General features: G+C 42.9%; 5 protein-coding genes and 1 long non-coding RNA gene across 10 annotated transcripts; all 6 read left to right on the top strand.

Moving 5' to 3' along the window:
* Positions 1–30,090: 30,090 nt before the first annotated feature.
* Positions 30,091–34,997, top strand: LOC136690732 (cell adhesion molecule 3-like). The gene is made up of 6 exons (XM_066662691.1): positions 30,091–30,176; positions 31,104–31,427; positions 32,225–32,530; positions 33,813–33,917; positions 34,438–34,482; positions 34,567–34,997. Exons 2-6 carry the CDS (start codon positions 31,115–31,117, stop codon positions 34,590–34,592), a joined length of 795 nt encoding a protein of 264 aa, XP_066518788.1. The 5' UTR covers positions 30,091–30,176; positions 31,104–31,114; the 3' UTR covers positions 34,593–34,997.
* Positions 34,872–47,154, top strand: LOC136691533 (CD276 antigen homolog). Its single transcript, XM_066664091.1, has 8 exons — positions 34,872–34,899; positions 36,280–36,333; positions 39,512–39,538; positions 40,724–41,038; positions 41,801–42,106; positions 43,396–43,503; positions 46,637–46,696; positions 47,126–47,154. Exons 1-8 carry the CDS (start codon positions 34,872–34,874, stop codon positions 47,152–47,154), a joined length of 927 nt encoding a protein of 308 aa, XP_066520188.1.
* Positions 47,155–52,608: 5,454 nt separating this feature from the next.
* LOC136691186 (CD276 antigen homolog) lies at positions 52,609–61,603 on the top strand. Its single transcript, XM_066663574.1, has 7 exons — positions 52,609–52,626; positions 53,971–54,034; positions 54,406–54,732; positions 55,528–55,833; positions 58,791–58,883; positions 59,468–59,519; positions 59,629–61,603. The coding sequence occupies exons 2-7, from the start codon at positions 53,974–53,976 to the stop codon at positions 59,669–59,671; spliced, it is 882 nt and encodes a 293-aa protein (XP_066519671.1). The 5' UTR covers positions 52,609–52,626; positions 53,971–53,973; the 3' UTR covers positions 59,672–61,603.
* A 4,407-nt stretch (positions 61,604–66,010) lies between these two features.
* Positions 66,011–85,566, top strand: LOC136691185 (CD276 antigen homolog). Of its 4 annotated transcripts, XR_010801852.1 has the most exons (8): positions 66,011–66,295; positions 71,842–71,900; positions 72,271–72,594; positions 74,048–74,353; positions 74,864–74,968; positions 75,328–75,378; positions 75,518–75,612; positions 81,044–81,107. XR_010801852.1 is itself a non-coding variant. In XM_066663571.1 (7 exons), exons 1-7 carry the CDS (start codon positions 66,243–66,245, stop codon positions 84,734–84,736), a joined length of 927 nt encoding a protein of 308 aa, XP_066519668.1. In that variant the 5' UTR covers positions 66,011–66,242; the 3' UTR covers positions 84,737–85,566. The 4 variants fall into 4 exon arrangements, 3 of the variants coding, with proteins under 3 accessions (XP_066519668.1, XP_066519669.1, XP_066519670.1); XM_066663571.1 differs by lacking the exons at positions 72,271–72,594; positions 74,048–74,353; positions 74,864–74,968; ... (1 more) ...; positions 75,518–75,612; positions 81,044–81,107 and adding exons at positions 81,467–81,793; positions 83,242–83,547; positions 84,084–84,191; positions 84,551–84,601; positions 84,714–85,566; XM_066663572.1 differs by lacking the exon at positions 81,044–81,107 and having other exon boundaries at positions 75,518–77,135.
* Positions 85,567–105,151: 19,585 nt separating this feature from the next.
* Positions 105,152–115,604, top strand: LOC136691188 (uncharacterized). Of its 2 annotated transcripts, XR_010801854.1 has the most exons (5): positions 105,152–105,559; positions 109,502–109,603; positions 112,069–112,135; positions 114,911–114,993; positions 115,082–115,604. It is a non-coding gene; the product is annotated as an uncharacterized lncRNA (long non-coding RNA). The 2 variants fall into 2 exon arrangements; XR_010801853.1 differs by having other exon boundaries at positions 114,911–115,604.
* Positions 115,605–118,945: 3,341 nt separating this feature from the next.
* On the top strand, positions 118,946–125,917 carry LOC136691184 (uncharacterized). Its single transcript, XM_066663570.1, has 7 exons — positions 118,946–119,138; positions 121,152–121,210; positions 121,567–121,890; positions 122,688–122,993; positions 123,467–123,577; positions 123,937–123,987; positions 124,137–125,917. The coding sequence occupies exons 1-7, from the start codon at positions 119,086–119,088 to the stop codon at positions 124,157–124,159; spliced, it is 927 nt and encodes a 308-aa protein (XP_066519667.1). The 5' UTR covers positions 118,946–119,085; the 3' UTR covers positions 124,160–125,917.
* Positions 125,918–144,179: the final 18,262 nt, after the last annotated feature.

The raw sequence follows: 144,179 nt of genomic DNA, 5'->3' as shown, positions 1-144,179 counted from the left end.
GTGAGTGTGTGTTGTGCTGGTGTAGAGTGGATCAGACACATCAGTGTTGTCTGAGCTTTTAAAACCTATGCACACTCACTGTCCACTCTATTAGACACTCCTAACTCGTTAGTCCACCATGTAGATGTAAAGTCAAAGACAGTAGCTGATCTGGTGCTGCAGAGTTTGTATAGGTTTTCCTCTAGTCCATCAGTGGACACAGGATGCAGCACACAGGACACTGTTGGCTGGATATTTTTGGTTGATGGACTATTCTGAGTACAGCAGTGATCCTGAGGGCTTTAAAAATTCAGCAGCTGTGTCTGATCCACTCTACACCAGCACAACATACACTAACACACCACCACGTTAGTGTCACTGCAGCGCTGAGAATGATCCACCACCACATCACACCTGCTCTGTGGGGGTTCTGACCAATGAAAAACAGGGTGAAATCAGGATAAGAAAGTATGCAGAGAAACAGATGACTGCAGTCTAAATGTAGAACCACAGAGTGTTCTGGTGTTTTCAGTGGAGCTGATAAACTGGATGATGAGTATAGACACAAGGTAGGTTTTCCTAATTCAGTGTATAAATTGTTAACTACCTTAGTGTTTTAAACTGTAAGCTCTAAACTCTAACAGTATTTTAATTGAAATGAGGTTTTGTCAGCATACTGTAAAGTTCATACCTGTGTACAAACTTGCACATATTGCCTAAATAGGCACAGTGTAGTGTATGTTGTATATACACCGTGATATATATATAAATATATATATTATATATATTTATATATTGTGTTTGTAGCGTTGACCTTATTCAAACTCTTATGATTTCTGATATTTGACTAATGATAATAATTAAAATTTGATAATTGGCTTAAGTAATTAAAACGTTACTAATTAGTTTGAGAATGAATAATGGCCAAGCTAAGTGAGTTCTTCAGGATCTTCAGACTTTTAATGAACAGACTCCACACACTGTGATTTCAAATAATGGAAATATTTATTAAAAAGAAAAAGAATATTTACTTAACATAGCATAATCTTAAAACCTCACAGCATCGACGCAGGTGAAGCCGATTCGAATTGGAAGATAAGCTAGGCGATATGGCTTGTGACTAATGTGTTGCTAACTGAGATTTAATTAACGTATAAATTTATCAAGAGACTTAATTCAATTTTCAGCTCTGGAAGTGCGTAGGTTTAGCTTACTTTTTCGTCGATTCTCAACTACTCGTCGGGTACAGAGGCTCTTTGAGGTCCTGGAAGTGATGGCGTCCCGCTCAGTTCCCGCAGTTCTTCGTGGAAGTTTCAGGCTGGGTCAGCGTGGAGTCCGTTCCTCCGCTGGTCGAGTCGCCTCGGGCGTACTCAGAGCGTGGTGACGCAGAAGACAGGATTCCCTCTGGCTCAATGTCCTGAGTATGTGGACGTAGGGACGAAAGCTTTGCTGGTTCCTGCAGATCCGATTCAATAGGCTTATACTTATTCTACGACTTTCTTCTATCTCGGCGGTGTTTCTTACTCTGGCCACGAATAAGTTCATCTGCTTTGATCAGTCGTGAGATTAAACTTAAATTGGGCGATAAACATAAACACAATAAAAAGAAAAGAAGGTATTCAAGTCACTCGACGTTACTGGTAAATTTTCTTTCACACTCTAGCTGGCGCAAGACGTCTCTTGGGAAGCTGAGTGAGGTCCTTTTAAAGTCTTTGTTTGTCGGCGTAAAGAAGAGAAAAACGTCTCGCTTGGAGAGGTTGAAAATTAGAGAGAGAGCGTAAGAGGGAGCGCGTAAGAGCGCGTGAAGCAGAGAAGAGAAACAGAGAGAGTGCAAGGCGGAAGTCGAGAAGGTATCAGAGAGAGCGAAAATGAGTCGGCACCCTCTTTTCAAAGGTAGCGCAGTCACGCCCTATTGGGAGGTGTCCTTCCTTTGATTGGATCCTGGGTCTGAGGCTCACGTGACTTGCTTCACATTTCAGAAAGAGAAAGGAGGAGAGAGATACACGTATACACAAGATTGAATATCATAGAAATTACTTATACATACTTGTGGTATAGCATAATATGTGTCCTAGATTATCAATATCAAACATCTATGTATAATTTTATTTTGGGTACGTCATGATCACATACCACTACAATATTACGTTAGAAGATATTAATTCGTATTCTTAGTTAGAGACAGAAAATTTCTTTCATGTTTGAAAACAGTAATACACATCACTTCATTGGTTGGTAGACGTTCATCTGAAGACACAAAGAGTGACATTCATACATATTGCGTACACATATTTATTAGAATTTGATTATTTCCATTATGTATCCAGGTGACCTCAGGCGAGACGTGATTTCGCCAATGTCCACTTGGGGTCGCTGTTGGTCCATGCTGTCCGTCCTTTGCGGATGAGTTTCCAGGGGTTCAGTGTAAGGTCAATTCTGGGGCCGTCTGTTTAGTAGGCCGGAGATAACGTTCCGTCGTTTAGGCGCCACGGCCATAAAGAGTCCTTTTAACTCTGGTTTTCACCACTTTGTTTGTTCTTCTTTTGGTCTATCAGCATCATAAAATGGGTTTGTTATCTTTCCATTTCTGAAGACGACAGAGGGGGGTCACTGGAAAGTGTCCTGCTCAGTCTTTGATGTGAGTTTGTGTGTGTGTGTGTGTGGGAAACATGGTCTGTGCGCACACACGCAATACTGTGAAATGTGGGGTTTTGTCACAAACATAATCCTTATTAGAGTAGACAGTTTTTCATTTCTCTATTTGATCCATACTCCACTACATTCCCCCCTTTTTTAAGTTTTGTGGTCCGGCAGGGAGCATGGAGCTGAAAAGAACTTTTGCTGTGGAGGAAGGTGAGATCAGCAAGCATATCCAAACACATTTCCAGAACTGATGTCTTCCTATCAGTGTATGGGTGCATATGGAGTGTTGATGTTTGCATGCTGAAGGGATTCTAATTATTTAGGGGTAGGTCTTGTTCAAACGCAACCTCGAGAGCTGGTTCTTCGACATGGCCTTCGGCTTCATATCTAAAACTTGGGGGTTCACCTCTCTGGGCTCTCTTATGTCTAACGAATTTGATCATTTTATTAGACCAAGTTTCTAACCTGCTCTGGAGGGCTCGAGTGCGATTGAAATAGAACCAAGCTATACCAAAGGTCAAAAGATATCCTAATCCTACCAGGGTAACTAGTAAGGTGTCCGGAGTGGACCATGCATAGGTGACAGGCTGAACTGGCCATAGGGGTTGAGACGACAGCTCTCTAAGAGTGTTATCTATGGGGGTTAGATCAATGACTTGGGTTCCCTCATATTCTAGGCGAGTTAGTGTTTTAGTATGTAGCTCGATGGTGTGTTTGGAGAAGAACTCTGAGATTTCTACATCGCTCTCATATTGGTCAGTGTTTAGGTGATACAGGGCCAGGTCTCCTACATGTAGGATTGCGTTTACGGGGACGTCTACCCAGAAAGTTTGGCTAGGAAGGAATACCCTTTCTGAGGTGTCATGTTGATCATAGGTTAGTAGGGCCTCTCTAAAGGGGGTGTTAACCAACCAACGGTTTCCAACAATCTCAGCTTGAGTACTAGTTACCAAACATCGGGGTGTGACAACTACCGGACATTGAGTATTACTCATCATAGGCTTAAGGCTACAGATCCCATTTGCGCTGTCACGAATAAAAGGTTTGCTAGGGCATAAGTAGTGGATGTCTTTAGTGAGTGTGCACATAAGCAAATTGGGTACCAGATATAGATCAGGGTTATCGTCTTGGTATGCTACAAGAGATGTTGTCTTTACACAAACATAGGCAGAATCTTGCCAGAAGCCAACGTTGACAACATCTTTCAAACGGTAGATGTTTTCAGGCGCCATTATGGGAAGGTTAATGATGAATGCTAATTCTCGGTCTTGAGGATTAACATAAATTGGGATGGCGCTACCTAAGGTATAGGCTAGGTGGGCCTAGAGATCAGTAACTACTTCTCGAGTTGCTGTAGACAAAATCTCCTGTACTAAGGATAGAGGCACCAGGTAGGGAGGAATTCTCCCCATGGCTAGGCTATCCACAGAGGAGCTGATTTCTTGTAGCATATCAGACAATAGCATATTCACAAGCTGGATGTGGGCAAAGTCAAGTTGCACTACTGAAAGCAAAGAGTTAACCGTCTGGAGCGTTTTGTTCAAAGCGACACTGTGAGTATTGAGCACTACGACAGTGCCACGTAGGGTTTGCCCAATTGTTTGCAGGTGTTGCTGCTGTTTGTCTAATTGGGTTTTAATGTTTGGAATTTCAGCTTGCAATTCTTCTACTTGACGTTTAACAGTGGCTACATTGACGGCGTTGACGGCGGACGTTCCGAGACTCAGTAGTGATCCCACAGTTGCAGCTGCCATTAATAATCCGCCTATGAAGCATTTAGGTCGTTTGTTAAAACCATTTAGTTCTGATTGCGTCACGGTAAACTTTTGTACCTGGCGGAGCATATGAGTTACGTCAGCTTCAGCATGGTTGATAGCTTCCTCTGTCCATCTAACTCCATTCCGGCCAGTCTGCAAAGTGGTTATCGGTAGGTTTTTGCTACACGCTTCGGTGGGATTCAACCGTACGAATACTCTCTGGGTATGGAGGCGGCTATTAGTGATTAGCAGTCCCGGCTGGTCTCTCAGTATTATTCCTTTGTTAGGACCCGGTTCAATCACTTCAGGGAGCACGGCGGTTCCTAGGGAGCCGACGATCAGGAGAATGAGCAGCGGGGCCATCCTACCAGGAGAGATGCTCATGGTTAGTGTTTAGGGTATTTACGGCGAGTCGTTTTAGACAAGTTATAAAATTTTTCACTATACCCCACTTTTGATAAAAATTTTCTAGGGTAAACACTCTACAATAATTGACAATGAGGGACTAGGGTCTTGCACCCTGAGTGTCCTCAGTCTGGTTAGAAGCTTGTTGCCTGCTAAAGAGTGAGAAGAAAAGGGGGAAAAGGGGTAGAAGAACTAAGGTGTGAGTAGAAGGTTGTAGTTGTTTGTTAACCAACACCCTTCCTGCCTTTGGTTCTGTTGTTTATGACCTAACACAAGCGTTAGTATCCCCTACAAGTCCCATGGGGGTTGCGTGTGGTCTGATTTGGTTGCGGTGGACCTACTTGAGTTCAGTACTGCCCCGGGCTTTGTTTATCTTGATCCTGTAAACAACGGTGGACAGTTTGTCTGTGATCTTATAGGGACCGGACCATTGGGGTAGGAATTTGCGGGCCAGATTCCCCCCTGTTTTTCGCGACCTTCCAACAGGTTGAACAAAGATGTAGTACCATACCTTGTCTCCTACTTGAAGTTCGTCGTGGGAGGCCTTGTGATCATAGTACGCTTTGCGACCTTCTGCACCTTTTTTCAGTTTCTGCTGGGCAAAGGTGAAAGTGGCTTGGAGGTGTTTCTGCAGATCCTCCATATACTGATGAGTGGTGTAGGCTACTGCTATGCTAGCTTCACCTGGCTGATATAACAGATGTAGAGGCAGAGTCATCTGTCTCCCTGTCATCAACTCAAAGGGTGAGACCCCGACCGCATCGTGTGGGGTCGCCCGTATGGCCATCAGTACAAGGGGTAGCTTGACATCCCAGTCTCGTTGGTTTGCTGCTACGTACTTTTTCAGTATGCTAACAACAGTTTGGTTGGCTCGCTCTACCTGACCTGAGCTTTGAGGATGGTAGCTAATGTGAAGGCTGGCTTTTACTCCTAAGAGTTGCCAGAGCTGCTGCATGACCTCAGCTGTGAAATGTGTCCCTCTGTCAGAGTCGACACGGCTGGGTAGGCCAAACCGTGAGAAGACATGGTTCATCAGTAAGTATGCAGTGGTTAGCGCTGTGTCATTCGGTGCGGGGAGGCATTCTACCCATTTAGTGAATGCACACGTGACTGTGAGGAAGTACTTGTTACCTCTTACTGTTCGAGTGAGTGGTCCAACCCAGTCTATCTGGAGGTTTGACCAAGGGAAGGATAGCCCTTTCTTTTGCAAGGGGGCTCTATGAAGAGGATTTGAGGGTTGAAATTGGCAACATACCAGACAGCCTTTAATGTAGTCAGCCACATCTTTTACCATGTGGGGCCAATATGCCACCTGCCGGAGCACATGGTGTGTTGCTTTGACCCCTTTGTGTCCCGCAGATGGGGAGTCATGGGCGTGCATCAGCATCACCCCCCTGTGGCACTGAGGAACCACGAACGTAGGTGAAGTGTGTGAGTCAGTGGCATGAACAAGCAAGCCTTTGACGACTTGGAGGGACGCTCTGGCGCCGTATAGGTCTTTAAGGCCTGGTATGGTGTCAAGATCTTGGGCTGAGATGGGACATGTAGATGGGTCAGAGACATGGCTACGCATTTTAGAAATAGATGGGTCTCGAGCTTGGAGAGTAACTAAGTCAGCGTCCGAAAAAGCAGGGTTAATAGAGACAATGGTAGTTTTAGCATTGTCAGGCGATGCCTTTGTTACAGTTCGAAACCGTGTAATGGCTAGGACTTCGATGTCGGGCGGGTTTGAATAAAGGGAGGGATCGAATGTCCACGATGTGCCTTCGCGGGCCCCTTGTTTGGCTAAGCTATCTGCTTGGTCATTGAATTCTTTGTCATCTCCCGGGATTCGGGAGTGACCTTTCACTTTCTTCCAGTAGATCTGCGGGTCATGTGTGTCTACCAAGTGTTCACATGCCGCGAAAAGCTCTTTGTGTTTGACTGGCTCTTTGTTTGACGTGGTGTAGTTGTTGGTTTTCCACAGTTTCAGGTGGCATGTGAAGCTTAGGTGCGCGTAGTTGGAGTCTGTGCAGATCACCAACGTTTTTACGTTTTTCTGGACCGCAGACTGAATTGTGATGAGAATTCCTGCTATTTCAGCATATTGGGAGGACTGAGCACCCAATTCGAAACTTAGGGGTTCGTGAGGCCACCCGTTTATTCCGATAATACCCACCCCTGCCATCAGGGTGTGTTCTCGGCGGAACGAACAACCATCTACATACAGCAGTGACAAGGTCTTTGCATGTGTTAGGATCGAAATAGTGGTGGTTAGCCACGGTAGGTAAGAGGGTTTCTGGAGCTTGTGGCACTTGGAAAGAAATGTCTCCTTCACATCGCCTGCAGGAAGCAAGGCCTGTGCCTAGGGGGCTCTTGTAGGTTTGTGCGTAACGTACCTCCAAATCAAAGCTTTGGAGAGCCAATAGCCAGGAGGCTACTCGAGCGTTAGTTACTACACCCTCTCGAATTCGTTGGCTGTTCAGGAAAGTGACTGGCTGATGATGAGTTTCAACAATCACCTTCTGACCACCTTAGTAGTTGGAGAAATGTTTGACTGCCCACACTGTTGCTAGTAGTGCTTTTTCGCAGTTACTGTATTTGTTTTCAGCAGCCAACATAGTTTTACTAGCGTAGGCTATGACACGTTTGTCTCTGTCATGTAATTGATACAGACCGGAGCTGAGACAGTGGTCCGAGAACCCTACTTCTAGGTAGAATTCTTTGCTACTGTCAGGGTAGGCAAGGCATGGGGCCGTGCACAGTTTCGATTTTAGTGCTTGCATGGCTTGTTCCTGGGCTTTGCCCCAGGTGAATGGAGTATCCTTTTTTAGTAGGTCGTAAAGTGGACGAGCTAGGTCCGCATAGTTTTCTATGAGTAGTTGCATACTCCTAAGAAACTGCGGAGTTCCTTAAGATTGGTGGGTGCTGCGAGGTTTGTTACTCCTTGCACTCGACTCACTTGTGGTTCAACACCATCAGTGCTTACGAGCAGACCGACGTAATTCACCTTGGTTCTGCACCACTGACATTTGGAGAGTGATATTTTCGCACCTGCTGTTGTGAGCTGGTCAAGAACATGATCAATCTCGTCAATATGTGCCTGTAGGGAGTGGTTACGCATGAGTATGTCGTCCACATATATGAGGGTGCCTCGCTCGCGGGCATCAGGGCATGCTTTGTTCAAGAAAATGTTGAACTCCGCTGGCGAGTTGGCATATCCAAAGGGGCACCGAGTGAATGTGTACTGTCAGTTTGCAAAGGTGAAAGCTAGCTTGTGTTGGTCTTCTGCTTGCACCGGGATGGTCCAGAAGCCAGAGGCTACATCGATGGTGGAAAAGTATTTAGCGTTTTGGACCGAGGGGAGTTCTTGCTCCAATTGTGTCATCAGCCACTGAGATAAGGGAACCTGTTGATTTAGTTTCCGATAGTCGATGGTCAGGCGCCATTTACCATTGGGTTTTATGACGGGCCATAATGGTGCCGAGTACGTGCTGTTGCAGGGTCGAATTATGCCCTTTTCCAGCAAGTCATCAATGATTTCTTGTACCGGTTCATAGAATGCCAACGGAATTTTGTATTGGCGGACAAATGTGGGTGGTGCTCCTGGACGAGTGGGAATGCGCACTGAATGAATGTCAGTGAGACCACAGTCCGTTGAATCTTTGGCAAAAGATTTTTGATATTTAAGAAGCACTTCACAGAGTTTCTCACGTTCTTCTTTGCTTTGGAGGGCATCAGCCTCCTTTAGAACTTGTTCGACTTGGATACGGAATTCGGAGTCTGATAGTTCTTTTGAATTGCGTGAATTTGAAGTGTCTTCTCCCGCTTCGGGAAGAACAGATGGTTCCCAGGAGGATTCCGGGGATGAATCTAAAGAAAGAACCATGACCGTCATTTGATCATCGTCAGCAAGATCTATTCTGCAAATGGCGTCTTTGCCCATGTCCAGAGCTGAGAAGAGAGCAACAGCTTGTGTCGGATGAGTATAGAACACCTTTGATTCTGGATGATCAAGAAGCAGAGATTCCGGCATTGGTCCTATAATCAGGATTCGTAACTCGAAGTCATGGAATTTCGTACTGACCAACCAACCCAAAGGAGATGAATGAGGAATTGTCAAGGGTTGAGTGGTTTCGTTTCGTACGAACAGATAGGTGGATCTTGCTTGAGTTTCCACCAAAGGTGTGGCTTCGAGGGTGAGGCCTAGTTCAAAGAACTGAGGTGACGGTTGGAAAAGTGCATGCACGTGGCTTAAGTGTTGGCCAGGTCGCATGACCAAGCGGATGGGTACATTTGCGGTGTTCGCAGGTACCACAATAGTTTTTATAGAGTTTGTGTGTGTGTGTGTGTGTGGGAAACACGGTCTGTGCGCACACACGCAATCCTGTGGAATGTGGGGTTTTGTCACAAACACAATCCTTATTAGAGTAGAGAGATTTTCATTTCTCTATTCGATCCATACTCCACTACAACAGTATGGATAGGTCAATTGTCATAGGTTTTGTTATAAAAACTACAACAAACTGTGTACCAATCACATAATAATGGTATAGGAATTACATGCATTACATTAAAATAAAAATCTTACTTCAGATGTTCTCTCCACCCAGGAATCCGGGACAACAGCCACACTTCACTCTTGTACATATTCAAGAACTGAATACATACTGTTAACATATAAAACAACATATATAAGTTTGTTATCTGATATTCTATTACAGTCATCAACTTCACCTTGAATCCAGTTTCTGGTCCTGAATTTTAAATAATTATTTATGTTTTGTGCTGCCTACCAGTGTTTAGTCATTTTAGAATTCAGGAGCAGTAAACTGATTCAGGATTTGGAGTCGAAGACCTGTGCTGTATTATTTAATGATGCTGAATGACAAGCAAATGTAAATATGAGGTACCTGACTTTTTTCTTGGCCACGAAATTTCACAATTCCATTTTACAATTATTCAATTCATTATTTATTCCTTGTTTGTTAATTTACACATATACATAGTTCTTGTTATTGCTGGGACTGCAGTTCATTCATTCACTCCTTATGAAGAAGTGTAAGGTACAAAATGTGATTTCCTCTGTGAATTTTGATTGCCCTTTTCATGATTTTATTTTTTGGCACCATCCTTATGGTCATGTCTCCACTGTGAAGTGTATATGCTCCAATGAATGTTGAATCACATGGCTCCACAAACATTGGCATTGGTTGGCTATAAATGCAGCACAAATATCCATTCTTAGTGTCATCAAAAATTTCACAACACCTCTTTTTTGGTTTCAATGCCATTCCTGTCTCACTCTCCCAAATTGTTTTTGCAATCTGCACTAGTGGGTTTTTAAGGGATCTAACCATTTTCTTCAGTGTCTGCATGTAGTTCTCAAAAGGAAATCCACAACAGTTATCCACAGAATCATGAATGATTGCATCAGATGCTATATGTAGCAAAGAATGCACATTGTATATTAAAAACTGAGATCCATATATGTCCCTGCCTTCAGCTACAAAGTACTCCAAAAGACTTTGTGCATACATCCCATAGTGTTTCACGTGGTCAGGACATGTGCAATGCACAGTGCAACACTGAAACAAAGAAAATGCTCAGAAAGGTCTTGTCTAAGTACACCAGGCAAAACGATTTTACCTGTATATAGCATAAACTGTCTAAGTTCAATTGCCTTCCATCTGTCTAGGTGTTTCACACTCCTGAGCCTTCGGGCAAAACATTTGGGAATGTTTTTCTGGAGATCTATGAGCCTAGTACTAACAATTTCAACCTGTCCTGCAGACATCATTGTCTCCCTGCTTCGTCCTCTTTCTCCTCTTGTGAGTAGTTGTGAGTTTTCATGACACCAAGACAAGTCTGGTGCATATAATCAATTGGAAAAGCTTTTACCATGTCAATTAGTAGTTCACAAAATGGTGTACCACCATGATGGTGTTCAGCTTGGCTCTGTGTAGGGAAAGTCCTATCTGTTCTGAGAAATAAGTGATCTATTTGTTGGTATGTCACAGTATTCTGCCAGGCACCTGTCTGGTGACATCTATCACACCCATAGTAAGCAGAGTATTGCTTGGTGTTTTTAACCATTGCACGTGCAGGTGCATCACAGACAACACATTTTATTTTGATTTTGATATTCTTTCCTCCTATCCTCCTGGTCAAAACCATTTTGTAGTACATCTTATGCTATTTCGTCCTGTGAATAGTGTTCCATTAGTCTTCACAGATGGTGTCTTAATTGAAAATGTACATACTGCATTCCAGATTTAATTCTTGTTTCTACAGCCATCTTCAGAAGTGTGCAGGTGGTTAAAGGTACTGTTAAACCAACAGAGCTAAGGATTTTCAAAAGATCATCAACAGCCCTATGTGAAACACATTTACCCAGCATGCAAGCTGTTTCTGTATATCTTGTTTCAGCTCGTCTTTCCTCAGACTTGACTGAGAGGGAGTTGTACATTATATGTACAAGTGTTACATGCAACACTGCAGCCAATCTCAACAGTGGCCTCTTCGCTGTTTGCCTCAAATAAGGAGTAATTGCAGTCAGTCTCATTGTCTTCCTGGCTGTATTCCTCAGACAAGTAAGGACTGCAAATTGTCCCTACAATAGGCTCCTGACTGCTTGCCTCAGAGATGAGAGAAGAAATTTTGATCACATTTTTTTCTGTTTTGTTATCTGAGACCCCTAATCCTCCAAGAAATCTCCTGGCTGATCTCCATCTTTTGAGGTAGTCTTTCCTGCTCCATCCTCTTTTAACCATCCTTAAATATTAAGAGGTCAATTTAAAGTCGGAAACTCATCAACTCTTATCACAAATCCATTATTATATTGCTGTAAAATAAAAGTGTTGGAGTGACTGGGTCATTAAATAATTTAAAGTATAATTTATGTCGTAGAATAGCAGTTTGTGAATTGATTATTAAGTGATGTTACCTTAAAAGACTGTTTGAACGACGTGATAGTGGGTGCCAGACAGATGGGACATAACATTTTCAAAGATTTGTGGCCATTTAATATTGTACTGTAATATAGTACTGGGAATACATCATAGAAGGCATTACCACCCACAGTTTATAGCACAGTGTCCACCCACAAGAAGACCCACCAGAGTGCCTCTGTTCAAACCATGAAACCAAACACCACATTACATGGGCTCAGAATGTTGCTAAAAGGACCCTAGAAGACTGGCAACATGTGGCTTGGTCCAATGAATCAGTTGTTTTGGGCTGATTGTACAGTGTGTATGTGACCCAGACCCCATGAAGACATGGACTGGTTGACCTTCTGCTCCCATATCCTGCTGAAGCTAAAGAACATTGCACTGACCTGTGGAACATGCATGGGGGGGCTTCCTGCATTGACAGGATCGCTGGTCTTGGTAAAGTCTTCGATTATGTATTCCTTGCACATGTTATACTGTAGATAGAGGAATGTTAAATGCCCACTCAACTTTGGAAGTGGAACATGCCATTGGTCTGACACATGCTCTCTTGCCTTTTCCAAACTCTGATAATATATGTCGCCTTGACATTAGCATGCTGGCCAGTGTTCAACCTCACTCACAGGATAACACCTCACGACGTATACAGGTACGGGCATTCCCAAGTCATCCTCTGAGGTAACACTTGATAATCAATTTACATAACGCTACTCCATGACATTTGGCATGTCACTGTACATTAATAACTATCGCATTGTGAAAATAAATATTACAAACTATTCATTTACAGTATTTTTACATATTTTATGACATATTTTAAGAATTCTTTGAACAATAAATTGATAAATAAATATACATTGACTAATGCATTAATTATTATGTTAAGTTATAAATTATAAAATATATTAATTTCTCGGTGTAACACAGCTTTCTTAGTAATTTAAAAATCATCTACAGTTCATCATTCTGGACAATTCATTTTTGTTTAGAGCATCCTTGATAGTGTCCTAATTACCCGAGACCTGTAAATTTGCACATTATTAGTATTTAAGTGTAGAATAGAAACGTTTTAAACAGTTTAACTAAAGTAAATGGGTTTTACATTATTGAGAATATTGATTAAAAACTTTTTTATTATTATTCTAAACTTCTGAATGGTAGGTTAGACCTATACGCAATTATTAATTACGAGATGATAAATCTATTTCAACATATGGACGACAGGAAAACGGAAAAAAGAAATGCACACATTAAGTCCAGCTACTTCATAGTATCCACATAACACAACAGCAGTGAAATTGCCTACAATTTATTGTTTAGGCAGTAAAAAGGTAGACATACCAAGACATTTATGTGAAATGCGTCTGACTGAACTTACAGTGAGATGCGTTAGCATTTGCCAATTAACCCATTCATGGCACTCGCAGTCACTCAAACTCTCTTTTGTTCAGAGACACACACCTCTATCAACATTTCCCTCAGTTGTAGCTATACACTACGATGGCAAAAAGACAAAAGTATTTCCTCTATTGTAGTCATAGGAGTTTTAGAATCAGAAGAGTCGACTCCCAACACCCTTTTGCCACACTAATACTCGTTTAAAACGTCAAAATAACTTCAGGACCAACGAAAAAGGCAGGCGAGTATTGGAAGAGGAGTGGGACTCGAATGCTCTTTAAAATTACGGAGTTATACGTTCTGTTCAGAAACATTAGCTAACTAGCTAACATCAGTTGTACAAATAATGCTGATAAACTAAGCAAGAATACTGAGATATCTACCCAGGATTGTCTGTAAATGGGGACTATGGTAGTAGGTATACAGTATACAACATATACATTCGAAAATGTACTAAAAATATATATTTTATAGTCAGAATTTATAAATCACTCATCTGAAATCCTGTGAGACTTCAACGCAGCAACTGATCTTCGCCAACTGACAAAAAATTGAATTTCTCTCGTGCCCTCTAGGAGCAGTTGCAGAAAGGTGGACACAAGGTTGCAGTGGGACCAGTAGAAGTGGAAGTTGTGTGTTTGCTGGGTCAATGCGCGTGAAGACCTGAAAGTTGTCCCTTCATTTTAAATGAAAAGTAACTGCATTTAAGCGGTTTATATATTGGTCATTTCTAATATATAGTCCATACAATGTACCATACAACAGATATCAGTTCAGTGTTGGCCACACTATGTACCTATGAAATATGAAGTGATTTTCTCAAACGGTGGCTGGCTGAACCGCAGTGAATATTTTGCTTCGCAATTATTCATCTGAATATAACTGCTCTTGAATAGAATTGGTGAATTTTCAAGAACACGTTTTCACTGTTATTATTCAAGGTTAAAATCCAAAATCCATCTTAATAAGTTAGTTAAGTGGTGACCAATCGATAACGTCAGTGGACGTCCAAAACGCGTTTTAAACAAGTAATTTATTTCGGGACCAATTAATAACGTCAATGGACGTCCAAAATACGTCTAATAGTCGTCTTTTCAATGTCTGTGTTTGGACGTCTTTTCAACTTTCATTTTCAACCTTAAGAGAACGTTGATTAGACGGCAGTCATTACGTTATTTCAACGTTGAATCAACGGCTAATTGTTTACTGGGACAATACTTTTTTAAATTAGTTCATTCCAATACATTTGTGGATTTTAGTTTTACGTGTCTGTCGTTGTTCAAACGCAGTTACAATGTCCATTACATTTGTGAGAATTGTTTTACAAACTCAAAATCTTTTTGACCCTATTTCGACTCCATACTTCCACACCGTGGAAAAACTACACGTTTAGCTTCCTTCCGCGGATATTATCTCTTTATTTTCAAAGTGTCTCAGAAATCTGAAAGACTCACTAAAGACACAATATAACAGACTATTGATGTCCTGAAGATGAAGATATTTCACTGTGGAGATGTTGTGTAATGGCCCCGTGAACAGAGCGTGTGATTTGACAGAATATGGAAATGAACTGTGGGGATACAATCTGTGAACATTAGGACACCCCATGAACGCCTTTGTCTTTTTGAACACATTTAAACATATGGACATTTGACTTTCATTTGAACAGCACTGAGAGACTGAGCTTATAGAAATAAAACTGAGGAAATTACTTATAAACATTTTGAAACAATTTGAAAATAAAGAGATAATGCCCAATGAATTTAGCCAAATGCACACTTTCCCCACACATTCTATCAGGTCGAGTGTAACTGTAAACGACGGTTAAATAACATTAAGGAGTGCAAAGGTCATTAATGCAGATGATGTGCTGCTCTGTTGTGATCTTTACTCTGGGTTGTGTTCACCTCGAACGCTTGAAACTGAATAAAAGCTGGGAAACTTCTGCTGTGAATCTCTGTAAAAAATAATGAGTAAAAGTAACAGGACTAACGTGAATAAACAATCAGTGAAGATAACTGCTGACTGTTTTCTGAATAAAACCCTGTTGTTGTGTGTGTGATTCTCTCAGGACATGACTGTGAAGATTGTCCTGATCCTCCTCCTGTTCTCTGTTTCTCTGGGACATGCTCAGAGTGAGTTTCTCTGATTCTGTGACATCATCACAGTGGTTCAGTCTGGACACAGTCCAATGATGTCATTAATGTGAAATCATCATAAATGTAGAGAGTCATTTGTCTAAAGTGATATTTATTGTGAGATCATTGTGAGGGAAGGATAAGATTATTTTTCTGTTCTTCTCGACACACACACACACACTCACACACGCACACACACACACACACACACTCACATACACACGCACGAACGCACACGCACGCACACACACACACATGCACACATATATATATATATATATATATATATATATATATATAAAAACAAATAAACAAACTAGAGAGAGAGAGAAATGACTGGACATTCCCAGAAATCAATGTCAGTAAGTGGCCGGTTTTACACCAGAACATTTGTCACAAACAGGTTATAGATAACAGTTTTCTATCATTTTTACAGGGTATCTATACATGGAGTGTCAGTCTGCTGTTGGAGTCGTCGGAGAGAACATAAAGATCCCCTGCTCTTTCAGGATTACAGATGGATATGAGGATGTTATCATCTATGAAGCGATGATTAAAAAGAAAGGACAGAAAGATCCAGTCTCTTATATCAATTATAATAACAATGAAGTTAAAGGAGATCCTCAAGTTAAACTTCCTTCTAGAACTGATCCGTCTCTGTTCTTCACCAACATCACCGTCTCTGATGAGGGAGAGTATCAATACAGGCTCCTGACCAACCATGGTGTGATAAAGGACGGAAGATTCAGTCTGAGAGTCACAGGTGAGTGCTGCCCTTCTTCAGTGAAAGCCCTTGTTAATGAAGCTCTGTGGGGCTGGGGCTGAAGAGCAGGGCTCTGTAAGAAATCATTTCTTAATCAGTGACACCATCTTAAATCTAAATGTGTCCTGAACTGAGGGGCGTTAATCAGGAGTGTGTTCCTCTCTTCACTGCAGTAACACTCCCTGCTCTAATGGGAGGACTTTACTCTAGGTGTTAGAACATAGCTGTGAGGATCTGATGGAGTTCAGCCTCATCATCATCATCAGTGAGGGTCAGGGGCTGGTGTTGGGGATTAGTTGTGGATCACAGAATCCAGGATCTAGATGATGATTTTAGAGCATTTCTAATCATTTGGATCATAACTGTAAGACTGTGGTCTGACTCCAGCCTCTTGGAGCAGAGCAGGAGATGATTTGTAGCGACTGGAGGGTTTGTGTTGCTCTTCGTGGGGTGTTAAGTCCCCAGTGTCCTCTGTTCCTCCTCCGATATTCAGTTATAGTCTGTTTATATTTCACTCAGCAGAGGAGGCCTCGTGTGTCTCTGAGCAAATGCAGATTTCAGCTCATTACCATTTGTTATTATTATATTATTATTTTTTATAAATAGTGGAGCTCACAGTAGATCATTCACACTGTTTTATCTGAAGGAGCCAGTTTATGCTTCATAGGGTGGGTCTCCCACATGGGGTTAAAATAGGTTTATTACAAAAGCTCTAAGACCTCCAGGTCACTAGGTGTCAGTATCACTGCTGTTCCTTTAAGATTGTGTGTGTTGTCTCTGTTTTCAGCGAAGTACAACCCACCAGTTATTAATTCAGTTCCTGAAGAGATTAAAGTCAGAGACAGAGCTGAACTGTACTGCAGCGCTAGCGGTGGATATCCAGCAGGGGGCATTCACTGGTTCGACAGCACTGGAGCCAACTGGACAGAGAGAGCCACACTGGAGATAACGAAGAGAGACGACAGACTGCTGACAATGTCCAGTAAACTGCCCCTTAATGTCACTGACCTGAGTCTGGAGTCCTTCAGGTGTGTCATTCTCAACGGCAGCTTCAGTGAAGTAGGAGAGACCAGCTTCAGACAGCGGAGGATCGGTAACTACTTCATTATTTACATTCACATTAACACCCATTTTGGGGCGGGTTGGTATTTGGACATAAAAGTATTTTGACAGGACTAAAATCTCTGAGGTACTCTGGGGATTATTTATTTTTCAGGTGATAGATCTCCCTTTTCCAATCTTACACTGGTGCTGGTTGGAGTTGGAGTTTCTCTGGTCTTAATCCTCCTGCTAGTGGTGATCATCTATCTGTATTTCAGAAACACAAAGAGTGAGTAACAGCAGCTCTCACTAACACGAGGTCTCTAGGACCATGGGGACGGCTTGAATAAGGAATGTCACGGGGGACGTGAAGAGTGGATATACGGGAGGCGGACACACTCGCTACAACACAGAGTTTAATATAGAGATAACAACAAAACGAACTTCACGAGAAACATGAAATAACATGAAAACATAGGAAATAGCAGGAGACAACACTAGAGGACTGGGGCAGGAAACAGGCAAGAGAGACGGGTAAGAGCGAGGACGAAACCACAACACAAACACAAGAAACGACAAAACATGAACAGCGCAAAACTACAAATGACAAACAACAACGACAACGAAAACAAAAACAAAATGACCGATACCAGGAAGTGAGGGAAGAGGGCTTAAATAACAGCACAAACTAGACACACCTGACACGGATAACGAGGAAAAAGAAGGCGGGACAAAGGCGGAGAATGAACATAAACAAAACCATGTGCGGAGATAGGAAAACAAACAAGAAAGTGCCAGGATGTGACAGACGCGCCCCCCCAAGACGCGCAACTCCCGGAGCGCGAAAAACTAGATTCTCCAGGAGCTGGCGCAGGAGGGGCCAGAAGAAACAAAAACAGGAAACCAAAAGATTCAAGACAAGATAGGAAATGGAACAGGTGACACGGGACTAGACTTAAATGGATACTGGACAGAACTGGAAAGAAGAGACGGGGAACGAGAGAAGACAGAGTGCTGCAACTTAGACTGGAAATTGAACGGGGACTGAGACAGAACAGGAGCAGAGATAGGAGACTGGACTTGGGACAAAACGGGAGCAGAAACAGGGTACTGAAACATAGACTGGACAGGGGTTCTAACTGGTGACTGGACATGAGACCGGACAGGACTAACAGGGGACTGGACTATTCTGGAAATAGAGGGACAGACACTGGACTGGAACATAGGCTGGACTTGAGGCAAGGGAACTGAGACAGGACTAGGCAGGGGAACAGGGACCATAACCTTAACAGGGACTGACACGAGTACAGTGACAGGGACTGGAAGTGAAAGAAAAGCAGACACAGGTACAGGGACAAGGACAGAGACAGGAACCAAGACAGGGACAGACATGGGAATTAATACAACTGGTGGGTGCCCAGGACTGGCCAATGTCCGTGGAAATGTCTGAGGGGCCAGCCTGGGCACAGTTCTGGGGATCGGCCCCGAAGTTCTTGGGGCTGTCCTATGGGTACAACCGGGAGCGGCCGTAGCCACAGTCTCGGGGGTAGAAACGGCCGTAGCCACAGTCTCAGGAGTAGAAACGGCCGTAGCCAAAGTCACAGGAGTAGGAGTGGCTGAGGGAGCCGCACGTCCACGGAGACAGGGGAACCTGCGGCGACGTCCACGGAGACAGGGGAACCTGCGGCGACGTCCACGGAGACAGGGGAAACTGCGACGACGTCCACGGAGGCAGGCGGAACTGCGACGACGTCCACGGAGGCAGGCGGAACTGCGACGACGTCCACGGAGGCAGGCGGAACTGCGACGACGTCCACGGAGGCAGGCGGAACTGCGACGACGTCCACGGAGGCAGACGGAACTGCGACGACGTCCACGGAGGCAGACGGAACTGCGACGACGTCCACGGAGGCAGATGGATGTGCGACTACGTTCACGGAGGCAGAGGAATCTGCGACGTCGTCCACTGAGGCAGAAGAGGCGGGCGTCGCTCTTACGAAGACAGGAGAGGCGGACGCCGCCTTCAAGGAGAGCTCCAGGCGTGCCATGAGGCCTGTAAGCTTCTCCTGGAGGTCAGGAGTGAGCGCAGAGCGGTGCTTAGGAACTGGGGGCCTAGCGACGACGTCCATGGAAACAGAAGAAACTGCGACGTCGTCCATGGAGACAGGCGCGGCCGGAGGCGCCGCGCTGAGGAAGACAGGCGCGGCCCTGGGCACCGCGCTCAGGGAGACAGGCGCAGCCGTAGGCACCGCGCTCAGGGAGACAGGCGCGGCCGGAGGTGCCGCGGGCACGAAGAGAGGTGCGGCCGGAGGTGCCGCGGGCACGAAGAGAGGCGCGGCCGGAGGTGCCGCTCTTACGGGAACAGGAGTTGAAACGTCCAGCGAGGCAGGTGCTCGTGCTGCTCGCCGAGCACGAGTTGAGGATTTATCGGGTTTAGGGGGTCTGATGGGCGCACTCTTGAGGCATTCCCCCAGAGGTGCGCCCCTGTTAGCCTCACCTCCGTTGTCCTGAGGTAGAAGGCTAACAGCCCCTACCCATAACCCCCCCCCAAGAATTTCCCCGGACCTGAGGGGATAATCCTCCAGCGAGGGGGAGACTCCAGCCCGCTTTCTCCTCCGACTCCGTTGATTCCCGCTGGAGAAATCCCTTGATTCACGAATCGAGTCCTCTGTTCGGGGGAAAGGAACCGCACCGGGAATGTTCTGGAACCGTTGACTCCATTCAGAGGCTGCTCTTAAAGCCTCCTCTACGGGATCTCTGGGGCCTGTGAGAAACCGGCGAGTCCGGCGAATCACACATCTCCTAAACGGGTAGTCCGTGCTAGCTGTGTCCTTATTTTGATCGGTCATTCTGTCACGGGGGACGTGAAGAGTGGATATACGGGAGGCGGACACACTCGCTACAACACAGAGTTTAATATAGAGATAACAACAAAACGAACTTCACGAGAAACACGAAATAACATGACTTATAAACATAGGAAATAGCAGGAGACAACACTAGAGGACTGGGGCAGGAAACAGGCAAGAGAGACGGGTAAGAGCGAGGACGAAACCACAACACAAGAAACGACAAAACATGAACAGCGCAAAACTACAAATGACAAACAACAACGACAACGAAAACAAAAACAAAATGACCGATACCAGGAAGTGAGGGAAGAGGGCTTAAATAACAGCACAAACTAGACACACCTGACACGGATAACGAGGAAAAAGAAGGCGGGACAAAGGCGGAGAATGAACATAAACAAAACCATGTGCGGAGATAGGAAAACAAACAAGAAAGTGCCAGGATGTGACAAGGAACTTGTTTACAGTAAATTTATCAAAGGTTTTGGCAGATAGTGAGAAAAGTATTAAACAGATTCACATCGTGAGAAAACAGTAAATAAACTGTAAATAATCAGGACTGAGACGACAGATTAGATTCATTAAGGAACTTAACAAATGTAAATACCTGATTAAACTCTTAATATAACGAGCTGATTATTTAATATATTTTAATGTCATTTAATGTCCATTTTGTGAATGTGTTTCTCTGACAGAAGTCCGGAGAGTTTCTTCTATGGAAAGACCGAGTAAGTTTATTGTTTAACTGCTGTTTTCTGGAACTGTGGAGTGGGGGCTCGGGGTCTTTTCTCAATCTGACGTTTTAATTTCTTCTTTGTGTTCATTAACATCTTCATATAAACATTAACCCTCTCATCACTGAGCCGCTGTGACTCTCCCCAGAGCAGAACTCGAGGGGGGAAAATAATAAAGATGTGTCACAGGATTCACAGCACTTTCTCCATCCTTTTTATAACTAATTTTCTGATGAGTTATACACTCTGTCCACTCTCTGTCCACTCTCCTCTGGATCTCACGGCTTTGTAGCTGGAGCTGACAGTGGATCTATTTTAAAAACTCTATTAAATGTATTATACAGTCCTTTATTTTCATTAGAAATTACTGATAGGTTCAAGTTAATAATTTTCCTGAGACTTTTGGAAGACATTTGAGATGAGGTTTACTTTTATGAGGAATGTAGAAAATCAGTGGAAACCTAAGAAGAAAAAAAACACAAAGGCGGGACCTGTAACAACCGCGCAAGAGCTGCTGTCTATCTATCTATCTATCTATCTATCTATCTGTCCCCCCAACATTCAACTTTGAAAGGAAGGAACACACTCAGTTACTCACACACTCACTCTGTCACACACACTCACTCTGTCACTCACCCAGTCACTCACACACACTCACTGGAGCTGTTAGATGTCACAGTGGAAAATCTGTTTTGACTGAAGTTAAAGGAAAGTGTTGTGTAGCGACTGCAGAGCACTGTGTGATTATTTACCTGTCACGCCCTCGTCATGTCTGTTTTGTCCGGCCATGTGCTTAGAGCGAGCACATGTATATGTTTGTTGTTGTTTCTTGTCTCCGCCTTTATTCCGCCTCCTTGTTCGTCACCCTCGTTATCTGTTTCAGGTGTGTCTCGTCTGTTCGTGTATTTAAGTCCCCTTCCCTCACTTCCTGTTTTTCGAACATTTCACCTTTGTTTTGTCATGTTCCCAGTCAGGTCCTGTCGTTGTGTGTCATTCTCGTTCTCATTAGATTCCAGTTCCCTGTCTCGTTGTTTTGCTTACTGTGTCTAGGTTTATCTCTGTCTGTCTAGCTCCCTCTGTTTATATTTAGTTCGTATCTGTCTCTTTAGTCTAGGTTTCCGTTTGATTATCTCTGTCCAAGTCTGTCTGTCTTTGTTTAGTTAACTTCAGTTTAATAAAGTATTCCGTGTTTTAGCGAGTGCGTCCGCTCCGTCAGTCCGCACCCCTCGTGCCTGACAGAATGTTCGACCAATATATGGATGCAGCTAGCACAGACTATTCGTTTGCGAGGTGTGCTGTTCGCCGGACTCCATTCCGCTCAGGCCCCAAAGATCCTGTGGAGGAGGTTTTAAGAGCAGCCTCGGAGTGGAGTCGCCGGCTCCAGCTCCTGCCTGGCACTGTTCTGAATCCCATACCGGAGGAGTCGACTCGTGAATTGAGTAATTGCGCCAGCGGGAGTCGAAAGAGTCAGCGAAAGAAACGTGCTGGAGGCACCCCCTCGATGGTGGATTACCCCCTCAGGTCCGGGGAAATTTTTGGGGGGGGGGTTAAGGGTAGGGGCTGTTAGCCTCCAACCTCAGGACAACGGAGGGATCTGATGGGTGTGCCCGTCAAACCCCCTAAACCATCTACAGCTTCAGCACGTGCCCGGCGAGCGGCACGGCCCCCTGTCTCGGTGGACATCGTCGCAGGGCCCCCTGTCTCGGTGGACGTCGTCGCAGGGCCCCCTGTCTCGGTGGACGTCGTCGCAGGGCCCCCTGTCTCGGTGGACGTCGTGGCAGGGCCCCCTGTCTCGGTGGACGTCGTGGCAGGGCCCCCTGTCTCGGTGGACGTCGTGGCAGGGCCCCCTGTCTCGGTGGACGTCGTGGCAGGGCCCCCTGTCTCGGTGGACGTCGTGGCAGGGCCCCCTGTCTCGGTGGACGTCGTGGCAGGGCCCCCTGTCTCGGTGGACGTCGTGGCAGGGCCCCCTGTCTCGGTGGACGTCGTGGCAGGGCCCCCTGTCTCGGTGGACGTCGTGGCAGGGCCCCCTGTCTCGGTGGGCGTCGTGGCAGGGCCCCCTGTCTCGGTGGGCGTCGTGGCAGGGCCCCCTGTCTCGGTGGGCGTCGTGGCAGGGCCCCCTGTCTCGGTGGGCGTCGTCGCAGGGCCCCCTGTCTCGGTGGGCGTCGTCGCAGGGCCCCCTGTCTCGGTGGGCGTCGTCGCAGGGCCCCCTGTCTCGGTGGACGTCGTCGCAGGGCCCCCTGTCTCGGTGGACGTCGTGGCAGGGCCCCCTGTCTCGGTGGACGTCGTGGCAGGGCCCCCTGTCTCGGTGGACGTCGTGGCAGGGCCCCCTGTCTCGGTGGACGTCGTGGCAGGGCCCCCTGTCTCGGTGGGCGTCGTGGCAGGGCCCCCTGTCTCGGTGGGCGTCGTGGCAGGGCCCCCTGTCTCGGTGGGCGTCGTGGCAGGGCCCCCTGTCTCGGTGGGCGTCGTCGCAGGGCCCCCTGTCTCGGTGGGCGTCGTCGCAGGGCCCCCTGTCTCGGTGGGCGTCGTCGCAGGGCCCCCTGTCTCGGTGGACGTCGTCGCAGGGCCCCCTGTCTCGGTGGACCTCGTCGCAGGGCCCCCTGTCTCGGTGGACCTCGTCGCAGGGCCCCGTCTCGGTGGACGTCGTCGCAGGGCCCCCTGTCTCGGTGGACGTCGTCGCAGGGCCCCCTGTCTCGGTGGACGTCGTCGCAGGGCCCCCTGTCTCGGTGGACGTCGTCGCAGGGCCCCCTGTCTCGGTGGACGTCGTCGCAGGGCCCCCTGTCTCGGTGGACGTCGTCGCAGGGCCCCCTGTCTCGGTGGACGTCGTCGCAGGGCCCCCTGTCTCGGTGGACGTCGTCGCAGGGCCCCCTGTCTCGGTGGACGTCGTCGCAGGGCCCCCTGTCTCGGTGGACGTCGTCGCAGGGCCCCCTGTCTCGGTGGACGTCGTCGCAGGGCCCCCTGTCTCGGTGGACGTCGTCGCAGGGCCCCCTGTCTCGGTGGACGTCGTCGCAGGGCCCCCTGTCTCGGTGGACGTCGTCGCAGGGCCCCCTGTCTCGGTGGACGTCGTCGCAGGGCCCCCTGTCTCGGTGGACGTCGTCGCAGGGCCCCCTGTCCCCGTGAGCGCGGCTCCCTCAGCCGCTCCTGTCCCCGTGAGCGCGGCTCCCACAGCCGCTCCTGTCCCCGTGAGCGCGGCTCCCACAGCCGCTCCTGTCCCCGTGAGCGCGGCTCCTTCAGCCGCTCCTGTCCCCGTGAGCGCGGCTCCCTCAGCCGCTCCTGTCCTAGTGACTATGGCTTCGGCCATTTCGGCACCCGTGACTGTGGCCCCGGCCGCTCCTGGTCGTGTCCGTGGGACGGCCCCGAAGTCCCCAGAACTGTGCCCAGGCTGGTTCCTCAGACTTTCCCACAGACATTTGCCAGTCCTGGGCACCCCCCAGTTATTTTGGTTCCCTTGTCTGTCCCTGTCCTGGTCCCGGTGTCTGTCCCTGTCCTGGTCCCTGTCTCTGTCCTCGTCCCAGTACCTATGTCTGCCTTTGTCTCTGTCCCTGTCACTGTGTCTGTTCCCGTCAATGTTCTGGTCCCTGTTTCCCTGCCAAGTCCTGTCCAGTCCCCTGTTAGTCCTGTCCAGGCCCCATTTCAACCCTCTGTCCTGTCTCATGTTCAGTCCCCTGTTAGTCATGTCCAGTCCCCGTATCCGTCCAGTGTTCAGTCACCTGTCTTGTCTCCATTCCAGTCCCCTGTCCTGTCACCTGCCCATGTCCAGTCTTCTGTCTGTCCAGCGTTCAGTCACCTGTCTTGTCTCCAGTCCAGTCCCGTCACCCAGTCCTGTCACCTGTCCTGCCTCATGTCCAGCACCCTGTCCAGTCACGTGTGTCTGCTCCTGCCTTGTCTCCTGTCTTCTCACGATTCCCGTCTCCTTTTTCTAGTCCTGTCCAGTGTACGTTTAAGTCGAATCTCTTGTCCCCATCTCCTGTGTCTGTTCCCGTCCTGTCCTGAGTCCTGTCTCCCACGGTTCCTTGTCTTGTCTTAGTCTGTCTTGTTTTCCGTGCCCTCTCCTGTGCCAGCTCCTGGGGGGGTTTAGGTGTACGTGCCCCGGGAGTTGCTCGTTCAGGGGGGGGGGGGCATCTGTCACGCCCTCGTCATGTCTGTTTTGTCCGGCCATGTGCTTAGAGCGAGCACATGTATATGTTTGTTGTTGTTTCTTGTCTCCGCCTTTATTCCGCCTCCTTGTTCGTCACCCTCGTTATCTGTTTCAGGTGTGTCTCGTCTGTTCGTGTATTTAAGTCCCCTTCCCTCACTTCCTGTTTTTCAAACATTTCACCTTTGTTTGTCATGTTCCCAGTCAGGTCCTGTCGTTGTGTGTCGTTCTCATTAGATTCCAGTTCCCTGTCTCGTTGTTTTGCTTACTGTGTCTAGGTTTATCTCTGTCTGTCTAGTTCCCTCTGTTTATATTTAGTTCGTATCTGTCTCTTTAGTCTAGGTTTCCGTTTGATTCTCTCTGTCCAAGTCTGTCTGTCTTTGTTTAGTTAACTTCAGTTTAATAAAGTATTCTGTGTTTTAGCGAGTGCGTCCGCTCCGTCAGTCCGCACCCCTCGAGCCTGACATTACCGTTTTTGTTTCTTTGTGCTTTCAGTGAATTTTGCTGGGAATGGGATCGACATTTACACTGGTGTGAAAGAAGGTAATATTTTTTAATTAATGTCTGAGTGAGTGTTCTTGCTGTCCTGGTCTAACTGGAATTGATCTGCAGAGGTTCAGTTTTACACGCCTGGACACACTGTGTTTCTGTCGTGTGACAGACTTTCTTTATCTGAAGCTCATTTCTGTTTGAAGTGAATAAAGATTGATTTTAGCAGAAATATATCACACACAGCTGGGTTTTATAGACTACCTTTGGCATGAATTCAGTTAAAATTATCATTTTTACAAACCCCATTTCAAAAAAAGTTGGGAAGCTCTGCAACATATATATTTTAACTATTTAACAGAAAATCGCCAAGACGTTAAATGTTTGTTGATAAATATTTGCTCATTTTTAATTTGATGCCAGCAACAGGTTCCAGAAAAGCAGTGACATAGTGGTGTTTCCCGCTCCTCTTTAACAGCACTCTGTGAGCGTTTGGGAACTGAGGAGACCAGTTGCTGTCGTTCTGAAAGTGAACTGTTTTCTGATTGTTGCTTGGTACAGGATTTCAGCTGCTCCACGGCTTGGGCTCCATTACAGTGTTTTTGTTTCATAAAGTCCCAGTTGTTTCCAGTTGGGGACAGGTCTGGACAAGTTTAGCTCCCGGACTCTTTTACTGTGGAGCCGTGCTGTTGTAATCCACACAGAATGTGGACTAGCCCTGTCTCACTGAAATAAACAAGGCCTTCCCTGAAAAAGACGTTGTCTGGACGGCAGCGTGTCGCTCCAAACCCTCTATATATCCTTCAGTATTAACGGTGCCTTCACAGATGTGACAGTCCCCCTCACCCTCTGCACTAACTAATGTTAATTCTCCAGTAAATTTAAATTAACTTCAACACTGAAAGTAAAAAGAAAGTCATGGCAGATATTAAAAAGATCAACAAAATTAATAATTCTTTTGAAAATAGTTTCCAGCAGTTGGATGGGAATCAATTCTCAAATGACATAACAGTAACAAAGATGATGTGCTCTACTCCTGTTTAGAAATGCAGATGACAGTCTCAGCTGAAAATGGGACACCATTGAGATGATGTACACCCAGGCCACGACGCTTCCATTCTTCTGTTGGTGGAACGGATGTGGATCATGTCACAACAAGAACTGTTCCCTGTGACACAGCAGAGACTCAGTGGTTCTTCACAAAGCAATCAGGAACTCTGTCCTCAGACTTAAAATCCATTCCTGCTCCTCATCATTATATAGTCATTATTTAAACAAATAAATCTTTAAAATGTTATTGTTCACAAATTATAATGAATATGCCACCAATGGTGTGGCAGTCACACAGTTCCAGGGTCCGGGAAGTTGTGGGTTTCCTCCGGGTGACTGTCTGTGAGGAGTGTGGTGTGTTCTCTCTGTGTCTGCGTGGGTTTCCTCCGGGTGACTGTCTGTGAGGAGTGTGGTGTGTTCTCTCTGTGTCTGCGTGGGTTTCCTCCGGGTGACTGTCTGTGAGGAGTGTGGTGTGTTCTCCCTGTGTCTGCGTGGGTTTCCTCCGGGTGACTGTCTGTGAGGAGTGTGGTGTGTTCTCTCTGTGTCTGTGTGGGTTTCCTCCGGGTGACTGTCTGTGAGGAGTGTGGTGTGTTCTCTCTGTGTCTGTGTGGGTTTCCTCCGGGTGCTCCGGTTTCCTCCCACAGTCCAAAAACACACGTTGGTAGGTGGACTGGAGACTCAACAGTGTCCGTAGGTGTGAGTGAATGTGTGAGTGTTTGTCGCCCTGTGAAGCCCTGAACTGGATGAGGGCGAACAATGAATGAGTGAATGCCAACAATTAAAAAAAAAAAAAAAAAAAAACACTAAACCAACTCATATTCAATCAAACAAAATCCTGGGAAAACATTTACTAAAACTACATTAAAGTAGGTCTTAGTGGAAATTAAAGCTATTACTCCCTCAGTGGAGTTTGACAATGATGAAAAACATAAAACACACTCATTCTGTTTAATGAAATTCATACGACCGCTTTTTATTATGAAAGTGGAGATAAACATTGTGTTAAAATGACATTTCCATAAGATCAGAGAGCTATGTGTGTGCCCTGATATTTCTATCATGAGAACACAAGATATAAACATTATGAACTGCTGTAAATGTGCTTTAATTTTTACAGTATTTTTTTTTATAAAATAATCATTTTGTTATTATAACAACTTGTTTGAGATATGAGTATGTTACAATATTTTGAGAAAAGGGAGTGTCCTGTTTATTTTTGTTGTTACTGGGTGATGTTTCCATTGGCTGCGCTGTTGAACTGGGTGACATTTGAAGCGTCTGTTGGTGGCAGAAAAACAGCCAATCAGAGACCTTTACTAAGACAAAATACACAGGTAACAACATAAATGTAGTCATTCAGCGTCCTGGAAGCTGACGCCTCTGGGGGTCTTCATCTGTCGCCCCAAGCAGAGTCAGTCAATGGTGGAGTAAGTGGAGGCCTGGTATCAGAGCACATTAGAGCTGCAGTTTATGATCTGAAGTTGTATATAATCTTTTGTGTAAATGTGAACACACTGAATACACATCTGAATGTGTGAATTGTAAAAAATGTATGTTCTCAGAAATACAACTTTGTAATAAAGATTTGAAGCTGTAGAAATATTTTGTGAACGTGTGAAATGATTTTGCGCGCCCAGATATAACTAGCACATGTGTAAAATGCTTTTGTCGCTGTAGAATTTCTGTGGATGAGTGAATTAATGTTTTTCAGTAATATTTTCATCAGTGAGGTTTCATGTGTCTGAGATACGAACACACACTTTATACATTTGTGTGATATCTGAGTGGACACCTCCACACTGAGACCCTCAACATCCACCATCCTCCCACAGGATCCCTCAACACTCCCCACACGGCTGTTAATCCCTCCACACTGTGCTTTACCCTGGACCCCCAGAACCCCCTCAGACTGGGAGCTCACCTACACTCTCAGATTAAAGATACAGTGCTGGTACATTACAGTCACTAAAGCTACAGACAGTGTAGTGTATCTTTAAAGGTACAGAGGTGGTGTTAAAGTCCAGTTGTGTTCCCTAAAGGTTCATTACATTCTCTTCTCCAGAAGGAGAGGGGGATCTCTGTAATCTTTCATTATACAACTGTGGAGAATAAAATAACACAATAAAAGTCCTGGAGATGAAACGGGGCGAATGACATCGACACATCTTTAACATCCACAGTTAATACAGAGTAAGGCCCAGTTCTGTTCCTGATTAAAGGTACTGTATATGATCCACAGAGGGTACCACCACAGTGACAGTGGTTCTGAGAGTGCACCCATCCTGCTGCATCACAGCGACCCTCAGACTGCTCTGTTCCTTACGTCATGTGGAGGAGTCTGAAATGAGAAGAACAGGTGCAGTTATTATTTCTGCTGTGTCTGGAAACAAAGGAAATGGTACAATGTACAGATGTGTCTCTAGGAACAAGGGGTACTTTGAATAACGGTGGGTTTGGAGACGATGTGATGCGGCTGTTAGCATTAGTTCTAATCTGTTTCAGTCCTCTGGCTTCTCCTTGGGCCTAAGTATTTTCCCTTGGATCAGTTTTCCAGGCTGACAACACTGCCATAACACTACCTTTAACACCCAATCATCTGAAAATATCCACCCCCCAGCCCCCTTAGGCCCTAAGATAATGATCTATATTTAAACTAAAGCCTCTCAGTGAGTGTGGGGCTGGTGTAAAGTTATAATCACAGTAAACACAGACTAATAATAATATAAAACACATCAGAAATATAAGATAATGTTTCTCTATAAAGCAGTGGGTGAGAGTGAGTTTGAAGAACAGTGTTTTGTTCAGATTCTCCTTGATTTACATGAATTTGTTAAATCCACAGCACATTATTTAAAATCATTATTGATTCACCACTAAAACTAGGCACTGGATGATCACCTCAAATAATACACACTCCACGAGGACAGAGTTAAACACAGTCACACACAGAGGATCACACTGGAGGAATGTGACTGGATTTATTCTAACGTTGGGGGGTTATTTGTTGTTTGTTTTTGTTTTTTAGCAAATAAACACTGCTCAGATGTATAGCTTTTTAAATCTGATCATCTCTGGAGCCTAAACCTTTTGCACAAATATACATCATTAATTTTACTTTTATTTGACTGAAGTAAACCATTTTTATTAAATCAAGTAGAAATGACATTACTGTAATTACAATCTGTGAATATATTTGAAAAACTTTATTTAAAATAATAAACTGCCCTAATTTATCCAGCATCTTCACTGAAATATAGATCTGACACTGAATTAATTTCCTTTTTTATTGAAGGGGGGGGGGGGTTAAAGGTCATGGTTTAAACAGAATAATCAGCAGCTGTAATAAACACACTTTGCAGGTGTTCCAGGTGTTTAAAAGTGTAAAGGTCAGACAGGAAAAGCGAACTCGTCTTTATGTGAAGGTTTATGTTTAAATTTACACACTTCTGAAGATAAAGCTCCTGTCGCTGAGAGATACAGACATTAAGAGCTGCACATGCGCATTCCGAATCGGAAACAACGTCTGGTTTCACTCCCAGCACTTCACCTTTGGTTTTCCGTTTTTACAGTATATTGGTTTATAATATTTTTACAATTTTTTAAATGTCTTTCCCTTGTGTTGATCTCAGTTATTATTACAGCACACTACAGTAATAACTCTTCACTTCCCGAACTCACGCTTCCCGCTTCTGTTCAGTAGGTGGCGGTACTGCACCTTAAATTCACCTGTGGACACCCTGACCATTTCCTCATCGTCTTCATCATTTCCGCGTTTTCATTGCAGGGTCGCGGTGCGAAAAAAGTGTTTGCCAACTAAAGGTTAACAGGGGATTTGTGTCCTTTTTAACGACGCTTTGGACACTGTAAGTTACCTCGATGTTTCCATTTATTGCTTTAGGGAAAACTTGCATCGCAACGGCACCGAAAAAGTTGCTAAAATAGTTAGATAGCAGCCATGCTAATGGGAGTTTGGTAAATTTGGTTTATATTCGCAATTTCCGTTTTTCTCTTAAATAACTCTCAAATGGTGCCTGCTTTTGGGGTAATACTTATCGCTAAAAACTGTTTTTTATCCAAGGCAAGTTAAAATTTGTCTTGGAAAGTGCGAATATAAAACTAACTTTACCAAACTGAAAAGGACCCAGTAGCGGTAATAACGTGCCAAGGCATCGGCATCTTACGTTCGGATGACGCTGACATATATCGTGATATTAGAATGGGAAAAGCTTGTAGTTCAGTTGTTCATAAACACAGTGATAGTGGACTGTGTACGAATATGGGGTGCTTTGTTTGTAGCATGTTAGCTAGCGATAGCTAGCTAGCTACTTGTTTGGCCCGTTTACATGCTAGTAACATACGTGTGCTAGTTATAGCCTAAAAATCCATGTGCTAGCTAAACCTAGACTACTGGCAGATGTTCAACAATGAAGTGGAGTATATGCCAATGTAAAAACGGTTGTCAATATGTTCAGCATATGCCACTGTCACCTGAACGTAAGATACCGATGCCTTTTCATGTTATTACTGCCTCTAACCTCTCATCAGTGAGAGAATTGTAAGATTATTTTTCTGTTCTCGACAAGTTCCACTGTTTGGAAGTTTATTTGGAAGAAAGCCAGTGGAATTAGGAACTGTGTCTAAAGATATAATCACTCCTGATTTTATCTTATTATAATATTCTTTATTATTATATATATATAAGAGAAATAAATGTGAGTAAGTGGCCGGATTTACACCAGAACATTTGTCACAAACAGGTTATAGATAACAGTTTTCTATCATTTACACAGGGATTGTGGACATGGAGTGTCAGTCTGCTGTTGGAGTCGTCGGAGAGAACACAAAGATCCCGTGTACTTTCAGGGTTACAACTGGAGATAAGCACAATACTATCTATGAAGTGATGATTAAAAAGAAAGGACAGAAATATCCAGTCTTTTATATCAATTATACTGACAAGATAGTTCAAGGAGATCCTCGAGTTAAACTTCCTTCTAGAACTGATCCGTTTCTGCTCTTCACCAACACCACCGTCTCTGATGAGGGAGAGTATGAATACAAGATCATGACCAACCGTGGTGTGATAAAGGGTGGATTCAGTCTCAGTGTCACAGGTGAGTGCTGCCCTTCTTCAGTGAAAGCCCTTGTTAATGAAGCTCTGTGGGGCTGGGGCTGAAGAGCAGGGCTCTGTAAGAAATCATTTCTTAATCAGTGACACCATCTTAAATCTAAATGTGTCCTGAACTGAGGGGCGTTAATCAGGAGTGTGTTCCTCTCTTCACTGCAGTAACACTCCCTGCTCTAATGGGAGGACTTCACTCTAGGTGTTAGAACATAGCTGTGAGGATCTGATGGAGTTCAGCCTCATCATCATCAGTGAGGGTCAGGGGCTGGTGTTGGGGATTAGTTCTGAAACACAGTGTGGATCACACATTAGTCCCTGGTCTCCTGTGTTTACAGAAGGGGCGCTAGCTACAACCAGCCGCCCGTTAAACCCACACCTGCAGATGATTAGTGTGTATCAGTGTGAACACCGTAACCACATTCACTTAACCCCTTCACGTCTGTACATCACCTGCTCCCTTCTTTAAACTGACGCTGAGGAAAACCGAGGGGTACAGGAAGATATTTTAAATGCAGTGGACAGAGGAGACTTTTTCGTTTATCAAACGTGAGACATGAGCTCTACACTTTTGGAGGAGAACTCTATAAATTCTGCTCCATCAGCTCAGTGCACTCACTGTTATTGTTATAATTCTATAAAGTGCAGCTCATGGGAGAATTCAAACTGCTCTGTCGTCCCTGAAGGAGCCAAAAGGGGTCATGTTTAAAATCTCTGACACCTCCAGGCCACTAGGTGTCAGTATCACCACTGTTCATTTAACATTGTGTGTGTTGTCTCTGTTTTCAGCGAAGTACGACCCACCAGTCATTAATTCAGTTCCTGAAGAGATTAAAGACAGAGACGGAGCTGAACTGTACTGCAGCACTAGCGGTGGATATCCAGCAGGGGGCATTCACTGGTTCAACAGCACTGGAGCCAACTGGACAGAGAGAGCCACACTGAAGATAACGGAGAGAGACGACAGACTGCTGACAATGTCCAGTAAACTGCCCCTTACTGTCACTGACCTGAGACCAAGGTCCTTCAGGTGTGTCGTTCTCAACAGCAGCTTCAGTGAAGTAGGAGAGACCAGCTCCACGCTGCAGAGGATCGGTAACTGCTTCATTATTTACATTAACACCTTCTCCACACCAGCGCACATTAGTGAGGTCCACATGGAGGTGAACAGGGTCCAGCTGGGTCCAGGAGGGGCATGGGGCTCTGGGGGGGGGGTCTGTGAGTGGGACCCAGGTGGGATGCTCAGTCATAAATAAATACACACACTGACAGGCCAAAGGTCATGGGAGAGCAGAGTGTAAATTCATTATGAAATGAATCATAAACGACTTAAATAAGAATAAAATCGCGTTACATTGACGTCTGTATAAAACAATGAAGGTATTTTCCTTGTCCTGTAAAGTTACTGTATTTGAGACATGTTCACATCTCTAAATATTTATTGGAGCCCACACTGCTGTGTTCTCCAGGGAACTGCAGGGTGTGTATCTATTCTCCAGACAGGAATCCTCCACTACACTACAGTCTGAGAGGAGTTCTCCAAACAGTAGAGTGGGCTTAGATCACTGAGGAGGTGCTGATGTGTTTGTAACAGTGTGTTGCTGGGTGCTTTACAGATGTCTTGGTCAGAAGGGTTCTGTAAAAGAGGTTTTAAATCTGTGAGTCCTGTTTCCTGATCACAGGAACGCTGATAAATAAAATAGTGCAGAGTGTAAGGCCCTGAGATCTAGAAAGAATGAGTAAAATCACAGGTGTAATCTACACCACGGACATCATCTTACTGAGCTCTGTACGTCTAGTTACTGTGAGTCTTTTATAGTGTTTTAGATTTTATTACAATCTCCTTTTACAAAAACGTTGGAACGTTGCAAAATGTACGTGTTGCTGGCTTCAAATTTAAATATTTTTTAAAAACTGTAAACTTTGGCAGTTTCCAAATTTAATACATTGCCTTTGTTCAGTTTTCAGTTAAATGTAGGGTTTACATTATTTGCAAATCATTTAGTTTCTTTTCACATTCTCCACGGTGTCTCAGTGTTTTCTGTGTTTGTAGATGTTTCTCATCAGGAAACTGCTGTTAGAATATTATACACTTATTCAATATGTTTTTGCTTTTTTATTGTTTTAAAAATACAATAATTCAGTAAAAATGTCTTATTTCATTGTCACATAATAAACACTGGTTTATAGGATGAGATTAATAACAGGGCTTATTCCTATGGTACAGTCAGTGTATTTGGATGGGAATAAAATCACTGAGGTACTCTAGGGATATTTACATTAACCCACCTCCTCCTGTAAAATGAATACTGTCAGGGCTCTCTGCCCTAAAGGAGACATTTGATCAAATCCCATGATTGTTTTTATGATTTTTCAGGTGGTCCACATTCCTCTCCACTCCCTGCGCTGGCTGTAGGTGGAGTTCTAGTTCCAGTCTTAATCCTGATACTGATCATCATCTGGTTCTGCAGACGCAGAAAGAGTGAGTATCAGCAGCTCTCAGGAACACCAGTGCTCTAGGACCATGAGGACGCCTACTGTCAGAACTGACCCCTACACTGGGAAACACGGGCTGTTCCTCAGTGTGTTCCTGAGGGTTCTCATGTTCTGTGTGAGACGCAGAGTGAGAAACATGAGAAATATACACACATATATTTAAACACAAATATATAAAAATGATGGGTTCTACAAGGGTTCTTTGTTAAAGAAAATGGTTCTATAAACAACAGAGGAACCATTTTTGGTGTCGTATAGAACCCATCTTCTAAAGGTTCTCTATAGGACCATCTACAGCACATTCTCCATCAATCTGAAGAACCCCTTCACAATGCAGGGAACCCTTTAATCATGCAAAATGTTCTTAAAATGTTCAGGGTTCTATATAGAACCATTATCTTTACTAAAGCTGCTTCTAGATTTTAAACTACAGCAGATTTATTTTAGAGTGATTTTATTTCGACTGAAATCCCCCTGACCCTGAGCTCTGTGTCCTTTTTCTCCAGGGTCTCCTTTTGAACCTGATGCTGAAGGAGGTGCTGATGGAACAGGTTCGTTCTGCTGCTGTAATTTTAAGTTATTTCTGGAGATGGAGGGCCCTGGTATCTAATGCATTCACTGTTGTTTCTCCACAGAGACTGAGGAGGAGGAGGAGGACTAGGAAGAGGAAGTCTTTCACAACTGTATTTTGCACTATTTGAGCAATTATTTTTTCAGCAGTACAGGGTCCATGTTTGGGAGCTCCCATCAAAAAATGCTCTTGAACAAGCTTTTCTTTGACAATCGACAGACTTCTAAACTTGCTCAGTTTAACTTTCAGTCGTGCCAACCTTAGATTATCATTTAACGTCTCCAGCCACCGCCGTGTGCAAGGCACAGTAGTGGTCAGCGTTGTCATGTCGTCTTTGTAAGCTCTGATTGGGGGAAGCCAAGTTCCATCATGCATCCTCTCCCCACCTACGACCATTGTAAACACTAAAGGTGAAATCATACATCCAGCAAATCCCTATTTCTAACCATTGCCAAGATGTAACACATTCCACTGCATTAAAGCAAAACAGAAATATCCTCCAAAATATGCTTTAATCATTCATTCATTTATTATCTGTGACCCTTATCCAGTTCAGGGTCGCGGTGGGTCCAGAGCCTACCTGGAATCATCGGGCGCAAGGCAGGAATACACCCTGGAGGGGGCGCCAGTCATTCACAGGGCAACACACACTCACACATTCACTCACACCTACGGACACTTTTGAGTCGCCAATCCACCTACCAACGTGTGTTTTTGGACTGTGGGAGGAAACCGGAGCACCCAGAGGAAACCCACACAGACACAGAGAGAACACACCACACTCCTCACAGACAGTCACCCGGAGGAAACCCACGCAGACACAGAGAGAACACACCACACTCCTCACAGACAGTCACCCGGAGCGGGAATCGAACCCACAACCTCCAGGTTCCTGGAGCTGTGTGACTGCGACACTAACCTGCTGCTCCACCGTGCCGCCATATGCTTTAACCAGTCTAGTATTAATTTACATTTTATTATACATTTATTTGTTGAGTTTTGTATTTCCTCTGAGTGTTTTTTTCTGCAGCTGTTCTCTCCTAAGTGCGCTTAATAAAGTTTGTTTGTTGGTAGCTGTGGCTGTGTCTCAATTTCCACCTCAGTGTCCACCCCATTATCATTAAACACAGACAGGTTTCTGTAGCAGAAAGAAAAATGACTAACTTTCCTAATTTTAATATTTTAAATGTCTTTGTAATATTATAAATTAAATAAAGGGTTAACATCATTTGCACATCACTGCATTTTATTACTTTTTGCGCAGTGTTTTTTATTTTTTATTGTTGCAAATGTGTTTGTAATTTATACAAAACTGCATCTTTTTACTGAACAAAACAAAACAGGGAGAAATCACCTGGGAATGATTATAAATGACATGCATTTTGTTCCTCATTCATTTGCCCTGCTGCATCTATCAGTGCTTCATTGTTTAAGAAGTAAACTGCTCTACAGTAGAATATTAATATATAATATCTGTAAGGCATTAGATCATAAGATTTTAATAAAGGAGGTTTAAAAGTAAGAATTCAAAATAAACGACTGTTAATTCATGAGATGGGTTTTTTTGTGAATTTTGTTGATTTATGAACACAGTAAATAGAACCAAACAAGGATATAATGGAGTATTTGATGTGGTAAACCTGACATTGATTAAACATAATTATCGGCGTTTTAAAATTAATTCTCTTTTATTAAAACTTAAATTTGATGGAAGGACGTTTTGTTTTTGTTTTTAACGGTTGCACCAGTGTGACGTCACTGGCTGTGTGTCCTATAGCCTGCGGAGCGGCGGTCTGGGGCTCTCTGCAGGTGGTGGACCGGCTTCTCGAAGGTTCGGTGGAGTTGAGAAACACTTCTGTCTTTTAACGTTGGTTTGGACTGCGTAAGTTATTAGTTTAATTACCTCAATAGTTTTTGGTAAACATTTGCTTCGTATCGGCACTGTGTAAGCTGCTAATACATTTAGAACCAATGCTCTTAGGGAAGAGTCCCTCCCTGTATTTGAACAGATACAGAGAAGGTAAACACACCACAGTCGCGCCATATATTCCAAGAATATACAGGCCTACACATCCATAAAGAGATTCTTGACTGGTGACATTGATTCACGGTAAATTCACTCTCTTTACCGTAATTTACTATAAAATTCTGACTGGTAAAATGCTAATTCAATGTACCACTAATGTTTACTAGTAATAATATGTGTTCAGTGTGTGTGAACTTTCAGAGAACTAAAATATAATGTTTAGACGTCTACCATTCAGCTTTCACTTGTAAGAATAACATCATTGGAATCTAAAGCTAGAAATATTACTAGTCAGAATTAAATTTTAGATACCTGCAGTGTAATTTGTAACAATAAAAATAGAAATTTTATATATTACTAGTAATAATTGTAGTAAAACTAGTAGCAACTTCATTATGATATCAACAGTTTTAGTAATCAATCAATCAATCAGTTATTTATTTTATACAGGTGCAGAGTTAATTTGGGATAAAACCGCATCCCTGCACGGCCAAGCGTGATACTGTAGGTGAGACAAGGCCAGGATCTTGTACAGGACACACAGGGTCAGGGCAACACCGGGAGCAGCAGGAACATCTCGAGGCGTGAGAGAAACAGGAGAAAGAAAAACAGACATGGGGAAAAATAAAGGGGTTAGTAGATTCATGGTAAAAAAAAAAAAGCATCCACGAACCAGGCAAGAGGACCCAGCACCAGACGAGCGAGAGAGAGATCTACGGTTCTTATTGTTTCTAGTCAAAATAACGTTTTAGAACTGTCTTTTCATTGGCTAAGTTTACAATCAAAGATTTCCTCCGATCAGATTAAATTCAGTCTGATTATAGATTCAGATTAAGGTGTTTATATGTACACTCCACTCACCGATCTGATTAAAATCACAGTTTACACGCGTGCTACAAGTAATCTGAGCCAAATGATGCGCAGAGAACCACTTGGCACACATTACTTGAGTGTACTGTTTTCAAGAGTAAGACATCATGCCTAATTCTCACTGGGAGACTGACAGACAGACAGACAGACAGACCAGGGATGGGCAAACTTTTCAGCTCAAGGGCCACACTGCGATTTAAAAATTGACAGGCGGTCCAAGAGGAGGGGTTTATAGGGAGTGGGAACTAATAAATACATAAATTACACATAAAACCTAAGTAAAGATGGCCTGCGTACCTTAATAGATATATTTTTTATATATTTTATAGTAAGTCATAACATCTTTTTGTCATTTACCTTATCAAATTAAGTTGTGATTTCAACTTCAATTTTGAGTTTTCAGCCTTTTCAAGGTTAATTTCTCCAGTGAAGAGTAAATCTGAAGGAGTGAAATGAAAATTGAGTTATGGCTTTGGGCGGAGCACTCAGCGCTGGTACACTCAGGAAGAGCTCCCAGCATGCACCTTGGGCCCAGCTTGTTCACTCTTTAGGGGTTTTATTTTGAGTGTTGTGTGCTGTGAGCCTGGGAGTAATATATGGGATGTTTACTGGTGTTTGGGCCTGTTAGGTCTCTCTTTGTAGCGAGAAATGTGTTTTGTCAGAGGCCTCACCCTCAGGGGGACCCTACCCTCCTCAAAGTTACGTAGTGCTATTTCTGCAGTGCTGAGCCCAGTGTAGAAGTGACAGACGCGCTCTTCTCTATATTACTGCTGATTGGAGCATCAAAATGATTGTGAAGCTATAATTTTAAAGTAAAAATATTAGTATTGCTTTAACGGGGTCTGTTTGCATTGTTATGCTAATATATAATCATTATAAGACATAAAAAGACCTTAAAATGTATCGTTTATTGCAATTATTTCTGGAACAATATATTGACCACCAAATATAGACTATTGTCACAGGCCTATGTGCATGAACTCGCATGTGGGAAGTTACACGTGACCAAATCCTTGGTCTAATTAGAGTGGGCTCAGTCCCAAAGAGGTCCACCCGTGTCTCCGGCACTTATGTGCACCCAAGAAAATTAATATTAAGAATTTGAAAGGAGGGCGGCAGAGTGGCGCAGTAGATAGTGTCGCAGTCACACAGCTCCAGGGGCCTGGAGGTTGTGGGTTCGTTTCCCACTCTGGGTGACTGTCTGTGAGGAGTTGGTGTGTTCTCCCCGTGTCCGCGTGGGTTTCCTTGGGGTGCTCCGGTTTCCTCCCACAGTCTAAAAACACACATTGATAGGTGGATTGGCGACTCAAAAGTGTCTGTAGGTGTGTGTGTGTGTGTTTGTGTTTGTGTGTGTTGCCCTGTGAAGGACTGGCGCCCCCTCCAGGGTGTATTCCCGCCTTGCGCCCAATGATTCCAGGTAGGCTCTGGACCCACCATGACCCTGAACTGGATAAGGGTTACAGATAATGAATGAATGAATTTTAAAGGAGGAAGATAAAATATTCTTAATTTTGAGCAGGAATTGGTGCCACAGGTGTTAACTTCCACTCAGTGTGAACTTTCAGTGTGGATATAAAGTGAATATTAAAGCTCTGTTTGTGTTTCCAGATGTTTAGAGTCGCTGTTATGAACGCCGAGCAGCTGTAGTTCCAAGAGATTCTTGGACCAGACGGAAGTGAGTTCAAGTTAAAATTCACTTTTGTTAATGTCTCTCTTAACGTAGCAATCAATCACTTTCTCCAACGAGTCTGACCTCTGACACCCAGTAAGAAAAATCAATCGTTTTACCACAAAGTCAGAGTTTTCAGCTGCTGTCACTGAAGCGCAACAAGCGAGCACAACAGTTTGCTTGTTGTTTATTTGTGTATTAATTTTATTCTGTTCCGTCAGCTCAACACAATTATTCATGACTCTTCTGTATTGTTCTTCTGTAAAATCACGTAGGTGACAACAAGTTATTTTAGGATTTAGCACTAAATCTCTCACACATCCAGGTCTCTAGGTGTCAGTGTAACAGCTGTCTCAATACGTAAAATGAATCCGTGTAGAAAATGGACTGCACCTTTAAAACTCTTATCTGAATAAAATCCTGTCGTTTGTGTGATTCTCTCAGGACATGGCTGTGAAGATCATCCTGATCGTAAGCTTGTTCCTTTTTTCTCTGGGAAAAGCGGACAACTCACTTTCAGGTTACTCCTTCTCTATTGGTGTTAGAGCTGGTTTCATATAATCACTACTCTGTATAAGTCCTGTCATATGACCATAGCTACAGCTTTTTTAGTTAGTTTTCTGGTAACCGCCAAGCCACTGTCTGTTGCTGGGGTGTTTTGCCTGAACAGTGGAAGCTTTTTTGCAGGACAATTTTGCCCATGCTTTACCATGAACCTACTAACCCTTTTATTTTATGTTTTCCCCTTTGGCTGGTTTTCTTTCTCCTGTCTCTCCCATGCTTTGAGAGAGAGTCCTGTTCCTGCTGCTCTCCAGGTGTTGCCCTGATCCAGCCCCTGACCCTGTGTGTCCTGTACAAGATCCTGGCCTTGTCTCACCTACCGTATCACACTCGGCCATGCAGGGATGCTGTTTTATCTCAAATTAACTCTGCACCTACTTTTACCCTCCCACAGAATCACTGCCCACCTCCTCCTTCCTCAGACTCATATATCACTAATATTTCACCTTCACATTACTATAACTCACTATCTCCATCAGTTCATGTTTATTTCTGTTCTGTTCTCTGTTGTGTCTCCGGTGTCGACCCGAGGAGGATCATTCCCTGTATGAGTCTTGGTTCCTTCCAAGGTTTCTTCCTCATGCGCTGAGGGAGATGTTCCTTGCCACTGTTGCTCATAGGAGGCAGGGACCCCGATCTCTTCAAAGCTGCTTTGTGATGACTTCTATTGTGAAAAGCGCTATATAAGTAAAATTTGATTGATTGACAGCTGTTAGTTTCTTTGACTCTGTGACGTCCTCATAGTGATTCACACAAGTCTGGACACAGTCAGATTATATTCATTAATGTGAAATCATCATAAATAATTTTTCATTCTGAAACTGCTGAAAGAATATGATAAGATTATTGCTGTTTCCTGTGGACAGTTTTCCTTCTTTTTATGATTTTATCTTGAAGGAAATGGTGCTCAAAAAGACTGAAGCTTCTTTACCTAAAGAAAAATAACCCTAAAGGAAAGCTGTCTAGAAAGTGGAGAATATCACTGTTTGCTGCTGAGAAAAAGTGACTGTCTCTTCACCAGAACATTTATCAGGTTCTAGGTAAGAGTTTTATTTTATTTTATTTTTTACATTTCAAATGTTTTATTTTATACAGAGATTCTGGAGCTGGAGTGTCAGCCTGGTGTTGGTGTCGTCGGAGAGAACACAAAGATCCCCTGCTCTTTCAAGATCCCAACTGAATATGAGGATTTTACTATCTATGAAGCAAAGATTAAAAAGAAAGGGCAGATAAATCCAGGCTTTTACATTGATAATGAACTTGAAGAGACTGCTCACATCCAGCTTCCTTCTAGAACTGATCCATCTCTGCTCTTCACCAACACCACCGTCTCTGATGAGGGAGACTATGAATACAGGCTCAAGACCAGCCGTGGCATTATAAAGGGTGGATTCAGTCTGAGTGTCAGAGGTGAGTGCTGCCCTTCTTCAGTGAAAGCCCTTGTTAATGAAGCTCTGTGGGGCTGGGGCTGAAGAGCAGGGCTCTGTAAGAAATCATTTCTTAATCAGTGATTAGTCTTCTGTTTTACTTCCACTGCATTTACTCTGCTCCATCACAGTAACGAATGTGAATGCGTGCCCCCGCTTCAGCCGGCCACATGTGGGAATAGTATATCGTTTCCTGTGGTGTCCAGTTGAAATTCTATTTTGAACACAGCCGCCTCTACTGAATAGCCATCTACCGACCAGGAATTGTGCTTAAGTTGTGTCTCACTGCCTGAGAACTCACAGGAAAATGTATTTTAACTATCTTTAGAGCCTTGAGAAAAAGAATTAAGTAATTCAGATTTTCCTTCAGGGGCTCTCTGGCTATGAGGGTTTTTTTAAAAAAAATTAAAAACAACAACCCCAGCCACTTCACTGATTCCCCACCACCCCATGTTATTTTAGGGGCTCTGTGTGTTTTAATACGTCAAACATGAAAAAAGGTCACTGGAGCGTTACACTCGTTATAGAAGAAGAACTTCTCCTCCATCAAGTCACGCACTGTTATTGTTACATTTCTGGTAGAAAATGCAGCTTGTGGTAATTTAAACTGCTTTGTCTTTCCTGACGGAGCCAGTTTATGATCCATAGTGTGGGCCCCCACTAGGTTTAGTACAAACTCCCAGGCCACTAGGTGTCAGTATCACTGCATTTTCTTTAACACTGTGTGTATTGTTTCTGTTTTCAGTGGAGTACAACCCACCAGTCATTAGTTGTTGGCCCAAGGAGGTGATAAACGGAGACAGAGTTGTACTGTACTGTAACACTAGCGGTGGATATCCAGCAGGGGGCATTCACTGGTTCGACAACAATGGAACCAACTGGACAGAGAGGGCCACAGCTGAGATAACGGAGAGAGACGACAAACTGTTGACAATGTCCAGTAAACTGAACTTTACTGTCACTGACCTGAGACCAAGGTCCTTCAGGTGTGTCGTTCTCAACAGCAGCTTCAGTGAAGTAGGAGAGACCAGCTTTGACATATTTTTAAATGGTAACCTTTTTTTTAATTATTTACATTAATTCATTCTTCGCTGAATAAATCTGTCTCTGAAAGGGCAGCATGCTCACACTGATACATTTAAGCCTGTTGGATCCTTCATGAAAAAAAGTCATTTGGTAGACGACTTGCTGTTTTAAATCTGGAGAAACAGACGTGTTAGTAGCTCATGTGCATCACATTTTGCTCGGGAGGATAGCAAACAGCTTGATGAGTGCATTAATAGGACAAGAAGGCAACAAAAGGGAGATGAATTCCAAATGTCTCTCGTAGTGCACTATGTATCTCAGCTCTCTGCTGTTTTCAAGCAGTTGTCTGAAGCTCATATGGCTTTGCTGCTCCACAGTGCCTTTGCTAAATAACTAAAATACAACCGTTTATAAATGATTTAGTTCTCACTGATGTGGCGGGGGCTAATGGGCCATTATCTCTGACGGTGGGGAGGGGATTTCTCACCTTTGTCTCACACCTATCTCATGAAGAGTCAATGTGTGAACCACAGGTTTAGAAAAAATAGTCACATCAGATACATAACAAAATAGATGAAAAACTAATTAAAATAATCAGAAAGCTGTAAACACCAGTGTGTGGCCAACAGCCGTGTTTTACACAGTTCAGAGCTCTAAAGAAAACTACATAAATGTTCATAAATGTGTTTTTTCACTATATATCAGTAACTTTGAAAATAGGTTTTTGGGAAGTCCATGTTTAGAGCGATTTTAAACAAAAGGCAGATGAATGACGTACAGACGTCTCTCACGTTATTGTTACTGGGTTTGTGCTGAACATTAGCAGGTGTAGCTTTTTGAGAACAAACTTTTTCTGGTAGGTGAAATTTGTTAAAATGTCAAGGCATATTGGATGACCTCAGACTTCAGGGGTTTAAATGATTTACGTATCATTTTGTGTTTAATTATATTTTCGATTGCTTCTAATTTTCTGGAAATGGGGTTTGTAGAATTTTCATTAGGAAACTGCTTTTAGAATATTATACAATTCAATCTGTTTCTATGGTCTTTGCTTGTTTAATGTTTTTCAAAATATATTTTTGCTATGAAAATGCCTTATTTCATTGTCACAAATCCTGGTTTATAGCATAGGATTATTAACCAGGATTTATTCCTATGGTACAGTCAGTGTATTTGGATGGGAATGAAATCACTGAGGTACTCTAGGAATATTTACATTAACTCGTCTCCTCCTGTAAAATAAATTCTGTCAGGGCTCTCTGCCCTAAAGGAGACATTTGATCAAATCTCATGATTGTTTTTATGATTCCCCAGGTCCTGAGCTATTCTTCTTGCTAACCATTTTGCTGGCCATGTATGGAATTCCTGTATTTCTGCTTTTGTACGCCGTGACACTGATCATCATTTTGTGCTGCAGAAACAGTGAGTATCAGCAGCTCTCAGGAACCCCAGTGCTCTAGGACCATGAGGACACCTCCAGGCAACTGACCCCTACATTGGGAAATGTGGGCTGTTCCTCAATGTGTTCTTGAGAGTTCTTTATACAACAGTTAGTTCTGGTCCCACACTCTGATTGGTTGAGAAGTGTATTAACACATGGTGATATTTCACATTAACAGCACTTTTTCTTTATCACTCCACTGAGCTCTTTAAGGTGCAGCTGCTTATTACATTTTTCACATTTACATTTTACATTTTTACATTCCCTACACAGTGCAGTAACATTACAAGTACGGCAAAACTGTGGATGTAAAACCGAGCACAAAATCTTTAATTACGTCATGCAGCTGTGGTTCAATATGGATACAGAATATGTGTTATACATGTGCATCTCAATAAATTAGAATATCATCAAAAAGTTAATTTGTTTCAGTAATTCAAAAAGTTAAACTCAGGTTTATTACAAACAGAGTGATCTATTGTAAGTGTTTATTTCTTTTAATGTGGATGATTGTGGTTCACAGCTGTTAGAAATTCGGCATTGAAGAGTCAGGAGACTAGAGTTCGGCGTTGACTGGAGTTTATTTACACATACACAGGACCATGTATGAGTACAGCTGGATGATCTCAGGATGATCTGAAGTTTAGAAACTGGAGGTTCAGAGGTTTCCTCACGTGCATGCAGAAAAGCACGGGCACAGCTTGGTCATCAGTTTGTCACCAGTTCAGTCTGATCCCGATCCAGTCTAACCAAATATTTTAGGAGGGCCTTATTTACATTGGAGTAGTGGGGGAAGGGAATTGGAGGAAGAAGAGGAGTGAGAGGAGGGGTACATAGAATGAGGGGGATGAAGAATATGATAATCGGGTTGGGGGGAGGAGCAGGAGGAAGAAGAGGGGTAGGTGTGATAAGGGTGATGGTCAAGGAAATAAAGAACAAGAGGTGTGAGGGGAGGTGTGTGATGAGACAAAGTTTCTCTCACAGCCAATGAAAACCCAAACATCATTATCTCAGAGAATTGGAATATTCAACACAAATCACCTCCAGAGGTTTCCTAAGACTTTAAAATGTTCCCTTAGTGTGGTTCAGTAGACTCCACAATCACGGGGAAGACTGCTCACTGACAGACGTCCAGAAGGTGCTCACTGACACCCTCCTGCTGTATCCAAGAATATTAATGGAAAGATGAGTGGAAGGAAAGTGGTAGAAAAGGTGAATAAGCAACAGGGAGAACCTCAGCCTTGAAAGAATTGTCAAGAAAATGCCATTCACAAATGTGTGGGAGATTCACGAGGAGTGGACGCTGCTGGAGTCGGTGCTTCAAGAGCCACCACAGACAGACGCCTCCAGGACACGGGCCACAACTGTCGCATTCCTTGTGTCGAGCCGCTCATGACCCAGAGACAAAGACAGGAGCGTCTCACCTGGGCCCAGGAGAAAAGACTGGACTGTGGATCAGTGTCAGAGTCTTGTTTTCAGATGAAAGAAAATTCTGCGTTCCACTGTGTCAAATCACTTCCAAAGTCCAAAAATACCACTTGATTGGCCACTCACCTGACCATAAGCCCACAGAGAATCTACAGGGTGTCATCAAGAGGAAGATGAGGGACCAGACACAATGCAAAAACTAAAATTAATCTCTAAGTATCACCAGGAAGGAAGATCCATGCTCAAAGAATTCTTTGGGGAGACCAGAGGAATAGACACACGGTCAAAGATTCTCTCTTATCTCTCATTTATTAAACAAAAAACATGCAGTATATATATGACCCCAGTCACGTACACCATCATGCGTTATTACATCAACCCAAACATTCCCTTATTGGTGGATCCTAGTTTATTACTGTCAGGAGAAAAGGTTGCAGGTGAGGGGTGTCTTTCAGTTTGTTGACTCCCTTCTTCCACTCTATTTAGTCTCCCCTACTCCCTCAAAACTGCTCTTTCAGCACTTTCCCACAGTCTCTGCTATCTCCTGGGTCACAGTAACACAACACAATGTAACAAGTCCCTTCAGGTCACACAAGCTCACTAAGGCCTACATAATTTAATAAGAACAGAGTCAAGATGAACCAATCATTAATATAAATCATTAGTTATTATTAACCAATACTCATTAGTGTTAATCTGCATTTTTCCATCACACAGATGAGCTGAAGGCTGCTATCACAGCAACCTGGGCTTCCATAACCCCTCAGCACTGCCACAGACTGATCGCCTCCACGCCGCGCCGCACTGATGCAGTAATTCATGCAAAAGGAGCCTCTGCCAAGTACTGAGTTCATATACTGTACAAACTCTTCAGTAGAACAACATTTCTGTATTAAAATCATCTTTAAATTGGTCTCATATAATATTCTAATTTTCTGAGATAATGACTTTTGGGTTTTCGTTGGCTGTGAGCCCTAATCATTAACATTAAAAGAAAGAAATACTTGTAATAGATCACTCTGTAATGAATCTATGGGTTTCACTTTTTGAATTTAATTATTGAAATGAACGTTTTGATGATATTCTAATTTGAGATACACCTGTATATTCTCTAGTGGAGATCTCTGTGCCTTTTCTCTTGAGTCACCACTTATCAACTTGGTTAGCACCTGTTTCACATCAGGAATGCGGCCTTCTGTCTTTTTAATACACGCCTCTGCAGGTTTAGGATTTGATATCATTTAGCTGCTTGTTTTGTCTTTGTGAAAGTCTCATATCTCCTCTAGATTTTTCACTAAACTTGGCACCTCATTTGGAAGTGAATAGCGTTCTCTTTCTCATCTTGTGCCTGTGTAGGTGAGTTGTTCTGTGTTTTCTTCATTCACAGACTCTTTCACAGCTGTTTGTGAGAAGGTTCTTCAGTTGAACACAAGTCCCTTCACATTCTTCCTGTTGAGAAACAGCCGCGACGTCTGTGAGACGCAGAGTGAGAAATATGAGAAATGTAGTTTTAAAGGAGATATATTCTCCCCCGTATCCACAGTGGAACACAGCTGTGGGTCTTAATTAAAGCCCTGAAAGTGAAAGTCCTGATTCCTCTGGAAACTTCCACTGGAGTTTAAACTACAGCAGATTTATTTTAGAGTGGTTTTATTCTGACCCTGAGCTCTGTGTCCTGTTCTCCAGTGGGTCCTTGTAAACCTGCTGCTGAAAGAGATGCTGCTGGAAGAGATGCTTGTGCAACAGGTCGGTTCTGTCTCTCTCTCTCTCTCTCTCTCTCTCTCTCTCTCTGTGTGTGGATGATGTCTCTCTCTCTCTCTCTTTCTCTCCCTCTGTGGATGATGTCCCTCTCTCGCTCTCTCTTTGTCCCCGTCTCTCTCTGCCTGCCTGTCTGTCTCTCTTTCTCTCTCTTTCTCTCCCTCTGTGGATGATGTCTCTCTCTCTCTTTCTCTCCCTCTGTGGATGATGTCTCTCTCTCTCTCTCTCTTTCTCTCTCTCTCTCTCTTTCTCTCCCTCTGTGGATGATCTCTCTCTCTCTCTCTCTTTCTCTCCCTCTGTGGATGATGTCTCTCTCTCTCTCTTTCTCTCCCTCTGTGGATGATGTCTCTCTCTCTCTCTCTCTCTCTCTCTGTGGTGGATGAGGTCTAACACAGGTTTACTGTTGTTTCTCCACAGAGACTCCCCTGAAGAGGAGGAGAGTCTGAAGGAAACACTGAGATTCCTGTTTTCTGATCCACTGTTACTCTCTGGAGCACACAGGCGTTTCCAGAATGATCTGTTCGTTCTGAACACAGTTATCCACCTGTGTGCACAGGTTTACACTTATATATGCATGCCAGTGCATGTACAAAAATTACTACAATAAAATGAAATATCAAACTGCACACAGTAAATAAGGCCAGAAAATGAGATATTTCACTTCTCTGTGTTCAGAGAACATTAGTAAGAAACTGAGGAGGGCCATGACCACTCCAAGTATAAAACTGTTAACGTTGCAGTAGTTGGGATCTTTGATCTTTCCTGCTCTCATAGAAAGATAGATAATACTTTAGTGTCAGATCCAAGATCTGAAATGTGTCTTTTACAGAAACAGTAACACTCTAAGACTTAATACATTACCATTACAACAATTAACATTATAATAACCAGAGAGTTTCAGTCTAATCTCATTAAACAGTGGGACGCTGTGAAGAGGCACATATTCACTCTTCAAATCATCATCAGTGTCAGAAATTATGTTCATAGCCAGCCACATTGTGGTGTTTATAATAAACGGCCTCATTCAGACTTCCTAGAGGCTGAGCCACAGTCTTCAAACAGGTCTCAGTCCAGACTTTACAGATGTAGACAAACAGCTGTAGCACTCAGCGTTACACTACTGCAGAACACCACAATAACAGCCGAATAAAACAGTCCGAGTATCAGCCGAGTAACTCCCAAAGATCAGAGACGACCAAGACGATACATTCTGTTTAATGTTTATACAGATGTAGTCAATGTGATGTTTCCATCATCAGTCGTTACACCAAGATATTCATTTATTGTTTAACTATTTCATTATTGGACACTGGTGAAGTGTCAGAAGAAAGGGTCTTGTTCACTTGAACCAGTTGGACTCTGTTTGTAAGAAAAGAGGCAGGGGTTCAGTCTCAGACCAGACATTTTAAACAGTAAAATATTGGCTTGTACTGTGTTAAAGACTGAATTAAACTGTGTTAAAGAATGAATCATCTAGAAAGAGTGCTCTTACATAAGTATGAGGTTTTTCTAGATGTTTAGTAATGATATGAACTAATGAGGCCACAGTGTCTTCTGTGCTACGCTCTGTTTCTTTTTGAATCTGAGATGGATCTAATTTCTCATTCGTAAGTAGTTTATAGATGTTTGAGCAAAAGTCTCTCCAGTGCCTTCATGATCACCAAAGTTAAAGCTATGGATCTAAAATCTTTATATTCTTTTGGACGTTGAATCTTAGACCCAGTAGCATGGAAAACTTCACATAAAACCACTGCCTGTGTGTTATCAACTGAGAGTGAAATACAGCTCTGTGGCAAAGTTCTTCACAATAAAAGGACTGCACTAATCTGAACCCTCTGCTGTTTTGTGTTAATGGCTTTAAATATCTTTCTAACTTCATCAGCAGTGATCTTCATTCTGTCTGAAGGTTCGAGCTGAATGTTTGATTACATTTCTCAGCGCTGTCAGATGATTTGAATCTTGTAAAATAAGTGTTTAAATCATTAGCAAACTTAAAATTGTTATCTGTTACAGTGAGTTTATTTGAGGACAGCGCACCTGTGATTGACTTCATATTATTTACAAAACACTTGTCCAGAGTGTTATTTTTCCGGGTTTGATTTTTACATATTGTTCAAATCCAGGCAAAACAGAGTCCAGGTGACACTGATCCATGTCTCCAACTACTACTGCAGGAGCATCGGGATATTTAAGTTGTAGCTCATGAACAAAGTCAGCAATGATGTTAGAAGCTTTACCACTGGGAGGGACATATACCACAAAGAGTTAAATACATCCAGACTCTCTGGGTAAGTAGAACAGTCTTAAAGTCATTCCCAGTGTTTCCAGGTTTGAAAAACTTCACGGAGCACCGCCTGCACCAAAGGGTGATTATGTACACTTTTACATTCAGTGTCAGTGTGTATCATTGATGTATTTATTATACATCAATGATACACACTTGAGTGTTCACCAACACAAACATCACACTCAATAACATTTCAATGAAAACAGAGTGGCAAAAACAGTTTATTTTAAACACAGACATTCATTCATTCATTCATTCATTATCTGTAACCCTTATCCAGTTCAGGGTCGCGGTGGATCCAGAGTCTACCTGGAATCATTGGGCACAAGGCGGGAATACACCCTGGAGGGTGCTTTTCTCACTAAAGTCAATATTTTACACAGAATATTGTGTATAATGTGAATGTTCAGTGATACTTCTCAATGTCAACAGTGAGGAAGGTCCTCCTCCTGTATCTATTTAAACTGAAAAATATCATCCTACGCTTACGTTAATTTTGAAGACATTGTAGTGTTTTTCAAAGTTCAAGCTCAAGATTTGAACTTTCAGTTTCAGATTTTAAGGAACCGTCTACAAACTCCACTCCACAGTAAAAACAATAGTGGTGAACAGCAGAGAACAATCACTTGGTGCTTTATTATATGAAAATCATGGCTTATGAGCCATAAATAATCATAGAGCTATTTTTTAATTATTGCTTTGTGGAGGGGGAAGATATTTAAAAATAAAACAAGTAAATAAAACTCTGCAGTATATGGCATTGGTAATTAGAGTTGCTGAGCTCAATAAACAGTATTACATTAAAATAATTAGATTTATCCATATTACAAGAAGACGTTATTAAGAGTTATATTTGATCCAGTGCCACCCACATGACACGCTACACTACAGCCTTATATTTGTCAGTTTAATCATTGTTGGCCCGTGGTGATTGATTTTTGAGAATAAAATTTCAATAGCTTTTGAAGCAACATCACTGCAAACCAAGTTATATTTGATCAAGTGCCTCCCACATGACGCACTACATTTCTTATAAATTTAACCATTACTTGCCTGTGGGGATGGGTCGTTGGAATACATTTCAATTGATTAATAATATAACACAACACTTAAATATGTTTTATTGAAATAAGTAAATCCTGTACAACACACTACAGTTTGGTTTAGATTTTCACTTCATTGTGGTCTTCAGATATTTTTTAATCATTTCAATAGTTTTTTAGTAATTGAACACAGCTAAGGGCGAAACAGTGGCACAGCAGGTAGGTGTCGCAGTCACACAGCTCCTGGGGCCTGGAGGTTGTGGGTTCGATTCCTGCTCCGGGTGACTGTCTGTGTGAAGTGTGGTGTGTTCTCCCTGTGTCTGCGTGGGTTTCCTCCAGGTGACTGTCTGTGAGGAGTGTGGTGTGTTCTCCCTGTGTCCGCGTGGGTTTCCTCCGGGTGACTGCCTGTGAGGAGTGTGGTGTGTTCTCTCTGTGTCTGCGTTGGTTTCCTCCGGGTGACTGCCTGTGAGGAGTGTGGTGTTTTCTCCCTGTGTCGGCGTGGGTTTCCTCCGGGTGACTGTCTGTGAGGAGTGTGGTGTGTTCTCCCTGTGTCTGCGTGGGTTTCCTCCGGGTGACTGTCTGTGAGGAGTGTGGTGTGTTCTCTCTGTGTCTGCGTGGGTTTCCTCCGGGTGACTGTGAGGAGTGTGGTGTGTTCTCCCTGTGTCTGCGTGGGTTTCCTCCGGGTGCTCCGGTTTCCTCCCACAGTCCAAAAACACGTTGGTAGGTGGATTTGCGACTCAAAAGTGTGAGTGTGTGTGTGTGTGTGTGTTGCCCTGTGAAGGACTGGCGCCCCCTCCAGGGTGTGTTCTCTGGAGGTAGGCTCTGGACCCACCGCGACCCTGAACTGGATAAGGGTTACAGATAATGAATGAATGAATACAGCTACAAAAGTGGTTCTATTTAATCAAGCTTCTCTTCTACAACAAACTACATCTTGAATGTGGGCTGATTTAACTTTCACTACATTGTGGTAGAAATGTATTTCTGTTTATTTGAACAGCTTATAAACGATCCTTTATAAGACTATAAATCAGTTTGTATTATATAAAGTATGTCCTATAGAATAACTGCAGCTCTTAGATTGGTATTTTTAACTTTAACTTCTTTGTGGTGGTCAGTTTTTGTTCAATAATCTAAAGGGCTTTGAAACGTAATACTACAAAAGGTATATCTCAAAGTCTCTGGTGCCTAAACTTTTACACAGTGCTGTATAACACCATTTTTACTTTTTTTTTTTTTTTTTTTTTTTTGACTGAGGTAGACCTTCAGCTTACTGACATTGACTCTTCTCTATTTTATGAAACCATTTTTCAGAATTACATGCGGCACTCACATAAGACAAGAGGATCAGACAATAATATGAATGTATCAGTATGACTTTAAAAATGTGCACACACAAAATATATACCTATGATAAATATTATACATTTGAAAATATAATTGAAAAATATTTAAAATAATAAACTGCCGTAATTTATCCATCATCTTCACTGAAATATAGATCTGATACTGAATTAATTTCTTCTTTTTGGGTGAACAGCGTGTGTTAAATTCCTCATGACTGGTTTAAACAGAATAACTACCTCCATCTACACGGATAAAATCAGCTGTAAAAAACACACTTTGCAGGTGCTCCAAGTGTTTAAAAGTGTAAAGGTCAGACAGGAAAAGCATAATTGTTTTATGTGAAGGTTCATGTTTAAATTTACAGACTTTTGTAGATAAAGCTCCTGTCGCTGAGAGCTACAGACATTAAGAGCTGCACATGCGCATTCCGAATCGGAAATAACTGCTTTCACTCCCAGCACTTCACCTTTGGTTTTCCGTTTTTTTACAGAATATTGGTTTATAATATCATTTAAAAAATTGCATTTCTTTCCCTTTTGTTGATCTCGGTTATTATTACATCACACTAGTCTTCACTTCCCGAATTCCCGCTTCTGTTCAGTAGGTGGCGGTAATGCAGCTTCAGTCCTCAGTCTGAAGGAAGAAAAGGTACTGTAATGTACTTCCTGTTTCTATCTAACCGCAGTGGTTACAAAGTAAAAGTGAAACGGTGGCTCTTTGTCCTTTTTAACGACGGTTCGGAATTTATACGTTACCTGGATATTTCCATCCACTGTTTTAGGAAATAGTTGCATCTCAACGACACCGATAAAATTGCTATTGGGACTCTGATAAAGCTGGTTTCATATTCACATTTTCGTTTTATTCTCTTCATTAACTCTCAAACGGTGCCTGCTAATGGGGCAGTACTTTAAAACAGATGTTTTTGGATCCAACACAAGTCATAGATTGTCTTGGAAAATGCGAATATGGAAAACAAATGTACCGAACTGTAATAAGATTCTAATATAAACTTGGACTCTTTAAGGGTCTCCTTTAGTCCGATACAGAGGAGATCAACACTACAATTCCGACATCGTTTTAACAAATATATATTCATGACTCTTTCTACTGTGGTGTAAAGGCCGTTGACTTTCTGAGGACTTTTCAGATTTCTACTACGTGTTTTTTTTAACTCGGCGGGAAAAAGAAGGCGTTTTAATCAGTTTCTGCTCTTCAGTCCGAGGACCGTCTCTGTCTCTGTAAGTAACCCACTCTCAGTCACACTTTACAGATATTATTGGCCTTTACTCGCTGTTTAGACGCGAATACAAACTTCAAATTTAAAATGAGGGCGGCACGGTGGCGCAGCGGGTAATGTCGCACACCTCAGGGACTTGGAGGTTGTGGGTTCGATTCCCGCTCCGGGTGACTGTCTGTGAGGAGTGTGGTGTGTTCTCTCTGTGTCTGCGTGGGTTTCCTCCGGGTGACTGTTTGTGAGTGTGGTGTGTTCTCTCTGTGTCTGCGTGGGTTTCCTCCGGGTGACAGTCTGTGAGGAGTGTGGTGTGTTCTCCTTGTGTCTGCATTGGACCCACCGTGTGTGTGTGGTGTGTTCTCCCTGTGTCTGCGTGGGTTTCCTCCGGGTGACTGTCTGTGAGGAGTGTGGTGTGTTCTCTCTGTGTCTGAGTGGGTTTCCTCCGGGTGACTGTTTGTGAGTGTGGTGTGTTCTCTCTGTGTCTGCGTGGGTTTCCTCCGGGTGACAGTCTGTGAGGAGTGTGGTGTGTTCTCCTTGTGTCTGCATTGGACCCACCGTGTGTGTGTGGTGTGTTCTCCCTGTGTCTGCGTGGGTTTCCTTCGGGTGACTGTCTGTGAGGAGTGTGGTGTGTTCTCTCTGTGTCTGAGTGGGTTTCCTCCGGGTGACTGTTTGTGAGTGTGGTGTGTTCTCTCTGTGTCTGCGTGGGTTTCCTCCGGGTGACAGTCTGTGAGGAGTGTGGTGTGTTCTCCTTGTGTCTGCATTGGACCCACCGTGTGTGTGTGGTGTGTTCTCCTTGTGTCTGCATTGGACCCACCGTGTGTGTGGGGTGTGTTCTCTCTGTGTCTGAGTGGGTTTCCTCCGGGTGACTGTCTGTGAGGAGTGTGGTGTGTTCTCTCTGTGTCTGCGTGGGTTTCCTCCGGGTGACAGTCTGTGAGGAGTGTGGTGTGTTCTCCTTGTGTCTGCATTGGACCCACCGTGACCCTGAACTGGATAAGCAGATGATGGATGATTACTTATAGATTTAGAGCAGTTCAATCTTTGGGCGACGGGGCAAAGCACTGCCAAAATGTAAAGGGAGGAATTCTTTTCTCTCACTTTATCACAGTATTAATCAAGTGATGCCAGCTTTGTCCCACCTCTAAATATCTCTAAATACAGTCCTGACACTTTTTGGTTTGCCTCAAATGCTTGAAATGGAATAAAACTGAAACTTCAGCGTGTTCTGTTTGGAATCTCTGTGGACAAATAATGAGTTAAAATAACATAAATAACATGAATAAACAAATCTGTGAAGATAACTGCTGACTGTTTTCTAAATAAAACCCTGTTGTTGTGTGTGTGATTCTCTCAGGACATGGCTGTGAAGATCGTCCTGATCCTCCTCCTGTTCTCTGTTTCTCTGGGACACGCTCAGAGTGAGTTTCTCTGATTCTGTTGTTCACCAATGATGTTATTAATGTGAAATCATCATAAATGTAGAGAGTCATTTGTCTTAATCAGTGTGAGAGAATTATAAGGGGTTTTTCTGGACAGTTTTCTTCTTTTGAAGTTAATTTATTTAGAAGGAAATTATCACCTCGTGGAATAAGACAATTTCACTAAAGATAAAATCACTCAAAACAAGGAAATCTGTCAAGAAAGGAATATATTTATAAATATATATTTAATATTTCAGTGTATTAATGACTAGATATTCCCAGGACACGTGAATTAGTGGGCAGTTTTTGCACCAGAACATTGCTTACCCACAGGTTATAAATATAATCATTTTATATGATTTACAAAGAGTATCTGGACATGGAGTGTCAGTCTGCTGTTGGAGTCGTTGGAGAGAACACCAAGATCCCCTGCACTTTCAAGTTTCTATCTGTATATAGTTATGCTACAATCTATGAAGCAATTATTAAAAAGAAAGGACAGAAAAATCCTGTTGTATATATTAATTATTCAAACAATGAAGTTCAAGGAGATACTCGAGTTAAACTTCCTTCTAGAACTGATCCGTCTCTGCTCTTCACCAACACCACCGTCTCTGATGAGGGAGAGTATGAATACCAGCTCTACACCAACCGTGGTGCGATAAGAGACAGAGGATTCAACCTCAGTGTCACAGGTGAGTGCTGCCCTTCTTCAGTGAAAGCCCTTGTTAATGAAGCTCTGTGGGGCTGGGGCTGAAGAGCAGGGCTCTGTAAGAAATCATTTCTTAATCAGTGACACCATCTTAAATCTAAATGTGTCCTGAACTGAGGGGCGTTAATCAGGAGTGTGTTCCTCTCTTCACTGCAGTAACACTCCCTGCTCTAATGGGAGGACTTTACTCTAGGGATTAGAACATAGCTGTGAGGATCTGATGGAGTTCAGCCTCATCATCATCAGTGAGGGTCAGGGGCTGGTGTTGGGGATTAGTTCTGAAACACAGTGTGGATCACACATTAGTCCCTGGTCTCCTGTGTTTACAGAAGGGGCACTAGCTACAACCAGCCGCCCGTTAAACCCACACCTGCAGATGATTAGTGTGTATCAGTGTAAACACCGTAACCACATTCACTTAACCCCTTCACGTCTGTACATCACCTGCTCCCTTCTTTAAACTGACGCTGAGGAAAACCGAGGGGTACAGGAAGATATTTTAAATGCAGTGGACAGAAGTGACGTCTTCGTTTATCAAACGTGAGACATGAGCTCTACACTTTTGGAGGAGAACTCTATAAATTCTGCTCCATCAGCTCAGTGCACTCACTGTTATTGTTATAATTCTATAAAGTGCAGCTCATGGGAGAATTCAAACTGCTCTGTCGTCCCTGAAGGAGCCAAAAGGGGTCATGTTTAAAATCTCTGACACCTCCAGGCCACTAGGTGTCAGTATCACTGCTGTTCCTTTAACATTGTGTGTGTTGTCTGTTTTCAGCGAAGTATGACCCACCAGTCATTAATTCAGTTCCTGAAGAGATCAAAGTCGGAGACGGAGTTGTACTGTACTGCAGCACTAGCGGTGGATATCCAGCAGGGGGCATTCACTGGTTCAACAGCACTGGAGCCAACTGGACAGAGAGAGCCACACTGGAGATAACGGAGAGAGACGACAGACTGCTGACAATGTCCAGTAAACTGAACCTTACTGTCACTGACCTGAGTCTGGAGTCCTTCAGGTGTGTCGTTCTCAACAGCAGCTTCAGTGAAGTAGGAGAGACCAGCTTCACGCTGCGGAGGATCGGTAACTGCTTCATTATTTACATTAACACCTTCTCCACACCAGCCCACATTAGTGAGGTTCACATGAGGGGGTCCAGGAGAGGCACGGGGCTCTGGGGGGTGGTGTAGAGGGGCTGTTAGTGGGACACAGGTGTGACGCTCAGTAACGTGTTGATGGCATCAAATTCAAACTTAAACAAACCTTTCACTTTCAAACTTTAAAATATTGTCTTTATACAGTTTTATGTAAAATATAAGATTTAAATTATTTGCATATTTCTTTCTATTTCCATCCATCCATTATCCACCGCTTATCCGGGTCCGGGTCGCGGGGGAAGCAGTCGGAGCAAAGAAACCCAGACCTCCCTCTCCACAGCCACTGCCTCCAGCTCCTCCGGGGGTATACCGAGGCGTTCCCAGGCCAGTCGAGACATGTAGTCTCTCCAGCGTGTTCTTGGTCTGCTCCAGGGTCTCCGCCCCGTTGGACATGCCCGGAACACCTCTCCAGGAAGGCGTCCAGGAGGCATCTGAACCAGATGCCCGAACCACCTCAACTGGCTCCTCTCGACGTGGAGGAGCAGCGACTCCAATCCGAGTCTCTCCCGGATGTCCGAGCTCTTAACCCTGTCTCTAAGGGAGAGTCCAGACATCCTGCGGAGAAAACTCATTTCAGCCGCTTGTACCCGCGATCTCGTTCTTTCGGTCACTACCCAAAGCTCATGACCATAGGTGAGGGTCGGGACGTAGATTGAACGGTAAATCGAGAGCTTTGCTTTTCTGCTCAGCTCTCTCTTCACCACAACGGACTGGTACAGAGCCCGCATTACTGCTGACGCTGCACCGATCCGCCTGTCAATCTCACGCTCAATCTTTCCCTCACTCGTGAACAAGACTCCGAGGTATTTAAACTCCTCCACTTGAGGCAGGATCTCACTTCCAACCTGGAGAGAGCACTCCACCCTTTTCCGACTGGGTACCATGGACTCGGACTTGGATGTGCTGATCCTCATCCCTACCGCTTCACACTCGGCTGCAAACTGGTCCAGCTCGATGAAGCCAACAAGACCACATCATCTGCAAAAAGCAGACATGGAATCCTGAGACCACCAAACTGGACACCCTCCGCCACTTGGCTACGGCGAGAAATTCTGTCCATAAAAATTGTGAACAGAACCGGTGACAACGGGCAGCCCTGACGGAGTGCAACTCCGACTGGAAACCAGTCGGACTTACTGCCAGCCATGCGAACCAGACTCCTGCTCTGTTTGTACAGGGACTGGATAGCTCGTAACAAAGAGCCCAGTACCCCATACTCCCTCAGCACCCCCCACAGAATACCCCGAGGGACACGGTCGAATGCCTTCTCCAGATCCACAAAACACATGTAGACTGGTTGAGCAAACTCCCATGCACGCTCCAGGATCCTAGCGAGGGTAAAGAGCTGGTCCTGTGTTCCACGACCGGGGCGGAATCCGCATTGTTCCTCCTGGATCTGAGGTTCAACTATCAGTCGGACTCTCTTCTCCAGTACCCCCGCATAGACCTTACCGGGGAGGGTGAGGAGTGTGATCCCCCTATAGTTGGAACACACCCTCCGGTCCCCCTTTTTAAAAAGGGGAATCACCACCCCAGTCTGCCAGTCCAGAGTTACTGCCCCCTATGTCCACGCGATGTTGCAAAGACGTGTCAACCAGGCCAGCCCCACAACATCCAGAGCCTTGAGGAACCCGGGGTGAACCTCATCCACCCCCGGGGCCCCACCACCAAGGAGTTTCCCTACCACCTTGGCCACTTCAGCCCCAGTGATAGACGAGCCCCCGCCGGGGTCCCCAAGCTCTGCTTCCTCTGCGGAAGATGTGCTGGTGGGATTGAGAAGATCCTCGAAGTATTCCTTCCACAGTGTGGTGACGTCCCCAGTCGAGGTCATCCATATACAGTGTTGGTGGAAAACTGCTTTCCCCTCCTGAGTCGCCTGACGGTTTGCCAGAAACTTCTCGGAGCCGACCGAAAGTCGTTTTCCATGTTCTCCCCGAACTCCTCCCACACCCGAGTTTTTGCCTCAGCGAGTGCCGAGGCTGTGAGCCGCTTGGCTCCTCGGTACCTGTCGGCTGCCTCTGGAGTCCCCTGAGCCAACCAGGCTCGATAGGACTCTTTCTTCAGGTTGACAGCCCCCCTCACCCGGGGTGTCCACCACCGAGTGCGGGGATTGCCACCCCGACAGGCACCGACAACCTTGCAGCCACAGCTCCGTTCATCCGCCTCAACAATGGAGGTCCGGAACATGGCCCACTCGGACTCAATGTCACCAGCCTCCCCCGGGATGCAGTCGAAGCTCTGCCGGATGTGGGAGTTGAAGATCTTTCTGACAGGTTCCTCTGCCAAACGTTCCCAGCAAACCCCCAGCACACGTTTGGGCCTGCCAGGTCTGTCCGGCATCCTCCCCCGCCATCTGATCCAACTCACCACAAGGTGGTGATCAGTTGACAGCTCAGCGCCTCTCTTCACCCGAGTGTCCAGAACATATGGCCACAGGTCAGATGATACGACTATAAAGTCGATCATTGAAATGCAGCCTAGGGTATCCTGATGCCAGGTGTACTTGTGGACACCCTTATGTTCGAACATGGTGTTCGTAATGGACAAACTGTGACGGGCACAGAAATCCAATAACTGAACACCACTCGGGTTTTTTCTATTTACATTTTGTAAATATTCCTTTTTGGGAAACTGCTGTTATACAATTATTCAGTATGGTTTTATTTCATTGTCACATAATAAACACTGGTTTATAGGATGATATTAATAACAGGGTTTATTCCTGTGGTACAGTGGAAGTATTTGGATGGGAATAAAATCACTGAGGTACTCTAGGAATATTTACATTAACCCACCTCCTCCTGTAAAATGAATTCTGTCAGGGCTCTCTGCCCTAAAGAAGACATTTGATCAAATCTCATGATTGTTTTTATGATTTTTCAGGTGGTCCACATCCTGCGCTGGTTGTAGCTTTAGTTCTAGTTCCAGTCTTAATCCTGATGCTGATCATCATCTGGTGCCGCAGACGCAGAAAGAGTGAGTATCAGCAGCTCTCAGGAACACCAGTGCTCTAGGACCATGAGGACGCCTACTGTCAGAACTGACCCCTACACTGGGAAGCACGGGCTGTTCCTCGGTGTGTTCCTGAGGGTTCTCATGTTCTGTGTGAGACGCAGAGTGAGAAATATGAGAAATGTCGTTTTAAAGGAGATATATTCTCCCCTGTATCCACAGTGGAATACAGCTGTGGGTTTTAATTAAAGCCCCAGGGGGCACCAGTGAGGAAGGAATCTGACAGTGGACACAGGGTTTAAAACTCCGGCAGCAGTCAGTGAGTGTACAACTACAGACCTGTGTGGAGCTGGAGAATGGACAGTGAGTGTAGAAAGGAAGAGCTGGTTTTAATGTTATGTCTGATTGGTGTATAGTGTCAGTGGAGCGTTTATTTGGGGGGTAGGTATGTTGTGAGATGATGAGGGGAACACCCTCCTCTGTCCCTCGTCTGTTCTCTGGCCAATGTCCTGTCCACTTTCCATAGTTAAACCATAGCAGATTTATTTTAGAGTGGTTTATTTTCACTGAAATCCCCCTGACCCTGAGCTCTGTGTCCTTTTCTCCAGGGGCTTCTCGTGAACCTGCTGCTGTAAGATATTTTTGTCCTGTTTCAAACAGGTCAGTTCTGCTGCTGTTATATTAAGCTATATCTGGAGATCTCTCTCTCTCTTTTATTTTTATTCCTGTGGTGGATGGAGGTCTAATGAAGCTTTACTATTGTCCACAGGGGCTTGTCTGAAGATGAACAGAAGGAGAACGAGAATGTCTGATGAAAACACAGATTTCTGCTGTATTCCAGCGCCACTCTCTCTGGAGCACACAGCCATTGCCTGTACATGAGAGAGAGCGTGAGAGTGAGCGGGAGAGGGTACAAGAAAGAACACGAGCGAGAGAGTGGGCAAGATAAAACAAGGGAGCGGGAGAGGGAACAAGAGAGAATGCAACCGAGAGAACAAGTGAGAGAGAGAGAGAGACTCCTGCGCGGTTTAACGCAGCGTCTGATTGTCTGAGCTGAACACACCGAGGGAGAAATATAAAGGATGAATGAACAAATGATAATGCAGCTTGGACCTTTTCTTCTTTGTGTTAATCTCAGTAAATAAATATAAACTGCAGTACAATCTACAGAAAATGCCACAGTGGGGATCGGTCTCCAGGAGCTGTCACTTGTTCCCGTGTCTTTTGACCAGTTCAGACTCCTGCACCGACTGATGGACTGTGAGCATCAGTGAGACGGAGCTGAAGCAGCTGCCCATGGGTCTCTGTTATAAAACACTGTGTAAATAACAGTGATGAAGTGGTTAGTGTCTCCGCTCCAGACGCAGCAGACGGGCTGCTACGACTTTTCTGTTTCCTTCTTCTGCTTCATCTTTTTAAAACCACTTCCTCCACTGTGTGGGTTCTCAATGCTCTTTAAAGAAGCGATTTTACTGATTTTCGCTTGTTATTTTTTTTATCTGTTGCAGTGCGACTCTGTGTGAACAGTCAGATCTGAATTAACGTCACTGTACATCACTCCGGCTCTGAAACTGATCTCCGGACTATGGTCCAATGTGTTTTCATTTTAATTTGAGGTGTTCGGGACGTGGGAACAGACGGTTAAAGCATTTACACTTTGTAAAAACTACTGAAAAACCCTGTGAAACTCTTTTATCCAGGCCCATTTCACTACAGTATAAAGTCTCCTTTGAACCTGTTCATTTCAGCTATTCTACAGCTCCATTAGTTACTCTTTAGGACAAAACATTGTTCAGTATTTAGGATGGTCACACATTTGTGGACAATGAAGCATGGTGGATTTTATCATTTCTGATGGGTGTGGGGGAGGGGGGATTGTTGTATTTCCCTTGTTAAATGTTTTTTGTTTGTTTGTTTAAACCATATGTACTTTTAATTGGTGGCATTTTCAGTTTCATTTTTTAAACCAAAGATCCTCAGAGGAGTGGAGTTTAGGGCTGAGGAGGAGAGAGGTATGGATTTTCCAGGTCTGGGGACAGATCCTGTTCGATTTGTGAAGAATCACTGAGTCTCTACCGTTTCACAGGGAACAGTTCTTGTTGTGACATGATCCACAGCCGTTCCACCAACAGAAGAATGGAAGCGTCATGGCTTGGGTGTACATCATCTCAGTGGTGTCCCATCTTCAGCCGAGACTGTCATCTGCATTTCTAAACAGGAGTAGAGCACATCAACTTTGTTACTGTTATGTCATTTGAGAATTGATTCCCTTCCAACTGCTGGAAACTATTAAAAAAAAGTATTAATTCTATTGATCTTATTAATATCTGCCCTGATTTTCTTTTTACTTTCAGTGTTGAAGTTAATTTAAATTTACTGGAGAGTTCCTTTTGGAGGATTACTTGGACTTTTATGACTAATTTTCACTGTTAACCTCAAAGAGTTTTAGCTTGTTTTTCTGCTGAGGACTGAGGCACCTAGAGTAGAACTAAAGCCAAACTGGAGACATCTTTATGGCATTTCCACAAATCTCTCATCTCTAAAACATCCAACACTTAAATCAATCACTTTTAATATCTGTGTAGTTTTAAATACAATCCTGTTTTCCAGAAAAGCTGTGGTGATGTGAAAAATGTAAATAAAAACAGAAAACCATGATCTGAAAATGAATTAAACTATTAACGTGTTATCAAAAAAATCTTTGCCCGTTTTGTATTTGATGCCAGGGCGGCACGGTGGTGCAGCAGGTCTCTGTCACAGCTCTAGGGTCCTGTAGCTTGTGGGTTCGAGTCCCGCTCCGGGTGACTGTCTGTGAGAACTGTGGTGTGTTCTCCCTGTGTCTGCGTGGGTTTCCTCCGGGTGACTGTCTGTGAGGAGTGTGGTGTGTTCTCCCTGTGTCTGCATGGGTTTCCTCCGGGAGACTGTCTGAGAGGAGTGTGGTGTGTTCTCTCTGTCTGCGTGGGTTTCCTCCGGGTGACTGTCTGAGAGGAGTGTGGTGTGTTCTCCCTGTGTCTGTGTGTGTTTCCTCCGAGTGACTGTCTGAGAGGAGTGTGGTGTGTTCTCTCTGTGTCTGTGTGGGTTTCCTCCGGGTGACTGTCTGTGAGGAGTGTGGTGTGTTCTCCCTGTGTCTGCGTGGGTTTCCTCCAGGTGACTGTCTGAGAGGAGTGTGGTGTGTTCTCCCTGTGTCTGCGTGGGTTTCCTCCGGGTGAATGTCTGTGAGGAGTGTGGTGTGTTCTCCCTGTGTCTGCATGAGTTTCCTCCGGGAGACTGTCTGAGAGGACTGTGGTGTGTTCTCTCTGTGTCTGCGTGGGTTTCCTCCGGGTGACTGTCTGAGAGGAGTGTGGTGTGTTCTCTCTGTGTCTGCGTGGGTTTCCTCCGGGTGACTGTCTGAGAGGAGTGTGGTGTGTTCTCCCTGTGTCTGTGTGGGTTTCCCCCGAGTGACTGTCTGAGAGGAGTGTGGTGTGTTCTCTCTGTGTCTGTGTGGGTTTCCTCCGGGTGACTGTCTGTGAGGAGTGTGGTGTGTTCTCCCTGTGTCTGCGTGGGTTTCCTCCAGGTGACTGTCTGAGAGGAGTGTGGTGTGTTCTCCCTGTGTCTGTGTGGGTTTCCTCCGGGTGACTGTCTTGAGAGGAGTGTGGTGTGTTCTCCCTGTGTCTGCGTGGGTTTCCTCCGGGTGACTGTCTGAGAGGAGTGTGGTGTGTTCTCCCTGTGTCTGCGTGTGTAAGTGACTGGGTGAGTGTGTAAAATCCTCCACAGGTGGACGACTGGGTGAGTGTGAGAGACTGTCCATAGGGGTGTGTGACTGGGTGAATGAGATCCTTTAAATAGAAGAATAATAGCTGTGTAAACACCTGTATCCCATTACACACCCAATCAGAAATCTGATGTACATTCTGCACCTGAGCTGATCTTGTTCAAGGCAACACCAGAACACACTACTGAACTGTGTTATAGAGAAAGACTGCCGTGTCTCAAGGAAATTCTGCTTCAGCTCAGAGTCTGTGAATTCCTTCAGTGCTCCTCTCTCCCACCGTCTTCACTGTGAAGTCTGACTCTATAATCAGAATGAATTCAGTCTGATTGGAGGGAGTCTTTGGATGAAACATGTCATCCAGTGTCATAACTGGAGTCATAATGTCATCAAGTGTCAAAAACTTTCATGCACCTTTATATTTGTATAAAATTCTCCTATTTAATTATTATATAAAGCTTTTAAAGGGAGCACCTCTGATTGGGGAAAAGGCAGTTATCTCTGGCTAGAGTCTTGTGGAGATTGAACTGGTGACCTTCCAGCACCAAGCTTTTATGAGGGTAAAGATCTCCAAGTCATTTTTCTAGATTTAGCAAATGCATTTGGCTCAGTGCCACATAAAAACCTTTGAATTTTTCCAGGCGCCAGATAAGGTTACTAGCCTTGTTAAAGCATAGTTTGTGGACATTCAGTTTTGATCTTGTGCAGGGGAATTTGTTAATGTCATGGTAGAGGTTAGAAATAGGTATATTTCCTGAATGTATGATTTCACCATTAGCATTTTCGATGGTGATGGAGGTAGTAATCAGGGCCTCTAAGTGGGTCATAGGTGGGGAGAGGTTGCATGTTGGTACTTGGCTTCCCCCAATCAGGGTTTACATGGACGACCTGATGACTACTGTGCCTTGCACACGGCGGTGGCTGGAGAAGTGAAATGATAATCTAAGTTTGGCACGGCTGAAAGTTAAACAGAGCAAGTCTAGAAATCTGTCAATTGTCAAAGGAAAGCTTGTATAGGAACATTTTTTGGATGGCAGGAGATATGATTCCTACAGTATTGGAGAGACCAGTGAAGAGTTTAAGTACATGGCATAGTGCAGCACTAAATGATACAGAGCAAGTGGTGGAAATAAAAGCTGAATTGGTGAAGGCTGTTAATAGCATTGATAGTTCGTGTTTGCCAGGGAAGTTGAAATTGCAGTTTTCAGGGAAGTCTGCAGTTTGGCTTACTGCCTCATATTACGTGGAAATTGATACTTTATGATTTGATCACAGAAGTAGAGAGGATGGAAAGGGTTATGAACAAGGCCATGAGGAAGTGGCTAGGGATGCTGCAGTTTTTAAGTATCGTGGCATGGTATGGGAGATAAGTACTGGAGCTACCACTCACAAGTTTAGTTAAGAATTGTGCAAAGGTGAATCGCGAGATGATTTTGACAGGATTGGTTAAAGCAGACCGCCAGTCACAAAAGCAGGAAGGAAGTGGAATTCAAAAGTGGCCGTGCAGGTAGCCAGGAGCTCATTAGAGCTAAAGAATGTGATTGGCCAAGTGCAATGTGGAAGAGCGGACATTGGGTCAAGTGATTTGTGGAAAGCGTTTCCTAAGGCCACATCACCAGAGAGAAGGCAAACGATGACTAGATTCATTCGCGATAAGGAAGAGGAGGCACGGTGCGCAACAGTAGGGTCACAGGTGAAACAAGGCCAGTGGCTTTGATGGGAGAATCTAGAGAAGCGGAAGATCACTTGGCAAGGGTTGTGGGAGGCAAGTCGTATTAAGTTTTTGCTTGGAGCAACTTATGAGAATCCACAGAATCTCGGACAGTGGGTAGATAAGGACTCTAGTTATAGATTATGTACAGGGTTTTATACGCTGAAGCATATTATATCAGTTTTTAATGTTTGTTGGACAGCAAAGTGTTAGAAGTAAAAGTATTAATTACTGGTTGTAGTAATTAAGTGAAAAGGTTTGTGTGTGAGGGTGAACGTATTCGAGAGTGTGCACAGGCTATAAAAATTGGTAGATGGGGCAAAGCACGAGTTTGGAAATTTGGTGGTGGAAGTAAGTAAAAAGCTGTACATCCCAGAGTGCATTGCATTAACTACACTGAGGCCAGACATGGTGCTCTACTCTGAAAGTAAACATTGTTTATTTCATAGAGTTAACAGTTCCATATGAGAAAGCAGTAAATGAAGCATTCGAAAGGAAGAAGTTGAAGTATGCAGACTTGGCGGCTGAGGTGAGGTAACACAGATGGCAGGCACATGTAAGACCGCTTCAATAGTTGAATGTGAAGCCAAGTCTGCCATAGCATCAGGGGCCAGAATATAAGGGCAGCTGTGAAGAGGTGTGAACAGCACTGTAGAAGTGATGTTGTGGTGGTTAGTAATGTAGGACATAAAGATCACATGAAACTGGTGGCACTGAGCACGCATTAACGGTGCCAGTGGGGCTAGGTGCAGCCTTAGTCACCAGGGAGGCAATGGTGGATTTATGGTTTTTGATGGTAAAGGGTAAGGAATGACTGTAAAGCTGGCTTGGAGTGGGTGGTTCTGAGACACAAGATTTCATTGTTGTGTTTGATTATATTTGAAGTCTTATATTTTTCAGTAGCAGATTTTATGTTTTCAGATTCAGATTTTTTGATTACATGTCTTTTGGCCCTATTTTAACATAGGAACATCAGCTGAGAGGGGCGTGGTCTAATGACTGACAACATAACAATGAAGGTGAAGGACCTTCCTCAGTTTTGACTTTGAGAAAAATCACTGAACACTCACATTATACACAATATTCAGTGTGAAACACTGATTTAGTTTGCTCCAACACTAAGATTTGAAATAGTGTTGAATGTTGTCTAAAAGAACACACTGTACAGGACTTTGTCACTAAAGTCAATGAAACTGAAAAACAAGGAGCTGAAAGTGAAAAAAAAATGTAACTAATAAAAGATTAATTAAAAAATAAGATCTGAATCTAAAAACGTAAAATCTACAACTTAAAAATACATAATATTAAACATCAAAATATACAAGAAAGTAAAAAATGATTTATTAAAAATAATTCCAGAATAGAATCAAAATTCTATTTAAACTGGAAAAAAAATTGTCCTATGCTTATTTTAATTTTGAAAACATTGTAGTATTTTTCAAAGTTCAATTTCAAGGTTTTAACTTTCAGTTTTTTTTTTCCAAATGAACTAATCGTTTGTCCCTAAATTAGCGCCAAACATAAAGTGCATATAGGGGGTGCTCATGAGCACACTTGTTGAAGAAAATGAAAGAATTGTTACACCATAAAGACTTGCACACTTAGGAGGGCACAAGTGTGAGTATTGGGACGGGGGGCTACGTCAACTTGTGGGAGGGGCGTGCGGCCGAGACGTAATCGTTACCTCAAACTTCACCGTTTTACTTTCTTTCTTCGGCTCTGGTTCCTGTTTTACAACTAAAGGCCAATGTTTGTGAAGTTTCCGAGGAATTGTGGTTTTTCAGGAACACGTTAGTCGCTTAACGATGGTTCGGTTGCGATTATAAATCAATAACAGAGTTATTTTGATAATTTCAACTGTGGTTTTAGGATACGGCACCAACTCTATAGCTAAGTTGCTAATGTAGCTAGCTCGTTAGCCGCTATGTTTAGATCCGATTCGCGCTACACCTACAGTTTTCTACAGATACAGAGAAGGTAAATACACAGCAATCCCATATAAACTAATATATTTAGTCTTCGTCTCAGTGACAGGCCTCAGTCACACCGTGATCTCACTTTCGGAACATTGTCGGGTTTTTAATCGCTGTTTAAACAGAAATATAGCACACAGCATCGAAATTCACAATGTACGTCCCAGACAGTGGTCAGCGAGGTTACGAAGGTGAATTGAGATTTTCGTCAGTTCTTTACACGGATTTTCAGTTCCACCTTAAACAGTAAAGTCGGTTAATATTCACAGATTCAGATTTCAGTCTTATCTCTCCATCGGTGACTGTGAATGGGTTAATACTGACACATTATTGTTTTTGGATCTAAGACAAGCAGCTACAGCTCAGTTTATGTCAGAAATGTTTGCCTTTTGAAAAACACAAATTTCCATAGGCCGCCTCCTCTAAGTGTATGGAGCTAATTTAGGAAAATAAATAAATAAAAAACAGCTGAATCTGGAAACATAAAATATGGAACTGAAATATATAAATTTCCGTATAACATTTTAATATTGTTCATTAAATTTGAAACATAAGACTAGAAAAGCTTTATTAGACCGGTTAACGTCAGTACAACATGCTACAGCCCTCAAACTGGCATTTTTAACTTACACTTAATTTCGAAGGATTGTTTTTGTATTTATCAGTAGCTTTATGCCAAAGCAGCAGCCAGCGTAGTAAAATATATTATTTCTTACCTGAATGAGGTGAAATAAACAAAATAAAATATAAGTTGATTAATTTATATCCATTTTCATGCATTTTAATTTAGAATATTAAAACTTTTACCATTATAATTAACCGATATGGGTTTTTTGATGGCCGATGCAGACAGCAGTAGTGGCCGATATGTAAAGCCGATATTCCCATTCCTCAGGCAGTGAATAAACTAGAGGCATTTTCATCATTTATTTTTACAGAAAACCCACCATTCCTTCACAGGGCGACACACACATTCACACCTACGGACACTTGAGTCGCCAATACACCTACCAACATGTGTTTTTGGATCATGGGAGGAAACCCGAGCACCCGGAGGAAACCCACGCAGACACAGAGAGAACACACCACACTCCTCACAGACAGTCACCCGGAGGAAACCCACACAGACACAGGGAGAACACACCACACTCCTCACAGACAGTCACCCGGAGGAAACCCACGCAGACACAGAGAGAACACACCACACTCCTCAGACAGTCACCCGGAGGAAACCCACGCAGACACAGAGAGAACACACCACACTCCTCACAGACAGTCACCCGGAGGAAACCCACGCAGACACAGAGAGAACACACCACACTCCTCACAGACAGTCACCCGGAGGAAACCCACGCAGACACAGAGAGAACACACCACACTCCTCACAGACAGTCACCCGGAGGAAACCCACGCAGACACAGAGAGAACACATCACACCCCTCACAGACAGTCACCCGGAGCGGTACTCGAACCCACAACCTCCAGGTTCCTGGAGCTGTGTGACTGAGACACTACCTGCTGCACCACCGTGCTGCGCCAGCATCAGAATTTAGCTCAAGATAGTCTTTGTCTCTTTAGATACATCCTCCTCTATTTCAGTGTAATGATCAATGATGACTTCCAGAGACTCCTGGACTGTCATCCCATTGCTTCAGTTGCTCATTTTGTAAAGGTCTGTCTGACACAGTCTAATGTTGGTAGGACTCTCATGCAGAGGATCTTTTATGTTTTGCCCCTCCCCTGTTGAGTGTCCACTGAATGTGGGTGGAGTTTTCACACGAGAATATGAATAGTTCATGTCAAAAGTCATAACATCTGCACCTGTGTGTGTGAGTGATTGGGATGAAATATCTCACAGTTGCAAACAAAGAAATACTCTGACATTTCTGACAACCTACCTCCAGTTTGACTGCCGGGTCAAATTGACCTGAACAGTATCTATGTGATATAAACATGCAGGGGGTGGTTGCAAATATGTGAGATGAACCATGTTCATATTATATGTTGATTACACTAAATAAGGCAAGCAGAAGAAGCTTCATACCGAAAAAATACTCTTAACTACTTTTCCTAGATCTCCAAACTTTAAAACGGGTCAATTTGACCCACAACATAACAGGAGAGTTAAAAGGCGAGAGCTGCACTCTGATTGGCTGAAGAGCAAAGAACCCTCCCCCACACCCCTGCTGCATTTAAATGCCCTCAGTGGGGGAAATGTAACTAGTAAAAGACATCTAAGCTTTGAAACATGTTTATTGCCTTGATTATTGTTTGTGGAGCTTGTGGCTACCAAACAGAACCGTTTGAGTCTCTCTCGCGGTGTCTGGGTCCATTACGCGCTGAAAACATATGCGCTCTGCTGCGTGTTTGTCCCTCCTCCTTGGGTGCACATCGCCATAACTCTGCCCCTGATTGTTCTACAGACGTGATTGACATGTCATTGGAAAGCTGAGAGCCTGAGCTATGCTGCAGTGACATGGGTCCACGGGGAACATTATTTTTTGAAAATGTTTACTATTTTATTCAAGATTTTTTTTGGCCAGTACTCTTGACAAACATGAGGATTATTCACGAACGGTTTGACGGAGAAGTTTGACTCAGATTTAGTCTTGTTTTGAAGGGGACTATCAAAGGTAAGTTGCTGCTGTGTTAACTCTGTGTGTGAGCTGCTTGTGGCTCTTCAGGCTTCGAGAAGCAGCTGTTTTTGTCATCGATGAGGAAGTTTGGAATATCTTACTTTTTGGCTTTAATTCCCTAGTACTACATTTTAGTGTATATCCTTGTGATTCTGAGAGTCTGACCCTTTGATTGGTGTACGATATGTACACACTGACTCAAATATGGTGCCGTGAAAAATCAGAAAATCTGTACTGTCACTAATATTTTTTCATAATTTCCAATAACAGCAAAAATACTTCTTTATCGAGTGAGATTGTACAAACCGGATTCCAAAAAAGTTGGGACACTAAACAAATTGTGAATAACTGAATGCAATAATGTGGAGGTGCCAACATCTAATATTTTATTCAGAATAGAAAACAAATCACAGATCAAAAGTTTAAACTGAGAGAATGTATCATTTTAAGGGAAAAATATGTTGTTTCAAAATTTCATGGTGTCAACAAATCCCCAAAAAGTTGGGACAAGGCCATTTTTTACCGCTGTGTGGCATCCCCCCTTCTTCTTACAACACTCAACAGACGTCTGGGGACAGAGGAGACCAGTTTCTCAAGTTTAGAAATAGGAATGCTCTCCCATTCATGTCTAATACAGGCCTCTAACTGTTCAAACGTTCAAATGATGCACCAAATGTTCTCTACAGGTGAAAGATCTGGACTGCAGGCTGCCAATTCAGTCCCTGGATCCTTCTCCTACGTAGCCATGATGATGTGATTGCTGCAGAATGTGGTCTGGCATTATCTTGTTGAACAATGCAGGGTCTTCCCTGAAAGGGATGACGTCTAGATGGGAGCATATGTTGTTCTAGAACCTGAACATAGTTCTCTGCATTAATGGTGCCTTTCCAGACATGCAAGCTGCCCATGCCACAAGCACTCATGCACCCCCATACCATCAGTGATGCAGGCTTCTGAACGGAGCGCTGATAACAACTAACGAACAATTGCTGTGCGTAAGGGTCAAGGCCGTAAAACTCTACTGGATGCTCGTGATCTCCGGGCCCTTAAACGTCACTGCACCTCAAACAGGAATGCCACTGTCAAGGAAATAACAGAATGGGCTCAGAAATACTTCCAGAAAGCATTGTCAGTGAACACAATCCACCGTGCCGTCTGCTGTTGCCAGCTGAAACTCTACAGTGCAAAGAGGAAGCCGTCTCTAAGCAAGCTCCACAAGCTCAGATGTTTGCACTGAGCCAGGGGTCTTTTAAAATGGAGCGTGGCGAAATGGAAGACTGTTCTGTGGTCAGATGAGTCACGGTTTGAAGTTGGATTGGACGGTGGATTGTGTTCACTGACAATGCTTTCTGGAAGTATTCACCTCCTGTTTGAGGTGCAGTGACGTTTAAGGGCCCGGAGATCACGAGCATCCAGTAGTGTTTTACGGCCTTGACCCTTACGCACAGCAATTGTTCCAGATTCTCTGAATCTTTTGATGATGTTATGCACGGTTGATGATGATAACTTAAAAGTCTTTGCTATTTTACGCTGGGTAACACCATTCTGGTATCGCTGCACTATCTTTCTGCCCAACAATGGTAGAATTGGTGATCCTCTTACCATCTTGGCTTCAGAGAGACACTGACACTCTGGGAAGCTCTTTTTACACCCAATCATGTTGTCAATTGACCTAATTAGTCTTAATTGGTCTTCCAGCTGTTCGTTATATGCTCAATTTCCTTTTTCCAGCCACTTATTGCTACTTGTCCCAACTTTTTTGGGATTTGTTGACACTGTGAAATTTTAAATCAACATATTTTTCCTTTAAAATTTTCCATTTTCTCAGTTTAAACTTTTGATCTGTGATCTGTGTTCTATTCTAAATAAAATATTAGATGTCGGCACCTCCACATCATTGCATTCAGTTTTTATTCACAATTTGTTTAGTGCCCCAACTTTTTTGGAATCCGGTTTGTATGTTGCAGAAGGAAACACTGAACCTAACACAGACAGTTAACACGGGGTTAAATCACAGATGTTGGAACAGATTCAAGAAGTGCTTCCACTTTGTGGAAATATCATGGATAGACCACTCTGAGGTCATGTATTTTTCTGCTGTGTTTAAGGCTTATTCGACCTAAATATTACTAATTTATCTAAATGCTTGGTTAATGCACAAAGCTACTTTATTTTTAAAATACGTTTACTTGATCTAAATATGTAAAGGTTAGTAGGATTATTACACTCAAACATTAATATTTATATAATAATTCTATGTAGATAAAGAAACATATTATAGCCCCAAAGGACAGAAGTGGTGTAGGGGGCAGATTAGGGAATGGGAAGTTTGTACTGAGTATTGAGTTAAGGATAGTAAAGGTCGTTGATCTGTTTGAAAGAAAGTTTACAATTATAGAGCAGTGAAACAGAAATTGGAAACAAAACTGAAAGCGACATATTAAATAACATTGTTAAGGAGATCAATGTTCACATTTCAGTGACGGCATGAAGGCATGAAGGCCTCTGTGCCCACAGCAGGGATATTCTGCAGATATGGGAATGTACCACTGAAGCAGAGGCTTATATTGGTATTTTGGAGAGACACCTGCTGCCATTAAGACAACATCTGATGCCAGGCCTCATTCTCCATGAGCTACAACAGTGTGACGTTTTAGACACAGTGTGTGTCACCAAACAGGCCTGGGTCCAGATCTTCAGAGATTAAAACAAACAAAAAATTTTTCTGACTGATTTTTTTTTTGGAAAATTCCTTTAGGTTTCCAGATTAGAAAATGTGCCTTCGCATGTGTACACACCCTGAACCTTTAATTTATATCTATGTGTTTTGAAAAGTCAGATTATATCTGAATAACTCATAAATGTTGACTATTTTCTGAATAAAACCCTGTTGTTGTTTGTGTGATTCTCTCAGGACTGTGAAGATCGTCCTGATCCTCCTCCTGTTCTCTGTTTCTCTGGGACATGCTCAGGGTGAGTTTCTCTGATTCTGTGACATCATCACAGTGGTTCAGTCTGGACACAGTCCAATGATGTTATTAATGTGACCTCATCATAAATGTAGAGAGTCATTTGTCTAAACTGATATTTATTGTGAGATCATTGTGAGAGGATTATTATTAGGTTTTTGTTGTTCTTGTTTTTTCTGGAATATTATCCAGTAGTTTAATTTGAAGTTAGTTTATTCAGAGAGAAATCCATATATAATATATATATTTATTTTCCCTGGTGTAAAAATGACTGGACATTTCTAGAATAAATGTGAATAACTGGCCAGTTTTTACACAAGAGACTTTGTCACCCACAGGTTGTAGGTATTAACAGTTTTATGTGATTTACACAGTTCTGGAGCTGGAGTGTCAGTCTGCTGTTGGAGTCGTCGGAGAGAACACAAAGATCACCTGCTCTTTCAAATTCCCACCTGGATTTGAAGATGCTACTATCAATGAAGTGAAGATTACAAAGAAAGGACAGACAGATCCAGTCTTATATATTAATTTTCTGGACCCTGCAGTTAATGAAGGTCTTCGAATTCAGCTTCATTCTAGAACTGATCCGTCTCTGCTCTTCACCAACACCGCTGTCTCTGATGAGGGGGAGTATGAATACGGCCTCGACACCAACCGTGGTGTAATAAGGGATGGAGTATTCAGTCTCAGTGTCACAGGTGAGTGCTGCCCTTCAGTGAAAGCTCTTGTTAATGAAGCTCTGTGGGGCTCGGTCACACACACATTTCAGCTTAGAGCTGGACATTAATTCAGTATCAATTCTGCGACAGAAAATGTTTCATTAACGGTGATATGATTTTAAACTTCTGATATTTACATTATTCACAGCGTCTCTCACCGACTGATGTCCGTTACAGGAAGTCACTGTCAGTTCAGTGGTTCCTCTAGGATTTTTTATTAGAACAGCAACAAGCTCTCTCTCTCTCTCTCTCTCTCTCTCTCTCTCTCTCTCTCTCTCTCTCTCTCTCTCTCTCTCTCTCTCTCTCTCTCTCTCTCTCTCTCTCTCTCTCTGTGTGTGTGTGTGTGTGCTGGAATCATAATAGGCATCGTATAGTGAATAAGACACAAAGGTTGTGTAAGTTGAAGACAACAATGTGTTGTTGTTTTTTTAACTGAAAAATGGAAGGGAGATTTTGCGTATCGTGAAATACTATGTTTTTTTACATAAATACCTTGTTTCCAATAAAGAGAGAATTAACAGTCCCCTGTAATAATTAAATTAATAAATCGCTGAAGCAGCGGCGGCAGTGATTTAAACACAGAGCAGTTCACTGCTTTACAACTGGTAAAACTGTCCCCTGAGTTTATTTATTTATTTATCATTACACTAATATAACACCTCTTCTAGGAACCCAAGGACGCTTTACAGTCAACACCACACAGAACAGCGTTTCAGTAAACAACACACACACACACACACACACACACACACAGTGTACTCTCTACCAGGAATGACCCTCCGCCTGCAGGACTGCATCGGGCACTAGAGCTTCACCCAGGATAGAGCTCCAGTCCATGTCTGGACACTCACACAGACATACACACTCATTCATTCACACACACACACACACACACACACAACTGGTATAAGCCAGTTCACCTAACCTCCCTGTGTTTCGACTGTCAGAGGAAGGCAGAGACCTCTGTGGAAACCCACGCAGACACTGGGAGAACATGGAAACTCCACCCAGATGAGAATTGAACCCAAGAAACCACACATGCACGTGATTAACATCTACACTTCTGTAAATCACATGCTCCCTTCTTTAAACCGACGCTGACTCACTAAATGAAAACTGAGAAGTAGAGGTCTGACCTTTACACGTTGGTTTTAAATGCAGTGGACAGAAGTGACGTCTTTGTTTATCAAACGTGAGACATGAGCTCTACACTTTTGGAGGAGAACTCTATAAATTCTGCTCCATCAGCTCAGTGCACTCACTGTTATTGTTATAATTCTATAAAGTGCAGCTCATGGGAGAATTCAAACTGCTCTGTCGTCCCTGAAGGAGCCAAAAGGGGTCATGTTTAAAATCTCAGACACCTCCGGGCCACTAGGTGTCAGTATCACTGCTGTTCCTTTAACATTGTGTGTGTTGTCTCTGTTTTCAGCGAAATACGACTCACCAGTCATTAATTCAGTTCCTGAAGAGATTAAAGTCGGAGACGGAGCTGAACTGTACTGCAGCACTAGCGGTGGATATCCAGCAGGGGGCATTCACTGGTTCGACAGCACTGGAGCCAACTGGACAGAGAGAGCCACACTGAAGATAACGAAGAGAGACGACAGACTGCTGACAATGTCCAGTAAACTGACCCTCACTGTCACTGGCCTGAGTCTGGAGCCCTTCAGGTGCGTCGTTCTGAACAGCAGCTTCAGTGAAGTAGGAGAGACCAGCTTCAGACAGCGGACGATCGGTAACTGCTTCATTATTTACATTTACACCTTCTCCCCACCAGCCCACATTAGTGAGGTCCACATGGGGGAGTCCAGCTGGGTCCAGGAGGGGCACGGGGCTCTGGGGGGTGGGTGGTACAGGGGCAACAAAATTAAACATTGTTCACAAAACAAACTTTTCACTTTCAACGTTTAAAATGTTGTCTTTGTACGGTTTTCAAAAAAAAATCAGATTTAAATTATTTGCATATTTCTTTCTATTCACATTTTGTAGATATTTCTCTTTAGATTATTATTCAGTATGGTTTTATTTAATTGTCACATAATAAACACTGGTTTATAGGATGAGAGTAATAACAGGGTTTATTCCTATGGTACAGTCAGTGTATTTGGATGGGAATAAAATCACTGAGGTACTCTAGGAATATTTACATTAACCCACCTCCTCCTGTAAAATGAATACTGTCAGGGCTCTCTGCCCTAAAGGAGACATTTGATCAAATCTCATGATTGTTTTTATGATTTTTCAGGTGGTCCACATTCCTCTCCACACCCTGCGCTGGTTGTAGCTTTAGTTCTAGTTCCAGTCTTAATCCTGATACTGATCATCATCTGGTGCCGCAGACGCAGAAAGAGTGAGTATCAGCAGCTCTCAGAAACACCAGTGCTCTAGGACCATGAGGACACCTACTGTCAGAACTGACCCCTACACTGGGAAACACGGGCTGTTCCTCAGTGTGTTCCTGAGGGTTCTCATGTTCTGTGTGAGACGCAGAGTGAGAAATATGAGAAATGTAGTTTTAAAGGAGATATATTCTCCCCCATATCCACAGTGGAACACAGCTGTGGGTCTTAATTAAAGCCCTGAAAGTGAAAGTCCTGATTCTTCTGGAAACTTCCACTGGAGTTTAAACTACAGCAGATTTATTGTAGAGTGGTTTTATTCTGACACTGAACACCCCCCTGACCCTGAGCTCTGTGTCCTGTTCTCCAGGGGCTCCTCGTGAACCTGCTGCTGGAGGAGGTGCTGATGTTGATGGAACAGGTCGGTTCTGCTGCTGGAAATTAGGTTCTTTCAGGAGATTCTCTCTCTCTCTCTCTCTCTCTCTCTCTCTCTCTCTCTCTCTCTCTCTCTCTCTGCGGTGGATGATGTCTAACACAGGTTTACTGTTGTTTCTCCACAGTGACTCCCCTGAAGAAGGAGTAAAGACTGGGAGAAAGTCTGAAGTAAACACAGATTCCTGGTCTCTAATCCACTGTTACTCTCTGGAGCACACAGGTGAATAACGGTTCAGAACGGACAGATCCTTCAGGAAATACCTGTGTGCACAGGTTAGGCCCCTGACCAACTTTCACCTGAGTTACATCCTCTCCTTTTTGTGAGGAGTGTGTGTGTGTGTGACTGGGTGAGTGTGTGACTGGGTGAGTGTGTTTGTGTTACTGGGTGAGTGTGTGTGTGTGTGTGACTGGGTGAGTGTGTGACTGGGTGAGTGTGTTTGTGTGACTGGGTGAGTGTGTGTGTGTGTGACTGGGTGAGTGTGTGTGTGAGAGAGACTGGATGAGTGTCTGTGTGACTGGGTTAGTGTGTCAGTGACTGGGTAAGTGTGTATGAGGCTGGGTGAGTGTGTAAAACCCTCCAGAGGTGTGTAAGTGACTGGGTGAGTGTGAGAGACTGTGTGTGAGAGAGTGACTTAATCCTTAAATAATCTTTTAAATAGAAGAATAATAGCTGTGTAAACACCTGTATCCCATTACACACCCAATCAGAAATCTGATGTACATTCTGCACCTGAGCTGATCTTGTTCAAGGCAACACCAGAACACACTACTGAACTGTGTTATAGAGAAAGACTGCCGTGTCTCAAGGAAATTCTGCTTCAGCTCAGAGTCTGCGAATTCCTTCAGTGATCCTCTCTCTCTCCGTCTTCACTGTGAAGTCTGACTCTATAATCAGAATGAATTCAGTCTGATTGGAGGGAGTCTTTGGATGAAGCACGTCATCCAGTGTCATAACTGGAGTCATAATGTCATCAAGTGTCAAATTACTTTCATGCACCTTTATATTTGTATGAAATTGTCCTATTTAATTATTATATAAAGCTTTTAAAGGGAGCACCTCTGATTGGGGAAAAGGCAGTTATCTCTGGCTAGAGTCTTTTGTGGAGATTGAACCAGTGACCTTCCAGCACCAAGCTTTTATAACCATGAGGCCACAGGTGCTGGTGTGAATTTGATCATGGTGTACGTTCTGAACTTTTATTTATTTTATTATACATTTATTTGTTGAGTTTTGTATTTGTTCAGTGTGTTGTTTTTTTTTTCTGCAGTTGTTCTTTCCTAAGTGCGCTTCATAAAGTGTTTTTATTGTAGCTGTGGCTGTGTCTCAATTCCCACCTCAGTGTTCAACACAGTATGTTGCAGAAATATTTTTTAAAAAATGTACCAAATTTCAACATTTAAATGTTGTCTTTGTGAAAAATATTGTGGCAGCCAATGGGAGGTGCCACTGGTGCAGAGACTCATGGGACTATTTTTGTTCATTCTTAGATGTTCTAGTTATTAATGGTTTCAGTTAATCAGTGATGTTGTGTTGCTCTTACTGTTGTTTCTGGGTTGTGAGGTCAGTTATGCATTGTTATTTTGGGTGGCCACCATGACCGAGATGGGTATGGCAATTAATGACCTTGGGCTATTTTCCTGTGTTGTAAGCTCTGGCTTGTGTTAATAAAGGTGCAGTTTCTGTGGTTCACCACCAGGTGGGCACAGGAAACCAGCAGAAAAGCTAAAGAAGTCACTTTCTTCTTGTGGTGCTCGCCACAATATTAATAAAAAAATGCAATGATGTGCAAATCTTTTAAACCTTATATTTCATGTAAAATAGTACAATGTCTCAACTGTTTTGGAAATGGGGTCATTATTCAAACAAAACTGTGGAAGGATATGGAATTAATTTTACAGACAAAGTTTTAATTCATTTGAAGAAAAAGGTTCAGATTCTGGGATCTTGAAAAACGCTGCAATGTTTTCTAAATTAAAATAAGTATTAATTTATTCTGTTTAAATGGAATTTTGATCAATTCGCGATCAATTAGCGCCAAACATAAAGTGCATATAGGGGGCGCTCATGAGCACACTTGTTGAGAAAAATGAAAGAATTGTTACAACATAATGCCTCGCACACTTAGGAGGGCACACACAAACGAGGGGTGCGAGGGCACAAGTGTGAGTATTGGGACGGGGGGGCTACGTCAAGTTGTGGGAGGGGCGTGCGGCCGAGACGTAATCGTTACCTCAAACTTCACAGTTTTACTTTCTTTCTTCGGCTCTGGTTCCTGTTTTACAACTAAAGGCCAATGTTTGTGAAGTTTCTGAAGAGGAATTGTGGTTTTTTAGGAACACGTTAGTCGTTTAACGATGGTTCAGTTGAGATTCTAAATCAATAACAGAGTTATTTTGATAACTCCAACTGCGGTTTTAGGACACGACACCAACTCTGTAGCTAAGTTGCTAATGTAGCTAGCTCGTTAGCCGCTATGTTTAGATCTGTTTCGCGCTACATCTACAGTTTTCTACAGATACAGAGAAGGTAAATACACAGCAATCCCATATAAAAGTACGATATAAAATAATATATTTCTAGCTGCTGAACAGGGCCGCTGACTTTCTGAGGACTTTTCCGGTTTCCACCGGCTCCGTCTCCGTCTCAGTAACAGGCCTCAGTCACACCGTGATCTCACTTTCGGGACATTGTCGGGCTTTTAATCGTTGTTTAAACAGAAATATAGCACACGGCATTGAAATTCACAATGTACGTCCCAGACAGTGGTCAGCGAGGTTACGAAGGTGAAGTGAGTCTTATTCGTCAGTTCTTTACTCAGATTTTCAGTTCCACCTTAAATAGTAAAGTTGGTTAATATTCACAGATTCAGATTTCAGTCTTAACTCTCCATCAGTGTCTGTGAATGGGTTAATACTGACACATTATTGTTTTTGGATCTAAGACAAGCAGCTACAGCTCAGTTTATGTTGGAAATGTTTGCCTTTTGAAAAACACAAAACATTGATTTCAATAGGCCGCCTCCTCTAAGTGTGTGGAGCTAATTTATTAAAATAAATGAAACAAAAAAAAGGTCTGAATCTGAAAACATAAAATCTACAACTGAGAAAATATAACATTTAATATCAAAATATACAAGAAAGTGAAAAACGAAAAATTATTTATTAAATCCAGAATAGAATCAAAATCCTATTTAAACTGAAAAAAATTATCATTTGCTTATTTTAATTTTGAAAATATTGTAGTATTTTTCAAACATCAATCTCAAGATTTGAACTTTCAGTTTGAGGTTTTTTTTTTTCCAAATGAGCTAAACTTTTTTCCCTAAATTAGCACCAAACAAAGTGCATATAGGGGGAGCTCATGAGCACACTTGTTGAGGAACGTTTTAAAAAAATTGTTACACCATAAAGCCTCACACACTTAGGAGGGCACAAGTGTGAGTATTGGGACGTGGGGGGGTCTACGTTAACTTGTGGGAGGGGCGTAACCATTAACTCAAACTTCACCATTTTACTTTCTTTCTTCGACTCTGGTTCCTGTTTTACAACTAAAGGCCAATGTTTGTGAACTTTCTGAGGAATTGTGGTTTTTCAGGAACATGTTAGTTCTTTAACGATGGTCCGGTTGCGATTCTAAATCAATAATAGAGTTATTTTGATAATTCCAACTGCGGTTTTAGGATACGGCACCAACTCTGTAGGTAAGTTGCTAATGTAGCTAGCTCGTTAGCCGCTATACTTGGATTTGATTCGTTCTACAACTACAGTTTTCTACAGATACAGAGAAGGTAAAAACACAACAATCCCATTAAAAGTATGATATAAAATAATATATTTCTAGCTTCTGAACAGGGCCGCTGACTTTCTGAGGACTTTTCCCTGTTTCCAGGCCTCAATCACACCATGATCGCATTTTCGGGACATTGTCGGGCTTTTAATCATTGTTTAAACAGAAATATAGCACACAGCATCGAAATTCACAATGTACGTCCCAGACAGTGGTCAGCGAGGTTACGAAGGTGAAGTGAGTCTTATTCGTCAGTTCTTTACACGGATTTTCAGTTTCACCTTAAATAGTAAAGTTGGTTAATATTCACAGATTCGGATTTCATTCTTATCTCTCCATCGGTGTCTGTGAATGGGTTAATACTGACACATTGTTTTTGGATCTAAGACAAGCAGCTACAGCTCAGTTTATGTCGGAAACGTTTGCCTTTTGAAAAACACAAAACATTTTTATGGCCACAACTGCACATGGGCGGGGCATACAGAGGAAGTGAGTGTATATCAGGAAGTGAATTAGAATACCATCAAAAAGTTAATTTATTTCAATAATTCAATTATATATTATACTTACATTTAATATAGTTTCATTAAAACATATTCAAGTGTTTATTTCTTTTAATGTGGATGATTGTGGTTCACAGCCAATGAAAACCCAAACATCATTATCTCAGAGAATTGGAATATTCAACACAAAACACCTGCAGAGGTTTCCTAGGACTTTAAAATGTTCCCTTAGTGTGGTTCAGTAGACTCCACAATCACGGGGAAGACTGCTCACTGACAGATGTCCAGAAGGTGGTCACTGACGCCCTCCTGCTGTATCCAAGAATATTAATGGAAAGATGAGTGGAAGGAAAGTGGTAGAAAAAGGTGAACAAGGAACAGGGAGAACCTCAGCCTTGAAAGAATTGTCAAGAAAATGCCATTCACAAATGTGTGGGAGATTCACAAGAAGTGGACGCTGCTGGAGTCAGTGCTTCAAGAGCCACCACAGACAGACGCATCCAGGACACGGGCCACAACTGTCGCATTCCTTGTGTCGAGCCGCTCATGACCCAGAGACAAAGACAGGAGCGTCTCGCCTGGGCCCAGGAGAAAAGACTGGACTGTGGATCAGTGTCTAAAGTCTTGTTTTCAGATGAAAGTAAATTCTGCGTTTCATTTGTAAATCAAGGCCCAGAGTCTGGAGGAAGAGTGGAGAGACACAGTCCAAGCTGCTGGAGTCTAGTGTGAAGTTTCCACAGTCAGTAATGGTTTGGGGAGCTGTGTCTCCTGCTGGTGTTTGTCCACTGTGTTAAATCATGTCCAAAGTCCAAAAATACCACTTGATTGGCCACTCACTTGACCTTAAGCCCATAGAGAATCTACAGGGTGTCATCAAGAGGACGATGAGACACCAGACCCAATGCAGACGAGCTGAAGGCTGCTATCAAAGCAAGCTGTTCTTCCATAACCCCACAGCAGTGCCACAGACTGATCGCCTCCACGCCACGCCGCATTGATGCAGTAATTTTCGTTGGCTGTGAGCCATAATCATTAACATTAAAAGAAAGAAACACTTGTAATAGATCACTCTGTTTGTAGTGAATCTATGAGTTTTACTTTTTGAAATGAATTACTGAAATAAATTAATATTTTGATGATGTTGTAATTGATGGAGATTCACCTGTACATCACGTTAAAAGAAGAATCACACCACACTGTGGACCCTCTGTGGGTGGTTCTGGTTTAAATGGGATTTGTACTGAATCTCTGACACATCCAGGCCACTAGGTGTCAGTGTTAAAGACCGAAACAAATCAGTGAAGATAACTGCTGACTATTTTCTGAATAAAACCCTGTTGTTGTGTGTGTGATTCTCTCAGGACATGGCTGTGAAGATCGTCCTGATCCTCCTCCTGTTCTCTGTTTCTCTGGGACACGCTCAGAGTGAGTTTCTCTGATTCTGTGACATCATCACAGTGGTTCAGTCTGGACACAGTCCAATGATGTTATCAATGTGACATCATCATAAATGTAGAGAGTCATTTGTCTAAAGTGATATTTATTGTGAGAGGATTATTATTAGATTTTTGTTGTTGTTGTTTTTTCTGGAATATTATCCAGTAGTTTAATTTGAAGTTAGTTTATTCAGAAGGAAATCCATATATAATATATATATTTATTTTCCCTGGTGTAAAAATGACTGGACATTTCTTGAATAAATGTGAATAACTGGCCAGTTTTTACACGAGAGTCTTTGTCACCCACAGGTTGTAGGTATTAACAGTTTTATATGATTTACACAGAGACTGTGGAGCTGGAGTGTCAGTCTGCTGTTGGAGTCGTCGGAGAGAACACAAAGATCCCCTGCTCTTTCAAATTCTCATCTGGACTTGAGGATGTTACTATCAATGAAGCGATGAGTAAAAAGAAAGGACAGACAGATCCAGTCTTAAATATTAATTTTCTGGACCCTGCAGTTAATGAAGATCCTCGAGTTAGACTTCCTTCTAGAACTGATCCGTCTCTGCTCTTCACCAACATCACTGTCTCTGATGAGGGGGAGTATGAATACCAGCTCGACACCAGCCGTGGTGTAATAAGGGATGGAGTATTCAGTCTGAGAGTCACAGGTGAGTGCTGCCCTTCAGTGAAAGCCCTTGTTAATGAAGCTCTGTGGGGCTCGGTCACACACACATTTCAGCTTAGAGCTGGACTTTAATTCAGTATCAATTCTGCGACAGAAAATGTTTCATTAACGGTGATATGATTTTAAACTTCTGATATTTACATTATTCACAGCGTCTCTCACCGACTGATGTCCGTTACAGGAAGTCACTGTCAGTTCAGTGGCTCCTCTAGGATTTTTTAATAGAACGGCAACAAGCTCACAGTGTGTGTGTGTGTGTGTGTGTGTGTGTGTGTGTGTGTGTGTGTGTGTGTGTGTGTGTGCGTGTGTGTGTGTTGGAACAATAATAGGCACTGTATAGTGAATAGGACACACAGGTTGCGTAAGTTGAAGACGACAATGTGGAATGGTTTTCTGAACTATAGAAATAATGTATAAAAATATAAAACATTGATCTCTCTTTTAATGTTTTATTTTAAAGTGTCTGCTTTTGTGCTTCATTTGTGTTTCTTCAAGCTTTTTTATTTATAACTGAAAAGTGGAAGGGAGATTTTGCGTATCGTGAAATCCAGTTTTTTTACATAAATACCTTGTTTCCAATAAAGAGAGAATTAACAGTCCCCTGTAATAATTAAATTAATAAATCGCTGAAGCAGCGGCGGCAGTGATTTATACACAGAGCAGTTCACTGCTTTACAACTGGTAAAACTGTCCCCTGAGTTTATTTATTTATTTATCATTACACTAATGTAACACCTCTTCTAGGAACCCAAGGACGCTTTACAGTCAACACCACACAGAACAGCATTTCAGTAAACAACACACACACACACACACACACAGTGTACTCTCTACCAGGAACGACCCTCCACCTGCAGGACTGCATCGGGCACTAGAGCTTCACCCAGGATAGAGCTCCAGCCTGGTATAAGCCAGTTCACCTAACCTCCCTTTGTTTGGACTGTCAGAGGAAGACAGAGACCTCTGGAAACCCACGCAGACACTGGGAGAACATGGAAACTCCACCCAGATGAGACTTGAACCCAATAAACCACACATGCACGTGATTAACATCTACACTTCTGTAAATCACATGCTCCCTTCTTTAAACTGATGCTGACTCACTAAATGAAAACTGAGAAGTAGAGGTCTGACCTTTACACGTCGGGTTTTAAATGCAGTGGACAGAAGTGACGTCTTCGTTTATCAAACGTGAGACATGAGCTCTACACTTTTGAAAGAGAACTCTATAAATTCTGCTCCATCAGCTCAGTGCACTCACTGTTATTGTTATAATTCTATAAAGTGCAGCTCATGGGAGAATTCAAACTGCTCTGTCGTCCCTGAAGGAGCCAAAAGGGGTCATGTTTAAAATCTCAGACACCTCCAGGCCACTAGGTGTCAGTATCACCACTGTTCCTTTAACATTGTGTGTGTTGTCTCTGTTTTCAGCGGAGTACGACCCACCAGTCATTAATTCAGTTCCTGAAGAGATTAAAGACGGAGACGGAGTTGAACTGTACTGCAGCACTAGCGGTGGATATCCAGCAGGGGGCATTCACTGGTTCGACAGCACTGGAGCCAACTGGACAGAGAGAGCCACACTGGAGATAACGAAGAGAGACGACAGACTGCTGACAATGTCCAGTAAATTGAACCTTAATGTCACTGACCTGAGTCTGGAGTCCTTCAGGTGTGTCGTTCTCAACAGCAGCTTCAGTGAAGTAGGAGAGACCAGCTTCGGACAGCGGAGGATCGGTAACTGCTTCATTATTTACATTCACATTTACACCTTCTCCCCACCAGCCCACATTAGTGAGGTCCACATGGGGGAGTCCAGGAGGGGCACGGGGCTCTGGGGTTGTTGGTACAGGGGCTGTTAGTGGGACCCAGGTGGGATGCTCAGTAACGTTGCTGGCAACAAATTTAAACATTGTTCAAAAACACTTTCAACATTTAAAATGTTGTCTTTGTACAGTTTTCAAAAAAATATAAGATTTAAATTATTTGCATATTTCTTTCTATTCACATTTTGTAGATAATTCTCTTTAGATTATTATTCAGTACGGTTTTATTTCATTGTCACATAATAAACACTGGTTTATAGGATGAGATTAATAACAGGGTTTATTCCTATGGTACAGTGGAAGTATTTGGATGGGAATAAAATCACTGAGGTACTCTATGAATATTTACATTAACCCACCTCCTCCTGTAAAATGAATTCTATCAGGGCTCTCTGCCCTAAAGGAGACATTTGATCAAATCTCATGATTGTTTTTATGATTTTTCAGGTGGTCCACATTCCTCTCCACACCCTGCGCTGATTGTAGCTGGAGTTCTAGTTCCAGTCTTAATCCTGGCTCCGGTCGTCATCATCTCGTACTTCAGACGCAGAAAGAGTGAGTATCAGCAGCTCTCAGGAACACCAGTGCTCTAGGACCATGAGGACACCTACTGTCAGAACTGACCCCTACACTGGGAAACACGGGCTGTTCCTCAGTGTGTTCCTGAGGGTTCTCATGTTCTGTGTTAGACGCAGAGTGAGAAATATGAGAAATGTAGTTTTAAAGGAGATATATTCTCCCCCGTATCCACAGTGGAACACAGCTGTGGGTCTTAATTAAAGCCCTGAAAGTGAAAGTCCTGATTCCTCTGGAAACATCCACTGGAGTTTAAACTACAGCAGATTTATTTTAGAGTGGTTTTATTCTGACACTGAACACCCCCCTGACCCTGAGCTCTGTGTCCTGTTCTCCAGTGGGTGCTCGTGAACCTGCTGCTGGAGGAGGTGCTGATGCTGATGGAACAGGTCGGTTCTGCTGCTGGAAATTTAAGTTCTTTTAGGAGATTCTCTCTCTCTCTCTCTCTCTCTCTCTGCGGTGGATGATGTCTAACACAGGTTTACTGTTGTTTCTCCACAGTGACTCCCCTGAAGAAGGAGTAAAGACTGGGAGAAAGTCTGAAGTAAACACAGATTCCTGTTCTCTAATCCACTGTTACTCTCTGGAGCACACAGGTGAATAACGGTTCAGAACGGACAGATCATTCAGGAAATACCTGTGAGCACAGGTTAGGCCCCTGACCAACTTTCACCTGAGTTACATCCTCTCCTTTTTGTGTGAGTGACTGGGTGAGTGTGTCACATCGTCCACAGGGGGATGTGACTGGGTGAATGATGGTGCGTGTGCGTGTGTGTGTGTGTGTGTGAGACTGGGTGAGTGTGTGGGTGTGAGACTGGGTGAGTGTGTGTGTGTGTGAGAGAGAGAGAGAGAAAGACTGGGTGAGTGTGTGTGTGTGAGACTGGGTGAGTGTGTGTGTGTGTGTGAGAGAGAGAGAGAGAGAAAGACTGGGTGAGTGTGTGTGTGTGTGTGAGACTGGGTGAGTGTGTGTGTGTGAGAGAGACTGGGTGAGTGTGTGTGTGTGTGAGAGAGAGAGAAAGACTGGGTGAGTGTGTGTGTGTGTGTGTGTGAGAGAGAGAGAGAGAGAGAGAGAGAGAGAGAGACTGGGTGAGTGTGTGTGTGTGTGTGTGAGACTGGGTGAGTGTGTGTGTGTGAGACTGGGTGAGTGTGTGTGTGTGTGTGTGTGTGTGTGAGAGAGAGAGAGAGAGAAAGACTGGGTGAGTGTGTGTGTGTGAGACTGGGTGAGTGTGTGTGTGTGTGAGAGAGAGAGAGACTGGGTGAGTTTGTGTGTGTGTGTGAGAGAGAGAAAGACTGGGTGAGTGTGTGTGTGTGTGTGTGAGAGAGAGAGAGAGAGAGAGAGAGACTGGGTGAGTGTGTGTGTGTGTGTGTGAGACTGGGTGAGTGTGTGTGTGTGAGACTGGGTGAGTGTGTGTGTGTGTGTGTGTGAGAGAGAGAGAGAGAGAGAGAGAGAGAGAGAGAGAGAGAGAGAGACTGGGTGAGTGTGTGTGTGTGTGAGACTGGGTGAGTGTGTGTGTGTGTGTGACTGGGTGAGTGTGAGTGTGTGTGTGTGTGTGTGTGTGTGTGTGTGTGTGTGAGAGAGAGAGAGAGACTGGGTGAGTGTGTGTGTGTGTGTGTGTGTGTGTGTGAGAGAGAGAGAGAGAGAGAGAGAGAGAGAGAGAGAGAGAGAGAGACTGGGTGAGTGTGTGTGTGTGTGAGACTGGGTGAGTGTGTGTGTGTGTGTGTGACTGGGTGAGTGTGAGTGTGTGTGTGTGTGTGTGTGTGTGTGTGTGTGAGAGAGAGAGAGAGACTGGGTGAGTGTGTGTGTGTGACTGGGTGAGTGTGTAAAACAGTCCACAGGTGTGAGTGACTGGGTGAGTGTCAGTGACTGTCCATTGGGGTGTGTGAATGGGTGAATGATGGTGAGTGAGTGTGACTGTGTGTGTGTGAGACTGGGTGAGTGTGTGTGTGAGAGACTGGGTGAGTGTGTGTGTGTGTGTGTGTGTGTGTGTGTGTGTGTGTGTGTGTGTGTGTGTGAGAGAGAGAGAGAGAGAGACTGGGTGAGTGTGTGTGTGTGTGAGACTGGGTGAGTGTGTGTGTGTGTGTGACTGGGTGAGTGTGTGTGTGTGTGTGTGTGTGTGAGAGAGAGAGAGAGAGACTGGGTGAGTGTGTGTGTGTGACTGGGTGAGTGTGTAAAACAGTCCACAGGTGTGAGTGACTGGGTGAGTGTCAGTGACTGTCCATTGGGGTGTGTGAATGGGTGAATGATGGTGAGTGAGTGTGACTGTGTGTGTGAGAGTGACTTAATCTGTGAGTCTGTGAATTCCTTCAGTGCTCCTCTCTCCCTCCGTCTTCACTGTGAAGTCTGACTCTATAATCAGAATGAATTCAGTCTGATTGGAGGGAGTCTTTGCATGAAGCACGTCATCCAGTGTCATAACTGGTTTCATAATGTCATCAAGTGTCAAATTACTTTCATGCACCTTCATATTTGTATAAAATTCTCCTATTTACTTCTTATATAAAGCTTTTAAAGGGAGCACCTCTGATTGGGGAAAAGGCTGTTATCTCTGGCTAGAGTCTTTTGTGGAGATTGAACCAGTGACCTTCCAGCACCAAGCTTTTATAACCATGAGGCCACAGGTGCTGGTGTAGGATTTGATCCTGATGTACATTCTGAAGTTTTATTTATTTTATTATACATTTGTTGAGTTTTGTATTTGTTCAGAGTGGTTTTTTTTCTGCAGTTGTTCTCTCCTAAGTGCGCTTTATTTTTTGTAGCTGTGTCTCAGTTCCCACCTCAGTGTCCACTGCAGTATGTTGTAGAAATGTTTTTTAAAAACGTACTTAATTTCAGTGTTAAATGTTGTCTTTGTACTGTTTTAAATTAAATCTAGGGTTTAAAAGATTTTTATTTACATTTTGCACAATGTCTGATGTTTTTTGGAGATGGGGTCATTATTCAAACAAAACTGTGGATGGATAAGGAGCTCATTTAGGGACAAACACTTAGTTCAATTGAGAAAAACACTTGATTTCTTCAAAAAAGAACTATTTCTTCAGTTTAAATACAATTTTGACTCATTAGACCACACCCCCCGCCGATGACCCGCCTCCCCGAGAAAACAGAAAAACTGAAAAAAATAAGATCTGAATCTGAAAACACTGCAGCTGAAAAATACAAGACTTCAAATATAAAAATATATGTGTGACACTGCTTTACAACGGTGTCAAGTCCTGAATGTGTTCATCTTACAGTCCCCTGTCCCCTGTGTTTACAGGAGGGGCAACTATTTATTTATTAATCGTTACACTAATATAGCACCTCTTCTAGGAACCCAAAGACACTTTACAGTCAACACCACACAGAACAGCATTTCAGTAAACAACACACACACACACACACACACACAGTGTACTCTCTACCAGTAATGACCCTCCACCTGCAGGACTGCACCGGGCACTAGAGCTTCACCCAGGATAGAGCTCCAGTCCACGTCTGGACACACACACACACAAGAACAGTTTTTAGTAGAGGCCAATTCCCCTGACCTCCCTGTGTTTGGACTGTGGGAGGAAGGTGTAGACCCTGGAGGAAACCCACACAGACACTGGGAGAATACGGAAACTGAACCCAAAATCCCGGTGCTGAGAGGAGAACGTACTCATCACCAGCCACTCATTAAACCCACACCTGCAGATGATTAGTGTGTATCAGTGTAAACACCGTAACCACATTCACTTAACCCCTTCATGTCTGTACATCACCTGCTCCCTTCTCACCGACTCTGACTTCACTAAATGAAAACTGTAACTTCTTCATTGTACAGTGGCTTTGTGTGAAACAGAGCTTCACTGTGTAAATCCTGGTGTGAGAGAGGGACCTGTGAAGGATCTGAAACCCTCAGAGGAAGAGAAACAGTGTGTACGTGAGGTGACATGTTTCTGTGTGAAGATGCTGGAAAATGTAAACGTTTCTGGAACTCACTCCAAATACGACACACAGCTCAAAGTAAACACGGGAGTTTCATACAAAGTATCAGAAATAAGAAAGAGCTTGGGTCAGTGCTGTTTTGGTGAGAATTTCCATCCCCTGCCCTGGTCTTTGTGAAGGGAAAACACACACTAACACTGTAATAAGGAACAATAATAATCTAAAGGTATTCTCTGTGGTGATTGTCTGACTCGGTGATTGAAATGTAGAACGTTCTGTAATTAAACTTGTGCTGCTCACGACGTGACCCCGGAGCGGCCGGCCGGGGAGGAAAAGTGCTTAGCAGACGCTTCTGTCGTCAGACTGGAGAAGTGAGGCTCCTAGACACATTTAGGGAAGTCCAGTCGATGTGTTGAAGAAAAGTGTGACTTGACATAAATTTCTACAAGACGTTCTGCTGATGAGGGGAAAAGCCAGAGAGCAGTTAATAACTGAAAGATGTAGGGGTTAATTGGGCAGTATTGGAAGCGTCTGGTTTGGCCGAGGAGGCGTGGTGTGATGGTAAACGTGACAAGGGTCCCATATACACCGCTGCAAATGTCTGAATTATTATTTATTTTTTAGTTTAATTATTTCTATAGAGTGTGAACAATCCATAATAAGACTAGAAAATAATTCATCCACATCCGCTCCGGGTGACCGTAGGTGTGAGTGAATGTGTAAATGTGTGTTGCCCTTATCCAGTTCAGGGCAGTGGTGGGTCCGGAGCCTACCCGGAATCACTGGGCGCAAGGCAGGAACACACCCTGGAGGAGGCGCCAGTCCTTCACGGGCCGACACACACTCACACATTCAGCAGATGGTCTTAGATCCCAAAACAATACTGTGCCAGTTTTAACACATTTACAGACACCGTTGGAGAGTTACTGCACAGAGAAATCTGAATCTGTGAATATGAAACCAACTATTTAAGGTGGAACAGAAAATCTGAACAAGGAACTGGAGAATAATAAACCAACATCAGCTGCTCACCCCCAACCACAATCACCCTCATGACCATGGTGTTTATAAAACTTCACCGGACTGCCTTTTAAACCGCAGGGAATTTTGGCTCAATTCCGAGAATATTATCTGTTTATTTACAAAATGTCTCAGAAATCTGAAAAGCTCAGTGTAAACACAACACAAAACTCTGTTTAAAATCCTGAAAATGAAGAAGTTTTACTGTGGAATTATTCTGTAATGACCCTGTGAACATAGAGGAGGGGAACTGCACTTTAGACTTAATTCCTATGAAGCCTCTTTATTTCCAAAGTGTCTCAGAAATCTGAAAATCACACTGAGGATACAACAGAGGGTCAAAATGCCCAAGATACAGAGAGTTCACTGTGGATTTTCTTTATTATTATGGTCCTGTGAACACAGTATTTCACATACGACACATGACTTTAAACACTTTTGACTATTATTACTCTTCTTTCAAACAATAAACCCATTGGTGTGTGAATGTAACCAGGTTCAGTTTCCACGGTGTGAGCCTTTGCTCGTGATCAGGAGACTGTTCACTCGAACCCAGACAATGTCCTGGTGCACAGTCGTTCTGAGCTAATCAGCAAAAGCAGCTAAAGCACCCCCCAACACAGTGAAATATATTTATTACTGACCTGAATGAGATGGAAGATAGTAAACAATAAGTACGTTATTGAATTTAAATCAACTTCCCTTCATTCCAGTTCAGAACATTGAAAAATGTACCTTGATCTAACGTTTTTTAAGCACATTCCACTGTGCACAGAGTCTCCTCAGGATTAACTTACAGGAGCATGTTGCAGAAGGGAACACGGTACTTAACACAGACAGTTAACACGGGGTTAAATCACAGATTTAAGAAGTGCCTCCATTTTGTGGAAATATTGTGGATTGATCACTGAATTCTTGAGCTGTTGTGAAGGTTGTGTTTCGTTTGTTTTGTTGTTTTTTTTCCACTTCAGATATCAACAGCATGAATAATTTGGCCACTGCTGCCCACAGTTTCCCATAAAACACTGAGAATAATTGATTAAATTCTTAATGTTACACAGTGGGTACATTTCTAGACGAAATACAAATGAAATGTGAACCTGGAAAAGCACCTGAACTCTGACTGGGGAGAGTTAGGGAGGTACAAGGGTAGAGTATTAAACTGTATTTATGTCTAAAGCTAATGATGCTAACAGGGCTGTGAAAGGTGTTTATTTCACTGGAATAAAGGCAATAACTGAAGAGAGTAAAGAGTGACTCTCCTACCTTTAACTGTGGATGATCATTGTTTCTAAAGTGGAGTCCTTCCTTGGTGTTCTCCCTGGGCTCCGTGCATCGGACACTGTTTCTGTTTTGTGTAATTCAGAGTTTGTTTAGACAAGCACCTCCCTTTACACTTCTGCTTTCACATTTCAGAAGGTATCTGATCAGCATTTCATTCACTTTAATGTGTGAGAAATGAACTGAACTATGGATGTGACTCTAATGAAATGATGATGTTCTTTTTAGTTTAACACACAGAATGTATTTGGATTTGTTTCCGTTTTTCTGACCCTTGTCCAAAGCAAAGAACAAGGAACTGAATGAAGATTGAAGAGTCCTGTGTAAAGAGGAGGGATCAAACCTAAAGGTAGAAACTTGCCCTAAAATGATCCCAAAAAATATGATTTCCCTACGTTACATCACTGCTACATTCACAGGGACCTTATACAAACAAATCTACTGTAAAGACCCTTCATCTTCAGCATTTTAAACAGTCTTTGTGTTGTTCCTTCACGGTGTTAAAAGGAAAGGGCAGAAAGATGCAGTCATTTACATCTATTTTCTGGTTGATGTTGAAGGAGATCCTCGAGTTAAACTCCTCTGTGTTGGATGTTGAGGGAGGACACAGCACTGTTCCTTCACTCCCCGTGGAGATTTTACCCGGTGACCTTCCAGCACCAAGCTTTTATAACCATTAGACCTGCAGCTGTATCCTCCTGAGTGCACTTAACAAGGTTTAATTATGGTCAGTAGCTGTGGCTTTGTCTCAGTTCCCACCACAATATCATTAAGAAACGTAAAGAATCTTAAAAATCTCTAAAAGCAGATTTACACCTCAGTGTTGACTTGATGCCATTCTGCAGTAACACAACCACACCACTAGGGGCTGAACCTCACACATCTCCCTCTACACTCTGTAGTACACACTAGAAGAAAGTACACTAAGTAGAATTACTTTTAAATCTGTAAAGTGCACTCTGTAGGGAGGAGGGCGCTGTTTGGGACGGAGCAGAGTTTACACGAGGCGCCAGTGGCACGTTTTTCCCACATCCTGCTTCTCCTTTGTTCAATGTATTTATTGGTGCCTGAAGCCCACCCCGTGTCTGAGGAGGTCTCTGTCTGTGAATGAGCTGCTGTCTGTGTCTCTGTGTGTGGAGGAGAGGAGCTCACGTTCCTGTACTTCTTCAGTTCAACTTCAACAATGTCCCTCCCACTACTGACCAATCACAGGCTGCGGTCTGCGTCTATGGCACGCGGAGTTACTTAAGCGGTATTAGCTGTGGTCTTCCGGCCCTCAGACGACACTGAACAAAAACAGATAGGTTTCTGTAGTGGCAAGTATTTTTCAAAAACTCTCCTAATTTAAATATTTTAAATGCTGTCTTTGATCGGTTTTAAATTAAATATAGGGTTTAAATGATTTGCTGATCATTTTGCACAGTGTTTTTTTAATGGAGTTGTAGTTCATACAAAACTGCATCTTTTAACTGAACAAAAAAGTGAAGTGACAAATCATCTGTGATTTATTTCCACTGACATCTTTGAGAACCACTGCATTAAAGTGTGAAGGATCTTGTGAGTTGTAGTGTGCGAGTCTCCTCAGCAGGTGGCGCCCACAACCTCGCACCTGTGCTGTCTGACCTCAGTGTAAACCGAGCTGCTGTATTCCGTCCTCGCTGCTGTGTGAAAAACAGTGGAAGTGTGAAATGATCAGAGCTGCTCATTAATATTTAATACAGCTGCAGTTCAGCCGCTCAGGACCAGAACACGCTCAGACAACAGGGTGATCATCTACATCATTTGAACACAGCAGCTGTACTTCACACTGTGTGTAAATCTCACCATGAATGGACCAATAGAAACGCTCCAAAATTAGTCTGATAAAATATATATATTTACATTGACTTCCACTGAGGGTTCAGAAGGTTTTCTCTGTCTCCTGTGAAGCTATTGTTTCATACATATTTCATACATAAAAAGATACATATTTTTCTGTGGACAGCGGTGATCTACAACTGAACCAACCCCAAAATGGCCTGATGTTGGGAGTCAAAAGCCCCACAGCAGTGTTCTCCCCCTGTGTAAACAGCCCTGTTCAGAACGCCTGCTTTCAGCACCTGTTCCTTTAAATGATAATGAGCCGCTCGCTGTTCACCCCGACCCCGAGCGCACAGCAGTGAGGAGCGAGGAGCAGAAGCTCTGGCTTTTAGTCGTTTTTACTCTGTTCTCTTTCTTCTCCGTTCTCGTTCTTCTCCGTTTTTACTCAGTGCTCTTACGCAGGTCCAGCGCTGTGTACGAAAAATGGGACGTCTCTCAAAAATTGATGAAAAATTGAAAACCTTTATTACAGCAAGCAGTAGCAAGATACAAAGATGTACCATGGATTCAGCGGAGCTGGACTGAACATTGAGTAGTAGAAAAACACAGCTTATATAGTTTGACAATACCACCTTCCCCTAAGCTCCTTCTGAAGGATGTGATGTCAGTTGTGTCTGAATACAGTCCATGTGTAAATACCACTCAAGTTCTAACTCAGTGGAAATTGAGTTCTGTCACCTTCATGTCTAGACGAGTTCACTTTGTCTGTGGTGGTTGTTGATTACTCAGTAATAAACTTCCTTTGATATTGATAAGGTCTTCTGGTCCCACAATGAGAGCTGTTGTGGCTCTTCCTGCTTTGCCTGTTTATATGCTAAATATGTCAAATGGTCAACCTATCTCTAGAAAGACACACTGGTTTGGAACATTTGTTATGATATTAATATTGTTCATTGCAGTAAGTTAAGCCAGTCACATTTGGGTCCATACTGTAATTTCTTACAGTCCCCCCCTTTGATGCTTTTGAAGCATCAATCAATCAATCAATCAAATTTTATTTATATAGCGCTTTTCACAACAAAAAGTCGTCACAAAGCAGCTTTACAGAGATCCGGGTCCAAGCCTCCTATGAGCAAGCCAGGGGCAACAGTGGCAAGGGAAAACTCCCTCAGCACACGAGGAAGAAACCTTGGAAGGAACCAAGACTCATACGGGGAACCCATCCTCCTCCCCTTCATGATGACCGATGAAGGGGTTATAGTAATATAAATGTAGTATATTAGTGATGATGGAGAAGCAGAAATGAAAATGGTGAGGATGATGATATTAGTGATGTATGAGTCTGATGAAGGAGGAGGTGATCATGGATTCTGTGTGAGTTAAAATTAGGTGCAGAGTTAATCTGAGATAAAACAGCATTGCCAAGCATGATAGTGTAGATGAGACAAGGCCAGGATCTTGTAAAGGACACGGGCTGGATCAGGGCAACACCTGGAGAGCAGCAGGACGTCTCAAAGCATGAGAGAGAGACAGGAGAAAGAAAGCCAGACAAAGGGAACAAATAAAAATACAGAGGTTAGTAGGGTCATGGTAAAGAACGGGCAAATTTGTCCTGCGAAAAAAGCTTCCACGGGTCAGGCAAGAGAACCCAGCGACAGACAGCATGTTGGCGGTTACTACAAAGCTAACTAAGAATGCTGTAGCTATGGTCATATGACAGGGTTAATACAGAACAGTGATAATATGAAAACCAGCCCGAACACCAATATAGAAGGAGTAACCTGAAAGTGAGTGATTAACCAAAAGCTTGTTTGAAAAGGTAGGTTTTTAATCTAGATTTAAAGATTGAGAGTGTGTCTGAGCCCCGACCAGTAACCGGAGGCTATTCCAGAGTTGAGGAGCTTTGTGAGAAAAGGCTCTTCCTCCTGCTGTGTTTTTCTTAATGCGAGGAACAAAGAGTAGATGGGCATCCTGTGAACGAAGTGTACGTGACGGGCGATAAGGTATGAGAAGTTCAGTAAGATACTGCGGGCCTAAACCATTTAGAGATTTATAAGCTAAGAGGAGTATTTTATAGTCAATGCGAAATTTTACAGGTAGCCAGTGTAGGGACGAGAGAACTGGGGTGATATGTTCGAATTTTCTAGCTCTAGTGAGCACCCTGGCTGCTGCATTTTGAACTAACTGAAGCTTGTGTAACGCTTTGCACGAGCTCCCTGCCAGGAGCGCATTGCAGTAGTCTAGACGTTTCTAGTTTCTCTGCATCTTTTAATGATAAAATATGCCGAATTTTGGCAATATTGCGTAGGTGGAAGAAGGCGGTTTTGACTGTATTGGATATGTGGGTATCAAATGTGAGAGTCGAATCAAAGGCTACCCCTAAGTTTTTAATGATGGCATTGTGTTTTACTGTTGAATTATCAAGATTAATAGCAGCATTTCTGAGTGAATGTATCTGAGTATCTGTACCTAGTAACAAGACTTCAGTTTTATCAGAATTTAACATGAGAAAATTTTGCATCATCCAGTCTTTAATTTCAGTTAGACATTCTGTTATTTTACGTAGACAAGCAACATCATTAGGTTTGGCTGATATATACAGTTGTGTGTCATCAGCATAACAGTGGAATTGAATCCCATGCTTACGGATTAGTCGACCCAGTGGCAGCATGTAGAGTATACAGAATGTGGCAGCATGTAGAGTAAACAAATTGATAACGATCGAATAAATAAGATCTGAACCAAGAGAGGGCAGATCCTTTTATTCCTACCAGATTTTCCAGCCTATCAAGAAGCATCACATGATCTATGGTATCAAACGCTGCACTAAGGTATCACAAGCAGCACCAGAATAGAGATATAGCCCTTATCATGTGAAAGGAGTAAGTCATTAGTTACTCTTGTTAGAACCGTTTCTGTGCTGTGATTTGGTCTAAATCCAGACTGAAAAATGTCATGAATGTCATTGTTTTGTAGATAAGAGCACAACTGCTGTGACACGACTTTTTCTAGAATCTTAGCAATAAAAGGGAGGTTTGATATTGGCCTGTAGTTTGTGAGCACAAGAGGGTCAAGATTGGGTTTTTTAATAATTGGTTTGATTACCGCTAGTTTCAGAGGTTTTGGTACATATCCAATGTTGAGGGATGAGTTTATTATTGTGAGCAATGGTCTAATGACTTTAGGTAAAATTTGTTTAAATAATTGTGTTGGTACAGGATCCAGTAAGCATGTAGTTGATTTAGATGAGCTAATTAAACTAAGCAAGTCATTTTCATCGACAGAATTCAAGTAGTCTAAGTGCACCTCAGAGCTGGCGGGGGGTTCATCTACGAGAGTCGATGTGACTTTGGACTGATTTTGGATTTTGAGGCGAATGCAATCAATTTTATCATTAAAAAACCTCATAAAGTCATTGCTACAGAAATCAGAGGGAACAATGGGGTTGATTTCCTTTTTGTTTCCAATTAGATTTGATACAGTGCTAAAAAGGAATCTAGGGTTGTCTTTGTTGTTTTCTATAAGGGAAGAGATGTACTGTGATTTGGCTTTAGATAAGGCATGTTTGTAGTCGGTGAGGCTGTGCTGCCATGCAATTCGGAAACATTCTAGTTTTGTGTGTCTCCATTTACGTTCATGGTTACGAGCAGCCAGTTTTAATGCACGCGTGCTGTCACTGTACCATGGAGCAATTGTTTGGTCTTGACTGGTGCAACACTATCTAGGTTTGTACACAATAAGTGTTGTAGGTTGTTTGTAATGAGCTCAAGGTCATTTGGGTGAGTTGGAAAAGAAATGGTGGTAAGGTCTGGAAGGTTGTTGATAAAATCACTAACTGTTGAGGATGTTATAGAGGATGTTATAAATTCTGTATAAGGGCCAGGAGGACGATAGATTGTGATGAGCATAAACGAGTGCTGCCTTTTTGATGCAGTGACTTTAAGAGTAAGTACTTCAAAAGATTTAGTATCATAACTAGATTTTTGTGTTGTGTCAATGGTAGGGTCATAAATTGTGGCTACACCTCCACCACGACCAGATGTTCGTGGGCAACTGTAATAGCTGAAGCCAGGGGGAGTGGACTCATCAATGACCAGTCAGTTCCGGGGCAGAACCACCTCAATGTTCTCAGAGAGAACTACGGATCCTAGATGGCTCGGATGAAGCCCATCCCAACGATACATCCCAGATCCCATCCCAGCATCACATGCACTACTTACTATACATACATTTTCTGAGTGGTACCCAGTGGTCGACACCCTCTTGCCTTAGGTTGCCCCTCACTGGCTTGAGAAGTCTTACCCGTCCTTGGAGAAGTGCCTCAGAACACACTGGTACCCACTTGTTTAGGACGTGGGAACAGACGGTTAAAGCATTTACACTTTGTAAAAACTACTGAAAAACCCCGTGAGACTCTTTAATCCAGGGCCATTTCACTACAGTATAAAGTCTCCTTTGAGCCTGTTCATTTGAGTTATTCTACAGCTCCATCAGTTACCCTTTAGGAAAAAAAAATTGTTTATCATTTAGGACTAGTCATATATATTACATTTATTTACATTTTAAGGCATCTGGTCACCCATTTGTGGACAATGAAGCAGGGTGGATTATATCATTTTCGTCATTGTCAACATTCATCCATCCATCCATTATCCACCGCTTATCCAGGTTCGGGTCGTGGGGGGAGTAGTCGGAGCAAAGAAACCCTGACCTTCCTCTCCCCAGCCACCGCCTCCAGCTCCTCCGGGGGTATACCGAAGTGTTCCCAGGCCAGTCGATACATGTAGTCTCTCCATTGTGTCCACCCAAAGCTCGTGACCAGAGGTGAAGGTTGGGACGTACATCGAACGATAAATGAGAGATTTGCTTTTCTGCTCAGCTCTCTCACCACTTAACATTCAGTTAAGGAATAATAGCTTTGACTTTAATTTTCACTAAGACCTACTTTAATGTAGTTCTAGTAGTGGTTTCCCAGGATGTTGTTTTGTTGAATATGAGTTAGCTGAGTGATTTGTTTTTTTTGTTTTTTTAATTGGTGGCATATTCTGTGCCATGTGGACAATGCCATGTTTTATTTGTGTAATTAATAATAATACAATATTGTTTATTTTATAAACCAAAGATCCTCAGAGGAGTGGAGTATAGGGCTGAGGAGGAGAGAGGTATGGATTTTCCAGGTCTGGGGACAGAGATCCTGTTCGATTTGTGAAGAATCACTGAGTCTCTACTGTGTCATGGGGAACAGTTGTGGAAATTGTTGGAACTTGTGACGTGATCCACAGCTTTCCACCAACTGGAGAATGGAAGCATCGTGGCCTGAGTGTCCCATCGTCATCTGAGACTCATCTGCATTTCTAAAGAGGAGCAGAGCACATCAACTTTGTTAGTGTTACATCATCTGAGAACTGATTCAAGTTCAACTGCTGGAAACTCTATTTTCAAAAAAAAGTATTAACTTTATTGACCTTATTAATAGCTGCCATGATTTTCTTTTTACTTTCAGTGTTGAAGGGAACATAAATTTACTGGAGAGTTCCTTTTGGAGGATTACTTTGACTTTTATGAGTAATTTTCACTGTTAACATCAAAGAGTTTTAGTTTCTGTTTCTCTGCTGACATCTTTATGTCATTTCCACAATATCATCTCTAAAATGTCCAACTGTTAGGGTCGATAAAGGATGAGGGGTGCGGACTGAAGGAGGGTGGACGCAAACGCTTAGAACACAGACTTTATTAACAAGAACAAACACAAACGAACTAGAGGGCATGAAACGAGCAAGGGACAAGCAAGCGAAACGAGCAGGAAAAACGAAGAAAACGAAGAACATTACAAATCATAGGAAGACCACTACGAAGAACTACGTGAACGAAACCAGTAACAAGGTACAATGAACGACAACAGGAAGTGAGGGAAGGGGACTTAAATAACACAACAAACAAGAAACACCTGAAACGGATAACAAGGGAAAAGTTGAGGAGGCGGAACAAAGGCGGGGCATGAAAGTAAACAAAACAAAGGCATGTGCAGAGAAAACAGACCTGACGAGACGAGGGCGTTACAGATGCCCCCTTCTGAACGCGCAACTCCCGGGGCGCGTAACCTAGACCCCCCAGAAGCTGGCGCAGGAGGGAGCACGGAAAACAAAACAGACTAAGACAAGGAACCGTGGGAGACAGGACTCAGGACAGGACGGGAACAGACACTGGAAATGAAGCTGGGGACCAGGGACTAGAGAGTAATGGACACTGGACAGCACTAGAAACAGGAGACGGGAATCGCGAGAAGACAGGAGACAAGGCAGGAGCAGACACACGTGACTGAACAGGGTGCTGGACATGACTAACAGGGGACTTAACATGAGACAGGACAGAAGGTTGCAAAGGGGACTGAACAGGAGACGGGACAGTTAACGGAATGGGGAACTGGGACTGGACATGGGCTTGAAAAGGGGCCTGGACAGGACTAACAGGGGACTGGACCGGACTAGGCAGGGGAACAGGTACCAGGACACTCACAGGAACAGACACGAACACGGTAACAGGGACAGGAATCGAAATGAAAGCAGACACGGGTACAGGGACAAGGAGAGAGACAGGAACTAGGACAGAGACAGACAGCGGAATCAAAATAACATGGGGGTGCCCAGGACTGGCGAATGTCTGTGGGGCAGTCCTAGGAACCAGCCTGGGCACAGTTCTGGGGATCGGCCCCGAAGTCCTTGGGGCCGTCCTACGGATATGACCGGGAGCGGCCCTACCCACAGTCTCGGGGGCAGAAACGGCCGTAGCCACAGTCTCGGGGGCAGAAACGGCCGTAGAAGCCGCCTTCTCTGGGGCTGGAGCGGCTGGCTGCGCCGCTTTCCCGAGCAGAGGAGCGGCTGGCTGCGCCGCTTTCACGAGCAGAGGAGCGGCTGGCTGCGCCGCTTTCACGAGCAGAGGAGCGGCTGAGGGAGCCGCACTCATGGAGACTGGAGACCCTGCGACGACGTCCACGGAGACAGGGGAACCTGCGACGACGTCCACGGAGACAGGGGAACCTGCAGCGACGTCCACCGAGACAGGGGAACCTGCAGCGACGTCCACGGAGACAGGGGAACCTGCAGCGACGTCCACGGAGGCAGGGGAACCTGCAGCGACGTCCACGGAGGCAGGAGAACCTGCAGCGACGTCCACGGAGGCAGGGGAACCTGCAGCGACGCCGTCCACAGAGGCAGGGGAACCTGCAGCGACGACGTCCACGGAGGCAGGGGAACCTGCAGCGACGACGTCCACGGAGGCAGGGGAACCTGCAGCGACGACGTCCACGGAGGCAGGGGAACCTGCAGCGACGCCGTCCACGGAGGCAGGGGCTTGTGCTGCTCGCCGGGCTTGTGCTGGAGCTTTAGAGGTTTAGGGGGTTTGACGGGCGCACTCTTGAGATCCCCTAGAGGTGCGCCCCTGTTAGCCTCACCTCTGTCGTCCTGAGGCTGAAGGCTAACAGCCCCTACCCTTAACCCCCCCAAAAAAATTTCCCCGGACTTGAGGGGGTAGTCCTCGGGAGCAGAGGGTCCTGCGGAGATGTCCTCTTGAGTCGATCGGGAGAATCTGGCTCTCAATAGTTTGCTAAAAGTCTCCACTGTAATATGCAGGGTTCTCTCTCCCAGCACTCGATCAGCCCACTGCAGTGCTATCCCTTTGAGAAGGGATCTCATGAACATTACCTTAATGAATTCACGTGGTGCAGGGACAGTCAGGTAGTTAAAATACAGGTGGCACTGAAGCAGGAATCCCTCAACGTTTGAAGTCCCCTCAAACTCGGGGGGAACTCCCATAAAGGACGGCAGGGCAGCAGGTTGATCCCCCACCTTTACCGCTAGAGACTCCTGGACTTTCCTGAACGTCTCTTCGAAAAAATAGTCCGTGCTAGCTGCGTCCATGTGTGGGTCGTTCATTCTGTTAGGGTCGATAAGGGATGAGGGGTGCGGACTGAAGGAGGGCGGACGCAAACGCTTAGAACACAGACTCACAAACAAGAACAAACACAAACGAACTAGAGGGCATGAAACGAGCAAGGGACAAGCAAGCGAAACGAGCAGGAGAAACGAAGAACACGAAGAACATTACAAATCATACGAAGACCACTACGAAGAACAACGCGAACGAAACCAGTAACAAGGTACAATGAACAACAACAGGAAGTGAGGGAAGGGGACTTAAATAACACAACAAACAAGAAACACCTGAAACGGATAACAAGGGAAAAGTTGAGGAGGCGGAACAAAGGCGGGGCATGAAAGTAAACAAAACAAAGGCATGTGCAGAGAAAACAGACCTGACGAGACGAGGGCGTTACACCAACACTTAAATCAATCACTTTTAATATCTGCGTGGTTTTAAATACAAACCTCTTTTCCAGAAAAGCTGTGGCAATGTGAAAAATGTAAATAAAAACAAAACAATGACCTGAAAATCAATTAAACCATTTACTTATTTTCAAAAAAATATTTGCTCATTTAAAATTTGATGCCATCAACATTTTCCTCTCCGGGTTAAAAAGAAGAGGGACATCGGCTTGTTATAAACTCACATTTCAAAAGCTGTTTTCTCAGTTTCAGAATTTAAAAGTGGTCTTTATACTGTTTTTAGTTAAATATAGGGTTTAAATGAGTTGCCCATGTCCCATCATTTTTTGGGTATAGTGTTTGTATTAATAATGATTACAATTGATCCTAATGCTATAAAACCCTGCCGATTATTGTTAAACTCTTGTTACTGTTATTTTTGTCACAGCATGTCCTGGGTCTACCCCGGGGCCTCCTTCCAGTTGGACGTGCCTGGTATCCGCCAGTGGGAGGCATCCAGGAGGCATCCTGATCAGATGCCTGAACCACCTCAACTGACTCCTCTCAACGCGAAGGAGCAGCGACTCTACTCTGAGCTCCTCCCTAGTCACTGAGCTCCTAATCTGATCACGGAGAGGACACCCAGCAACCCGTCAGAGAAAGCTCATTTCGACCGCTTGTATCCGCAATCTCATTCTTTCGGTCATTACCCAGAGCTGATGACCATAGGTGAAAATAGGGCCAAAAGACATGTAATCAAAAAGTCTGAAAACATAAAATCTGCTACTGAAAAATATAAGACTTCAAATATATTCAAATACAACAATGAAGTCTGGTGTCTCAGACCCACCCCCTTCAAGCCAGCTTTACAGTCCAACCTTACCCTTTACCATCAACAACCATAAATCCACCCTTGCCTCCCTGGTGACTAAGGCTGTACCTAGCCCCACTGGCACCGTTAAGGCATGCTCAGTGCCATCAGTTTCATGTGATCTTTATGTCCTACATTACTAACCACCACAACAGCACCTCTACAGCGCTGTTCACACCCCTTCACAACTGCCCTTAAATTCCGGCCCCTGATGCTATGGCAGACTTGGCTTCACATCCCCTAACAGCTATTTCCAGTGGTCTTACATGTGCCTGCCATCTGCGTTCTCTCACCTCAGCTGCCAGGTCTGCGTAGGCAGGGCAAGGCAAGGCAAGTTTATTTATAGATCACCTTTCATACAGAAGCAATTCAAAGTGCTTTACAGAAAAAATAAACAGTTAAATTAAAAGCCAGAATTCAGGGCTCTTCTAATATTCTCAGTCGGCTGGTTCCATTTATGAGTGGTGCCGGAGCTAAATGCTACCTCTCCATGTTTAGTTTTGACCTGAGGCAGGACTAACTGACTAGTTCCTAAAGATCTGAGAGGTCTGCTTGGCTCATATCTCTGTAGCAGATCTGATAAATACGCTGGTCCTATCCCATTTAGACATTTATAGACCAGTAATAACACCTTAAAGTCTATTCTGTAACAGACTGGTATCCAGTGTAAGGATCTGAGGATGAAGGGTGTGGGGGTGATGTGATCTCTTCGTTTGCTCTGAGTGAGACTCTGGCAGCTGCATTTTAAATCAGCTGAAGCTGTTTAATGGTCTTTTTTGGAAGTCTAGTTAAGGGACCATTACAGTAATCAATGCTAGAAATAAAGGCATGGATAAGTTTCTCCAGCTCTGGTTTAGTCAGAAAATTTCTGATCTTACTGATGTTCTTAAGATGGTAAAATGCTGATCTAGTAACCACTATAATATGAGACTAAAACTGATCTGAGTCCATTAATACACCAAGGTTGCAAGCCAGTTCTTTAAATTTATGGCTCTCAAGTCCAGATGCATAGCCAATCTTTGTCTCTCATTGCTGTTCCCAAATAATATAATCTTTTACCTTCATTCAGCTGCAGAAAGTGTCCCATCCAGTTAGTGATATGTTCAAGGCACTTGCCTAATGAGTCAACTGGACCAGAGCCGTTTGGGGACAGGGCCATGTAAATCTGAGTATCATCTGCATAGCTATGATAGGACAGCCCATAGTCCTGTAGAATCTGACCAAGAGGAAACATATATAAATTAAATAAAAGTGGACCAAGAAAGGAGCCCTGGGGGACACCACAGGTCACTGGCATGTTCTATTACTAATTAGTAAACTATTTTCTCAATGATTTAGCCATTGAATGGTAAATTAGAAATTGGCCTGTAGTCAGAGATGATTCTAAATTTTTCTTTTTTAGAAGATGCTTTACAACTGCAGTTTTTAGTGAGCTCGGAAAGACCCCCGACATGAGTGAAGTGTTAACAATGTGGAGTATGGCTGGTGCTATAGTGTGAAACACACTCTTTAAAAATTTGGTTGGCAGTGTGTCAAGACTGCAAGTGGATGGTTTGAGATGATTAACTGTGGCAATTAAAATTTCATTATTAACAGAACTGAACCCTGACATTTTACTTCAGCTTCTTCCTTTCAAATGCTTCATTTACTGCATTCTCAAATGGAACTGTTAACTCTATGAAATAAACAATGTTTACTTTCAGAGTATAGCACCATGTCTAGCCTCAGTGTAGTTAATGCAATGCACTCTGGGATGTGCAGCTTTTCACCTACGTCCACCTACAATTTCCAACCTCGTGCTTTGCCATATCTACCAATTTTTAAAGCCTGTGCACACTCTCAAATACGTTCACCCTCACACACAAACCTTTTCACTTAATTACTACAACCAGTAATTTATACTTTTACCTCTAAAACTTTGCTTTCCATCAAACATGCTAAAACCCTTTGCACCTGATTATGTCTCTATTTATACATCCCCTGTAGCAAACTAACCTTACAAATTGATATAATATGCTTCAGCATACCAATCCCTGTACATAATGTACAACTAGGGTCCTCACCTACATTATTAAACATCATAAGTTCCTCCAAGCAAAAACTTAATACGACTTGCCTCCCACAACTCTTGCCAAGTGATCTTCCACTTCTCTAGATTCTCCCATCAAAGCCACTGGCCTTGTTTTGTCTGTGATGCTACTGTTGCGCACCGTGCCTCCTCTTCCTGATCACAAATGAATCTAGTCATCATTTCCCTTCTCTCTGGTGATGTGGCCTTACGAAACGCTTTACACAAATCACTTGACCCAAGGCCCGCTCTTCCACATGCTTTAGCTCTAATGAGCTTCTGGTTACCTGCACGGCCATTTTTGAAATCCAATTCCTTCCTGCTTTTGTGACTGGCGCTCTGCTTTAACCAATCCTGTCAAAATCAACTCACGACTCACCTTTGCACATTTAAATTCTCAACTAAACTTGTGAGTGGTAGCTCCAGTACTCCTCTCACATACCATGCCACGCTACTTAAAAACTGCGGCACCCCTAGCCACTTCCTTATTGCCATGTTCATAACCCTTTCCATACTCTCTACTTCTGTGATCGAAACATCATAAAGTGTCAATATCCACCTAATACGAGGCAGTATGTCAAACTGCACCACAATTTCAACTCCCGGGCAAACACGAACTATCAAAGCTATTAACAGCCTTCACCAATTCAGCCTTTATTTCCAGAACTTGCTCTGTATCATTTAGTGCGGCACTAAACCATCTACCTAAACTCTTCACTGGTCTCTCCAGTACTGTAGGAATCATATCTCCCTGATTTGGGGGAAGCCAAGTACCATCATGCAACCTCTCCCTGCCTACGACCCACTTAGAGACCCTTATTACTACCTCCATCCCCATCATAAATGCTAATGGTGAAATCGTACATCCAGCAAATATACCTATTTCTATCGCTGCCATGACATAAATTCCCCTACACAAAATCAAGACTGAATGTCCTCAAAATATGCTTTAACAAGCATAGTAAACTTATCTGGCACCTGGAAAAATCCAAAGGCTTTTTATGTGGCACTGAGTCAAATGCAGTCACTAAATCTAGGGAAATGACATGGAGATCCCTCTTTCTTTGCTGTCTGAATCTGATGCCAGATCATGCTGCTAAGCTCCAAACATCCTGCAAAGCCAGAAACCCCTGCCTTTTGTACTGATGTATCAATTAATTTGTTTGCTTTCAAATAAGCAGCAAGACGCAGTGCAATTACACTAAAGGAACTCTCACCCTCCACATTAAGAAGACTTATAGCCGAAACTTCTATACCCACAGCATTTTTCTCCTTAGAGATAGGGAGAGGATAGAGAGAGAGTGAAAGGGGAGAGAGGGAGAGAGAGAGAGTAGAGGGAGAGACAGAGAGTAGAGAGAGAGAGAGTAGATAGAGGGAGAGAGAGAGCGAGACAGTAGAGGGAGGGGGACAGAGAGTATAGGCAGAGAGTAGAGTGAGTGAAAGGGGAGAGAGGGAGAGCGAGAGAGAGTAGAGGGAGAGACAGAGTAGAGAGAGAGAGAGAGAGAAACAGAGTAGAGGGAGAATGAGACAGAAACAAAGAGTAGAGGGAGAGAGAGTAGAGAGAGAGAGAGAGAGGAGAGGGAGAGAGAGAGAGGAGAGGGAGAGGGAGAGAGACCGTAGAGAGGGAGAGAGAGTAGAGAGAGAGTAGGGGGGGGGGTAGCACAAGAGAGAGAGTAGAGGGAGGGAGAGAGAGAATTATTAAACAAATAAATAAATAGTTCTATATTAGTTCACTCTTCCTTGTTCCTCTCTGACCACGTAGGGTCTGGGTCTGATCTTGTCTCAGCTGGTACCACTCTCGGTTGTGTACTGGTCTATCCCTCTGAGACCTGGGTATGAATCCCACCGGAAGCTACCCATTACAATTCCAGAACAGGAAAACCACTCCAGCTTCATCTGCAACTAAAACACACACACACACTTGTGAAATCTTCAAAGGGGTTCGCTCAGTTTGTCCTGCTTTACTCTGGAAACTGCAAAAGGAGCTGCTTTTAGATTTAAAATTTAAAGACACTGTGTCCTTTTCTCCAGGGGCTCCTCGTGAACCTGCTGCTGAAGGAGATGCTGAAGGAACAGGTTGGTTCTGCTGCTGTAACTCTCTCTCTCTCTCTCTCTCTCTCTCTCTCTCTCTCTCTCTCTCTTTCTCTCTCTCTCTCTCTCTCTCTCTCTCTCTTTCTCTCTCTCTCTCTCTCTCTCTCTCTCTTCTCTCTCTCTCTCTCTCTCTCTCTCTCTCTCTCTGTGATGTCTGGAGCGGAGTCTGCAGCTCTCTGTTGATGAGAGAACATTTCTGTAAACTGTAACTAACAGAGGCTGCAGCTGATTAGAAATCTTAAGATTTAATACGTAGGTGTTCTTAACTGTGACTGAGTGTGTGAGTGAGTGTGTGTGCAAGAGTGAATGTGTGTGTGAGTGACTATGTGAGTGAATGTGTTTGTAAGAGTGAATGTGTGTGTGAGTGAATGTGTGTGTGTGTGTGAATGTGTGTGTGAGTGAATATGTTTGTGTGAGTGAATGTGTGAGTGAATGAATGTGTGTGAGTGACTATGTGAGTGAATGTGTTTGTAAGAGTGAATGTGTGTGTATGAGTGAATGTGTGAGTATGTGAATGAATGTGTGTATGAGTGAGTGTGTGAATGAATGAGTGAATGTGTGAGTGTGTGAATGAATGTGTGAGGAATGTGTGTGTAAGAGTGAATGTGTGAGTGAATGTGTGTATGAGTGAATGTGTGTGTAAGAGTGAATGTGTGAGTGAATGTGTGTGTATGAGTGAATGTGTGAGTGAATGTGTGAGTGTATGAGTGAATGTGTGTGAATGAATGTGTGAGTGTGTGAATGAATGTGTGAGGAATGTGTGTGTAAGAGTGAATGTGTGAGTGAATGTGAGTGTATGAGTGAATGTGTGAGTGAATGTGAGTGTATGAGTGAATGTGTGTGTAAGAGTGAATGTGTGTGAATGAATGTGTGAGTGTGTGAATGAATGTGTGAGGAATGTGTGTGTAAGAGTGAATGTGTGAGTGAATGTGTGAGTGAGTGAATGTGTGTGTATGAGTGAATGTGTGAGTGTGTGAATGAATGTGTGAGTTGTGCTGACCGGTGATTTGTTGGTGCTCTCTCTCCACAGAGAGAAGGTGTTTATAAAACTTTAATTGATGCCTGTTACAGTCTGTAATGATCCAAACTGAAAGCCATTGAGGCACTAGCTGAAGTAGCGCTATGTAGCAGAGGAAACCTGATTACTGATGAAGGTAAAGTAGCTGCTGAAGAAGCCAATTAAATTGTCCCTGTGTTTAAACGCTGCAGTATTTACAGCAGACTGAGCTGAGGTTTGTGTTCTTTCCTGACGTTCCGACTGTGTTGTTAATCTGTACTTCGTCAAAGAAATCTGCTGCTATGAGGCAATTACCCCAGACTACTTTCCTGTTTCCTTCATGGCCTTAGTTAACTGTTCTGTCAGTGTATGGGTCATTCTCTGAATAAAATCAGATAACTGAGGAAGGGAAGGGCTGTGAAGCTTCCTGTCAGTAAACAGATAGGTGCATAGATTCTGAGTTAAACAGGGTCCTGGTCTGAGTCTATTACCAAAGTCACACTGTACCTCTGTATCATCTCTTTGGCTAGGATTTTATCCACAGTACGGGCATTTTCCTTAGAACAGAGAAACGCCTCCGTTCACTTGGAAAAACCTGTCTACAATCACTAGCAAGTACTTCAACTGACAACAAGCACATGTGTAAAGTCTATGTGCAGACACTAAAAGGGATATTCAGGAGCAGCTTGTGTTTGTCTCTGGCACAGATTAAACAGCTGTATGGTGCAGCAGGAAGTGTCTCTGTCACAGCTCCAGGGTCCTGGAGGTTGTGGGTTCGAGTACCATTCCAGGTGACTGTCTGTGAGGAGTGTGGTGTGTTCTCCCTGTGTCTGCGTGGGTTTCCTCCGGGTGACTGTCTGTGAGGAGTGTGGTGTGTTCTCCCTGTGTCTGCGTGGGTTTCCTCCGGGTGACTGTCTGTGAGGAGTGTGGTGTGTTCTCCCTGTGTCTGTGTGGGTTTCCTCCGGGTGACTGTCTGTGAGGAGTGTGGTGTGTTCTCCCTGTGTCTGCGTGGGTTTCCTCCGGGTGACTGTCTGTGAGGAGTGTGGTGTGTTCTCCCTGTGTCTGCATGGGTTTCCTCCGGGTGACTGTCTGTGAGGAGTGTGGTGTGTTCCCCCTGTGTCTGCGTGGGTTTCCTCCCACTCTCCAAAATCACACGTTGGTAGGTGTATTGGCGACTCAAAAATGTCCATAGGTGTGTGTGTGTGTGTGTGTTCATGATGCGTATTTTGAAAACAAATTAATGCAAACAGATTCCTTTTGGTCTCAAGGTTGTATCCAAGTCCCACCTGCTGTGTCCAGTCCTTAACAAAACAGGAAATAAACACTGAACACAGCTCGTCAGGTTTTAGGACACAACTGGAGGCCAGAGATGGGTCCCTCTGAGACACCTGTAGTTTATGAAGGTATCTCATCAAATAAAAAGTGTTGATGATAAAAGGCTGTGCCAATAATAAACAAATAAATTATTAATGTCACTTTGTAAATCATTTCTGGCGTGTGTTTATACATTGTCCAAAAAAGAGACTATTTTTTCTTTGACCGGAGCTTTTTAAATTCACTTCTGCCACTTGTGTGACGTAGATATGAGAGCCTCAGCAGTTTATATAATGTTTATTACACACTGTTTAATATCATTCAGTTTATTGCTAAATGAAGGAGCACAGTAACAAAAGTAAATGTTAAAAGTAAATTATCTTATTTAGGTAAAACAAATGTAACTGCTAACAATCCACCTACAGTTACCTGGAGACAGGAGGCTAGTTTGGCCCTGTGTCTGAAACTGTGCCCTATTCACTACATAGTGCACTACTCTGGTGTTCCTCCATTTTGTAATAGTGTCCGATAATATAGAGGACAATTTTCAGTGTGCGCAAACAATCCCACAATGCACCGCAAAAGGTAGTGTAGAACCCATGTACACTAGATGATATTAGTGGAAAGTGGATACCCATAATGCACTGGGCTGTTTGGTAAAAACCTGCATGAGTTAGAATCTGAAATTGTTCACTACCCTCCTGACCTCAGTTCCCTATAATAGGGCAGTGTATAGTGAGTAATAGAGGGAATAGTGAATAGGGAGCCATTTCACTGTCAGGCACGGAGAGGCGGACTGACTGAGGCGGACGCACTCGCTAAAACACAGTACTTTATTATATAACAGAATCACGAAACAAAGACTGGAACTGGGGCACAAACCAAAACGAGGGAAAGCAGAAACAGACAGACTCGATACTAAATGACGACAGGGAAACAAAACAATGACAGGAAACGAAACGAGGCACGGACTTAGACAAAACGAGGAACAGACAAACTGACGGGAGCGATATTACTTATGAAACAACTCGACACGAAACATGACAAAGGCGAAAGGAGAAACGACACGACAAAACAAAGGTGAAATGAGAAATGTACGACAAACAGGACGTGACACAAGAGGGCTTAAATTCAGACACAAATGAGACACACCTGGACAGATAACGAGGACGGGCTGACACATGACACGGACGAGGAGGCGGGACGAGGGCGGAGACAAGGACATAAACAAAACATAGCCATGTGCTAAAAAGAGCACATGACCGGGGACAACAGACATGACAGGACGAAGGCGTGACAATCAGACACAGGGTGGTTCTGTCTCCAGAGTTTCAGATACAATCAATCAATCAATCAATCAATCAATCAATAAATAAATAAATAAATAAATACGTCTTTAATTAAATCAGCTGAAGTGTATTTTATATACTAAATCTATTTTACATGAAGAAACACACTATCGATTATTTCTTTATAAATAAACTCCAGTTTCCCACTTTAATAATAAAAACATCATGTCTGTGTTTTGTAGCGTGTGAATAGGTTTATAAATGAAATCCTTGTAAATGGTGCACAGTTTTAAAGGAAACTGAAAAAATGCTTTGTGTTTTCCAAAGTTTGGAGTCACTCCAGGAAAATGATGAGGAACTCGGGGAAAAGGACGGCGTTTACCTCAGGGTCCGCTCTTCAGTCCGAGGACCAGCTCTGTCTCTGTCTCTGTGAGTAACAGCGCTGTCACACTTTACTCTCGCTTTACGGACATTGTTGGGCTTAAAATAACTCTATAAAACTATAAACTGTGTATAAGACCGGACTGGAGGACTACAGTTGGAAAATAGGTTCAAAAACGTCTAAAACTGTTAGCCCCGCCCACTCCTCTGTGAGTGAACGGAGCAGAAGGGAATTTTAAATAATTACACACCGAGTGTTTTTAGACAGCTGTGTTCTGTCAAATCCAGAATCCTGAATATCCCCCAGTGTTTTACTTCACATTTATCTCCTTTAATAAGAGTTATTTGGAGATATTTAAAGGGGTGTGGCCATTAGGTGATTGACAGGTTCAGATCATGATAGACAGAGGGACATTTATTATAGAAACCGACATTTTGATGACTCCTTAAAAACGGGGAAGTTTAAACTTGTTTAATGATTCTGCCAAAACGTTTACTCCCCAAATAAATAATTATATAAATTTAAGTGAGGAACTATGGAATCAAATCTGTCTCATAACACTTTGAAATATTACCACCTTTGAATTTGTAGCGCTGAATTTTTTGCACTGAAATTCTGCATCTGAATTTTGCTACTTTTGAGTTTAAGTCTTCAGATTTACACCTCTGAATATAACTGCTGTTTAATTGAAATCGTGAATTTTCAAGAACATCTTTTCACTGTTATTATTCAAGGTTAATAAATTCAGAAAAAAAATTCAAGCTTAAAAAATTCAAACAATATTCAGAGTGACAAAATTCAGATACACATCTGGGACACCAAGGATAAGCAATCGATTCATTAGGATTTGCTGTTTCACATTAAATGCTGCAGTAGTTGCATTCTGTCGCCGCTAGATGGCGAAATACGAACACAACGTCACGTTTAGCTTCCTTCTGTGGACATTATCACTTTATTTACAAAGTGTCTCAAAAATATGGAAGGCTCTCTGAAGACAATATAACAAACTATTAATATCCTGAAGATGAAGAAATTTTACTGTGGAATTTTTATATAATTGCCCTATAAACATAGCACTGGACATGATAGAATGCTAAAACCCTAAAAACCCTAAAACTCCTCAGAAAGTCAGAAAATCATTACGTGAAGTCACCAGCATCATTTATATCCCTTCACTCTCACTCCATCCCTGTGTCGAACAACATTGCACCCTCCACCATCCCGTCTCCTCCCTTTTTCTCTCTGACCGTTTTAGACCTTGGGGATGGGGGTATTTCAGCTAAAAGTCTAGGACTGGAACACTGCTAATCCCACAGGAAGTCAGAGTATGGTAAAGGCTGAGTTGAGATTTTCTTTTGTGCTGCAGTAGATAAGGGCTTCATCACAACCTCCTGTGGACCTCTATTACGTACAACACTGTTTTATCAAATCAGATATTTATATCACTAGAAATGTAAGTAAACACAAAAAGTGAGGGAATGTGAGTTTGTAGGTTATTTCTTTGTTGTAACAGTGCTTCTTGGCAGTAAATCCAAAAGTGTGTTTAGCGGGTGTACTGCTGGAAGAGGACTGTTTGCCGTTTGTGAACTAGGAAGACTGACTTCACAGAGTCAACACATTAGTTATCATAGTATTTCACTGGCACCAGCACCGTTTTCTGACTGTGACTCAGGGCTTAGAGAAGCAGCTCATTGGCAATCTCATCCCTACATCACCAATCATCTCATTTTTCCAGACAGGAGCTATTTTATTCAAGTTTAAGCCAAAGCAGAAAAAAATAGGCAGACATTTGTGATAAAAACTTTATCCTCCAATAATCTGTTCCACACTCGGAGCGCAGGGAGAGTCAGATCAGATTATTTACCTGTAAACAGGGAAAGAACGAGACAAAAATAATGTGTAGCTTGTGTCTGTGTTCTCTTACAGACTTAAAGACAGCAGGAGTGAAATAAGAGGATTTACGTGTGTAAGGTCTGTGCTTGAATAACTCTCTCAGGTTCATGCACGATAGGGAAATGCACTGGAAGCTAACCTGCTAATGGTTTTCCATTAGATTCTATGATGAAAGTGTTAATATGGCTAACACAGGCCAACAGTCTTCCTCATCATTATGAAATCTGTTATATATTATATATATATATATATATATATATATATATATATCTGTAATATCGTCTGTTGATATTAATTTGACCTCTCCTCATTTTTACTTCTTTAAAGATGGTTAATGCCAATTTAAAATATTAATCGGTTTAGACTTATTACGTATTTGTTCTCTGTCTGTTTTTGTTAACCCCTCGATAAACACACATCCTTTATGTTATCCTTGTTTGTGGGGTAATGTGGTGCTTTTTGGCGTGTGATGTCCTCCATTTTGGGGCCATGGAAGTGACCCTGAATCAGTATAACAGCTGTTTCATAACATTAAAAAGAATCAGTGGTGAAAATAACTGACTGCATCTTAAACCCTCTTCTGAATAAAACCCTGTTGTTGTGTGTGTGATTCTCTCAGGACATGGCTGTGAAGATCGTCCTGATCCTCCTCCTGTTCTCTGTTTCTCTGGGACACGCTCAGAGAGGTGAGTTTCTCTGATTCTGTGATGTCCACACATAGCTCACACAAATCTGGGCACAGTCAAATGATATGTTTGTTATTATTAAAGTGAAATCATTATGAATATAGCAGGTAATTTATCTATTATTTATCTTTCACATTCTGAGATTGCAAAAAGACAATTATATAATTACTCCTATGTTTCTAGACAGTTTTTGTTGTTTTCAGAGCAAAACGATGCTTGAAAAATGTAAAATCATTGGAAAGCAAATGGATTGGGACATTTTCAGTAAAGATATAATCACCCAGAAAAAGGATAATTGTCTAGAAAGAGGGTCTTGATTCTGGACATTCTCAGAGTACATGTGAATTAAATAAGTGGCCAGTTCTATCAATCACACAGGTTCTACTTATAAATGGTTTATTTATCTTATATATGTATACACGGATCAACCATAACATTATGACCACTTCCTTGTCTCTACACTCACTGGCCAGACAGGAGCACTTTGTAATTTTATCATTACAGATCATTTATTTATTTGTTTGATAACGGAGCCCGGCCTAGAAGAGGCATATGCGCTGGCTGACTGACTCCTAATGTTGAAACGCACATGCACGAGTAGGAATTGTTAATTCAGCCATTTTTCATAGAGAGAACTTAAGGTGGCGGCGCTACACCACTGGACCGTCTGTTGTTAGTTCAGCCTTATTTCACATTCCTGTTCGTGAACTAAATTTGGAACCATTCGGCAGTGACAAGGGGTCCTCTTTTCCCTGGACGCGTCTCTTTTTGGGACCTAAAATATGTTTGTTCAAGTGTTCAACGGGTCAGAGGGTTGAGAGCTAAATTGTTACACGGTCGCGCCACTTCAGTGCTCCACCATCCACCGAGCCAGTTCTTTAGATTTGAGGGCTCTCGAGTCCAGATACGTAGCCAATCTTTGTCTCTCAGTGCTATTCCCAAATAGTATTACCTCAGTTTTATCTTTATTCAGCTGCAGAAAATTGCGTCCCATCCAGTTTGTGATTTGTTCAAGGCACTTGCTTAATGAGTCAACTGGGCCAGAGTCGTTTGGGGAGAGGACTATGTAAATCTGAGTATCATCTGCATAGCTGTGATAGGACACCCCATAGTCCTGTAGAATCTGGCCAAGAGGAAGCATATATAAATTAAATAAAAGTGGACCAAGAATAGAGCCCTGGGGGACACCACAGGTTACTGGCATGTTCTCTGAAATATTATTTTCTATTTCTACAAAGTAGTTCCTGCCTTCCAGGTAAGAAATGAACCACTTCAGGATTGTTCCTGAGAGTCCAACCCAGTTTGCGAGTCTATCTATAAGAATCTTATGGTCAATGGTGTCAAAGGCAGCACTAAGGTCAAGAAGTAACAGAAGAGATACCTTTCCAGCCTCAGTATTTAAGCGGATGTCATTAATTACCTTGATTAGAGCAGTCTCAGTAGTGTGATTAGACCACAACCCGGACTGGAATTTGTCTAGGCTACTGTTAATGGACAAGAAACTAGTGATTTGCCTGAAAACTATTTTCTCAAGGATTTTGCCAATGAACGGTAAATTAGAAATTGGCCTGTAGTTACTTATCAGAGATGATTCTAAATTTTTCTTTTTTAGAAGAGGATTTACAACTGCAGTTTTTAGTGAGGAGCTCAGAAAAACCCCCGACATGAGTGAGGTGTTTACAATGTGGAGTAAGTCTGGTGCTATAGTGTGAAACACACTCTTTAAAAAATTGGTTGGTAGTGTGTGGAGTCTACAAATGGATGATTTGAGATGATTAACTGTGTCGATTAAAATTTTATTATCAACAGAACTGAACTCTGACATTTTAACTAAGGAGTTTTTATGAGGTGATGGAGAGGGTACAGACTCATTGTTGGATATAGATGTACTAATCGCTTGTCTGATATTCTGGATTTTAGTGTTAAAAAAGAATGCAAACTCATTACATCTCTCAGTTGATACTAATTCAGGGGCCATTGGTGTGGGTGAGTTAGTAAGTCTATGGACCACAGTGAAGAGGATTTTGCTGTTGTTAGTGTTATTGTTGATGATGCTAGAGAAATAGGATTGTCGTGTTTTGCATATTGTCGCGTTGTATTCACGTAGCCTATCTTTGTAGATTTCTTTGTGAATATGAAGACTTGTTTTACGCCATCTGCGTTCTGCCTTGCAACACGCCCTCTTTTGGATTTGAACAACAGAAGCATTTCTCCATGGTGTTTTCTGTTTGCAAGACAAGGCCTTCATTTTAACTGGCGCAATCTCATCCATTACACTGACAATTTTTGTATTAAAACTATTCAGCAGGTCATCAACAGAGTTGGACCGTTCTCATGGTGTAGTGCACATTTTAATCATGAAAAGTGTAGCTGTGCAGTCCTTTATAATCCTTTTCTTGACACAAACTCTGCTGTCTCTGATGACTGGTGAGGCCCACACATCAAAGAGCACACAGTAGTGATCTGACAGTGCGACGTCCTTCACAGTCACTGATATGTTGAGACTCTTTGAGATAACGACATCCAGCGTGTGACCATGAGAATGTGTGCTCCCTGTAACATGCTGTGAAAGGCCAAAAGAGTCCAATATGGCGTGCAGTTCCTTGGCGAAACAGTCCCTGGGATTGTCGATATGTTAAAGTCACCAGCAATAACCAAATGGTCAAAGTCTGTAGAAATAAAAGACAGCATCTCTGTAAATTCATCAATAAAATTAGCGCTGTACTTCGGAGGCCTGTAGACAGTTACTAGTAATATCTGTGGTGTCCCTTTCAGAACTACACAGAGATTCTCAAATGTTGTGAAGTCACCAAATGATAACTGCTTGCACTGAACTGCTTGAAGGACTCCAGACTCAGGTCAGTGACAGTAAGGTTCAGTTTACTGGACATTGTCAGCAGTCTGTCGTCTCTCTCCGTTATCTTCAGTGTGGCTCTCTCTGTCCAGTTGGCTCCAGTGCTGTCGAACCAGTGAATGCCCCCTGCTGGATATCCACCGCTAGTGCTACAGTGCAGTTCAGCTCTGTCTCCGTCTTTAATCTCTTCAGGAACTGAATTAATGACTGGTGAGTCGTATTTCGCTGAAAACAGAAACAACACATACAATGTTAAAGGAACAGCGTTGATACTGACACCTAGTGGTCTAGAGGTCTTAGAGCTTTTGTACTAAACCTATTTTAACCCCATGTGGAAGGCCCACCCTATGAAGCATAAACTGGCTCCTTTAGAAACAACAGAGCAGTGTGAATGATTTCCTGTGAGCTCCACTATTTATAAATAATAATAATAATAATAATAATAATAATAACTAGAGAGGGGGAAAGTTCGTGAACGAACTTTGATTTTGGCTTGTCACGTATTGCTAATATCGTTGCCACATTAGCTTATATGCTGCTTAATGGCTATGACGTTAAAATTTATAGAAACTGTCACATAAGAATAAATACCACATTAAAACGACTCCCATTATATTTTGCAGAACACCTTGAAAAATTCCACCTTAAAAAAACAGCCATTATATTTAGACTTCCACATTAAGTAGATGATTTTGGCAAATAAATGGTCACCTTAAAAAGACCCTACCATCTTTAAAAGACTTTCATTAGACTACTTTGTTCAACAAACTGCTGCTGGAATATTAAATTCCACCTTAAGAATAAATCCACATTTATCTGTGACTTCCTTAAGTCAGTGAGATATGCTGTTATTCCTGTATGAAAAATAACCATGTAGCAATTGATTTGGTGCAGGAACTGTGTAGATTGAGCAAGAATTGTTGGTGTTATGGCAGTGTAAAAACACACAAACATTTTAAAGAAAGGTGTGGGTACCCAGTCAAGAAATATATTGATGTCTATGGGGGCCTGGGACACTCCCTACTGCGGAACAAACACTCAGAACTCAAAATCTGTACCGTGAAATGATTTCATATTTATAGGTGTTAGAAAGGTGAAATAAAAAAAAAATCCACCTTAAAAAATTCCTATTTAAATTAGACCTCCACATTAAATAAATGACCACTTCAAATAACTCTTACAACCTTAAGAAGACCACCAATACATTTTGATTGCCACCTTAAAAAATTCCACCTTAAGAAACCCTGGATAATTAAGACGTCTCCCTTAAAAATGACCTTTAAAGTGTTAGAGACTGGCTGTGTCCTTCACAGCTCTCCCCCTCAGTCTCTGCCTCTGCCCCTCCCGCCTCTGTCTGTCTCTCACACGCACGCTCACAGAACACAACTGACAGACTCGGGATTCAATGAATTTCGACCCGTGGGGCACCCTCCAAAAACCTCAAATATCTCAAAAACTTTTCCAGGTCCAAAAATGAACGAAACATACCGTAGCGACAAGGAGAGTCTGGTGCTCGAGATGGTGTAAAAATTTTTGCACTTTGAGCGAGAATTGATGGTGTAATTACGAGTTAAAAACAGGCAAAGTTTTGAAAATCTGCGTGCCGAGCCGCTCTTAAAATACATTGAGCTCTATGGGAGTAAAACCCTCCCAAGTGTCAAACAAAAATTCATAACTCAAAAATGGTATTCTCAAATGGTCTGATACTTACAAGTTTGAGAAAGGGGAAATTTCTCTAGCATTTAAAATTTAAATGAAGTCTGTAGGTGAACGTATAAGGAAGTTATGGTGAAATGTTCGGCAGAAAATTGAAAAAAAAAAATAATAATTTCAATGGGTTCCTATGGGAGCGTACCCACCCTCGGAACAAATGCTTATAGCTTGGAAAACTTTTCCCAAATGGCTTAACCGAATATACCGTTACGACAAGGACACTCTGGTGATGTCAAATGTTCTCATATTAACAGGGGCTAGAAAGTGGAAATTTCCCTACCATTTAAAATGTAAATGAAGTCTCTAGGTGAAAGTATAAGGACGTTATGGGGAGATGTGTCTCGGTGGGCCCGGGTCCGACCGTCTGAAATCCCGTGTCCGTAGCTTCAAAATTGACCGAGTTAGAGCAGGTTGAAAATTTGGCCAATGCATTCCTAAGGGAAAAATTCCCACTTTGGAAGCTCGTATTCCAAAATCCGTAGGTCGGATCGCTCCATAAAGCAAAAGCAACCCGAGTTGGCATAGGATCTATGACCGTGTGAAGTTTCGCGGCTGTAACATGAAAACCCTAGGAGGAGTAGCATTTTACATTTGGCGAATAGAATAAGAAGAATAAGAATAATAAGATTTCGAAGAACACTAATTTGGCTTTGACAAGCCAAATTAATAATAATAATAATAAATGATAATGAGCTGAAATCTGCATTTTCTCAGAGACACATGAGGCCTCCTCTGCTGAGTGAAATATAAACAGACTATAACTGAATATCGGAGGAGGAACAGAGGACACTGGGGACTTAACACCCCACGAAGAGCAACACAAACCCTCCAGTCGCTACAAATCATCTCCTGCTCTGCTCCAAGAGGCTGGAGTCAGACCACAGTCTTACAGTTATGATCCAAATGATTAGAAATGCTCTAAAATCATCATCTAGATCCTGGATTCTGTGATCCACAACTAATCCCCAACACCAGCCCCTGACCCTCACTGATGATGATGAGGCTGAACTCCATCAGATCCTCACAGCTATGTTCTAACCCCTAGAGTAAAGTCCTCCCATTAGAGCAGGGAGTGTTACTGCAGTGAAGAGAGGAACACACTCCTGATTAACGCCCCTCAGTTCAGGACACATTTAGATTTAAGATGGTGTCACTGATTAAGAAATGATTTCTTACAGAGCCCTGCTCTTCAGCCCCAGCCCCACAGAGCTTCATTAACAAGGGCTTTCACTGAAGAAGGGCAGCACTCACCTGTGACTCTCAGACTGGATCTGTTCTTTATCACACCACGGCTGGTGTAGAGTGTGTATTCATACTCTCCCTCATCAGAGACGGCGGTGTTGGTGAAGCGCACAAAATCTGATGTGCAGTGAGTTTAACCGTATTTTCTCAAAACCGCAGCAAATATTCAGAGGCGGACGTCTGAAGAATTAAATTCAAAACCAACAAAATTCAGATGCATAATTTCAGTGCTACAAATTCAAAAATGGTAATATTTCAAAGTCTAATGAGACAGATTTGCTTCCATAGACGTGTCACAATTTATCCTCCTGCCCTAAAGGAGATATTTGATCAAATCTCACAATTGTTTTTGTGATCTCACTTCCCACCTCAGTGTCCACTGCAGTATGTTGCAGAAATATTTTTTAAAAAATGTACCAAATTTCAACATTTAAATGTTGTCTTTGTGAAAAATATTAATAAAAAATGCAATGATGTGCAAATCTATTAAACCCTATATTTAATGTAAAATAGTACAATGTCTCAACTGTTTTGGAAATGGGGTCATTATTCAAACAAAACTGTGGAAGGATATGGAACTAATTTTACAGACAAAGTTTTAATTCATTTGAAGAAAAAGTTCAGATTTTGGGATCTTGAAAAACGCTGCAATGTTTTCTAAATTAAAATAAGTATTCATTAATTTATTCTGTTTAAATAGAATTTTGATCAATTAGCGCCAAACATAAAGTGCATATAGGGGGAGCTCATGAGCACACTTGTTGAGAAAAATAAAAGAATTACAACATAACGCCTCGCACACTTAGGAGGGCACACACAAACGAGGGGTGCGAGGGCACAAGTGTGATTATTGGGACGGGGGGCTACGTCAACTTGTGGGAGGGGCGTGCGGCCGAGACGTAATCGTGACCTCAAACTTCACCGTTTTACTTTCTTTCTTCGGCTCTGGTTCCTGTTTTACAACTAAAGGCCAATGTTTGTGAAGTTTCCGAGGAATTGTGGAACACGTTAGTCGTTTAACGATGGTTCGGTTGAGATTCTAAATCAATAACAGAGTTATTTTGATAACTCCAACTGCGGTTTTAGGACACGACAAGAACTCTGTAGCTAAGTTGCTAATGTAGCTAGCTCGTTAGCCGCGATGTTTAGATCCGATTCGCGCTACATCTACAGTTTTCTACAGATACAGAGAAGGTAAAAACACAACAATCCCATATAAAGTACGATATAAAATAATATATTTCTAGCTGCTGAACAGGGCCGCTGTCTTTCTGAGGACTTTTCTGGTTTCCACCGGCTCCGTCTCCGTCTCAGTAACAGGCCTCAGTCACACCGTGATCTCACTTTCGGGACATTGTCGGGCTTTTAATCGCTGTTTAAACAGAAATATAGCACACAGCATCGAAATTCACAATGTACGTCCCAGACAGTGGTCAGCGAGGTTACGAAGGTGAAGCGAGTCTTATTCATCAGTTCTTTACTCAGATTTTCAGTTCCACCTTAAATAGTAAAGTTGGTTAATATTCACAGATTCAGATTTCATTCTTAACTCTCCATCGGTGTCTGTGAATGGGTTAATACTGACACATTATTGTTTTTGGATCTAAACTGTGTTGTAGCTGCTTTTCTTATGTTGGAAATATTTGCCTTTTGGAAAATTTTTATGGCCGTGACTGTATATGGGCGGGGCATACATAGGAAGTGAGTGTATATCAGGAAGTGAATTAGAATACCATCAAAAAGTTAATTTATTTCAGTAATTCAATTATATTTTATCTAGTTTCATTACAAACAGATTGATCTATTTTAAGTGATTATTTATTTTAATCTGGATGATTATGGTTCACAGCCAATGAAAACCCAAACATCATTATCTCAGAATTGGAATATTCAACTGAAAACACCTGCAGAGGTTTCCTAAGACTTTAAAATGTTCCCTTAGTGTGGTTCAGTAGACTCCACAATCACAGGGAAGACTGCTCACTGACAGATGTCCAGAAGGAGGTCGCTGACGCCCTCCTGCTGTATCCAAGAATATTAATGGAAAGATGAGTGGAAGGAAAGTGGTAGAAAAAGGTGAACAAGCAACAGGGAGAACCTCAGCCTTGAAACGATTGTCAAGAAAATGCCATTCACAAATGTGTGGGAGATTCACAAGGAGTGGATGCTGCTGGAGTCAGTGCTTCAAGAGCCACCACAGACAGACGCATCCAGGACACGGGCCACAACTGTCGCATTCCTTGTGTCGAGCCGCTCATGACCCAGAGATAATGACAGGAGCGTCTCAGCTGGGCCCAGGAGAAAAGACTGGACTGTGGCTCAGTGTCAGAGTCTTGTTTTCAGATGAAAGTAAATTCTGTGTTTCATTTGTAAATCAAGGCCCAGAGTCTGGAGGAAGAGTGGAGAGACACAGTCCAAGCTGCTGGAGTCTAGTGTGAAGTTTCCACAGTCAGTGATGGTTTGGGGAGACGTGTCTCCTGCTGGTGTTTGTCCACTGTGTTAAATCATGTCCAAAGTCCAAAAATATCACTTGATTGGCCACTCACTTGACCTTAAGCCCATAGAGAATCTACAGGGTGTCATCAAGAGGACGATGAGACACCAGACCCAATGCAGACGAGCTGAAGGCTGCTATCAAAGCAACCTGGGCTTCCATAACCCCACAGCAGTGCCACAGACTGATCGCCTCCACGCCACGTCGCACTGATGCAGTAATTCATGCAAAAGGAGCCCTGGCCAAGTACTGAGTTCATATACTGTACAGACTTTTCAGTAGAAAAAACTTCTGTATTAAAATCATCTTTAAATTGGTCTCATATAATATTCTAATTTTCTGAGATAATGACTTTTGGGTTTTCATTGGCTCTGAGCCATAATCATTAACATTAAAAGAAAGAAACACTTGTAATAGATCACTCTGTTTGTAACGGATCTACGAGTTTTACTTTTTGAAATGAATTACTGAAATAAATTAATATGTTGATGATGTTGTAATTGATGGAGATGCACCTGTACATCACGTTAAAGAAGAATCACACCACACTGTGGACCCTCTGTGGGTGGTTATGTTTTAAATGGAATTTGTACTGAATCTCTGACACATCCAGGCCACTAGGTGTCAGTGTTAAAGACTGAAACAAATCAGTGAAGATAACTGCTGACTGTTTTCTGAATAAAACCCTGTTGTTGTTTGTGTGATTCTCTCAGGACTGTGAAGATCGTCCTGATCCTCCTCCTGTTCTCTGTTTCTCTGGGACATGCTCAGGGTGAGTTTCTCTGATTCTGTGACATCATCACAGTGGTTCAGTCTGGACACAGTCCAATAATGTTATTAATGTGACATCATCATAAATGTAGAGAGTCATTTGTCTAAACTGATATTTATTGTGAGGTCAGTGTGAGAGGATGTTGTTGTTGTTTTTTTCTGGAATATTATCCAGTAGTTTAATTTGAAGTTAGTTTATTCAGAGGGAAATCCATATATAATATATATATTTATTTTCTCTGGTGTAAAAATGACTGGACATTTCTAGAATAAATGTGAATAACTGGCCAGTTTTTACACGAGAGCCTTTGTCACCCACAGGTTGTAGGTATTAACAGTTTTATATGATTTACACAGAGACTGTGGAGCTGGAGTGTGAGGCTGCTGTTGGAGTCGTCGGAGAGAACACAAAGATCCCCTGCTCTTTCAGGATTAAAACTGGAGATAAGGGTGCTACTTTCTATGAAGTGATGACTAAAAAGAAAGGACAGAGACATCCAGTCTTATATATTAATTTTCTGGACCCTGTAGTTAATAAAGATCCTCGAGTTCGACTTCCTTCTAGAACTGATCCGTCTCTGCTCTTCACCAACACCGCTGTCTCTGATGAGGGAGAGTATGAATACCAGCTCCTGACTGACCGTGGTGAGATAAAGGGTGGATTCAGTCTGAGAGTCACAGGTGAGTGCTGCCCTTCTTCAGTGAAAGCCCTTGTTAATGAAGCTCTGTGGGGCTGGGGCTGAAGAGCAGGGCTCTGTAAGAAATAATTTCTTAATCAATGACACCATCTTAAATCTAAATGTGTCCTGAACTGAGGGGGGTTAATCAGGAGTGTGTTCCTCTCTTCACTGCAGTAACACTCCCTGCTCTAATGGGAGGACTTTACTCTAGGTGTTAGAACATAGCTGTGAGGATCTGATGGAGTTCAGCCTCATCATCATCAGTGAGGGTCAGGGGCTGGTGTTGGGGATTAGTTCTGAAACACAGTGTGGATCACAAATTAGTCCCTGGTCTCCTGTGTTTACAGAAGGGGCACTAGCTACAACCAGCCGCCCGTTAAACCCACACCTGCAGATGATTAGTGTGTATCCGTGTGAACACCGTGGCCACATTCACTTAACCCCTTCACGTCTGTACATCACCTGCTCCCTTCTTTAAACTGATGCTGAGGAAAACCGAGGGGTACAGGAAGATATTTTAAATGCAGTGGACAGAAGTGACGTCTTCGTTTATCAAACGTGAGACATGAGCTCTACACTTTTGGAGGAGAACTCTATAAATTCTGCTCCATCAGCTCAGTGCACTCACTGTTATTGTTATAATTCTATAAAGTGCAGCTCATGGGAGAATTCAAACTGCTCTGTCGTCCCTGAAGGAGCCAAAAGGGGTCATGTTTAAAATCTCAGACACCTCCAGGCCACTAGGTGTCAGTATCACCACTGTTCCTTTAACACTCTGTGTGTTGTCTCTGTTTTCAGCGAAGTACGACCCACCAGTCATTAATTCAGTTCCTGAAGAGATTAAAGTCGGAGACAGAGCTGAACTGTACTGCAGCACTAGCGGTGGATATCCAGCAGGGGGCATTCACTGGTTCGACAGCACTGGAGCCAACTGGACAGAGAGAGCCACACTGAAGATAACGGAGAGAGACGACAGACTGCTGACAATGTCCAGTAAACTGCCCCTTACTGTCACTGACCTGATTCTGGAGCCCTTCAGGTGTGTCGTTCTCAACAGCAGCTTCAGTGAAGTAGGAGAGACCAGCTTCAGACAGCGGACGATCGGTAACTGCTTCATTATTTACTGAGGTGGGACGCTCAGTAACGTGTTGCTGGCGTCAGATTTTAATATTTTTCAGAAACAAACTTTTAATTTTGAACATTTAAAATGTTGTCTTTGTAGAGTTTTAAGTAAAATATAAGATTTAAATTATTTGCATATTTATTCTGTTTACGTTTGTAGATATTTCTCTTTAGGAAACTGCTGTTAGACTATTATACAATTATTCAATGTTTTTTCATAATTTTAAAAATACAGTTATATAATTCAGTTAAAATGTCTGATTTATACGATGAGAGTAATAACAGGGTTTATTCCTATGGTACAGTGGAAGTATTTGGATGGGAATTAAATCACTGAGGTACTCTAGGAATATTTACATTAACCCACCTCCTCCTGTAAAATGAATTCTGTCAGGGCTCTCTGCCCTAAAGGAGACATTTGATCAAATCTCATGATTGTTTTTATGATTTTTCAGGTGGTCCACATTCCTCTTCACACCCTCCGCTGGTTTTAGCTGGAGTTCTAGTTTCAGTCTTAATCCTGATACTGATCATCATCATCATCTGGTGCCGCAGATGCAGAAAGAGTGAGTATCAGCAGCTCTCAGGAACACCAGTGCTCTAGGACCATGAGGACGCCTACTGTCAGAACTGACCCCTACACTGGGAAACACGGGCTGTTCCTCAGTGTGTTCCTGAGGGTTCTCATGTTCTGTGTGAGACGCAGAGTGAGAAATATGAGAAATGTAGTTTTAAAGGAGATATATTCTCCCCCGTATCCACAGAGGAACACAGCTGTGGGTCTTAATTAAAGCCCTGAAAGTGAAAGTCCTGATTCCTCTGGAAACTTCCACTGGAGTTTAAACTACAGCAGATTTATTGTAGAGTGGTTTTATTCTGACACTGAACACCCCGCTGACCCTGAGCTCTGTGTCCTTTTCTCCAGGGGCTCCTCGTGAACCTGCTGCTGGAAGAGGTGCTGATGTTGATGAAACAGGTCGGTTCTGCTGCTGGAAATTAGGTTCTTTCAGGAGATTCATTATCATTCTCTCTCTCTCTCTCTCTCTCTCTCTCTCTCTCTCTCTCTCTCTCTCTCTCTCTGCGGTGGATGATGTCTAACACAGGTTTACTGTTGTTTCTCCACAGTGACTCCCCTGAAGAAGGAGTAAAGACTGGGAGAAAGTCTGAAGTAAACACAGATTCCTGTTCTCTAATCCACTGTTACTCTCTGGAGCACACAGGTGAATACCGGTTCAGAACGGACAGATCATTCAGGAAATACCTGTGCGCACAGTTTAGGCTCCTGACCAATTTAGTTACGTCTACTCCTTGGGTCCCTTTTTGTGAGGAGTGTGTGTGAGTGACTGGGTGAGTGTGTGTGAGTGACTGGGTGAGTGTGTGTGAGTGACTGGGTGAGTGTGTGTGAGTGACTGGGTGAGTGTGTGTGTGTGACTGGGTTATCGTTACACTTATATAGCGCCTTTCTATATACCCAAGGACGCTTTACAATCTACACTGCTCAGAACGCTCATTTCACACACACACACTGGCAAGAAGCGGCAGCCAAACGCGCACAGCGTACTCTCGACTAGAAACGACCGTCCACCTGGAGGACTGCTTCGGGCACTAGGATTTCACCCAGGACAGAGCGCCAATCCATATCTGGGCACACACACATTCACTCACACATACACACTCATTAACTCACAAACCAGGACAGTTATTACAGAAGCCAATTCACCTACCCTCCATGTTTTTGGACTGTGGGTGAGTGTCTGAGACTGTCCACAAGTCCACGGTGTTCATGTCTGAGACTGTCCACGGTGAGTGACTGGGTGAGTGTGTAAAACCGTCCACGTGTGTGTGTGTGAGAGAGAATGGGTGAGTGTGTGTGAGGCTGGGTGAGTGTGTAAAATCCTCCACAGGTGTGTGAGACTGTGTGAATGTGTGTGAAAGACTGTCCATAGGGGTGTGTGACTGGGTGACTGTGTGTGAGAGAGTGATTTAATTATTAAATAATCCTTTAAATAGAAGAATAATAGCTGTGTAAACACTTGTATCCCATTACACACCCAATCAGAAATCTGATGTACATTCTGCACCTGAGCTGATCTTGTTCAAGGCAACACCAGAACACACTACTGAACTGTGTTATAGAGAAAGACTGCCGTGTCTCAAGGAAATTCTGCTTCTGCTCAGAGTCTGCGAATTCCTTCAGTGCTCCTCTCTCCCTCCGTCTTCACTGTGAAGTCTGACTCTATAATCAGAATGAATTCAGTCTGATTGGAGGGAGTCTTTGGATGAAGCACGTCATCCAGTGTCATAACTGGAGTCATAATGTCATCAAGTGTCAAATAACTTTCATGCACCTTTATATTTGTATGAAATTGTTCTATTTAATTCTTATATAAAGCTTTTAAAGGGAGCACCTCTGATTGGGAAAAGGCAGTTATCTCTGGCTAGAGTCTTTTGTGGAGATTGAACCAGTGACCTTCCAGCACCAAGCTTTTATAACCATGAGGACACAGGTGCTGGTGTAGGATTTGATCATGGTGTACATTCTGAAGATTTATTTATTTTATTATACATTTATTTGTTGAGTTTTGTATTTGTTCAGTGTGTTTTTTCTGCAGTTTTTCTCTCCTAAGTGCGCTTAATAAAGTTTATTTGTTGATATTAGCTGTGTCTCAATTCCCTGTGTCCACTGCAGTATGTTGTAGAAATGTTTTTTTTTTTTTTTAAATTTACCTAATTTCAATATTTAAATGTTGTCTTTGTGAAAATTTTAAATGAAAAAAATACAGTGATGGGCAAATCTTTTAAACCCTATATTTAATGTAAAATAGTACAATGTCTCAACTGTTTTGGAACTAGAGTCATTATTCAAACAAAACTGTGGATGGATATGGAACTAATTTTACAGACAGTTTTAATTCATTTGAAAAAATACTCTGAAAGTGAAAGTTCACATCTTGGGGTCTTGAAAAACGCAATGTTTTCTAAATTAAAATAAGTATTAATTTATTAATTCTGTTTAAATCAATTTTTAAATACTTTTAATTAATCAATTTTTCACTTTTCTATATATTTTGAATGGTGTGAGGTTCAAAGTGTGGTGCATCATGCAAAGGCAGGTTCTGCTGCAGGGCCTAATGGTGTGCCGTATCAGGTGTATAAGTATGCACCTGTGGTCTTGAAGTTTTTGTGGAGGTTGATGGTCATAGTTTGGAAGAAAAGGATCATTCCAAAAGAGTGGAGAACAGCAGGCGGTATCCTTATCCCTAAGGAGAAAAATGCTGTGGGTATAGAAGTTTTGGCCCATAAATCTTAATGTGGAAGGTGAGATTTTCTTTAGTGTAATAGTGTGGTGACTTGCTACTTATTTGAAAACAAATTAATTGATACATCAGTACAAAAGGCAGGTGTTTCTGGATTTGCAGGATGTTTGGAGCATAGCAGCATGATCTGGCATCAAATTCAGACAGCAAAGAAAGAGGGTAAAGATCTCCATGTCATTTTCCTAGATTTAGCAAATGCATTTGGCTCAGTGCCACATAAAAACCTTTGAATTTTTCCAGGTGCCAGATAAGGTTACCAGACTTGTTAAAGCATATTTTGAGGACATTCAGTTTTGATTTTGTGCAGGGGAATTTGTTACGTCATGGAGGTAGTAATCGGTCTCTAAGTGGGTCGTATGTGGGGAGAGGTTGCAAGATGGTACTTGGTTTCCTCCAATCAGGGTTTACATGGACGACATGAGGATGCTGACGACTACTGTGCCTTGCACATGGTGGTGACTGGAGAAGTTAAATGATAATATAAAGCTGGCCTGGCTGAAAGGTAAATCAAGCAAGTCTAGAAGTCTTTTTTCAAAGGAAAACTTGTATAGGAACATTTTTGGATGGAAGGAGATATGATTCCTACAGTATTGGAGAGACCAGTGAAGAGTTTAAGTACATGGCATAGTGCAGCACTAAATGATACAGAGCAAGTTGTGGAAATAAAGGCTGAATTGGTGAAGTTTATTAATAGCATTAATAGATCGTGTTTGCCAGGGAAGTTGAAATTGTGGTGTCTGGAGTTTGGCTTACTGCCTCATATTAGGTGGAAATTGACACTTTATGTTGTTTTGATCACAGAAGTAGGGTTATGAACAAGGCCATAAGGAAGTGGCTAAGGGTGCCGCAGTTTTTAAGTAGCGTGGCATGGTATGGGAGAGGAGTACTGGAGCTACCACTCACAAGTTTAGTTGAGAATTTAAATGTGCAAAGGTGAATTGCGAGATGATTTTGACAGGATTGGTTAAAGCAGAGGGCCAGTCACAAAAGCAAGAAGGAAGTGGAATCCAAAAGTGTCCGTGCAGGTAGCCAGGAGCTCATTAGAGCTAAGGGATATGACTGGCCAAGTGCAATGTGGAAGAGCGGGCCTTGGGTTAGGTGATTTGTGGAAAGCATTTAGTAAGGCCACATGAGGGAACGCGGGTGTCAGGCACATGTAAGACCAATGGAGATAGGTGTTAGAGGATGTGTAGCCAAGTCTGCCACGGCATCAGTGGCCGGAATTTAAGGGCAGCTGTGTAGGGGAGTGAACAGCACTGTAGAGGTCCTGTTTTGGTGGTTAATAATGTAGCATGTAAAGATCACATGGAACTGGTTCAGAATCAGAATCAGAATCAGAATCTCTTTATTTCGCCAGGTATGTTAAACATACTAGGAATTTGTCTTGGTGACAGCAACACATGTATGACATGTAACACGTACACAGACTGTTAACAAAAACTCTAAAAGAGGTACAATAAACAATAAATAGACTAAAAAAATACAGTTAAGTACTAGAAAAAAAAGAGCGTTAAGACATAAATTAGATAACATAAAATATAAAATCTATACTGTACAGATATGAGTATGAATATAAATATTTCCAGATATTCCTAAAGTAGGTTATATTATATATTGTTGTAGAAGTTACAGAAATAGAACTTCTGTACAGCTGTGCAAAATAGCATAGTGCAAGTGAGTAAAGTGTTCTGTTCAGTGCAGTTATGTCCAGTCGGTTTAGTTCAGTGGTTTGGAGACTCAGAGGTGTTCACTGTGGTTGAGGAGAGCTACAGCTCTAGGAAAGAAGCTGTTAGCATGTCGTGTTGTGCTGGTTTTGATGATCCTTAGTCTTCTACCAGAAGGGAGAGTCTGGAAGAGGTGATGTCCAGGATGTGAGGGGTCAAGCATAATTTTGCGAGCGCGTTTCCTCACCCTGCTGGTGTGGATCTCCTGAAGCGTTGGCAGGTTACATCCAATGATCTTCTCTGCTGATCTGATGATGCGCTGGAGCCTGGCTCTTTCTTGTGAGGTAGAGGAACCAAACCAGGTGGTTATGGATGAGGTGATGATGGACTCGATGATCGCTGTGTAGAACTGGATCATCAGGGTCTGTTGCAGGTCAAATTTCTTGAGCTGTCTCAAGAAGAACATTCTCTGCTGAGCTTTCTTGGTGATGGAGACGGTGTTCCTCTCCCACTTCAGGTCCCTGGATATGGTGGTGCCCAGGAACTTGAGTGACTCTACAGTGGAAACTGCGGTGCCCTTGATGTAGAGGGGGGATACAGGGGGTGGGTTGCGTCGGAAATCCACCACCATCTCTACAGTCTTGTCTGTGTTCAGCAGCAAGTGGTTGTCACTGCACCAGGACACCAGCTTACCAACCTCCTTTCTGTAAGCAGACTCATCACCATTGGCTATGAGGCCCACCAGAGTGGAATCATCTGCAAACTTCAGGAGCTTTACAGCTGGTTCCTTGGAGACACAGTCGTTGGTGTAAAGGCTGAAGAGAAGGGGTGAAAGAACACACCCTTGTGGAACTCCAGTACTGAGTGTTCGAAGGTCTGAGGTGTGTTTCCCAAGCCGCACATACTGTCTTCTGTCTGTGAGGAAGTTTGCAATCCACTGACACATGGAGTCCGGCACTGACAGCTGGGACAGTTTGCTTTGAAGTAGCTGCGGCACAACGGTGTTGAAAGCCGAGCTAAAGTCGACAAACAGAACCCGAGCGTAGGTTCCAGAGCTGTCCAGATGCTGAAGGATGAAGTGGAGAGTTAGGTTGACCACATCATCAACAGATCTGTTTGCTCTGTATGCAAACTGCAGGGGGTCCAGCAGGGGGTCTGTAATGGTCTTTAGGTGGGCTAAGACCAGGCGTTCAAAGACCTTCATGACCACAGATGTCAGGGCGACAGGTCTGTAATCATTAAATCCAGTGATGGTGGATTTCTTGGGGACTGGAATGATGGTGGAGGTCTTGAAGCAGGCTGGAACACAACGGAGCTCCAGTGATCTGTTGAAGATGCTGGTGAAGACTGGTGCTAGTTGGTCACAGCAGTGTTTTAGGATGGATGGAGAAACTTAATCAGGTCCCGGGGCTTTCTTCACCTTCTGTCTGCTGAAGAGTCTGTGGACGTCCTGCAGGCTGATGGTGAGACAAGCTGGGGGTGGAGGTGTGAGAGCCAGTGTGGGGGAGGAGGGGGGTTGATGATGGGGTGAGAGAGTCTGCTGATTGTCTATTGTTTGAAATCTGCAGAAGAACTCATTCAGATCGTTGGTGAGCTGACGGTCGTTCAGGTGGAGGGGGGTATTTCTCACCTTGTAGCCAGTGAGAAGCTGAAGACTGTTCCAGGCTGACGATGGGTCGTTAGCTGTGATGTGGTTATCCAGCTGCTCTGAGAACTTTCTTTTCGCTGCTTTAACCCCTTTCTCCAATCTGTACTTGGCTTTTTTGTAGACAGCTCTGTCTCCACTCCTGAATGCGGCCTCCTTCTCTCGCCTAAGCTGTTTCAGTTCTATAGAAAACCAGGGTTTGCTGTTACTGTGTTTAACACGTGTTCTAGTTGAAATACAGCTGTCTTCACAGAAGCTTATATATGACGTCACAGCATCTGTGTATTCATCCAGTCCGTCTGTCGCCTCCTCAAACACAGCCCAGTTTGTGGATTCGAAGCAGCCCTGCAGCTTCTCTATGTCTCCACTGGTCCACCTCTTCACTGTTGTAATGGCCGGCTTGTTGGTTTTGAGTTTCTGCCGGTACGTGGGAATGAGGTGAACGAGGCTGTGATCGGAGAGCCCGAGAGCGGTGCGCGCAACAGCGCGATAGGCATTCTTGATGCTTGTGTAGCATTTGTCTAGTGTGTTGCCTTCACGTGTAGCGCATGCGATATGTTGCCTGTATTTGGGCATCTCCTTCGTGAGGTTAGCGCTGTTAAAGTCCCCCAGAATGATCAGCAGCGAGTCTGGATGGTCTCTCTCTAGTTCCATTATCTGTTTGGCCAGTTGTCTCTGCGCGTCGCTGGTGCACGCGCTCGGCCTAATGTACACGCCGGCCAGAATGAAGGAACTGAATTCTCTGGGAGAGTAAAACGGCCGACAGTTAATGAAGAGAGACTCCAGATGAGGAGAGCATGATCTTAACAATACTGTAGTGTCTCTACACCAGCGCTCGTTGATGTAGAAGCAGATTCCTCCTCCCCTACTCTTCCCGCTACGTTCCACGTCTCTGTCCGCTCTCAGTAGCTGGAAGCCCGGTACGTCCAGCGCACTGTCCGGGATCAGCTCGTTCAGCCAGGTCTCCGTGAAGCAGAGGGCAGAAGCAGAGGAGAAGTCCTTGTTGGTCCGGTGGAGCAGGAGTAGTTCCTCAGTTTTGTTGCTGAGAGATCGGAGGTTGGACAGAAATAATGATGGTAGAGGTGTGCGAGGCCCGCGCCGCCTGAGACGCACGAGCGCGCCCGCGCATCTGCCCCTTCGTCTGCGACTCCAGCGTCTCCTTGCGAGGCCGAGCAGCGTCAGCGCGGCCGTTGTAAAGATTTCCACACACTCTGAAGGTTTTTGAATAAATTCCGGCATAAAATCAGGAGAAATGTTGTCCCTGGCGGTTAATAACTGTTCTCTGTTCCAGCTGACCAAGTTTGAGGTACAATAGACAACATTAATTAGCAAAAACAAACATAACACGGAGGAGCTCGTCTCCGTGGCTGCCATCCTCGGCGCCATCTTGACCATTTGCCCCCCTCAGTTGCACTGAGCATGCCTTAACGGTGCCAGTAGGGCTAGGTACAGCCTTAGTGACCAGGGAGGCCAGGGTGGATTTATGGTTGTTGATGGTAAAGGGTAAGGTAGGGCTGTAAAGCTGGTTTGTAGTGGGGTGGGTCTGGGATGCCAGACTTCACTGTTGAGCCTCCATGACGTGTGGTGGACTGAATTCAGCGAAACACTGATGAGAGGAGGTGCCTGCCTGATGACCCCTGTGAAGATGCAGTGGGTGGTTTGGGTACTCACAGGCTGGGCTCAGTGAGTAACCGGAGTTGTTAAGGGTGGCTGGTTGCTGATTGGATCATGAATAGCCACAGCAAACTTAGTGTGTAGCTGTAAGCTTGGAACAATAGAAATTGTGTGGCGGCCGGTAGGAAGAAGGTGGGGTCTTATCTTATCTTTACATCTTATCTACATCAAATCTAATATTTGGAAGTCATATATTTTTCTTTAGCAGATTTTGTTTTCAGATTCAGATTTTTTGTTACATGTCTTTTGGCCCTGTTTTCACATAGGGACATCAGCTGAGAGGGGCGTGGTCTAATGACTGACAACAATAAAGGCGGAGCACCTTCCTCAGCATTGACTTTGAGAAAGATCACTGAACACTCACATTATACACAATATTCTGTGAAACATTGATTTAGTTTGCTCCAACAACTAAGATTTGAAATAGTGCTGAATATTGTCTAAGAACTCACTGTACAGGACTTTGTCACTAAAGTCAATGAAACTGAAAAACAAGGAGCTGAAAGTGAAAAAAAACATCTGTAACTATAAAAAGATGAAAGAAAAAAATAAGATAGAAATCTGAAAACATAAAATCTACAACTGAAAAATACAAAACGTTAAATATCAAAATATACAAGAAAGTGAGAAATGAAAAATTATTTATTAGAAAAAAAAATTCCAGAATAGAATCAAAAACTGAAAAATTGTTCTATGCTTATTTTAATTTTTCATAGTTCAATCTCAAGATTTGAACTTTCAGTTTCAGATTTTTCTTTCCAAATGAACTAATCTTTTGTCCCTAAATTAGCGCCAAACAAAAAGTGCATATAGGGGGCGCTTGCTGAGGAAAATGAAAGAATTGTTACAACATAAAGCCTCGCACACTTAGGAGGGCACACACAAATGAAGGGTGCGAGGGCACAAGTGTGAGTATTGGGACGGGGGCTACTTCAACTTGTGGGAGGGGCGTGTGGCCGAGACGTAATCGTGACCTCAAACTTCACAGTTTTACTTTCTTTCTTCGGCTCTGGTTCCTGTTTTACAACTAAAGGCCAATGTTTGTGAAGTTTCCGAGGAATTGTGGTTTTTTGGAAACACGTTAGTCCTTTAACGATGGTTCGGTTGAGATTCTAAATCAATAACAGAGTTATTTCGATAATTCCAACTGCGGTTTTAGGATACGGCAAGAACTCTGTAGCTAAGTTGTCTATGTTTAGATCTGATTCGCGCTACATCTACAGTTTTCTACAGATACAGAAAACTGTGAATGGGTTAATACTGACACTTTATTGTTTTTGGATCTAAGACAAGCAGCTACAGCTCAGTTTATGTCGGAAACGTTTGCCATTTGAAAAACACAAACCATTTTTATGGCCACAACTGTATATGGGTGGGGCATACAGAGGAAGTGAGTGTATATCAGGAAGTGATTTAGAACACCTAAAAAACTAAAATAACTAAAAAAGTTAATTTATTTCAGTAATTCAATTATATTTTATATTTATAATTTATGTAGTTTCATTAAACCCTATTTCAAGTGTTTATTTATTTTAATGTGGATGATTGTGGTTCACAGCCAGTGAAAACCCAAACATCATTATCTCAGAGAATTGGAATATTCAACACAAAACACCTGCAGAGGTTTCCTAAGACTTTAAAATGTTCCCTGAGTGTGGTTCTGTAGACTCCACAATCACAGTGAAGACAGCTCACTGACAACACAAACACAAGACCCTGCATTTTTCAACAAGATAATGCCAGACCACATTCTGCAGCAATCACAACATCATGGCTACGTAGGAGAAGGATCCGGGGACTGAAATGGCAGCCTGCAGTCCAGATCTTTCACCTATAGAGAACATATGGTGCATCATAAAGAGGAAGGTGCGAAAAAAGAAGGCCCAGGACGATTGAACAGTTAGAGGCCTGTATTAGACATGAATGGGAGAGCATTCCTATTTCTGAACTTGAGAAACTGGTCTCCTCTGTCCCCAGACGTCTGTTGAGTGTTGTAAGAAGAAGGGGGGGATGCCACACAGTGGTAAAAAATTGCCTTGTCCCAACTTTTTTGGGATTTGTTGAAATTTTGAAACAACATTTTTTCCCTTAAAATGATACATTCTCTCAGTTTAAACTTTTGATCTGTGATTTGTGTTCTATTCTGAATAAAATATTAGATGTTGGCTCCTCCACATCATTGCATTCAGTTTTTATTCACAATTTGTTTAGTGTCCCAACTTTTTTGGAATCTAGTTTTATTCATAAATACCTTGTTTCCAATAAAGAGAGAATTAACAGTCCCCTGTAATAATTAAATTAATAAATCGCTGAAGCAGCGGCCGCAGTGATTTAAACACAGAGCAGTTCACTGCTTTACAACTGGTAAAACTGTCCCCTGAGTTTATTTATTTATTTATCATTACACTAATGTAACACCTCTTCTAGGAACCCAAGGACGCTTTACAGTCAACACCACACAGAACAGCATTTCAGTAAACAACACACACACACACTCACACACACACACACACACACACACAGCGTACCCTCTACCAGGAACGACCCTGCACCTGCAGGACTGCATCGGGCACTAGAGCTTCACCCAGGATAGAGCTCCATTCCGTGTCTGGACACTCACACACACAAACACCCACATTCATTCACATACACACATTCACACCCACAAATGGTAGAAGCCAGTTCACCTAACCTCCCTGTGTTTGGAACTGTCAGAGGAAAGCGGAGACCTCTGTGGAAACCCACGCAGACACTGGGGAAACTCCACCCAAATCAAATCAAATCAAATTTATTTATATAGCGCCTTTTACAATTGACGTTGTCACAAAGCAGCTTCACAGTTTCAGAACAGAACATTTAAATCAAAGCCCAATGCGAGCAGCAGAAGGCGACAGTGGCAAGGAAAAACTCCGTCGAGGCTGGAGGAAGAAACCTTGGGAGGAACCAAGACTCACAAAGGGGACCCATCCTCCTCTGATCAAATTATAGATTGAAACTATAGATTACCCAGAGGGGAATTGAAACCCAAGAAACCACAAATGCCCATGATTAACATCTTCACTTCTGTAAATCACAGATTCTGCTCCCTTCTTTAAACTGACGCAGACTCACTAAATGGAAACTGAGAAGTAGAGGTCTGGCCTTTACACGTCAGGTTTTAAATGCAGTGGACAGTGTGATGGGAAAATGCAGATTAACACCAATGAGTAATGAATAATGATAACTAATGACACAATATATTCAGGGAGTAATTGTAGTAATTAATCTTGATTAAATCTTACTAGATTAAAGATATAGACTTGGGACCTTAAAGAACTTGTTGCATTGTGTCCTCAGGACTTTTCAGGACATGACTCAGGAGACTGTTGGAGACTGTAGGAGGGGAAAAGTGCTGAATAGAGCACTTCTGAGATTACAATGGGGAACTAGGTTCTTAGACAGAATGGAAAAGGGTAGTTGAGAGTCAAGCTGAAGAACATCCTGTACATCTTGAACCCAGCCCCAACCGTCTGCAACCATTTTGCTGACAGTAATAAAATAGGAGATAACAAATATAGGCATAGCAAGTAATGCCAGTTAAGGAAATGTCTGGGTTGAAGGAATGAGACATGATGTAATAACGTCCAAATGGTACACATGATGCTTGGTGTACGTGCACTGACATCTTCGTTTATCAAACATGAAACATGAGCTCTACACTTTTGGAGGAGAACTCTATAAATTCTGCTCCATCAGCTCAGTGCACTCACTGTTATTGTTATAATTCTATAAAGTGCAGCTCATGGGAGAAGTGGAAGTATTTGGATGGATATAAAATCACTGAGGTACTCTAGGAATATTTACTAGTGATGAGTCGGTCGCGAACGATCCGGCTCTGAGAGCTGTCTCTTTGAAATGAATGACGGGAGCTGGCCATTTTTTTTCTTTTGCCGCACGCGATTGGTCACACAGCGTCTGTGTGTCTACACTAAACAAGAGCGGAGCGGGAAGGGAAGTGGTAACAGACACACGTAGTGACACACAGCACACAACAGGAGGGAGGGAGAGTCTTTAGACTGACTACACGCTAGAAAGATGAAGAAAAAAGTGACAGGAAGCAGAATATAGTTTGGACGCATTTTAAAGTTATAGACAGTTCAAAGGCAGAGTGTAAACTTTGCAAAGTGAAAATTTCATATCGAACAGGTTCCACAAACAACCTGCATAGGCAAATGCGAACTGTTCATCCAACAGTGCAATTACAAGTGAAAAGACAAGCATCGGTTATCAACATCGGAGAATCAGTTATTAATGAAGGTGCCAGTGTGTCTGCTGCAACTGTTGCTGCTCCAACAACCTCTACAGCATCATCCAGTACACCATCACAACCACCTACATCTACAACCCAGAGCTTTATGAGGCCGTTTTTCAAAAGGCTATGACCCCTGCACAACAAAAGACAATAAATGAGGAACTGGGTAAAATGATTGCACAAGATTTTCTATCGTGGTAGACACAGGATTCAGAAACTATAATCATGCTCTCAATCCAATGTATGCACTTCCAAGCAGGAAAACCTTTCCCAAAAAATTACTCCAGGCCTGTGTGACAGAGAACGTGCTTCACTCCTAGAAAGGCTCAAAAAAGCCACAGCTGCTTGTCTAACAACTGACTGACGTCCCGAACTCCCACATCCTACATGTCAGAGATTGGACCTGTTTACTTAAGATTTTTGTATTTTGTATTCCATAATTTTTACATTTTAATATTTTTAGATTTAAATTTTAATATTTTCAAAATGTTTGTATTTTTAATTTTCATTCATTTTTGTATAAATAAAGCCATATAAAAATATATATTTAATATAATGTATGTTTTTACACTAGTAGTTCATTTACACATAATTTGGTAATAAACTGATTTAAACAACAAAATCTAAGTTATTTTATTATACATTTATTTGTTGAGTTTTGTATTTGTTCAGAGTGTTTGTTCTGCAGTTGTTCTCTCCTAAGTGCGCTTAATAAAGTTTATTTTTTAGTAGCTGTGTCTGTGTCTCAATTCCCACCTCAGTGTCCACTGCAGTATGTTGTAGAAATATTGTTTAAAAACGTACCTAATTTCAGCGTTAAATGTTGTCTTTGTACTGTTTTAAATTAAATCTAGGGTTTAAAATATTTGCACATCATTGCATGTTTTTTGGAGATGGGGTCATTATTCAAACAAAACTGTGAATGGATAAGGAGCTAATTTAGGGACAAACACTTAGTTCAATTAAAAAAAAAACACTTGATTTCTTCAAAAAAGAACTATTTCTTCAGTTTAAATACAATTTTGACTCATTAGACCACGCCCCCCGCAGATGTCCCGCCTCCCCGAGAAAACAGGGCCAAAAGCCTGACACTGAAAAAAATAAGATCTGAATCTGAAAACACTGCAGCTGAAAAATATAAGACTTCAAATATAAAAATATACATGTGACACTGTTTTACAACTGTGTCAAGTCCTGAATGTGTTCATCTTACAGTCCCCAGTCCCCTGTGTTTACAGGAGGGGCAACTATTTATTTATTAATCGTTACACTAATATAGCACCTCTTCTAGGAACCCAAAGACGCTTTACAGTCAACACCACACAGAACAACATTTCAGTAAACAACACACACACACACACACCCACACCCACACACACACAGTGTACTCTCTACCAGGAACGACACTCCACCTGCAGGACTGCACCGGGCACTAGAGCTTCACCCAGGATAGAGCTCCAGTCAACGTCTGGACACTCACACTTTCACTCACACACACATACACACTCACACACTCACACACACACACACACACACACACACATACATACACACACACACAAGAACAGTTTTTAGTAGAGGCCAGTTCCCCTGACTTTCTTGTGTTTGGACTGTGGGAGGAAGGTGTAGACCCTGGAGGAAACCCACACAGACACTGGGAGAATACGGAAACTGAACCCAAAATCCCGGTGCTGAGAGGAGAACGTACTCATCCCCAGCCACTCATTAAACCCACACTTGATTAGTGTGTATCAGTGTATACACCGTAACCACATTCACTTAGCCCCTTCACGTCTGTACATCACCTGCTCCCTTCTCACCGACTCTGACTTCACTAAATGAAAACTGTAACCTCTTCATTGTATCGTGGCTTTGTGTGAAACAGAGCTTCACTGTGTAAATCCTGGTGTGAGAGAGGGACCTGTGAAGGATCTGAAACCCTCAGAGGAAGAGAAACAGTGTGTACGTGAGGTGACATTTCTATGTGAAGATGCTGGAAAATGTAAAAGTTTGGAACTCGCTCCAAATACGACACACAGCTCAAAGTAAAAACGGGAGTTTCATACAAAGTATCAGAAATAACGAAGAATTTGGTTCAGTGCTGTTTTGGTGAGTCTATGAGGAGTGTGGTGTGTTCTCCCTGTGTCTGTGTGGGTTTCCTCCGGGTGACTGTCTGTGAGGAGTGTGGTGTGTTCTCCCTGTGTCTGATTGGATTGGAGACTCAAAAGTGTCCGTAGGTGTGATTGTGTGTCGCCCTTATCCAGTTCAGGGTGGCGGTGGGTCCGGAGCCTACCTAGGATCACTGGGCATAAAGCAGGAACACACCCTGGAGGGGCGGCAGTCCTTGACAGGGCGACACACACTCACACATTCAGCTGATGGTCTTAGATCCCAAAACAATACTGTGCCAGTTTTAACACATTTACAGACACCGTTGGAGAGTTACTGAACAGAGAAATCTGAATCTGTGAATATGAAACCAACTATTTAAGGTGGAACAGAAAATCTGAACAAGGAACTGGAGAATAATAAACCAACATCAGCTGCTACCCCCCAACCACAATCACCCTCATGACCATGGTGTTTATAAAACTTCACCGGACTGTCTTTTAAACCGCAGGGAATTTTGACTTAATTCCGAGAATATCATCTGTTTATTTACAAAATGTCTCAGAAATCTGAAAAGCTCAGTGAAAACACAACACAAAACTCTGTTTAAAATCCTGAAAATGAAGAAGTTTTACTGTGGAATTATTCTGTAATGACCCTGTGAACATAGAGGAGAACTGCACTTTAGACTTAAATCCTATGATGCCTCTTTATTTCCAAAGTGTCTTAGAAATCTGAAATTCACACTGAGGATACAACAGAGGGTCAAAATACCCAAGATACAGAGTTTACTGTGGATTTTCTTTATTATTATGATCCTGTGAACACAGTACTTCACATACGACACATGACTTTAAACACTTTTGACTATTATTACTCTTCTTTAAAAAAATAAACCCATTGGTGTATGAATGTAACCAGGTTCAGTTTCCACGGTGTGAGCCTTTGCTCGTGATCAGGAGACTGTTTACTCGAACCACGACAATGTCCTGGTGCACAGTCGTTCATAGCTAATCAGCAAAAGCAGCTAAAGCACCCCCCCCCCAACACAGTGAAATATATTTATTACTGACCTGAATGAGATGGAAGATAGTAAACAATAAGTACGTTATTGAATTTAAATCAACTTCCCTTCATTCCAGTTCAGAACATTGAAAAATGTACCTTGATCTAACGTTTTTAAGCACATTCCACTGTGTACAGAGTCTCCTCAGGATTAAATTACAGGAGCATGTTGCAGAAGGGAACACGGAACTTAACACAGACAGTTAACACGAGGTTAAATCACAGATTTAAGAAGTGCCTCCATTTTGTGGAAATATTGTGGATTGATCACTGAATTCTTGAGCTGTTGTGAAGGTTGTGTTTCGTTTGTTTTGTTTCCACTTCAGATATCAACAGCATGAATAATTTGGCCACTGCTGCCAATAATTTCCCATAATTATTATAATAATTAATTATTTGGCCACAGTTTCCCATAAAAGACTGAGAATAATTTATTAAATTCTTAATGTTACACAGCGGGTACATTTCTAGACGAAATAGAAATGAAATGTGAACCTGGAAAAGCACCTGAACTCTGACTGGGGAGAGTTAGGGAGGTACAAGGGTAGAGTATTAAACTGTATTTATGTCTAAAGCTAATGATGCTAACAGGGCTGTGAAAGGTGTTTATTTCACTGGAATAAAGGCAATAACTGAAGAGAGTAAAGAGTGACTCTCCTACCTTTAACTGTGGATGATCATTGTTTCTAAAGCGGAGTCCTTCCTTGGTGTTCTCCCTGGGCTCCGTGCATCGGACACTGTTTCTGTTTTGTGTAATTCAGAGTTTGTTTAGACAAGCACCTCCCTTTACACTTCTGCTTTCACATTTCAGAACGTATCTGATCAGCACTACATTCACTTTAATGTGTGAGAAATGAACTGAACTATGGATGGTTTTTTTAGTTTAACACACAGAATGTATTTGGATTTGTTTCCATTTTTCTGACCCTTGTCCAAAGCAAAGAACAAGGAACTGAATGAAGATTGAAGAGTCCTGTGTAAAGAGGAGGGATCAAACCTAAAGGTAGAAACTTGCCCTAAAAATGATCCCAAAAAATATGATTTCCCTACGTTACATCACTGCTATATTCACAGGGACCTTATACAAACAAATCTACTGTAAAGACCCTTCATCTTCAGCATTTTAAACAGTCTTTGTGTTGTTCCTTCACGGTGTTAAAAGGAAAGGGCAGAAAGATCCAGTCTTTTACATCTATTTTCTGGTTGATGTTGAAGGAGATCCTCGAGTTAAACTCCTCTGTGGCAATGAAACAGTGAACACACTCCCACACTCCTGGCTATAAAAGCTTGGTGCTGGAAGGTCACCGTGTACAATCTCCACGGGGAGTGAAGGAACAGCGCTGTGTCCTCCCTCAACATCCATGGCTGAGGGGCCCAGCGCTGTTCCTTCACTCCCCGTGGAGATTTTACCCGGTGACCTTCCAGCACCAAGCTTTTAGAACCATTAGATCTGCAGCTGTATCCTCCTGAGTGCACTTAACAAGGTTTAATTATGGTCAGTAGCTGTGGCTGTGTCTCATTTCCCACCACAATATCATTAAGAAACGTAAAGAATCTTGAGAAATCTCTAAAAGCAGATTTACAGTTCAGTGTTGACTTGATGCCATTCTGCAGTAACACAACCACACCACTAGGGGCTGAACCTCACACATCTCCCTCTACACTCTGTAGTACACACTAGAAGAAAGTACACTAAGTAGAATAACTTTTAAATCTGTAAAGTGCACTCTATAGGGAGGAGGGCGCTGTTTGGGACCGAGCAGAGTTTACACGAGGCGCCAGTGGCACGTTTTTCCCACATCCTGCTTCTCCTTTGTTCAATGTATTTATTGGTGCCTGAAGCCCACCCCGTGTCTGAGGAGGTCTCTGTCTGTGAATGAGCTGCTGTCTGTATCTCTGTGTGTGAAGGAGAGGAGCTCATGTTCCTGTACTTCTTCAGTTCAACTTCAACAATGTCCCTCCCACTACTGACCAATCACAGGCTGCGGTCTGCGTCTATGGCAGGCGGAGTTACTTAAGCGGTATTAGCTGTGGTCATCCGGCCCTCAGACGACACTGAATAAAAACAGACAGGTTTCTGTAGTGGCAAGTATTTTTCAAAAACTCTCCTAATTTAAACACTTTAAATGCTGTCTTTGATCAGTTTTAAATTAAATATAGGGTTTAAATGATTTGCTGATCATTTTGCACAGTGTTTTTTTTAATGGAGTTGTAGTTCATACAAAACTGCATCTTGTAACTGAACAAAACAATGTGAAGTGACAAATCACCTGTGATTTATTTCCACTGACATCTTTGAGAACCACTGCATTAAAGTGTGAAGGATCTTGTGAGTTGTAGTGTGCGAGTCTCCTCAGCAGATGGCGCCCACAACCTCGCACCTGTGCTGTCTGACCTCAGTGTAAACCTCGCTGCTGTATTCGGTCCTCGCTGCTGTGTGAAAAACAGTGGAAGTGTGAAATGATCAGAGCTGCTCATTAATATTTAATACAGCTGCAGTTCAGCCGCTCAGGCTACATCATTTGAACACAGCAGCTGTACTTCACACTGTGTGTAAATCTCACCATGAATGGACCAATAGAAACGCTCCAAATCTAGTCTGAAAAAAATATATATTTACATTGACTTCCACTGAGGGTTCAGAAGGTTTTCTCTGTCTCCTGTGAAGCTATTGTTTCATGAGATACATATTTTTCTTTGGACAGCGTGGAGCAACAGATGAGCTACTGTCTCTGTTGTGGCTGATCTGGCAACCCGTTTGGCTGTTCCTGTACCCGTTTAGAAGCTGTTTTGATCGCTCGGGTTTTCCTGTTTACTCGTTTCCACTGTTATTTCTATATTTATATCTGTTTTTATAACCTACTAACCATCCATAGATCTATCTTTTAGATTGTCTCCGCAGGAATATTCATTACAGAGGCACTAAAACTGCCACCGGACCCTGGAGTAACGTTCTTGGTGTAAGTTATTAAAATCAACTAAAAGCGGTAAGTACCTGCAATTCCATGGCTACTACTGGCTGTTTTGCCTGCTCAGAGTGTGGCATGTTTAGTTTAACCCCCTTTACCACCTCTAGCGATAAAGATAGTGGTTGTGTTTGTACTAAGTGTCAGCTAGTTAGCTCTCTGGTGGATAAAGTGGACCAGTTAGAAGTGCGCATCCGGAGCTTATTATTGTTAAGGGATAAACAGCGAGATTCAGTGTTAGCAACTCCGGGTGCCTTAGGGAGAGTTAGCACCCCCACGACTCCCGCGTTAGAGCCCTCACAGCGGGGTGAATGGGTGACGTCTCGGCGTCATAGCCGGAAAGCTAAGGCTGATGCTAACGCTGAGGCCAAAGCTAGCCCACCGGGACACCACGCTCCTCCGATTCGCGTGTCAAACAGGTTTGCCCTGCTCAGCGAAGCACCCGCTGAGGAGCCTGTTAAGAGTGCTCTGGTTATAGGAGACTCTATTGTTCGACACGTGAAATTAGCTACTCCTTTAGGGTAGTGTAGATAGCTGCTGACAATCCAGAGCCAGGACCAGGCCGCAGACAGACAGGCTAAACCGACTGTCTGCGAACTGTCTTGAGGCGTCACCCAGGTTCAACTGTATTGAGACTGTGTCTTTCCCCCGAACTAAATGTAAAAGTAGAAAAACAAAATCAGCCTGTTTCAGCAACCTAATCAATATTAAATCATACACAACACCTAGCAGCAACACTTCAGAACTAAAAATTGGGTTACTCAACATAAGATCACTAAACTCAAAAGCACTCATCGTAAATGATATTATAAGTGATCATAAATTCAATGTTTTCTGTCTCACGGAAACGTGGGTTAGACCAAATGAATATTTAGCACTAAATGAAGCCACCCCCCTAGGCTATAATTATGCACATAGCCCAAGAATATCAGGCAAAGGAGGTGGAGTATGTGTAATTTACCAAAATACCCTAGAAATGATTCTTAAACAATGTGACACCTTCTCTTCTTTTGAGGTTGTCTCCACTATTATTACAAATCCGGTCACAAAAAAGGACGCATTTTTATTATGCAACATTTACAGACCACCAGGGCCTTACTTAGAATTTCTGAAAGAATTCAGCGATTTTGCTACAAACCTAGCGGTGTGCAATCATAAAGTTATAATTGTAGGAGATTTCAATATCCATTTTGAGAAGGAAAGTGACCCACTAAAAAGGCATTTACCTCAATCTTAGACTCTATTGGTATTACTCAAAATGTAACAGGGCCTACACACTACTGCAGCCACACTTTAGACTTAGTTCTGACACTAGGTCTTAACATTGACAAAATTAATATCTTACCGCAATCCTCAGCAATCTCCGATCATTACTTAATTTCATATGAGCTACGTTTTAGCCATAATATATGTAAGAACCCTCGCTATTCTACAAAGCGTATAATAAAACCATCTACCGCCCTACAATTTATAGAAAACCTACCAGAACTATCGACCCCAGTTCCAACTCCATCAGACCCAATGGACCTAGATGTACTAACTGATTACCTAGAAAATACCTGTCGATCTACCTTAGAAAAGGTAGCACCACTTAAACATAAAAGTATAAGACAGAAAAAGCTCGCACCATGGTATAATGATAAGACCCGTACTTTAAAACAAACATTACGAAAATTAGAGCGGAAATGGCGATCAACCAAGCTTGAAGTGTTCCATTCTGCCTGGAAGGACAGCCTTATAGAGTATAGAAATGCCCTCACTAAAGCTCACTCAGCATATCTGGCCTCGCTGATCTCCCATAATAAAAATAATCCGAGAGCACTGTTTAGTGTGTTTTCTAGAATTACAAAAAATCAAGCAGGTTCTGAACAACTAATTCCAGCAACTCTCACCAGTAAAGATTTTATGGACTTTTTTAATAATAAAATTGAGAATATTAGACAACAAACTCTAGCCACAGGATCAAATCCATCCTGGCTGCCACCTGATGTGAATGAAATAAAACATAATATAACTGTAAAAGAAAGACTTGAAACCTTTTACCCACTCCCACAATTAGAACTAGAGAAGATTATCACCTCCGCAAACTGTACAACTTGCACACTTGATGCAATTCCCACAAAGTTGCTCAAAGAAGTATTACCAGCTATTATTGATCCTCTTTTAACTATAGTAAACTCATCGCTTAGTCTGGGCCATGTACCCAAAGCTTTTAAACTAGCAGTTATTAAACCTATGATCAAGAAACCAAATCTTGATGCTAGTACACTGTCTAATTACAGGCCTATTTCTAATTTGCCATTTCTGTCTAAGATCTTAGAAAAAGCTGTGGCCCAACAACTTAGTTCATATCTACATAAGAATCATATATATGAAAAGTTCCAATCTGGATTCAGGCAACATCATAGTACAGAGACAGCTCTAGTCAAGATAACAA

This window comes from Hoplias malabaricus, chromosome 3, assembly GCF_029633855.1.
Source record: "Hoplias malabaricus isolate fHopMal1 chromosome 3, fHopMal1.hap1, whole genome shotgun sequence".
In the NCBI taxonomy this organism is placed as follows: Eukaryota; Metazoa; Chordata; class Actinopteri; order Characiformes; family Erythrinidae; genus Hoplias; species Hoplias malabaricus.
This window is presented reverse-complemented; position numbering and strand designations above follow the sequence as displayed.

Bases quoted from the DNA above. Each gene is read 5' to 3' on its own strand.
- LOC136690732 (XM_066662691.1), top strand. From the start codon at position 31,115: ATGGAGTGTCAGTCTGCTGTTGGAGTCGTCGGAGAGAACACAAAGATC. The intron at 31,428-32,224 runs GTGAGTGCTGCC...CTCTGTTTTCAG, and splicing joins ATTCAGTCTCAGTGTCACAG to CGAAGTACGACCCACCAGTC. The intron at 34,483-34,566 runs GTTCGTTCTGCT...GTTTCTCCACAG, and splicing joins AGGAGGTGCTGATGGAACAG to AGACTGAGGAGGAGGAGGAG.
- LOC136691533 (XM_066664091.1), top strand. From the start codon at position 34,872: ATGCATCCTCTCCCCACCTACGACCATT. The intron at 41,039-41,800 runs GTGAGTGCTGCC...TTCTGTTTTCAG, and splicing joins ATTCAGTCTGAGTGTCAGAG to TGGAGTACAACCCACCAGTC. The intron at 42,107-43,395 runs GTAACCTTTTTT...ATGATTCCCCAG, and splicing joins CTTTGACATATTTTTAAATG to GTCCTGAGCTATTCTTCTTG.
- LOC136691186 (XM_066663574.1), top strand. From the start codon at position 53,974: ATGGCTGTGAAGATCGTCCTGATCCTCCTCCTGTTCTCTGTTTCTCTG. The intron at 54,035-54,405 runs GTGAGTTTCTCT...TGATTTACAAAG, and splicing joins TTCTCTGGGACACGCTCAGA to AGTATCTGGACATGGAGTGT. The intron at 58,884-59,467 runs GTGAGTATCAGC...CCTTTTCTCCAG, and splicing joins GTGCCGCAGACGCAGAAAGA to GGGCTTCTCGTGAACCTGCT.
- LOC136691185 (XM_066663571.1), top strand. From the start codon at position 66,243: ATGTTTAGATCCGATTCGCGCTACACCTACAGTTTTCTACAGATACAG. The intron at 81,794-83,241 runs GTGAGTGCTGCC...CTCTGTTTTCAG, and splicing joins ATTCAGTCTGAGAGTCACAG to CGGAGTACGACCCACCAGTC. The intron at 84,192-84,550 runs GTGAGTATCAGC...CCTGTTCTCCAG, and splicing joins GTACTTCAGACGCAGAAAGA to TGGGTGCTCGTGAACCTGCT.
- LOC136691184 (XM_066663570.1), top strand. From the start codon at position 119,086: ATGTTTAGATCCGATTCGCGCTACATCTACAGTTTTCTACAGATACAG. The intron at 119,139-121,151 runs GTAAAAACACAA...TGATTCTCTCAG, and splicing joins TTTCTACAGATACAGAGAAG to GACTGTGAAGATCGTCCTGA. The intron at 122,994-123,466 runs GTAACTGCTTCA...ATGATTTTTCAG, and splicing joins CTTCAGACAGCGGACGATCG to GTGGTCCACATTCCTCTTCA.